General features: G+C 34.5%; 4 protein-coding genes across 7 annotated transcripts; 1 reads left to right on the forward strand and 3 right to left on the reverse strand.

The window, feature by feature from the left end:
* Positions 1 to 5,715: 5,715 nt before the first annotated feature.
* LOC117915914 (DDT domain-containing protein PTM-like) lies at positions 5,716 to 24,102 on the forward strand. 4 transcript variants are annotated; one of them, XM_034831655.1, is made up of 10 exons: positions 5,717 to 5,885; positions 6,024 to 6,983; positions 8,535 to 9,239; positions 9,510 to 10,770; positions 19,377 to 19,662; positions 19,833 to 19,957; positions 20,118 to 20,581; positions 20,666 to 20,694; positions 21,881 to 22,366; positions 22,478 to 24,102. In XM_034831655.1, the coding sequence occupies exons 2-10, from the start codon at positions 6,175 to 6,177 to the stop codon at positions 23,386 to 23,388; spliced, it is 5,076 nt and encodes a 1,691-aa protein (XP_034687546.1). In that variant the 5' UTR covers positions 5,717 to 5,885; positions 6,024 to 6,174; the 3' UTR covers positions 23,389 to 24,102. The 4 variants fall into 4 exon arrangements, with proteins under 4 accessions (XP_034687550.1, XP_034687546.1, XP_034687548.1 ...); XM_034831657.1 differs by having other exon boundaries at positions 6,145 to 6,983; XM_034831658.1 differs by having other exon boundaries at positions 6,160 to 6,983.
* A 5,259-nt stretch (positions 24,103 to 29,361) lies between these two features.
* On the reverse strand, positions 29,362 to 67,512 carry LOC117915933 (AP-2 complex subunit alpha-1-like). The gene is made up of 27 exons (XM_034831693.1): positions 67,102 to 67,512; positions 60,493 to 60,624; positions 59,729 to 59,854; positions 53,829 to 53,891; positions 53,591 to 53,688; positions 53,017 to 53,224; positions 52,546 to 52,617; positions 52,374 to 52,466; positions 51,753 to 51,854; positions 51,492 to 51,589; positions 45,724 to 45,805; positions 45,473 to 45,561; positions 37,811 to 37,916; positions 37,651 to 37,716; positions 36,571 to 36,677; positions 36,377 to 36,481; positions 36,148 to 36,268; positions 35,808 to 35,987; positions 35,428 to 35,670; positions 32,652 to 32,732; positions 32,300 to 32,464; positions 32,107 to 32,193; positions 31,900 to 32,025; positions 31,000 to 31,080; positions 30,850 to 30,921; positions 30,061 to 30,140; positions 29,362 to 29,972 (listed from the first exon to the last, which is right to left on the reverse strand). The coding sequence occupies exons 1-27, from the start codon at positions 67,231 to 67,233 to the stop codon at positions 29,837 to 29,839; spliced, it is 3,051 nt and encodes a 1,016-aa protein (XP_034687584.1). The 5' UTR covers positions 67,234 to 67,512; the 3' UTR covers positions 29,362 to 29,836.
* A 3,391-nt stretch (positions 67,513 to 70,903) lies between these two features.
* On the reverse strand, positions 70,904 to 79,365 carry LOC117916838 (protein RETICULATA-RELATED 1, chloroplastic). Its single transcript, XM_034833030.1, has 7 exons — positions 78,783 to 79,365; positions 78,586 to 78,684; positions 77,768 to 77,988; positions 76,037 to 76,106; positions 75,645 to 75,724; positions 74,445 to 74,509; positions 70,904 to 71,284 (listed from the first exon to the last, which is right to left on the reverse strand). The coding sequence occupies exons 1-7, from the start codon at positions 79,290 to 79,292 to the stop codon at positions 71,091 to 71,093; spliced, it is 1,239 nt and encodes a 412-aa protein (XP_034688921.1). The 5' UTR covers positions 79,293 to 79,365; the 3' UTR covers positions 70,904 to 71,090.
* Positions 79,366 to 89,886: 10,521 nt separating this feature from the next.
* On the reverse strand, positions 89,887 to 100,960 carry LOC117916566 (BTB/POZ domain-containing protein At3g44820). The gene is made up of 4 exons (XM_034832660.1): positions 100,386 to 100,960; positions 99,693 to 99,762; positions 91,920 to 93,128; positions 89,887 to 90,999 (listed from the first exon to the last, which is right to left on the reverse strand). The coding sequence occupies exons 1-4, from the start codon at positions 100,436 to 100,438 to the stop codon at positions 90,430 to 90,432; spliced, it is 1,902 nt and encodes a 633-aa protein (XP_034688551.1). The 5' UTR covers positions 100,439 to 100,960; the 3' UTR covers positions 89,887 to 90,429.
* Positions 100,961 to 102,068: the final 1,108 nt, after the last annotated feature.

The following is a 102,068-nucleotide window of genomic DNA, read 5'->3' on the forward strand; positions in this document are numbered from 1 at the left end:
TTCTCTAACTCTATTTCTATTTACTTGCTTCTATTGTGCTTAAATTTGTTGTGTTTAAAAATATTTTTTAAAAACCCAATTCACCCCACTCCCACACTCTTGGGTGTTTTTCTCATTTAAGATTGACCATTATTTTTTCAGTTAAGTATCTTAATCATTTTCTAACCACCTTAAATGCAAGATGGCTTCTCCTAGACCCCATTAAGGAGTTTTCTATATCATTCATTTTTGCATTAAAAAGCCTACAATTGTCTCATTCAATTCTATCATTCTGGTCTCAAATTTGGTCAACATTTGAACTTTAGATACCTTATAATCGATTTCTCCCCCTCTAAAATCTCCTAAGCATACTTAGTAGATTCACATGCCATTATCCTCTTATCTTTATCTAGTGACATCACACAAAAAGATAACATTTTAGGCCTTTGAGCTAGTTAGATTAGCTTCATTTTCAACAATAGATCACTCATCATATCATTTAAGAACCATGATAGAATTATCTAAAGTGGAAGGCGTATTAGGAGTTCTATTCACAAATAATGCTAAGTGACACTCCATCGATTAACTTCAAATATATTTTCATTTGAGATTTTCAATAAGCATAATTTGATTCATCAAAGAAGGGTGGTTTAGGCATCTCTTGACTATGATGAGCTATCATGAGAGACTTAAGGATCCAACCTTAGTTGCGAGTCTTGTGACATTGTTAAAGGGAACCTCTTTGACACTGATTAAAAGGAGCGACCAAGGTGGTTCACTATAGTCCTGGAGAGGGGATGAATATGACTATTAAAAAAATGACATTCAAATGAGCAATTTTAACGAACACTCAATAACCATATGCTAGTTTATAAATAATAACAAAACAACCAAATATGAAAAAAAAAATATAATGAAATAAAATGAGTAAGTGAGGAATGATTGTTGTCTCACAACATTAAGAATTATAATGATCTTGCCTACATTTACTCCTTATACTCTTAGCAATATTAATCCACTAACATATGAGCTTCCATTGTTAGCCCAAAACTATTACAACCTTGTATTAATGCCTAGCCTACACAGTAAGGAGGGCTAAGCTTCAAATACCAAACTTAGGGTACAAAACCCAACCAACAACTCTCAAACACAATAAAAATATACAAAGAAATGAATGAAAGATGAGGCTACCCCATAGGAGCAACTAATGTTGAATCCACTCACCAATCAAGCCTTCTTCAATGCTCTTCTGTTTTATGCTTAAGAGGTTTCACCCTTGTATACTAACCATGTACAATACACTAAGACACGATTAAATTTATGAGTTTGAAATGCACTCAACTTCACCTCAAAGCATAAAATCTTTTAAATACCATGAAAAATGCACTCTAGGTTATAAGTTCGACAAGTTGTTATCTTTTCAATAAAATTATAGGAATCCTTAAATGTGAGAAACACAAAAAAAAAAAAAAAAAATGTCAAACGATGATAAATAAAACACTAGAGCAAAAGTCTTGGCTGATCAAATTTCTAATGGAGATCAATTGATTGAACTCAACGTATCATTAGTCAAAGACAAGCTAGCCGATCTTCCATAATGACAAAAATCTCCCTTGTGGACTTGTTTGAAAACTATTCTTGAAAAACAATTTTTCGCTTTTTAGAATAGAAAACAATTTTCTAACTTAAAAAATGTGTTTAACATATTTTTTTATAAAACAGTTTTTTAGGAATTTATTATGAAACATGTTGTTCTTTGAGAATAAATTTGAGGTGTTTTTAGAGGTTTTTTTCTATTTTATTTTATTGATATTCAAAGAGGTATTATTCAGGGAATAGGATAGGGAAATTTCTTGCTTGGTTTGCTTCCAGTTGAGACTACTAAACTGCTGCGCTTGGTCGTCCCTGTGAGATGATCTGCCCTGGACTTCTCTCTTTCAGCTTCCTGTTTTCGACATTAAGGCAGCTCAGAATTAGGAACTTCGAAAGCGGTTTTTTCAGACATAAACAAGATGCCTACTGTTGGCCCTCAGCCTAACTTAGTCCTTTGGTGTGTTAACAGATAATAGGTATTAAAAGTAAAGACAGCCTGGTTTTAGAACCTCCTTTCCCTTTTCATGACCAATGAAAATATTAAAAATACCTTAAGAACTTTTGACTTGTACATGAGTGCCCAATATTTTCATAGAGAATAATTTTAAAAAAAAATTATTTGTCACATACAAGTTCTTAAATATATTTTTTTTTTTTTATTAAAAATAAGTAAGTGTCATTTTTAAGAATTGCCCATAAAAATTATTATTGGAAAATTGTTTTCGCAGATGTTATCAAACATATTCTACCTTTTGACCTCAAAACCAAGTTTTAACCTAAGAACAAGCTAAATATTATCAAACACACTAAAATGCCCATGCAAAGGAAAAAAACCATACCTTTAAATACATGAATGAACTCCTAAAACTTCAATAAATTGTCCAAAAATTCCATCCAAAATGTGTAACTTGTTTAGGGTTTTTAGCCTCCATTGACCATGGTTAGGTCAACCATGTCAATCCTACTATGGTTAGGTTGCCAACCACCACTATATGATGGTTACTTACTATAGACATGCACGATGACAATTTCTTTACAAGACTAGTGTATTTTGCCTTAAAACTCTACAAGAAGTTAAAGATTAGTTCTAACATGTATGTTTTATTAACTCTCCTATTTAAGATGCAATCAATGCCTAATCCAATAAAAGAAAGGTCTTGAGGAGTGGGTCGCTCTAGAGGTTCAAGAAATGAGGAGTTAGGGTGTTGAGAAAAATTTAGTTCTTTCAAAACACATATAAAACTTTATCCTAATTCCCATAAATTGTAACTATTATTTGTTTTCTTTAGATGAAGTCATTAAAAATTCCGGTCATTAGTAAAATAGACAAAAGTTAATTCAAATTATATGTGAAAACCTTAAAAAAAAAAAACTAAATATCTAATGTATTAATAGAATCATGATATCGTGGATTCCTAATCATTTGTCACATATAAATACGAGACTATAAAATGTCATGCAACATAAAATAACCATTTTCTTCCTCGTTTTCAAAACAAAGTTAAATAGTTTTGAAAAATAAATAAAAATTAATATCTTAATCATATTAAGAATAACATTGACATAAGGTTGGTTATAGTCCTTAGGAGTTGTGTTAAAGGCTTAAATCAAATTGTACTTATATCCTAACATGGAGAAGGATATTGGAATTACATTTTTAGCTTTAAAAAATATGCATTATTTTGATAATTTCTTAGAATGTAGAAAATAAATTTTAAGACATGGATGCAAAATACGTAAATAACATGATCAATAATTAAATTGAAGATATCACTAATTCTAATGAATAACTCAAAAATAATAGATGATAAAACAATTTAAAAAATTTATTAGTACATCACAAAAATGGTGTCTATAAAAACAAATACTTTGGTCACTATTTACATAAAATTTTGTTTGAAAATATACAAAACAAAATTTGCTAATAAAAAAAAATAAATGACTATCAAATCGGTATTGTCAAAACATCTCCAACCACTTAACAACAATATATTAAAAAAAAAAATACTATTTATGCAACACATTAATTTAGATTATTATAATTTTAGCATTTTGAAAATTAATTTCCATAATAAATACCAAAAAAGAAAAAAGTAATTGACTAATTGTGGCATTGGTGCCCTTATATACCTCGGCTTTTTCCCTAACATTGGAATGGAACGTTACAACTTAATTAATACAATAGTCCATAGTACCCACCTATTTTTCAAACTTTGAATATATTGGCGGGTAATGCCCATTGAAGTGAATATTTTTCCCGCCCTATTATTGCCCTTTATATCCTTTCTGCCCATCAAATATCGAACATAAGTGCCACCTTAACCTTTTTCATAACACCCACTCCAATTACGTACCGGTTCGCCACTATCTCTGAGTCAACTCCTGGTTACACCGAGTCAACCCTGAGTTAGATATATCCTGATTTCTTTTTTTAAATAAATTAATCATTTCCTGGAATTTATTCCGGTGTGGCCTTGCTGCTTAAGTTATTTCTGTGGTAACACGTGGACGGACGAATAATCTTTTGCAAAATTGGATCTCGAGAGATCGAAATTATAAAATTTTGATAATCATATTTTCTCTTTTTATCCTTTTCTTGAATTTTTATATTATAAGAAACTATTTTAAAAAAAAAACTACGAACAAAAATAGAATCTAAGAAAAAGTATTACTAAAAAATGATTTTGGAAACTACTTTTAAAATAGTCTTTTTTTTTTTGCAACCAATTTTATTTATTTATTTATTATTTATTTAAGATAGTAGTTTCTGAGAACACAATATTATTTTAATTTATTTCCTAAGTGTTATTTTTAAAATAATTATATAAAAAAGATTAAAAATAAATAATTATATATAAAATTTATATTTAAGAAATATTTGAAAACACGGAAAAAAGTTGAAAATTTTTCATGTTTTTAAACAAACTTTTATTCCAAAAAATATAAAAAAACTATTTTTTTAAAAATTATCTTCAAAAACTGTTTTTTAAAAACTATTTTTGAAAACATTCTTAAATAAACTCTAATAGTTTTTGGAATTTTTTTAAGAATAATTATTCAAAAATAAATTTTGAGAACACATGGTTTTTAAAAACAAAACTTTGTTGAAAATTTAAATATTAAAAACAATTTTCTCAATTTATTTCCCTTAAAAATATAATGTATTTATGTGTAATACAAGATTTTTTAAAATATTTTTTATATTTTCAATTACTATTCAGAACATTGTACAAAAATAATTAAAAACATATAAAATTTATCCTAAAATAAAACCATTTTTAAATAATTTTCTTTTTGATTTTCATTGAAAGTTTTCCTACAACATAAAACATTTTTCATAATAATTTTTAAAGAAACCTTAATCCCTTAATCTTTTATGTCATCTTGTTATTTTATATATTTTTCACGTCTTACCACAATTCATAAGGCATGTACATCATTTTTGTCCGACTAAATATTAAAAATAATTATTTATTTATTTATTTTTCTTGTTTACCATAACCCGGGCAAAGCTAGAAAATAAGTTAGAGGAATAATAATTTCAGGAGGAGCCAAAATGAAGTAAAAATTAGTTGTATAACTACGCAAATGTTCAAACTCTTGACACTTCACCCTCATAAACCCATAAAACTTAAGGAAAATTTAATAACATAGTGAATGTAGAAAAGTTTTTAGATTCGTAGTGTCATTTCAAGTCCAAATTTAAGAAAAATTATTTGGGTGATATTATTTTTCAAAAATTTATTTGGAAAAAGTTAAAATATAATTAAGAAACTAGAAAGTGAAAATGCTAAAATTTATATAATATGTGGAGGATCCCAAATCTCCCAATGGGCTTGGGTTTTTGTGCTTGGGCTTCAAGTGCCTAGGCCCTGACCTTAGTCCATCCATACCCAAAAGACATTTCAGGTGAATTTTCCATCAACCGAAAATTTCAATAGATTTACAAATTTTGTTGATTTTCCATGAACATTAAAAATTTCTATATATTTTAAAAATACCTCCCATTGGCCATCACCATAGGATAAAAATGGAGAGCCCACAATAGTTACCACAGACAGCCCGCACCATAGTCTTCCTCTGTTCGATTTTTAAATATTATTTCTCATTTTGGGGGCGAATTTTGGAACAAATCGGTCAAAACGGAAACCAGTGTCGGTCGGACGAGTTCCGAGTTGAAAATCTGGACTCACTGAGTTCCGAGTCGCGTAATCAAACACTTCGTGGCAATTTAACTCGGTATAGTTGTCTCTCTCCCTCTCCACAGAAGCCACCAAAGGCGTCTTCAATGGCGGTTATGAAACCCTAACAAGGTACCATTTCTTCTTTCGTTGGTCTCTTTTTCTATCCCCATTTTATATATTCTTCCCCAAAATGTCTCGTATTCAAATCTAGTTTTAAAATTGGTCAATTTTGTGTTTTCTGACAACCATCACGTTGTTGTTTTTTAGGGTTTTCTGTTTGTTTGATAGGATCTCTAAAAAGAGCCTTAGATTTTGTGCTATAAGGATTGGTTTTTTGAGGTTCAGTGAGATTTTTGGAACCCTAAGGATTTTTTTTTTTTTTTTGGAGTTGGGTTTAATCTAGGGTTTCGATAAGTCGATGGAAACCGTGGTCACCAGATCGGAGCGGCGAGGGCGGAAAAGGAGAAGGATCGATGTGCAAACTGTTGCCGTTGATGTACAAGCTGGTGATGAAACAAAGCGGGCAAGATCGAATGTGTTGGTGGGTCAATATGTGTTAAAGGAATTTGAGGGTAACGGAATATTTCTTGGCAAGATTATGTGTTATGATGGTGGATTGTATAGAGTTGATTATGAAGATGGGGATTGTGAGGATTTGGAAAGCAGTGAACTTTGCAGCTTTATTATGGAGGATGCTTATTTTGATGATGATTTGACTGAAAGGAGGAAGAAATTGGATGAGTTGATATTAAAGAGAAAGAATATTTCAGCAATGAAATTGGTGGAGTCTGGGAATGGTGTGGAGAGAGTAGAAGCATCGTTGGTCAGTGACTTGAGTGATATGCCCATTCATGAAGTTGATAGTGTAGAACTGGATGGTGAAGCAGACTCGTCTAGTGATTCTTGTGAATATGCACGGGATCGAGAATTTGGCTCAGATGCTGAAACTCCAATGGTGCCACCACCACAATTGCCTCCTTCATCAGGGAATATAGGTGTGCCGGAGGAGTATGTGTCACATCTTTTCTCTGTGTATGGTTTCTTGCGCTCATTTAGTATTCGTCTGTTTTTGAGCCCATTTGCACTCGATGATTTAGTGGGGTCGCTTAATTGTACTGTTCCAAATACCTTGTTGGATGCAATTCATGTTGCTCTCTTGCGGGTGGTAAGACGGCATCTTGAAGCTTTATCTTCTTCTGGGTCAGAGATTGCATCAAAATGCTTGTGGTATTTATACTCTCTTATCATATCTTTTCTTTGTTTAATTATGGAAATCCAACGTGTTTTTTTGCTTATTAGGTAAGATTGAATAAAGAGTGTATCGTCTTATTACGGATAATGTTTTGGTGGGTGTTAGTGTTTCACTAGTTTCCCTCTTGTTCAATGCCAAATTTTATTTATTATACCAAGTGCTTATAACGATGCTTTAATTCAGGGAGATCTTCATATGCGAATAAAATATCTTGCCCATTCGTTTGTTGACTGAGGAACATAGTTTTAAAAGGCGCAAAGTACGCCTAGGCTCAAGGTGCGCTTAGAGTGCGCCTAGGCTCAAGGTGCAACCACTTGCTAGCTATAGTGCTTTGCTTCCCAAGACATGCACCTTGTTGAAGAGGCGTGCCTTGTCTACTTTACTTTTCATTTTTAAACACTTTTATTCTTAAAATTTCTAATTGTATATTAAAATTTATATAATTTCATTACTTTTTTTGTTGAATTTTTTCTTTTAAATGTTTAAAATTTTAACTTTTTTATTGATTGAATTGGATTTTGGATCATATTTTATAAAATTGATATGCATACTAGGTCAGGTTTTGGCATTTAAGGGGACTCCCCTTAATGTGATTCAGTTGGATTGGATAGCGGTGTGTTCTCCTTAGGGATTGGTCCTTAGTGGGAGTTCTTTTGTTTTTGTGTTTTTTCCTGTATTTTAGTTGTCTTTGGTGGGAGGATTTCTCATCCTTCTTCTTGTACTTCTTTTTATATTAATATATCTTTGTGGCGTTTCCAATCAAAAAAAAAAAAAATACTAGGTCAGGTTTCACTTCACTCAGGCGTGTGCCTTGTGTCCAAGTTGTAGGATACTTTTGTGCCTTAGGTGCGTCTTGTGCCTTTTAAAACTATGCTGAGTAATTGAGGAAAAGAGATGAAAATAGAATATGAATATATCTTTTAACTTGCTTGAGTGGAAAATTTTGTTTTATTGGGTCCTAATAAAAACCTAATGCTATGTTTGGGAACTTTTCTTGAAACCACCCCCCCTTTTTTTTTTGAGAAAAAAGAAAACATGAGAACACAACAGGTTTTTGAGAATTGTTCTGAATATAAAGTGTTTTCTGGAAATGTATTCTAGTTGTTTTAACTTGTTTTTTGGGTTTTTTCTTTTTCAAATAATTATACAAATTTGAAGAATGATTGAAAATAAAGCACTATGGATAAAGTTTGTTTTAAGACATATTTGGAAACAAAAGAAAATAGGTTGAAAACATTTCAAATTCCCAAACATACTTCTATTCTAGAAAATTTAGAGAATTGCTTTTGAAAATTGTTCTCAAAAACTGTTTTTTAAGAACTGTTTCCAAAAGCATTCCAAGCAGGCCCTTAATTTCCTCCTTTTACATTTTCTTATAGCAGCCAAATGGAGCATGGTTCATCTTGGAAGCAGTTAATACCACTTTATGTTTTCTCCTTGTTAAAACATATATTTTCTATAAGATGCTTTTGTTGTCCAATTCTCATTGATAAAAGCTATAATTGATTTTATACTGTTACCTGCAGGTGCATTGATTGGAGCTTGGTCGACACATTAACTTGGCCTGTTTACTTGGTCCAATATCTAACGATAATGGGATATACAAAGGGACTTGAGTTGAAAGGTTTTTATGCTGATGTATTAGACAGGGAGTATTACACCTCATCTGCTGGTAGGAAGTTGATTATTTTGAAAATCTTGTGTGATGATGTCTTAGACTCCGAGGAGCTACGAGCAGAGATTGACATGCGTGAGGAATCTGAAATTGGAATAGATCCTGATTCAGTTACTAATTTTCCCCCTGAAAATGGGCCAAGAAGGGTCCATCCCAGATATTCCAAAACTTCTGCTTGCAAGGATCAAGAAGCTATGCAAATTATTGCAGAAAGCCATGAGACGAAGTTATCTCGTAACTCAAATTCTTTGGGTTTTAAAACCACTGAACTGGATGTGAATGCAGCTGATGATCAAGATGTGAATGGTGATGAGTGTCGGCTCTGTGGCATGGATGGGACCTTGCTTTGTTGTGATGGGTGCCCATCGGTGTATCATTCTAGATGTATAGGTGTGAGTAAAATGTTTATACCAGATGGACCATGGTTTTGCCCAGAATGTACGATTGACAAGATTGGGCCAACTATTACTGTGGGAACATCGCTAAGAGGAGCAGAAGTTTTTGGAATTGATGCATTTGAGCAAGTTTATTTGGGTACCTGCAATCATTTACTAGTGTATGTTCTCAACAACTTTTATTTTAACCCCCATCTTTTTTGAAGTAATTTATATAACTCAAACATCTCATGGACCTACATGGTGGTATTGGAGTCATTTAGACCTCTATATGCAGGACATATGGCCACTAGATTCAAGTCCCCATATAGTTAGATTACCCTTTCAGTCCAGTTTAGTTTCTATTTCTTTTTCTATTGTTCCTCATCCTTGATTTATCTCTTGAATCAATGTGGTTGGTTTTTTATATCTGTTGAAATCTATGGTTGCAGGCTCAAGGCTTCTATTGATGCAGAAACATGTGTGAGATATTACCACCAGAATGACATTCTCAAAGTCATTCAAGTACTTTATTCATCTGAGCAATATGCAGCCTTATATTCAGGAATATGTAAAGCAATTTTGAAGTATTGGGAAATTAAAGAGAATGTATTGTTGGTGCCTGAAATTGTTGAAATGGATCCAACTTTAGCAAACAAAAAGGATGGTGCAACAATTCGCCCTTTATCACTTCCTCCTCCTGGCATTGTAAACCAGAAAGTTCTAGATACAGTAGTTGAAGGCGAGAACTGCTTGAGTAGTATAACAGAAAGTAATATAAAAAATGTAGCAGTATCATGTATTGAGACCTCGTGGGATACAATGACCAGAACTGGCTACCTTGGTCTTCAGAGGAACAGTGATACTACAGCAAAACAAATTTGTCCCCTTATGATCCCAAAGCCGCCTGAGCAGATTAAAATGGAGTCTACCATGTCAACTAGTTCAACTAGCCAGCAGGTTGATCGATCTGATTTAACTCAGCAAAGTTTGGCTGACAGGTCAAGTGGGATAGACTTTGCTACATGTCTCTCAGGAAACAGCAACAGCAGTAACAGTGGATATATGACTGGTGTGTGTTTTCCAGAGAACTTGTCTTCTCAAAGTAAAAGTGGTAACCTTAGAATTGTTGGCAGAGTTAAGAGAAATACAGTTGATGATTGCACATACATGGGTGCTTTCTTCAAATCTTATGCATACATAAATAATTATGCCCATGGTGATTTTGCTGCGAGTGCTGCTGCTAATCTGGCCATTCTTTCATCAGAAGAAAATCGGGTTTCTGAGGTTCAGGCTTCAAGTAATCCCAGGAAAGTCTTGTCTGCTAACATCTCCCTGCAGGTAAAGGCTTTTTCATCAGTAGCAAATCGTTTTTTCTGGCCAAATTCTGAGAAGAAGCTTGTGGAAGTTCCAAGGGAGAGATGTGGTTGGTGTCTTTCTTGCAAGGCTTCTGTTTCAAGCAAGAGAGGATGTCTATTAAATTCCGCTGCCTTGAATGCCATTAAAGGTGCCATGAAGATCCTTGCTGGAATTCGCCCTTTGAAGAATGTAGAGGGGAATCTTCCTAGTATCGCAACATATATTTTATACATGGAGGAGAGTTTGTCTGGTCTAGTAGTTGGCCCATTTTTGAGTGCAACTTGTAGAAAACAATGGCGCAGACGAGTAGAACAAGCTTCAACCTACAGTGTGATAAAGGCCCTCTTGCTTGAAGTAAGTCATCTCCTTTCTGGTGTGTTTCCAGCATGTTACATTCCAATTTTATTCACCTACTAATGAAGCTTCTGGTGATGAAACACTTGCTTGGTGTTGATTTCTATTAATTTTTATTTTTTAGGTGTCCTATATTTATTGCTTTTCTATTATATACAAATATGCCATCAATTTTTTTAGCAGAAACAAACATTTTCATTAAAAAATTAGAATACAAGAGAACGATGAGAAATCCTTTCTAATAATAAAAAACCTGATAGAAAACAGAGGAATAGATGTGCACTCCAATAGACATCAAACAACTCAACATTGCTATTTTAATATTTTGATCTACATATCAAAATCCAATCAAGTTGAATAATGTTGAGAGGATGCACATGAAAGTTGTAGTAGTAGAGGCCTAAAAAGATGAATAGAAATAGACTAGATCCCATATCATCTCAAAATACCTCTATTTGTCCTCAAAGATCCTTGCATTTCTTTCCCTCCATACTATCCAAATCAATTGAAGGCAAGTGATTTGGCATAGAACTTTGCCTCTAGTAGTGTTCCTCAAACTCTTAAAAGAAATCGTCAACATTACTAATACTTCTAGAAGGAACCCAATCCAAATTGGCTAGTCTAAATAGCTTGTGCCATAATTCCAAAGTCATTGGACAGTCTAAAAAGTGGTGATCTACTGGTTCTCTACTTATACACAATGCAACAATCTAGATTAAGAGCTTTGAAAGGTCTTCTCACTTGAAGCAAGTCATTGGGTATTAACCTTCTTGTTGGCCATTAAGAATGAATATACCATCATTTTGGTGCTTTGGAATGATAGAAATTATCCCTATGAAAAGGTTGGAAATTTTTTGGCGAACATGAAATGGACTGTGTACTTGTGGCATTGGTTGGTTACTAAAGAATTCCTTTGCATTTCAATCTATGACACTACTAAAGACTAGGTGATAGGGCCTTCTTGTCTAGAAAGGCCTTTTGGCACTCTTTGTCCATTAGTTGCTTGGAGTTTTTTGCTTTGTTTGTTTTCTTTTTGTGGTGGTGGTGGCTATTTTGCCAAGGAGGGTACTTCATGTCTCTGTTGCGTATGCCATGAGTGGTAAGATTGAGACTTGAGAAAATACAAAGCGACTTTCTTTGAGGCGGGGGGATGGAGAAGAAGCCTCATCTTGTAAAGTGGGAGATTGTTTGTTTAGATAAAAAAAAGAGCCGTTTGGGTGTTAGATGCCTTTCTCAACTCAATAGAGCCTTTTTGGGTAAATGGAGTTGGCGCTTAGCGGAAGAAAAGGGGACTCTTTGCAAACAAGTGATTAGTAGGAAGTATGGGGTAGAAGAAAGGGGATGGTGTACCCGAGAAGTAAGGGAAGGGTATGGTGTGGGGTTTTGGAAGGAAATTAGGAAGGAATGACCTTTAATGAAAAACAATTTTGTTTTCTTCTTGGGGGATGGTAGAAGAGTAAGATTTTGGGAGGATAGGTGGTGTGGAGACGATGCTCTAAGTCTTTCTTTCCCTTCTTTGTTTGCTTTGGCGACCTCAAAAGAGGCGTGAGTGGCAGAGGTTTGGGATGCTTCGAGGGAGGAGGGGGGCTGGAATCCACGTTTTTCTAGGCCGTTTAATGATTGGGAGATGGTGGAGAGATTCCTTTTCTCCTTGCAAGAGAAGAGGGTGGTTACTAACATGGAGGATAGGATACGATGGAAAGTGGCTAAGGATGGTAATTTTTCTATTAAATCCTTTTATAGCGCTATGGAGGGTAGTAGTATAGTCCTGTTCCCGAACAACATTATTTGGAGCCCTTGTGTTCCTACTAGAGTTGGTTTTTTTGCTTGGGAAGCTTCATGAGTTAAAACTTTAACTAGCTACTTCCTTTCTCTGTTTAAGATTCAAGCTTCAGTGGCTACAAAAGTTAAGAGGATGCAAAGGGACTTTCTTTGGTCAAGGGTTGGGGAAGGCAAAAGAGATCATCTTGTTAGGTGGGATGCAGTGTGCAAGCCGATGGTAAAAGGGGGTTTGGGGATTGGGAAGATTCCTTTAAGGAATCGCGCTCTTTTAGGGAAATGGTTGTGGAGGTTTCCTAGGGAGAGTACAACTCTATGGCATCAGGTCATTCTTAGCATCTACGGGTCTCACTCAAATGGTTGGGATGCCAATACTCTAGTTAGATTGTCACACCGCTGTCCTTGGAAGGCCATTGCATAAGTCTTTCAGGATTTTTCCAAGTATACTCGGTTTGTCGTAGGAGATGGGGAAAGAATTCGCTTTTGGGAAGATTTGTGGTGGGGGGACCAGATCTTTAAAGACCAATATCCAAGACTATTTAGTGTAGTAATGGATAAAAATATTCCTACATCTTCAATTCTCGGTTCGGCTCGCCCTTTCTCATGGAACTTTAATTTCCGTCGTAATTTAACCGATTCTGAGATAGAAGATCTAGAACGCCTCATGCACTCTCTTGATTGTATGAATTTATCCACTTTCGCTTCAGACGCGAGATCTTGGTCCTTATTGTCTTCAGGATTGTTTACAGTCAAGTCTTTCTTTACAGCCTTGTCCCAAATGCCTGATTCATCTCCATTTTTCCCCACTAAGTTTGTATGGAATTCTCAAGTCCCTTTCAAAGTTAAGGCCTTTGTCTGGCTTGTGGTACACAAGAAGGTAAATGCCAATGACTTGCTATAATTGAGGAGACCCCAATTAGCCCTGACATTTGTAAGTTATGTATGGAGCAAGGAGAATCAACAGATCATCTTTTCCTTCATTGTTCTGTGATGTTGGGGTTGTGGTACAGACTTTTTCAGCTAGCTAAGATGGATTGGGTTCCTTCGAAAAGCATTTCAGACATGATGTTCATCAATTATAAAGGTTTTGGCAAGTCCAAGAGAGGGGTAGTTCTATGGCAAAACGCGTGCATAACTTTAATTTGAGTTGTGTGGCGGGAAAGAAATGCTAGGATATTTGAGGACAAAGCTAGGAATTCAGAGAATCTTTGGGACTCCATTCATTTCCTTGCTTCTTTTTAGGCTTTTTGTTCCGCGGGTTTTAAAGGCATCCCCCTTAACGAATTACAACTTGATTGGCTAGCAGTGTGTAGTTCCAATGGGACGGTCTAGTGTATTGTTATTTTTTCGTGTTGTTTAGTTTTTCTTTTGGCGGGAGGATTCCTCATCCTCCTTTTGTACTTCTTTTTCTATCAATATATTCACGCGTGGTTTCCTATATATAAAAAAAAATGAGTTAAAACTTTAACTTTGGATCAACTAAAGAAGAGGGGTTGGTCACTTCTGAATAGATGTTTCCTTTGTCGTGCTGCTAAAGAGTCTATTGATCACCTTCTAATTCATTGCACCAAGGCTAGGGTTTTGTGGGAGTTGTTGTTTACCCTTTTTGGTGTGCTGCGGGTTCTTCCTTCGTCAATTAAAGAGATCCTTCTTGGGTGGCATGACTTGTTTGTGGGCAAGAAGTGAAGAAAGGTTTGGAGAACAGCCCCCTTGTGTCTCTTTTGGTTGGTTTGGAAGGAAAGAAATAAGATTACTTTTGAAAATGAGGAGTTTTCGATCCAAAGGATGAAATATTCTTTTGTTTGTAATTTTTGGTCTTAGACAAAGTTGTGTATAGATGAATGACCTAATTTTTTAATTAACTTTTTTGATTGGTTGGGCTCTAGATGAGGGCGGATGAGTTTTTTGTATGCCATTTTCTTTGTTTTTTGCCTATAGGCGTCTATTGTATACTTCCTATATGCTTTAGGTTGGTCGTTGGGCGCCTTTTTCTTATTAATATATCCTTCTTCTGTGCCTTTGCCTATGAAAAAAAAATTGTCAGGGAGGAAGCCTTAGAGTTGAATATTAATTGTTGCTTCCTAGGCAATCTTAGGTCTATTGTTACTAGGTGGTTCTTTTCAAGGAGATTTGACATCTATCATGTTTGATTTCTCAGGACTCGAAGGTTATGAAGATTTTTTATAGATGAAACTTGTTAGGCTTTTAGAGAGGTAAAAGAGGCATTTTGGGCCTTTGGATTGAAGGGTTATGCAACAATCCCAATTGGGTGGTATGGATTGTTTCAAGATCATTGGAGATATTTGTACTACTTGTTTGCAACTTATGATCTTTGAGGACTTTTGGTGGGTTTATTATAGGGTCAAAAGGGAAGGTTTTTAGGGATTTCTCAAAGCCTATTGTCCTCGTTGGGACACATTGTTGAATATGTTACAGGTAGCTATGATGGGTATTAGAGACCTCATTGTGGAGGATCCTTGGTTTATCTTGGGTCTCTAAGGGTTTGTTAGGCTTTGGGTATATATATATATTTTGATGGGTGTTAGGCTTTGGGTATATGACTAGTGGGTAAGGTGGATTTGTCATATAGATGTTTGAGCTACTTTAGTGTAGAAGTGAAGTTTAGCTAATGGATTAGTCAAGTGGGTTCGCTTCTCAAATTTGTGTTCTTTTTAGGAATTCTTCCTCTTTGAGCTTACTCCTTTTTTTGTGGGTTTGTGATGTCTTTGGTTTTGGGTTTTGGTTTCTTTGTTTTGCTCTTATTTTTCTTTATGTTATGGTTTTCTTATCTTTCAAACAATCATATGCATCTTTTTTTCTTTCTTTCATTCTAAAATTATGCTAAATCATTTTTTTTCCTTTTTCCTTTTTCCCAAATCTATGGTCTTTGTGCTCCCTAACCCACACTTACTCATACATTAACGCCTCTTCGCTTATTATTATTATTTTTTTTTTCAATTTTTCTTCCTCTATTGCTTTATTAAGGTTGCAAACATAAGATTCAAAAAATGACTCTCTTTCTCTCTCTCTATCTCTTTTCTCCATTTTCTTCCACTACCACAATAGCTAAGCTAAGAGGTACCTCTTATGTGAACTTCTTGTTGGCATAGTTTTTAAAAACTTATGATACAACGATATGATACATTTTTTTTTTTTTGGAAATTGATATGTATTGTAGTTTGTATCTTATTTTAAAGTGTCTTATGATACATATACGATACACGATACGATATGTGATATTTTGATACAATGATACATACATCTTCAACTATTTTCTATAATTTAAAAAAAAAATCAAATTAATTTTTTTTGTTAAAAGAATTTATTATATTAATTGTTCAAAATATACTAAAAGATTAAAAATTGATCATAAAAATGAGAAATAGGTAAAAAAATCTTATATGAAAAGTTGTATTCTTATTGTCATACGTCCTATTAGAAGTCAAGTAAGTTCATAAAAGTAAGTTTATTTTTATAATGAATACTGGAGAATTTTCATTTGAATAGTTTGAATATTGATAATGAAAATGATGGTGATTAGTGAATAATTTTTTTTACTTAAAGATGACACATAAAGGCATATATATATGTATGTGTGTGTGTGTGTGTGTGAATCAATTAACAACATAATAAGTGCATATGCCTTGTTAGAATTTTTTATTGAAAATTGAAGAGGTTTATTTTTGTGGATTATGTGATGAATCTATATATTAAAATTATATTTTGTTAATTTGAACTTGTTAAAAATTTAACATTCAATGTTTTCATATGATAGATATAATTTAACTCTTTAGATCCTACTATCTTCCCTAAATTGATTGTATATTACTCTATTCTCCATACTTTAAGTAGATATTCACACATATACATATTTTTCTATTTATTTTTCACTACATAAAATAACTTATGATGTATGATACGATATGATACACGATACACAAAAACAGAAAAGCGACACACAATACGATTTACGAGTTAACTATGGTGGTTGGGACTTTCTTCCTCTTTGTGCTCAATTATTTCTTCTTTGGGGTTCAGTTTGAGTTGTGCTTAGGCTTCCATGTGTTGCTTTCATTTTTTGCTTGTTCAAAGAATTTCTTATTTTTCAAACGATCATACCTTTTCTTGCATACTAAAATTCCACAAAATGGGGAAGTTTTTCATATTTTGGTGGTTCTATGTCCCCTAAACCATAATAACTGGTACACCTGTTTACTTATCATTTTCTTTTTTCTTTTTTTAAATTTTTTACTTTTAATTTGGTTTTTTTTTGATAGGAAAGAGAAAAGAGATGTATTAAAACACCCCTAACAAAAAGGGGCAGTGCCTTATACACATAGGGGGTATACAAGAGGGACCACAAAGGAGAAGAAACTGAACTACACAAAAAAACAGCCTGTACAAGAGCCTCCTAACCTCAACTTAAGCTATAAAAAAAATTACATCATGAACAATTTGCCAGCTGATTGGTGCCCTTGACCTCTCGTTAGGGACTTGATGAATGTTTCTTTCAATTTTTGATCCAAAAGCTCCTCCTGTTTGAAGGTCCAATTATTCTGCTCTCTCCAAACGCACCAAAACAAACAAAGGAGAGCTAATCTCCAAGCCTTCCTTTTATCCATCCCATGCAATTTCCATCCCATAAGGACTAAGGAGCTCGGAGCTCCTAGACCTACTCTGGGAGAAGACCAATGCATTCTGAAGATTACCAATGGAAAACCCCATCGCAGACTGGTTTTATTGCAACAAGTAAAAATGTGGTTTGCTGATTCATCACTGGACTAATGATGATAATTAGAGTTATCGATTGTGTAGTGTTCTCTTAATCTAATACAACATAACTGGATCTATAAATTCACAGTTTCCCTGAGAAACAATAGTTTTTTTTTTTTGAGTAAAGAATCCACATATCCTCAAGTTTTCCATGAAAACGGCCTATCAATTTTTTTTTTTGGCATGAAAATATGAACCAAAGGATGGCTGAGTTACTTTTTAATCTAGTAAGATTCTGCCTGTGACTGCTGAGGTTAGCTTACCACTGAGCCCATCGCTAGTTTTGTCTGGCTTGTTTGTTGACACTGTGCTTTGTCTTGTTCTGATCATTTCTTCTAATTGAACTTGGAAGGGTACATTCACTGTGTGTGGAACACCAAATGCAGAATTGAATTGAAAGAGGGAGAGCTTATAGCACTTGGGATCATAAGAGGGGGAATGTTGATATGGGGAAATAAACTGTTATTTGTGGCCTGTTCAGTTTAATTTGCTTTATTATTAGAAGAGGGGGGGGGTGGTCAAAATGATAATTTTGGGATTATTTTAGTAACTCACTATTTTATATTCTTTTATTTGTTGTATGTGACATGTTGGACAAGATGGGGGACAAATTGTCATCTCTTCCTACGATAATAGTACGATAATAGTCATTTGGATTGTAAAAGTTGAGGTTAAAATTATTATCTCTTTCTGGTTCCTCATTCTTACCTTTGGTATGCCATGACAACCGGGGAAAATCACATCGTTCCTGGACTCACTTTCCTGCGAGGTTGGCTATCTTATGTTTGACTAGGTGGTAGTGTTATTATTCATGGGTCTTGGAATCTAACTAGTATTCTCTCAAGGGGGTTGACGTCTATGTTTTCTGATCCCTAAAGGTCTTCCAACTAGCGATAACAACTTTCACAAGGATTTGGGAGAGTTCCATATTCGAGCTGTTCTTGTTTGATGATTCCACATCCCCTCTTGATTATTTGAGGCACATCATCCTAGAGTTAGAAGTGAAAACACATTAGCCAAATGCTTTATTTTCAAATTCCTAGCTTTGATCCCACTTTTAGGTAGGCAAATGTGATCTTAGATCATTTCATTCTTAAGGTCTAGGTTTTGGGTGCAAGTTATTGGATGGCATGATAGTTACTCAATTTACTATCAAGAATGTTAAGAACTGGTCTATCTACTTAGCATTTCATGTCATAATAACAGATAAGTGGAGACTCAAGTGGAAACCCCTTCCAATTATGAAACTTCACTTTGATACTTGTTCACTGGGGAACCACACCAGATGGGGATTAGGGTAGTTATCAGAGATCACAATGGCAATGTGATTAGTACTCTCTCCAAACCTGCTGGTTTTGAGTTGGCCATTAAGGTGGAGGTTTTACCTTGATAGAAGTTCTGTCCGAGGCAAATGCTTTGAAGAACTTGTGGAGTGGAATTCAACAGTTGTTCTAGAGGAGCTTGGAGGTGAGATTCATGAATTTAAAAATATTGGTTCTCTTGAGGGTGTTGAGTTGCTGATTTTATTGGATGTGTGGGTCAGCCAATTCGTTAGCAGATCGATTGGCTAAGGAAGGAGCCTCCTTTTTTTCCCCTTTTTTTGTGGTTTGTGGGGGACCCAGAATTCCTTCTCCTCAAGTGTTTGAGGAATTCTTTCCCCCTTCAGTGGTTGTAACTAGGTGTCAGTACACAGAATTAAGGTCATTTCTTCAATTAGCTCTCCATTTCTAAGTTCATATCATTTGCAGTAGCTTCATGGATGTTACCTACCAAATAAAAGGCATGTTCAGGAAGACTATCTAGTTCTCTGGAAAGGATCATTTGAAACCCTCTAATTGTTTTTGCTAGACCAACACATTTCCCTGGAAAACTGGTAAATGGATCTGCTATAATTGTATCTTCTTTTGGTTTGTCTTGAAGAATAGTTCGTCCTGCTTTGATTTTTTGCTTTTATATTAATATATTCTTTTGTTTCATATGCAAAAAATGATGAATTTATGTTGTTTTATATTTACTATTTCTTGTTGATAGGAGCTTTTGGTTCTTATTTGCAGCTTGAGGAAAACATCCGCATTATTGCTCTTTCTGGGGACTGGGTTAAGCTGGTGGATAATTGGTTGGTTGAAGCTTCTGTGACCCAAAGTGCTACATCTGCTACTGGGTCAACTCAGAAACGTGGGCCTGGGAGACGTAGTAAGAGACTGTCTGGTGTATCTGAAGTTGCAGATGATAGATGCCTCGACAAAGATTTCACATGGTGGCGAGGAGGGAAACTATCAAAGCACATATTCCAAAGAGGGATTTTTCCACGCTCGGCAGTTAAAAAAGCGGCTCGTCAAGGTAGAATTAAAGTTTTAATCCTTTCAATTACTTGCTTTCAGAAGAAAATGACTACTTTAGCTCTCTTGTAGCATCTTTGCACTATAGAAAGCCGCTTTACATTGTTACAAATGTTATAAAGTAGGCGACAGGAGAAAAAATAATGGACTAATAGTTCTGTGGCCTACCAGGTGGTTCTAGAAAGATCCCTGGTATTTGTTATGCCGAAGTTTCTGAGATTCCTAAAAGAAGCAGACAGGTCATTTGGAGAGCTGCTGTTGAAATGAGTAAGAATGCGTCACAGCTTGCTCTTCAGGTTTGTTCATATTTACTCAATGCTGTTATGATTATACTTCTTGCCCTTCTCTCCTATTTTGGATAGCATACTATTTGTTGCTCGGTCAGACAGATCCAATTTTGTGGTAAAGTTTGCAATATTCTAATCTTTAACAACAAAATATTTCCATTTTAATCAGGTCAGATACCTTGACCTTCATATAAGATGGGGCGATCTTGTTCGTCCTGAGCAGAACATCCAAGATGTTAAAGGTCCAGAAACAGAAGCTTCTGCTTTTAGAAATGCATTCATCTGTGATAAGAAAATTGTTGAAAACAAGATCAGATATGGGGTTGCCTTTGGGAATCAAAAGCATCTTCCCTCCCGTGTCATGAAGAATATAATAGAAGTTGAGCAAATCCAAGATGGAAATGACAAGTACTGGTTTTATGAAATGCGTATTCCTTTGTATTTGATTAAAGAGTATGAAGAAAGTGTAGAGACGCTTTTGCCATCAGATAAGCAGCCCTCAAATGTTCTATCCAAGTTACAAAGATTGCAGCTGAAAGCTTCGCGTAGGGATATATTCTCCTATCTTATGCGTAGGAGGGATAACTTGGACAAGTGCTCATGTGCCTCATGTCAACTGGACGTTTTGCTTGGGTAATTAGTCTATTTTTTCTCTTCTTAGTTCTCTTTGCCAACTTGCCATGAATTTACTAACCTGTTCTCTGATGTGATTTTCAGGAGTGCTGTCAAATGTGGTGCATGCCAAGGTATACTCATTACCTTGCTATTGCATCTCCATATATTTTAGAATCTACATTTATATTACTGATGAATTGTAGAATATTAAAGTTCGTTCTCCAATTTTATTTTATTTTATTTTTCCAAAGTTCTCCATTCTGAACTAACCTGAGACGTCTTACATAGTTATTTCCATTCCTACAATTACCACTGTCAATCTTTACAAATATCCATACCTAAAGGTACATTCACTCTATCCCTATTAAGTGGGGCAGGGCCTTGGTGTCCACCACTCTGGTCTTATAATTTCCAACTACAGCACTTGCTTTGCCACTGCTCTACTTGTTTTGAACTTCGAACCTCATCTCCTATTCTCTCTTCATTTGAGAAAAAAATTGTGTATGTAGTACTTGCCAATCTCTAGAGAAATAAAGAACCAAACTGACTTGTTCCTGTGCAGTTCTTGAACTTCTTATATAAACTTAGATGGCTTAGGGTTCTTTTTTTTTTCTTTTTTCTTTTTAAACATTAATAAATTATAGAAATATAAAGAAGAAAGAAAAATTTGTTGGGTCTCCAATATTTCTATTTGTTTTATTTTATCTCGTTAAAGAAGGAAAACAATGAGAATGCAATGTCTAGAAGGTCAATGCACTGCAAATTTAATAAATTTTCAAAAATCTTGTGAGATCTAGATGGCCTTTACCCTGACATTTGAAGACAAAAACCCAGCTCTGTTCAACTTCTAGATATCTTGTGAAGGTAAAAATAGGTAGAATAATTTTCCAAATATATTTAAAATTAGTTTAATTAAATAAAATAAGAGAACTTGTAACCTCTCTCCTCCTCCCCACCATGCACACACACCCTTTCCATCAGCAAAACATTCCTTTCACAATTTCAAATGTTTGTGAAGTAAATTAAAACTTGGTGTTGAAATAAAACTTTTTAAAGAAAGTTGATGGCTTCAATCTTTTTTCCTTTTTTTTTTGGGAGAACCTCAAAATAACCACCACTAACATAAAATCATTATTTTTATTGAAATGTAAAATTTAGCTGTTATACAATTATCTAAACTAAAAAAAATACAGCTAATGTTAAAGCTCAGGGAGGTTTCTAATATTTACCCCCTGATTTTGCCTATCACAATTATTCAGAAGGCAGTGGCAGTATTATCTTATAAGGTGTTCTACTCATTTATTGTATTGTTGTCAGGTTATTGTCATGAGGACTGTACCATAAGTTCAACAATCCAATCGACTGAGGAAGTTGAGTTCTTGATCACCTGTAAGCAATGTTACCATGCTAAAACTCCCACTCAAAATGAAAACAGTAATGACTCTCCCACTAGTCCCTTGCCCTTGCTAGGGAGAGAATATCAGAATCCAGCGACAGCTCCAAAAGGTTCAAGGCTAAAAGATTATAGTCAACCATTACCATATGTTAGAGCTCCAGAGAATTGTTCCAATATGCAACAAACCGCTGCGGGTTCTAGTTTGGCAACAAAAAGCCGACGCAAGCCATGTTCCTGGGGTCTCATATGGAAGAAGAAAAATGTCGAAGATTCTGGGATTGATTTTAGGCTCAAAAACATTCTTTTAAGAGGCAACCCAGATACAAACTGGTCAAGACCTGTTTGTCATCTGTGCCATCAGCCATATAATTCAGATCTGATGTATATTTGCTGTGAGACCTGCAAAAGTGAGCCTGCTCTAGATAACATATGTTACTGTTTTTTGTCTTTTTCTGTTTTTAAAGTTCAATTGTCTTGTTTTTATAATATTCATGCATTCATTTTGCTGTTATTTGTAGATTGGTACCATGCTGAAGCTGTCGAACTTGAGGAGTCAAAAATCTTAGAAGTGGTGGGATTCAAATGTTGCAAATGCCGGAGGATAAGATCACCTGTGTGTCCTTATATGGATCAGGAATTAAAAAAAGTAGAGGTCAAAAAGCCTCGTTTGAGGACCTCAAAGTCAGGAAATCCTGGAATGGACTCTATTTCTGGACCCATTTTTGAACATCTGAAAGAGTGGGAACCCAATACTCCAATGTCACAAACTGAGGAGGAAGTCGTTGAAGATGATGATCCTCTTCTTTTTTCTCGTTCAAGAGTGGAGCAAATCACAGAGCATGATACAGAAGTGGATTTTGAGCGGAATGCTGCTGGGCCAGGGCCACAGAAACTGCCAGTCAGAAGACATATGAAGCGTGAAAATGAAGTGGATGGTCTTTCCGGGAATGATCAATGTCAGATAGAATCAAACCATCATTTGAATACTGCAGAGCTAGCATCATCTTCTCATCTGGAATGGGATGCTTCCATTGATGGGCTTGAAGATGAGATGATATTTGACTATGAAAATATGGAGTTTGAACCCCAGACTTACTTTTCTTTTACGGAGCTGCTGGCTTCTGATGATGGTGGCCAGTTGGATGGAATTGATGCATCGAACTGGGAAAATTTGTCATATGGAATATCACAGGATAAAGTTCCTGAACAATGTGGAATGGGTACTTCTTGTAATCAGCAGCAACCTACAAATTTTGAAGAGCCAGCAGTTAATATTATGCAATGCCGCATGTGTTCAAAAACAGAGCCTTCCCCTAGTCTTTCTTGCCAGATCTGTGGCTTATGGATACATAGTCATTGTTCACCTTGGGTTGAGGAGTCATCTTGGGAGGATGGCTGGAGGTGCGGCAACTGCCGAGAATGGCGGTAACCAATCTCACCTGTCAGGTTTTGGGTGGTGGTTAGCTCTTCAATTTCAAGTGAGTTTCATTGCAGTGAGGTTTGTGAACCAAATCACAGTTGACAGGTTGGATGATGAAAGCAGGATTATATTTTTTGAGAGGAAAGACCATGATGGGCAAGTTCATTCATCATCTCTATTTGTTGTAAGGCATGATGATGGACCCTTGGTGAAGTTGTTTCTTCAAACTCACACCGACTCCCTCACTGGTACAAGTCCTGTGTTGATTAAGATAAGATGGCTGCTGCTTTCAGGCAAGTTTTTTCTCTTCCCTGTTTCTTTCTGTGGATGGAATCTAGTCTAATTGACTTTCCAATTTGTATGGTTGGTTGGCTTCATCAACGTTAACTGTTATGCTAGTTGAATTTGCACATTAGTTCCCTTAGCTAGTTATGGGGAACGCAAGAATCATTTCACAAGCTACCACTTATGCGCGGATTCCAAAGGATAAGCAGGTTGTTTTTTGTTTTGTGCTTATCTGATCAGTTAGATTGTATAGATCAATCCTGTCATAAATTCTTTTTTGAGATCAGGAAGGATTGAAGATTACTTGTGTGTTTTCTCTTTACCTCTGATACGAGAGAGGCTCTCTTTACTCGGTGCACTTTCAAATCAAATCAGAATTGGGATAAAATGATCATACGACAGAATATTCCGAAATAATCTATTCTCGGCTGTTATTAATTCAGGGGCGCTCTATGTCCTAGACTCTTGCATGGTGTCAGATTTTTTTAGGTTGATTGGTTGGATATAATAAATAATAGGATAAGAGATAAATAATTTATCAAATCTCGTATTTGGTTGAAATGTCAAATCTCATATTTGGTTGAAATGAGATATGCTAAGTTATTCAATTACTTCTTACTTTCTATTCTCAACTAAATATGTGATAAAATAAGTAATGAGATACTACCTCTTTTTATACCTTCTATCTATGGTAATAATTCCAAATTGAGATATGGAATATAACTATATAAGTCTCATGAATTATAAATTTACATTCTTTTTTCATTTTTATTCCCTTTTATCCATTTTTATATTACTCATTTTGTAACACAAATAATTTTGATTAGAAAAAATTAAATTGTAATTAAGAAAAAACCCCTATATATTGTGAAATTTTGAATTATTCTTATTCATAAAAAAAAAATCTGGAGATACCATACGAATAAATTCAAATCTCCTAAGAGAAGTAGTACAAAAGAAGTCCTAAAAGGAGAAAAGTCCTAACTAAGTCATAAATATACAAGAAGAGTATTAGAGGGTGGTATTGGCTCAAGTTGGTCATCTGTCCTAATATATGGAGCTTAAATAGGACTACTATCAATCTTTTCCTTTATGAAATGTCAATCTAGTTTCACATGCTTTATTTGGTCATGTTGTACAAGATTATGAGAGATGTTGATTGTAAACTTATTATCACAATAGAGTCTCATAAGATGTGTCCATTTTATTTTAAGATGAGCTAAAATAATTTTAAGTCATAACAATTCACAAAATTCCATGAGCCATTGCTTGGAACTTTGTCTCAACACTTGATCTTGTGACCATTGGTTGCTTTTTTACTGGGCCAAGTAACTAGGTTTCCTTTAAGAAAAGTATAGGACCTTGATGTTGATATTCTATCTAAAATTGATCTAACATTATTTGTATTCATGTAAAGCTTTCAAGCACAACTCCATACCTAGTTTGAACAACCCTTTATCGAAAGTTCCTTTAAGGTAACATATGATCTGGTAGACATCATGGAGATGAGCCTTTGGGATTGTGTATAAATTGACTAATAATACTCACAACATATGCAATACCCGGTCTAATATGGGTAGATGCCCACTAGTTGTTGGTACATGCCATGATCTACAGTTCCATCCTCTAAGGAATTGCTGATTTGTGGTTTGATGCTATGAGGGTTTCCATTGGCTTACATCCAAGTTTCTTGATTTCTTTGAGAAGATGAATAACATATTTCTATTGTGAAACAAAGATACACTCCTAGGAATGAGTCACTTCGATTCCTAGGAAATACTTAAATCTACCAAACTCTTTAGTCTCGAATTCTCTAGTTAAACATTGGTGAAAAGCCTTCTTTTCTCAAAGATCATTATAAAAAACAATGTTATCATCCACATACATTAACAAAGTTGTCACTCCTCGTGAAGTTGAATGCTTGATGAACGAAGTGTGATCACCCTGAGTTTGTATTTCATTGCTAACATCAATTTACAAAATCTCCTAAACCATGCTCTTGAAGATTGTTTTAAGCCATATAAGCTTTAATTTGCACACCTTGCTACTACCAAGACTTCTGCCAAAACCTGAAGGAATTTCCAAATAGATTTCTTCTTTTAAGTCTCCATGCAAAAATGCATTTTTTTTTTTTGGTCAAATTGTTGTAAACTCTAACCAAAATTAGCCACCAATGATAATAACACCCTCATGGTATTCATCTTAGGTATGAGAGTAAAGGTTTCTTGGTAATCATCCTCATGGGTTTCTATGTGGCCTCTAACTACCAACCTAGCCTTATATTTTTTCAAACACCCATGAGCTTTGTATTGTATGTACCCATTTACGCCCAATTGGTTTCTTATCCTTAAGGCAACTCTACTATTTCTCATGTTTTATTTTCTCCAAGGCCTCCATCTCAACCTTCATAGCTTGTCTCCAATTCTCATTATTAAGTGCCTCAGCAAGGTTTTTTGGAGTGGTTATGGTTTACATATGAGTGGGAAAACTTTTGTGGGACTCGAAGAAGTTATAAGAACTTTTGAGTGCATTGTCTTATACCTTTTCTTTATGGCAATGGGTAAATTAAGATCATTGTAAACATTTGAAGTACTAGGAGAAACAGGGTTATTAGCTGGCCTCAGTTTAGACTATTGAGTATGCACAGGTTCAATGGTGGTTGCTCTTCTCCTCAAGTAAACTTGTAATGGTTTTGTAGCAATGGGTTTTAGATTGGTGTTAGAGGAGGGATCTAGTTCATTGTCTTTGAAGATGGTTATAATTCGAGCTCATTTGGAATATTATGGACAAAATTGTCAATGATAGCAAGGGTCAAATTAGTTTTGAGATAGAAATCATAGGCAACATAGGAAGCTCAACCCATGGAGACAAGGGATCTTTATCTTCCTAAGGTAATGTCTCCCCTAAAGATAAGAACATGAGAAATATATATATATATATGATACACAAGACTTTTGATAAATAATAAAAAAAAAAAGATGCATAAAACTTTCTAGAAGGAGGGAAACACATCTCAATGCTCCTAGATCTAACTCCTCATGGTTATGTGCATGAATGTGAACAAATGACACATCCAAAAACCTTCAGACTCAATTTATAGGTGATATGACAATTCGGAATGAATTTTGCAAATACTTCCATGGGACTCTTGAATCCTAAAGCTCTAGATGAGATTCAATTAATGAAATAGGCAATAGTTAAAACAACTTCCTTCCAATAAGATTTTGGTATCTATTTATTGGAACAATAATGCTTGAGTTACACTAAGAAGATGACCATTTTTTCTTTTAGCAAGCTCGTTTTTTGGGGTGTATCAACACAGGATGAATCATGAATTTTGGAAGTATGGGGATAAGACTTGGTTGAAGTTGTCCCTTGCATTATTAATTTTAACCCCTTTTATACAAACCTTGAAATGATTTTTAACCATGGAATAAAAACATGAGATATATTACTCACTTTAGACTTCTGTTTTAACTAGAAATCTATGTTACTCATACCAAGCACCAAAGTAAATGGAAAATGTGTTTTTGTATAATTGAGGGAAACAAAACACATTGATGCTTAGAGAATTCACAAATGTTACAATGGAAAATATTTACATCAACTAATTTAAATAACAGAGGAAACATAGTTTAAAGAACTCTAAATGAGGGACACCCAGGACAAAGGTGATGAAGGTAAATTTGCCTCGTATTAGAAGGTGTAGTGATAGTCAAGAAGGATAGAGAAGACTAATTTTTTCAGCTAACACACCCATTGGTTTTTTCAAGGTAGTAAAACCCCATAACTCGATCTTATTTTGGAAAAAGGTTACACAACAATTTGGAACTTTGTTTAATTTTTTGATTGACACAAGGTTAACTAAAAGTTTAGGTACATGTAACACATCTTGTACTAGTTGAGATTAATTTTTCCTTGACCAGTAATTGTGGTAAGGAATCATCAATAATAGAAATCTTTCTCACTGGGGTAAGGACTATATGAAGAAAAATAGTGAGAAGAGTGGTCATGTGGAATGTGGTTCTTGAGTCAATGGCCTAAGAGTTAGTGTGAAGGACAAATCTAAGGCCATTAAAGTATGAGTAACACATACTCGATACCCAAAAGTTTTCTCAATCATTCCATCTCTTCCTTGTTCAATTGGCTTTGATACCATGTGAAATTTTGAATTATTCTTATTCACAAAAAAATCAAGAGATACTCCAGAATATATATTTAGCCTCTCCTGATCTAGGAAAGGATAATTCATGATATACAAGGTAATTCAAATCCCCTAATAACTAATTTAGGTTTGTACATGAAGAGTCTTAAAAAAATGAGGAAAGTCTTAACTATTTTACAACTATAAAAAAGGAGTCCTAAAAGGAGGAAAGTTCTCTCATAGTAACTAATTTATAGCTGCACATGAAAAGTCCTATAAGGAGAAAATTCTTAACTAACTTACAATTATACAAGAGGAGTTTTAAAAGAAAAGAGTTATAACTAATTTACAAGTCCTAATAGGAGAACAATCCTGAATTATAGGACTTGAACTTTCAATATATATAATATAACAATAGTAATATATGTATTATTTAATATATACAAATTAATTTTTATATTTAATAACATAATATAACATTTTTATTTTAAATTTCAAAATTTCAATCATAAATATGTATTTCAATCCATTTTTTATTTTGTATAGATCCATCAAATTGGAATAATAGCTTGGGATATCTCATGTCCAATTATGAAATTGAGATGTTGGATATTAATATCTCATGCATCATAGATTTGTTTGTCTAATTCATTTTTGAATTTTTTTTACAGTTTTTTTTATATCACTCATTCTGCAAAATAAAAAAATGATTTAAAAAATTATAATGATAAAAGGAGTTAAAATTATGTATAAATTTTAAATTTTTTAATCATAAATATTATTAATAAAAAAATTACTTACTAGATGATAAATTATAAAATGATTTACAAATAATATTAAATATAGAAAATTTTCTTATTTTCTTTAATAACAAATTTTTATATGTAAACAAATATTATTACATATCCCCCTAAAAATGAAATCATAGTAAATAGGCTATTGGAAATAATATTTTAGGAAAACATGTCTTATCCTACGTACTAAACATTACCGTTAAAGATCCAAAGGGGATGCTATAAATATATCAAAAACACATATATTACCGATGCATGAACATGATCACTATTTATTATTTATTTATCCACTCATTTAAATTTTATTTATTTTCTCGTTAAATGAAGTACCAACAAACACATTTTTTTCAAATTTCACGTTCTTTCCCTCCTTTTATGTTCTCTCTCTCTCTCTCTCTTTTATTTTTTATTTATTTTTATTTCTTTACGTTTTTAACAATAACAAATCTTAATTTAACAATTAAGAATAATTTAATTTAAATCATTGGTAAAATTGACAGTCCTATAACAAGGTACCTTGATTAGCACCATCCGGATGAGACCATCAAAATCTCTGGTGATGGAGACTCACAGGCCCCCTTCACATTGAGACCCACAGACGCCACATGGGGAAGGGCCGGGTATCGTTGCAGAAATTTGTTGGATAGGATCATAGGAATGCCTCCTCGGACATATGCGTATGCCATGAACATATCCGCTTTCTCGGACTTCATTAATCTTCCTCTGCCGCACAATCACGGTAGGAAAACAAAAAACACAAAAGCCAAAAACGCAGAGCGTACCAAATCTATCGGTTACCCTCCCGCAAGTTCTTATTGGAAATATAAATATGCATTGACAAACAAATGCAACCTATTACAATTGGTCCTACTTCATACAATAGGCCGGATCCTATCCAATTATCATATTACAGAAACCAATCCAGTGAACCCTGGGGGAAAAAGGAAAGAGAAAAAATATATAAAAATAAAACCCTCACCCTGAAACAGAGAAAACCTCACCAAGGCACAATGTAATTGTGCAGAAAGAATAAGCCCCGACCTAAACCCCCAGAAATCCAACTCACACTGTGCCGATCACAAATGACCTCACCCTTTTAATTCCGCCAGCCCCTGCATCATAGTTTTCCATGCCCACCTCCTAATTTGGGGGACAAATAGGTGGGCCGGCCGTATAAATCAGGTTTACAAGTGTATAATCAACAAATCTTCACACATCAATCACTTTCACTTTATCAAAGCAAACCCGCAAGCATAGCTCCAGGATCTGTTAATGAGGTGACTGCACTAGTTGGTTGGGCTACTTCAGGTGCTGGTGGACGGGTAGCTGTGGGAATGCTAACTAATTGCTCTTTGATGAACTCCTTCAACCTGTTTATGAGAATCTCAGAACATTCTGCTAAACTGCAAGTTTCTAGAGTACACAAAAGTACAAAGTTTCAATGATGACAATACATACTCGAATGTTAGTGTAGGGTCCCCTGAGGAAACTGTCATCCGTAGTTGTGTTCTGTCTGCCGGATCTGTTTCAATTCTCATCTGGACCATCATATAAAAAAGGCAATTAGATGGCATTATTCCACAAAGTCTACAGTATGATGCATCTTGTTTCATCCATTTGAGGTTCAAGTTTACTAGGCAAGAGGAATTCTTGTCCCTTGTCCAACAAGTATTAGGTTTAGAAAATAATATGAATAAGAGTTAATATTTGGGAAAAATAATATTATAAATGGGGGTTTGTCATTCTCTCCTGTTAGTCTGAAAATTGTCTTTTTGTATCACATTTTGTGGATGTCTGATGTTTCTGTTTTTCAGTTAATTCAGACTAAATAATTTTGTCAAAGACCTAAAAATTCTAATCTGGACAAGTTTAAATGACCAAGGCATCCCTTCTTTCGTGAAGATAATCTTGTATGCATTTCGTTAAGGTGCATAAAAACACTGAGAAGGTCAAGCAGCATAACCCCAACAAGAACTCGAGAACCCCACGGCAGAGCAACTATGAAAATAGTTCAGTAACTTGAAAGTAGAAAAATAAATTAAGTTCAATGGACATGGGGACTTCAACCAAGAACAACATTCTGAGTACCAGGTGCTTTAATGCAGCTGAAGGAAAGAAGAACTGGTGGTTTCAGCTTAAATAGCCTAACATGAGCTCCACCAAACGAAAGCTAAACTTTCAATGTTAAATGCAAACATCTGGATAAGAAGCTAGGTAATAAGCTAAAGATGGAAAAATATCCCTTACCAAACATAACATGGCCCGTGTACTCTCCGAGTAAAATGTGGTGCTAGCAACCAGATTATTTGCATTAGGATCCTGAAAAGGAGAATTGGACATTAAGCAACTTTTTTATGTTGATGACAAAGGTCCATGTGAAAAAAAGTAAGAACTTACAAGCCCAGGGCAAACCATCAACCGCAAACTGTTAAACAAGTTCGCCATTTCCAGAAGAAGCATTGGTCTTACACCTCTAACCTGCTCAGTTTATAGAAAAATATTAATATAGATCTTGACATTTAAACATAATAGCAAATGAAAACCAGAGGCTACAACAGTATTTAATTCCTGCATAATGCTAAATATTGGTCGACAGACCAGCTACAAGACGAATCCCTTTTCCCTAGTGTCCATTTGTTTGGAAGAATTCATGGAAAAATATTTTTATTTTTATTTTTTTTTTGGCGTTTTTTAAAATCCCTATTTATCTTAACGGATATTATATTAAGAAGCTTGGGAAAAATTTATAATACCATTTCAGGTTTTAGGGAAAAAAAAACTCCTTGAACTTAAAATTTACTCTCTAGGAGAAGATTTTCCTTGGGTATTCTTTCCACCAAAACAACTGCAGCTAACAAGCCAGTAAGATGATTGGATGATCTTCTTTGGGGAAAATTCTTCAACAAACTGATATGGCCCAAAGAAATTTATTCAAGACAGCTGGAAAGTGAAGCTGATAATCAGGTCCAAATTAAGTAGGTGATGCAACATCTCCATAGCCAAGTTATGCTTGATTATTCCCAACATCTTATCACTGTCCTATAAGAATTATATACTAATCCCATTCAAATCAGAACATGCAGAGGAAGAGACAAAACAAGAGATATTTTCAGTTCAAATTCAAATGGCCTCGAGAGAATATAATATTAGTTTAAAAAATTATCTTCAGTTAAACCAAAGCAAGAAATGAATCATAGCAAACCATACCAAGAATGCTACCAAGCAAAATTCAGAATTTAATTAAAAGAAAAAAAAAAACGTCATAAGTTAAGGAGGAGGCAGAGAAGAGATTCATACCACTTCTTGAAGCTTCAAAGGCGGTCCAGAAAGTGATCTCCATTGGGGAAAAAATTCTTCAGCAGTCACTGATATAGGATGAAGAAATTTATTCAAGACAGCTGGAAGGCGAAGCTTCACATTGACCTATATAACATTAAAAAATAAGATACTGAAGCATGAGAAATCAGAAATGCAGAGGACAGTGATTTCATTTGTAGGTATTACCGAAGAGGTTCCAAACTTGTACGAGAAATCAAGAACAGCTACATCCCTGCTTGGACGAAGATTCATGACTTCAAGTGGGCATTGCACCTACATAACCGAAAGAACAGACATAAAAAGAATAATAAGTTATAATCACTAAAGAAAGCTAAAGATTTATTAGTAATCAGTTACGAGGATAACAAGGAGGCTTCACCTGCGCACGTGGAGGAATAGTTTCGGGTACTAATGAGAGTTCCATCTTTAAATGGGAGGGAGGCAATATCAGAGCTTGAACTGAAGCAAGTGAAGAAGTATTCTTGTTTCCCAAGAAAAGGACAAGACGCCCATGATGTGCTCGCCACTCTGCTTTAATGCCAATCTGGAAGGTAATCGACAAAATTCACTATAGGACTCATGGAAGTTACATAAAATAAAAAAATAAAAAATCTAACTATGCTAACTAGTATTGACATAAATGTGGGCTATAATAGCAAAACACCAGAAAGGACAATTAAGTTAGAGTAAATTACAGTCAAAAGGAAAGACTTAAAAAAAAGATTTAAAACCTGGATATTCGGATCCTCGTATAGCACACCGCTATCCTTCAGGCATAAAGCATGGAACCGTTCTGCAATATTTCCTATTGGCTGCAGGATATGTGACCAAGAGCATCAGCACAGATAAATGAGGCCAGTATTTTCCAATGCAAAGCAGCAAAGCTCTAAACTGTGTTTTTAATATTAATAAAATGGGACATATCACACCTAGAAAGTGGTATATTTCACAATCCATAATGCAACATATCAATACAACACCAATGGACCAAGCAATACAACTATAACTAGAAAATGTTAACAATTCCCTGTTGAGTTGCCAACACTGACCTGTAAGAAAGATAAACAGATCAGGTATTCACATTCCATTTTACAGTTTTTAGAGGTTTGAATAAGAAGACCAGGAATATGGACTAGGCCTACAGATAAATTACTGGGAAAAAGAAAAGTTAAAAATATATGTAACATCTACATATTATAGTATTCATAATAACATCATCATATTATTCTAAAAATCCCATATAATCATAAAGTCTTATAAAATATAGGAGTAATAAAATAAGTAGTACCATGTGAAAATTGTTATTAGAATGTAGTTTGACTCTACCAAACCACCAACAAACTGATTTAAACATATCAAATATTATACACACAGAGAAGGAAAGATCAAATTGGATTTGGGTTCAAGTTAAGCAAAAACTTTAACCAAATTAAAAAAACTCAGAATTGTAGGGGAAATCAGATATTGCGGCATCTAATAAAAGATTGTTGCCAGCTCATTGTGAATATAGCTGATCACACATAATATTAACCAACATAGTATGAAAAGTAATTATTTTGGAAATCATTTTAAATTTGTACATTCTATTCTGTATATTCAATCTTTAGCTTGTTAATATTAAAAAAAAGAAAAAGTGGGACATTCCGGATTTATGGAGTTGAAGATATTTTTTATTTAGATATAATTAAATACAGACAGTTATACACAATCACCAACAAATTGATTTAAACATATCAGATACATTGTACACAGAGACGGAAAGATCAAATTGGATTTGGGTTCAAGTTAAGCAAAAACTATAGCCAAATTAAACAATTCAGAATTGTGGGCGAAGATCAGATATTGCGGCATCTAATAAAAGATTGTTGCCAGCTCATTGTGAATATAACTGATCACACATAATATTAACTTAGTATGAAAAGTAATTATTTTGGAAATCGTTTTAAATTTATACATTCTATTCTGTATATTCAATCTTTAGCTTGTTAGTATTAAAAAAAAGAAAAAGTGGGACATTCTGGATTTATGGAGTTGAAGATATTTTTTATTAAGATATAATTAACTACAGTCAGATATCAGATTATAGTTCCAAGAAGTTAACAAATACTTGCATCTCTATCATTCTTGTAAATGCCAATAAAATGCAAATTTGATTTCTCATCGTCTAAATGTTAAGACAAACCTGTTTGTAACACTTGCATCTCTATCATTCTTGTAAATGCCAACAAAATGCAAATTTGATTTCTCATCATCTAAATGTTAAAGACAATCGTTGACTTTGTTTCAGCAAGCACAAAGTAGTTAAGAGTAGTTAAGGCATCTAGAGTCCAGATGTTGCTAGCTACTGCAAACATGATTAATAAATAGTACTATTTTAACTTGAACTTAGAAACAAAATTATAGTATCACATACAAATTGATGTATCTTCAATTCTGACCACTAGCACTTAACATCCTATTTGCAGGCAGATTGAATACGGTACAATAAACAATAAAGAAACTAGAAGGCAAATTATTTATATCCATAGTAACAGTAAAAGATATGCTCAATAAACCCAAAAATCTCACCTCCAACTTGAATATGGTAAAAAAAATAATAAAAAGTAAAAAACCTAGAATGCAATATATTTATATCAATTGTAACAGTGAAAAACACACACTAAACCCAAAAACCTCACCTCTATCCTATGATTATGGGGAAAGGCCGCAATGCCTCAGAATACAAGATATCTTTCACAAGCAGATAACACAACCAACTTCACATTTGGAACCCTTAATTAAGAACATAATCTAAAAATTTATTGAATATCTATTAGTGTTATTTAATATAAAATCAACTAACTCTTGGATTACCAATCATAGAAACTTAATAATTGTATATTCTAGAAATTATCATATTTCTTCTACAATATTTGATTGATTGAAATCATGTTTTCATTACTAATTTTAGCATTCCAATCCAAGCTGATACACCATTTTCTACATAGAAAGTGGCAAAACAATATTGATAATCCAAAATACATAGTTTTGGCAAGCACTTTGGTATTTGATGCTTAAGAACTTCAAGCATCGTCTAGCTGACCTCAGGCAGCTGCCTAATAATCAGTCATACATATAAGAAGGCAAGCATTGCTTTGTACTTCTAAGGCACGGCATTTGGCTAGCTAATGCACTGACTACACTGAGAACAAAACACAGACACACATTTAAATGTAAGCAACAAAAATAAGCAAGTGATCAGTACATCAATTATTTGAGACAAGCCTTCCAAATTGTACCGTTTGTCATGGTTAGAACTATATGTCACAAATACCTAACCGGTTTTTCACAGTCAGTCTGGTTTGAAAATCCTTTCACACCAAACAATCTTAACACTGAGCTCATCTTTTTATCAAACCTTTGGTCAAATGCAATAAAACAACTTCAAGTTCTACTCTCTTTTTGGAGCTCAGAAGCAAAATAAATTTTTTCCAGTTGAGCATTTACTATAATTACAGAAAGAAGTACCTGCACGGAATTTGTCTGCTCATCAACAGGTGCAAGTGCCAAAGCATCTGCTGGATTTGGATCACCTTCTGATGCAGGGATTGCATTTTGTTCAGTTGGCGCAGCAGCACCTGGAGGTCCTTCAATGGCAAGTGGCCCCAAAAGATCACCAAGAAGGTCGGCTGAAGGACTGGGAGATTGAGGATCTACTTGGCTCAATGTCCCATTTTCCTGAGCCGGCCCTTGGTTTTCTAAGTTATGATCCTATCAAAATAATGATCATGTCTCAATTTTGAATTGAAACCAAGCCTATCATATATAAATGGAGAAGAGAGGCCAAGGATTTGAATATGCCATCAATTGTAGGGCTTGTAGCAAAATTTGAGGAAATAAGATCTTACCGCATTAGCAGAGCTAGGCACCATCACAAGACCAAGCTGGCCAACATAAGGAGTTCCGTTAGCAGGGCGTTGGTCAGTTACAACCAAAGCATTTGAAGTCTGCTGCTGTGCCCGCAACTTGATAGCACTTTGCTCTGCAGTGTCAACTTCAGCATCTTCGGCTTTTTTAAGCAATGAGGACTACATTTAGAAAAGAGGATATAACAGTTAGTGTCAACAATTTACATACTACATAAAATTTTCCTCCAGAGAGCAACCAAGCACAATCTCTAATAGATTTGGAATTCAAAATAATGATAGAATAACCTATTCTGAGCAAATATGAAGCCCATAAACACACCTGACGCTCAGGGAATTTAGGCATTTCAGCCAATATATCCATTAAAGCCGCACCTTTCCTACTCAATGCAAAATATTCAACAGCTCGTTGCTGTATCTCAACATCAATGCAACTCTCATATCTGAAGAATGCAAAATTGTGTTAAAGAATTCCACAATGTTTCAGGAGATATCAACTTCAAGTGTAATAAAAAGAAATATAAATCAGTATCGGTTAATCTTTATCTCACTTGCTGAATATTGCCCAAATCTGATTCTGTAGTTCTGGGTCTGAGGGTTGAGTGTGCATCAAAATCTTAGCATATGTTGAAAGAAGAATAGGAACTGTAGTAGTCCTGAAAGTACAATATGTGTTTTAAGATCCTAGGATTGAAGGGCAGAACGTATAAGAAAAGACAACAGATGCAAGGCTAAGAGCTCTTACGATACAGTAGGGAGCTTCTCATGAATGATGCCAAAAATTTCCTTCGGACTACACCCTGGTCGTCTGGCCAAAAGGTGGCTGTATTCTCCAAGGAGATAAGCACTGACCTGTCATATGTATACCAGTTCCAAAGCACAGTTACGGTAGATACATATTGCTAATTAAGAAAAAAGCAAAAAATGCCTTTAAAAGTATATATGTACCACTTTGAATTTGACAATCAATTGGTATAGAAACATGCACAACGAAGGATGATCCATATAAATTTATGTAATATGATATGAAATATTCTAATAAGAAATATTTTAGAGGGGATGTAACCCAGGTATAAAGGAGACAATGCATATACACAAGGCATGAGAGGAAGAAAAGAAATAACAGAAATAAAGAGCCATCTCTCCACCAAGGGGAAATCTAGCTGTCAATTAGGACCTTTATATATAAAATATGTTCCCTCGAATTTTCTGCTGCCTACAAAAACATAGATCAAAGTTCTCTCTTTTAATTTCTGCAGAGATAACATCTCTGTGCATTTCATTACACTTGAACAGAGAAGTTCTCCAAACTTTTCTCCAACGTTTTCTAATGAATTTTCTATGCCAGATTTCTATCAATCCAAGCATAGAGTTTGGAAGAACCCATAAAACACCAAAGAACTTCCCATACCAAAAAATGCAACTCTTAATACAAATTTGGCAAGAAATTCTTTTTCTGCAAGATGTCTGACTGTGATAAAGTGTTCCAGAGTGGATCCTTAAAATCAGCAGCATTCTTAATTCTTTTTTTTTTTTTTCTTGTCACCCCTACAGCCATTGTGCAAAGGTGATCAGCATCAGGCCCTTATGAAAATCGTATTAAGGAGTTTCCCATGTCAACCGCATATTAAGAAAGTGCACTTTCCAGTTAAGTGCAAAACGAAAACCAGTTAAGTAAAATTTAGGTGCCATCTAGACCATACTAAACCTTAGCTTCAAGATGTAATTATCAGCTTGAAATTATCATCGCCTAATAGTCCTTGTACACTCTTCCAAATGCAATTAATCTAAAATAGAAAACAAGTAATAGGGAGAAGATACACACCTTGACCATTGTCTCATGGATAGCAGGCTTGTCAAGATACTCTCTTGCCTTTGCTGCTGCATAGGGCTGAAGATGTAAAGTACAAGGAAATTAATTATTGGACGACTTCTGCAATAGAAGACACCAATCCAATGAATCATGCAAGAAAGATGATGATCACCTGTAGGTCTTCATTGTTTGTAACAAACTGCACAACACGAAACCATATGTCATCACTGACAAAATCTCCTGCCTTGTCAATCAACTGTAGGATCACGTCCACATACCTGCATGACGATTGAAGAATACATGACAACATATATAAACAGTAGAAGATCTTGTTGCTTCAACAGGCAACAATTGCTTCCAACCTTCCAATGAAAGCACCAGATACAATAAATAAAATTCTGACAGTTATGCAAGCATTATTAGGCTGAAAACTTTCATATTGTGCAACAAACAAAATCTTTACAGTTTGAATAATTCATCATGCCTAATACATGAAAAGGAATAACAACCATCCTTATATTTCAGGGATTCTGTTGTTTTAAGTAGACAATATCCATCATTGCCCTCAAGTTTGCCAGCCTTAACCCAAGTCTGCTTATTTGGCTCAAGACCATCACTTTAATGCTTTCAGGAATATGCCTACTTTCTGGTTGACTAAGTTGAGACAAAACCGAAGTTGAAAAACTTGTATAGCTATACCCAATTCTAGAAAACAAACACCAAATGTTCAGAGAAAAACAAAGACATTGCTGCATTTGATTTTATGATTGTCGAACAAACTGAACAATCCTTAGTCCCACTGTTTCAAGTTCTTTAATGTATTTTAAAGAAGAGAAATGTTTTTATCTTTGAGGCCTTGATGTGGAATAGTAATTTTTCACCCTATCCAGGAATAGGAAAATTAGTTATCCCAATTTGGAAAGTTGGGTCACTAGAAGGGGATAGGGGGGTCATAGGAATCCGTGCTTCTCTAAACACTATAATTTTTTTCTTCATAGATAAATAAGCAGAATATATTAAAAGAGCTTGCAAAAGGCGCAACAAAATACACACGGAGCATACAGATATGGCCCATAGGTAAGCAAGAAAAGAAGAGAGAAAGATTAAAACCCACCTTCCCACCAACACCCAACTCCCACAAGGGCTGAAAACCCCCTAGCGAAAAACCAAAAAAAGAGAAAAACAAAAAAACCCTACCTAGAATGAACAAAGAACCCCTAGCAGAATCACCAATGGCTAGTAGAGACCCCTGCCACTAACTCCGCACCCCCCCTCCCCTTTCCTTTTACTATGGATGGAACACTATTATAATTGACTGAGCACTTGAGCCTTCGGATTTCCTTCTCAAGACATGAAGAGGACAAGGAATGTTGCCTTCCCCCTGACGCCTTAACCCCACAACCTTTCTTTGCTTCTAGTTTTCTTAGAAGAGAGTTGATTTCCTTTTCGAAGCCCAAAACTAGTATCGCCAAACAATTGGAGAGCTCGACAAAACCTCTTGGTAGACTCGCAAAGTCCTCCCCCTCCACTACACCTCCTAAATCCGCATCCCTAAGAGGATCCACCTCCTTAGTTCTGACCTTCGAAACTAATGTTCCCTTCGCTATCTTCCCTTGAAGCTCCAAGGACCCATCTTGCACCCACAACTCGGGAGTTGAAGGACCTGAAAAAGAGGGCATAGACAAAGATTGCCGATTAGCCTCCGCCAAGAGTGCTTCATCAGTAATTGCTACCCGTGAGACCACCAAAGATGCTGAGAGAGAGTTAGGAAAAATTTATATATATATGATTCAACACTATTTATATATATATATAGAAAAATTTTGTCCTTGATTTAGGAAAATAGTTGGGTCGTCTAAAATCAAAATCCTTTCCAAAGTTGCTTTCGCAAAGAGCCCCACCTTCGGAACCTAAGAATTTCGAACTACACCCATAAAGAACAGGCTCATTCCTCTATGATGCCATAGAGGAATAGAAGGCTTTAGCATTGAAATCACCCTTCAATCCCAAGGAAACCACACATCCTCATCCTCGACCATTGTTTTGTCTTGCAACCTTAAGAGTAACGCCTCAACACTTACCAACTCCACGTCATGAAGATCTCTTAGAAATTAGGGATTAAATAACCTCCTTTGCCTAACTAGCCTCCAAACATCCTACACCTAGACAATCTTTAAAAAAGCTATGATGGACAAGGAAGGGAAGGAAATGCTTAGAGGTGATTCACCACACCACCTATCCTTTCAAAGCCTCACTGTCTTCCATCTCACACAACAAAACAAATCCTACTTTTGAAGATATCCCACCTTCTCATGATTACTTTCCACAACCCCACCCCAAACCCATTCATCCTTACTTCACAAGAAGATCATTCCCTTCTTCTACTCCCCTACTTCCCAATAATAACCTACTTCCAATAAGGACTCATTTAGTCCATATCTTCGTATCACGATTGGCTAACCAAGATATCTAGGAGAAAGAGCACCTCCAAACTTTAGCCAAGTCTATGGTTTTGCAAACCTAAGGGTCTAGCCTCAAAGGACTTCTCTTTTCTTAAGGGTAATAACCTATGAACACTACCAAGTGCCCTTTAACCAGGATATTGTCATAGCCTATTGTGCTTGCAAGACTAAACTTTCCAATGAAGAAGCCCAACCTCAATGGCAATCCTTCTCCAACATTTTGGAAGAAGGCCCTAACCATAATAAACACCTCCAATCTCAAGATGCTTGGGTTTATCCACAAAGTACTAGATACAACAAAGAACAAATCCTTTTTCCTTCTCACTAACCATAAGAATCCTAGAGCCCAGAGGATCAAAGCTTATTTTCCTTTCAAGATAAAACATCATATAAAAAGCCTAGACTGTCAAAAGTTAGGTTCCTTTCAAGCTCAAAATTAGCAAGGATTCATAGAACAAAGAGAGTGTATGACTAAACCCCACCTTTTTGTTCACGATGAAAGAAAGAAAGAATGGAATTCTTCATGAAATTCAAGACAAAGGAATCAAAAAGAGTTTCTCCATGGCCCCTTCATTTTGAAACCTTACAATTTTAGGGTTAACTTTGGCAACAAAAAGGGAATCCACAAAAACTTTGGATCCATCATACTAGAGGAACAAATGGATTTCCAATCAAATAGATCACTCTCATAAAAAGTCATTAAACATTAACATTGAGGTTCAAAAGATTGTAGAGAAAACCAAGTTCCATAGTTACTTAGCAACTTTACATCAGCCCTCGAAAATCTTAGTATTTCTTTCTAACCATATCATCTAAAGAACATTCAGGAGCAACTACTAAATAGAGAACCCAACTTCTAGCATCAAGTTCAAACCTCAAAAGGATGACAATCAACAAGTTCACTATACCCTTAGGAAGGACTCAAACACCCTAGCCAACTAAAATAATTTATGCCAAAAGATAAAATCTATTGAGCAATGGAGAAATAAATGATCAATCACTTCTCCACAATCAATACTTGTGAAGCACTACACTGGTCCCAAGGTTTTGCAAAGATTCCCCAATTGTAACATGTCATTAGTATAAACCACTATGTTTGCCACCAACCATGAAAAAGCATTGACCATAGTGGACTTTACATTTAAAATAAAATATAATAAATAAAAGATAGTGTGATAAAGAAAAAAGGGCAATAAAATTGTCACCAACCATGTAAAAGCCTTGACCATAGTGTCTATATCTCCAAATAAAATAGGCTTATGTATTTAAAGTAAAAGATAAAAAATAAATAAAAAGAAGAAGAAGAAGAAGGTAGTGTGATAAAAGAAAAAAGGGCAATAAAATGAAGGTAGGGTCATAATAGGATCACAAAGAAATAGCTTAGAGAAGTTGATAACTGAACTCCCACATCAAGGAAAGAAGATTTTTTTATTGTAGGTAGATGAGCAAATATATCAAAAGTGCCTAAAAGGGAGACGTGCCAACATACACAAAATGCATAGAAAGGATGCCTAAACTAGGTGAGGAGATAAACATAAAAACCTACTACTTACTTGACGCTCAACCAATCTGCAAAATCTATCAAATTAATGAAGTGGTCTTCTATGTGCACCCTAGGCCAGTTCACAAAAGAACACATAAAGTTGAATTTGATTACTTGGACCAACTACTCAACATCATTAAAAGTTCTTTTGTTCCTTTCTTTTTAGAGAGTCCAAAACAAGCACAAGGATGCAACCCTCTAGGCCTTTTTCCATTTCTTCCCCACGAAAGAGTCATGCCAACCCAAAATGTTCTTTCTAACCGAATAATGCATCATCCAAACCACTTCAAAAAGAGAGAATTAGCTGCCAAAACATACAAGCTTTGGAACAATGGAGAAGAAAGTGATCCATCCTTTCCTTTTCACCTTTGCAAAATAACACATATTCAGCAAAGTCCACCCCCCTCCTTTTGAGTTGGTTAAGCGTTAGCATTTCATCCCATGTTGCTTCCTAGGCAAAAAAACCAACCTTCGATGGCACTCAAGTGTTCCACACTACACTTGCCGAGAAAGGCTCTTTATTTTCTCTTGTCAAGGATTAAAATAGGGATTTGATTGGAAAAAAATAATGTTGTTATTAGACTCATTCCATCTCATTTTGTCCTCCTATTCCTTCTTAATTAAGAAGGGTTGCAATTATAGTAAGAGAAACTCCACTCCTCAAGCTCCCAATCATTAAACTGCCTTGAAAAGCGAGAGCTCCACCCACCCCCTTCCCCATCCTACTCCCAAGCCTCCAATACCCATTTTGTCTCTGTTAGAAGCAAAAGACAAGAAGTTCAGGAGGGCTTCTTCCAAAGGTAAATCCTCACACCATAAGGAAAGAAGATAATAGATAGACATGAAGCAAGAAAGGCATAATCGTGGTGAGATCATCAATGCCTTAGTCAAGTAAAAGTTAAGATTTCAACAAGGAGAGAGAGAAAAGTCTACAACAAAATAAATAAGAGAATCTTTACACCTTAAGATTTAATATAAGTTAGGACAAAGGGTCTAAAAAAGTTAGTTAACCTATCAAAGGTCTTTACAAAAATGGATTTTAGAATTGTCCCCTAATAAGAAGTGAGTAGACTAAGAAAATTTACAAGAGCATTGGATGATAGGTTTTAAGGGCAACAATATGATCATTGAACAATAATATTGGCATCCCAACCTATAGTAAACCTATATGAGCATTGGATGCCAACATTGGATGATAAATATGAGAGGCCCACCCAGTTTATCTTGCAGTCTAATGGGACTGCAAGGCTATCAAAATGATCCCGATCCATGTCAATGCCTGAGGGATAACTTCTACTCACATTAATCTAAAGTCCAGAAACCTGACTTAAAGTCAGTGTGTAGTTCCAATAGTTCAAATGGGACGGCCTAGTGTATTGTTATTTTTTCATGTTGTTTAGTTTTTTTTTGGAGGGAGGATTCCTCATCCTCCTTGTGTACTTCTTTTTCTATCAATATATTCTTGCGTGGTTTCTTATAAAAAAAAAAGGTTGCCCACAGATTATATGGACAGGTTTTTGTGTTTTAACCTTAATAAACACCCTTGTTCTGGAGGAGATCTAAGCATGAATATGCCCAAATGTGAAAAACCACTTTTCATAACCATAACACCTCTTCAAAGATTGTTACATCTTTCTCTACCTTAGAAATCATAACAGCCTTAACCAAAGCCACCATGTTTCAATCCAACCTTTCGATCAACCTAGTGTAGAATATAAGATGAAAGATCAAAAGAACAACACTGCTAGTCATTCTGAACGGTGAATCAGGTCAAACATTCAAATGGAAAATGCTGACAATCCAAGGAGCTCTGGTGTATGGACTCTCCAACTTTTGATGAACCCTTTATAAGTGACTTCATCTAGTAAGCATGTCCCCATCTATATTGGATTTGATGCATGAGTGCCTTCTTGACTTGAAAAAAATAAAAATAAATAAAATAGCTTTGATTAGAAATTAATCAAATAGGGATTTGAAACAAACCCAGCATGGCATCACATCTGAATCCAACAACCTAAGCAGATGAACAGCCGGATTATTAAATGGTCCCTTATCTGGAATGAAAAGGGACCAGGTATCAAATCATTGATACATACAAATCAAGTGAATTGATTAGACATAAATAAACCCATCTAGTGTATATAGGATAACAGAAGCAAATGAAATTTGCCATTTCAATTCTACACATTAAAGAAGCATATCCAAGAAGCAACTCGAAATCATTGTTGCAAGAAGCAACGAGGAATTTTGTGTATGAGCAGCAACAGAATTCCTTTTGCACTAATGGTGAAGCTATTCCCATAAATAACCAGATCATTGGAAGGTAGATCAGTAGAATTTGGAAGGAAATGGTAAGGTTGGGTATCATTTGGCTACCACTCTTGTTTTCTGTTTTCAAAAACAAAAAATGATAGTAATTCTTATATAAATGCAAGGGCATTTTAAGTTCCATCTAAAATTGAAGGTTAAAACTTGTAAACAATAGCTACACCTGAGATAGGCTAACAAAAATATATCTATCATTTTTTTTTTGATAAATGAGCAATCATATATATTAGAAAAGGCTAAAAAGCCACATGTATACAGGGAGTATACTTACCAGCCCCAAACAAAGCTGGAAAAACAAGAAAAAAGGTGGAAAAACCTCACCCACCCTCAAGTGGTCCCAAGCCACTCCAAAAAACCTAACAGAGTGCGAGTTTCCTCACCAATGTACACCCTAGCCCAACTCCACAAATTACATACAAAAGAATTCTTAAATTTCTGAATATCTAAGGACCCTCCCCTGAAAACTATCCTATTCCTCTCTTTCCAAACCGTCCAAAATATACACAACGGAATGGAATTCCATATCTTTTTTCTTTTTTTCCCCACAAAGGAACCCCTCCAACTACGTAACACCTCTATAACTGACTCTGGGAATACCCATTGAACTCCAAAAATGGCAAGGGATATCTCCCAAATAGCTTTAACCACTATACAATGTAAGAGAATATGGTTTGCATTTTCCTCTTCGCATTCGCATAAGTAGCACCGATTAGGGAACTGCCATCCCCTTCTTTGAAGCTTGTCCAAGGTGAGGATCTTCCCCCATGATGCCTCCCAAGCAAAGAAAGACACCTTTGTTGGAACTTTATCCAACCAAATGCGTCTATTTGGAAAAGCACCGGCTGAGGGGCCACTCAAACTTTTGTAGGCCCCTTTGGCCCCAAACACACCGTTGCCTTCTCTCTTCCAACTCACAGAGTCCTCTTCAGGCGCTATCCTGAAGTCCTTCAGAAGATACAACAAGCCACCTATCTGCTCCATCTCCCAATCATTGAGATCTCTAGCCAATCTGAGATTCCACCCTCCTTGACCCATACTAGAATCCCACACTTCACAAACTTTGGCATTCTTCTGACCCGCCAAGGTAAATAACTGAGGATAGGTTTGAGAGAATGCCTCATTGCCACACCACTTATCTGTCCAAAACAAAACTCTATTCCCTTTCCCCACCTTAAAAGCCATGCTCTCCCAACACCAATCCGCCTCCTTCATAATCTCCTTCCATAACCCCACCCCATAAGGCATATCTATCATTCTTCTTGCATCCTCTCACAACCATAAAGGGTAACAAATTTGGATTTCCACACCAGAATCATTGGCTGACATATAGTTAATTTAAATTTGTGCCTTGTATTGCAGAAAGTAGACCTGCCTACTCCATATTTCCTCTTTAGGCCATATGTATACGATCTGGATGTGACGAAATTGATAATATCATGTCCTACAACTCAACTGTATAACAGAATATATACCATTTCTTGCACAGACAGACCATCCTTACCATGATAGGTCAGGGGCAAATTTCTCAGCTAGGATTGCTGCTTTTAGTGACAATTCCTCGCGCATAGCAAAGTCAGCACTGCTGAGATACTGAAAAACAGACATATGTTAGTGGTATGATCCCTTGTTTTGTTTTGCACCAGATGAAAAATTTCTTCTGCACTTTCTTGGTGCAACATTAAAAAATTGAATATAGAAGATTTGATCAAGAATTTTAAACCAAGTTACTATTTTCTTCCAATATTTGTGTACCTGCAGTAATTCTTCAACAATGTCCTTTGCATTTGAAATATCACACATACCATAAAGCAGATCAAGTGCTCGTCTCCTTATACTGCAAGGTTAAAATCATTGTCAGTAAGCAAGCTAATGTAAGTCCCTTGCTTAGAGTAAAACATCTTGCCAGTTGCAGATAATTAAACAAACATGAAACCCAAAATCTACACATGAACAAGATCACAACTGTAATACTTAATGAAGGAAATTTGTTTTAAGAACAAGAATAGATATATGAGAAAGCAAAAACCTTTACAGGGTTCAACATTTAGACAACTATGCAAGCAATATAAGGACAAAATCAAAGCTGTGAATCACATCATTTAATAAAGGAAATTTTATTCAGAAAGACAGAGACCTAAAAATGAGATTTTTTCTACATGTGTGATGAGATGAGAAGACACCTAATCCCACAAAGGTCACAAATAACTGTGTCTTACCCAGCAAGAAAATGCAATTGATATGGCCTATGAAACAAGTTCAACATATCATGCATTCTAATGTCAGCACCCTTTAATCATATGGTAAAATTAGGTAGCCCACCATAACCATGGATCTTTGAAGGCTCACTTAACGCTGTACCAACAAGAAGAAGGTTGTTTTTATAATTTTAGTTGTTTGAGGAGCAGAAACAAAATATTCATTGATAGGATTTATAAGAATATGTGAAGGATGAAGAATCCTTCCCAAATATAAAAACTTTGATCAAAAGAAAAGAAGGATAAGTTTTTTCTAATATACTAATGAAGCATATACATCAAGATAATGCCATGTGAAACCATACAAAGGAAAAGCGACTTTACACTCTATAAGGATCAATACATCTCCTACCAAAAGAGACTGAAGCCTTGCTATTTTAACCCTTTTGATTTACACACTAAATTCCAATTGAGCTGAATAACATTGAGAGGAGTTCCCTTGAAAGCTATAGTTGTAAAGACCTAAAAGAAGGAATATCAACTTTGTAGTCCTACACTTATCCTCAGACTCTTTGCATTTGTTTTCCGTTATACCATCCAAATCAAAGTGAGGTAAACAATTTTCCATAGAATTTTGCCTTTAACTATACTCCCCAAACCCTTGAAGGAAAAAATCATCATGTCACTTATGCTCTTAGGACGAACCCAATCTAGCGTAACTAGACTAAATCAAGGATTAAAATATTAAACATTGTGAAAATATTGGTGAATGGATTTTACGGAAATACCAAATGGAAATTTGGATAAAAAATATCAATGGGATGAAAATTGATTAAAACTCATAGAAATATTGAGAAAAACTCCAAGAAATGTAAAACAAACAATATATGTATTATAAAATTTGTTATATTCGATATTAATTTTCAAAATGTGAAAACAGATTTTAATACTTAGTTTGGATGTATTTAAGGATATAAAAAAATGATGATATATATACATACATATATATATATATATACATACATATATATATATATATATATATATATATATATATATATATATCATAAGGGCAAACTAGCTCTAATGGTTAAGTGGCACTTTTACATGAGTCCCAACCTTCCTCTTTAATTTTTAAGAAGCATTGACCACTAACATGGTCGTAATAACATTGGAAAATTATGATAAAATTGAGAAAAAGTAAAAAATTATTATGAAATCGAAGAAAAATAAGATAAATTTTCAACAAGTCGACTTTTCTCTTTGTTTTTGGGATCCGTGGGGCCAGATATCCCAATTTTTCAATGAAAATCAGCGAAATTTTAGTTGATGGTCTAAATAGCATGTGCCATAGCCCCATAATCATCAGACAGTGTACAAAAAGGTAATCAATTGATTCCACTCCCCATATATATGGTGCAATGGTCTAAACTAAAGGTTTTGTAAGGTTTCTCACCTATAGCAAGTAATTGATATTGGTCTTCTTATTGGCCACTAGCCAAGCAAAAGTCTTGACCTTAGATGAGACTATAGATTTCCATATGAATTTTTCTAGAGAGAAATAAATAAAAGTCGATATATTGGATAGGGCTAAAAGGAAAGATTTTATTGTAAATAAATCTAAAGAAGACAAGACCAAGTTTTCATGTTAGGGACAAACATTGACAAGGGCACACAAGATAGAGAGAGAAAGGACATGAGTCTTTCAAAATCCTCTATTGCCAAATAAATGAGGTTACAATAAAAGTTAAGGTTCCAAGAAAAAGGGAAAGAGATAACAAAGATGGATAAATAAGATAACTTCTAGCTAACATGACTTTAAAATGATTTGGAAATTGAGAACATAAAGGTTGACCCCCCCACAACAAGTCTTCCTAAAAATAAATTCTTGCTATATGACCCACCACAAATCGAGCATGTATGGAGAAATCCTAGAAACCTATAGAATGGCCTTCCAAGGGCACCAATGTGACTACTTGACTAGAATGTCGGTATCCTAACCATTAGAGTGCATTCCAATGATGCTCAATTTTACCTTATGCCAAAGAGCATCACATTCCCAAGGAAATCTCCAAAATCACTTCCTTAAGAGGGCTCTATTCCTCAATGATATCTTCCTGAACCCCAAAACACTTTTTCACTTCAATCTTGCATACTTGGTCCCAATTAATGAGATTATCTCTCTTTCCCTACCCAACTCCTGACCAAAGAAAATCCCTTTACATTTTCTCAAACATTGTCATCATTGTTGATGGAATCTTGTACAAAGAGAGAAAGTAACTAGGAATGCGAGACAAGTAAAGGTTGTATTAAAGTTTTTCTTCCATCTAGGAGACAAAAAGACTTTTTTTCCATCCATCTGTGGTGGTGGTGGTTGTATATGTAAACTTTATCTTATAGATGCACCCAACTACCATGTATAATGCAGTGAGATAGAGAGTGAGAGAGCATAAGAGAAAGAGAGAGAGGAATGAGCACATAAAACTCGGGCCTAGCTTAGGTGATAAGGGGATGGGTGGGGAAGAAAAGTAATAGAACTCATATTCACATGACTTCTATTTAGGCCTATAATTTGGAAATGAGGATGACCTATCTTTCATCTTCATCATATAATTAAATAGAAAGGCATCGATGTGTTTGTAATTTATATTAGGAAAAACACACACACTAAAGACTAACAATTGAAGCTCATACTCCAAAGAATTCTACGTCATGTTTGGTTGGATGGATATAACATAAGATAAAATAAGAAATAGAATAATATATCTTATCTTATGTATGATTGGTGACGGAATGGGATAAGTTATCTCATCTTTTATCATATCTCATGTTCAATCAAACATGAGAAAAGATAAATGGTAAGATATATTATCCAACCTTTTTTTATACATCCCCTTTATGCGGGATACTATAAATTCATAAATTCATTTTTCTCATCTATTTTTTTCCTAATTTTTTATATCAATCATTTTTTTTTTTGATAGGAAACGATAAAGGAATATATTGATAAAAAAGGATGTACAAGAGAAGGATGAAGAATCCTCCCACCAAAGAAAAACAAAACTACAAGGAATCAAATACAAGAAAAAACAAAGTAAAAACAAGCAAACTCTCTAGGTTAGACCAACCCATTGGGATTACACACCGCTAACCAATCAAGTTGTAACACATTAAGGGGAATCCTCTTAAAAACCTTAGAACAAAAAGCCTAAAGAGAAGCAAGGAAATGAATAGAATCCCAAAGGTTCTCTGAATTCTTTGCTTTATCCTCAAAAATCCTTGCATTTCTTTCCCGCCACACCACCTAAATTAAAGCGATGCATGCAGCTTGCCATAAAACAATCCCTCTCTTAGAAGATCCAAAACCATTAAAATTGGTAGATAGCATGTCAAAGATGCTCCTTGGGGGAACTCAATCCGTCTTTGCTAACTGAAATAATCTATGCCACAACCCCGTCATCACAGAGTAATGGAGAAAAAGATGATCTACTCTTTCTCCATGCTTCATATACAACTTACAAATGTCGGGACTAAGTGCTTTGTAGGGTCTTCTCAATTGTAGCAAGTCATTAGTATTTACCTTCTTGTGTACCACTAACCAAACAAAGGACTTGACTTTGAAAAGGACTTGAGAATTCCAAACGAACTTGACTTTTATATCAATCATTTTGAAAAACAAAAAATTTTGATTAAATGAATTAGATTTGTAGTCCAAACAAAAAACTTAAAAAGTATGTACAAAATATCTCATAAAGTAATCCTAATATATGTAGTATTTAATTTATACAAATTGTTTTCATATATATTTAACAACAATAATATAATATTATTTTATTTAAAATTTTTTTATCAGAAACAATCATCTTCATTCATCAATCAATTGATTAATACAAGAAGGATGCACTATCCTTCAAAGATGTACAAAGGTGGTTAGAAAGTAACCAAGAAACTGGATAAAAAACTCACCTAACCTCAAAAAGAGAAAAACCAACATACATAGTAGAGAAAAACGATGGACATTTAGACACTCAAGGGGGAAGGAACTCTCCAACAAAGGAGGCAAAATGCGTTGCTCCTTGTTTGGCTAACTGACATGCAACTTGGTTGGATGAATGAGTTAAATTTTAAATATTTTAATCATGCATATTATTAATAAAGAAGAAACCAAATAAAAATGGGCACAACCTAGGAACAAGGAAGGTATATGAGGGATAAACAACAGATGTTAAAGAAAAAGGGGGTATGGGGATCTTCTCGTGCTTCATTAACAGCTCAATCCATCAATGAAATCTAAAAATACAGTTTCTCATTCTGCACAAGTCACACAAACAGAGTTATTAAGAATATTCTGCAACTGAATTCCAACCACTCTTGATCATCAGGTATTCTTTGCTTCATTGCTTTCCATAAACACCAAAATAAGCACAACAGAGCTGTATTTCATACTCCCCACTTCCCTTTAAGAACAGATGTTTCTAGCCAACTAGCCAAACCACCCTTAACTAACATAACACCCAAGAAACACCAAATATTTAATTTGGACAGTGAATGGGGCTTGCACCACAATAAACATGGAACCTGAACCACACACTCAACCAATGATTGATGGCGAAATTTTCAGGTTCTTGTTTCTTTTTCGCAAGAATTTTTCTTTCATTGAAACAATAATATTTCAGTCATTTTTCCCCAGATTTAACAAGAAATGTAACCCAAATGAAGTGTCTTCAAGTTCCTATTTATTTAAAAGTTTTTGCTTTCAAAATAGCTCCTCCATCTGAAAGGAGAAAAAAAAACCCCAATAAACATGGAACCAGAACCACACACTTTACCAATGATTTGATGGCAAAATTTCCAGGTTCACAAGAATTTTTCTTTCATTGAAACAATAATAATTCAGTGTTTTTTTTTCCAGATTTAACGAGCAATATAACCCAAATGAAGTGTCTTCAAGTTCCTATTTGTTTAAAAGTTTTTGCTTTCCCATCAGAAAGGAGAAAAAAAATCCCTTTTTGTATCACATTCACTATTGGAATCTAGCCAATAGTTTTTGTTGGACTCTCCAACAAAATGTGAAATAAAGCATTTCCTAACTCAAATATATATATATATATATATATATATATATATATATATAAATACACACACACACACAAAGAGGATTCAGATAACAAAATCTAATATGCTCCACTAGTTAATGAAGTGTATAACACAGGAAAAATCTATGCCACCAAATCTCAGTACCGAAATATTATTATAAGCAAGGGCATCTACAGCTTTGAAATTGTCAACAAATAAACAAAACAATACAGAGCACTCAGGTTTAACCTGATGTCAGGATCCTTCAGTGAGGTTATGATTTGAGCCTGATGTCTTTTAATAATATCCTGCACATCGGACACCATCAGCATCCGAGTCATATTTTCCTGCAGCAGAGTAATCTAAATGTCAAATCATGCAGTTAGACAGCAAGCAATGACATCAATCCATTTAAATTCTAACATGGTGCATGCCAGTTTGATATGCTTTAATCATTGGATATAGGTGAAGACATAACGGAAGCACAGATAGAACCATCCTGTAACTTACCAAACCAAGATATCGTATATTTGGCTCTCGCACAGCAATAAATTTCCCAAGCAAGGCAACACATTGAGACATCATTTCTTTTTCAGCATCCAGATGCATGACCTGTGCCAGGGTAATTGAAGGACACAACCACATAAAAGCTCCTTAATTCTCATAAAAACCAGTATCTTAAACCCACATTGAAATAAGAGGAAAACCCAACTTATGAGAACAACCCTGGACTTACAACTGTGTCTATGCTTGTGCACGAGTGTATGTGAAAGAGAGGAAGAGAGTATCGATAATCTAGTTATGGGAATGGATTCCCACATTGAATCACAGAAGCTGAGTTCCTATGGATGTTGGAGTCATAATAAATAAACTACTCTACCTTAAAAATTGAACAAAATTGCACAATCAGGGCATTCAAATGGGGAGAATTTGGCAGATTAGCACAACAACATAAACAATTCCATTGCAATTGACAAGAAGGCATGAGGAACTCTCAAAAGGCATGCAAACTTGCATCATATCTCATGAAAACCAGGCGCTAAGTTAATCCAGAGATGGAACAAATTTACCGTCCATATAGATCAACTGCAAGTTGTATGCATAAATCAGCTTACTTGGCTGGAAACTTACAAGAGCAAGGGCTTCAAACAGAACAGCATGTGAGGCATTGTTCTTGTTCACGTTTTTCACAACATCAGTTCCCATTAATATCCGTTGTAGAACCTGAAAACCACCCAGCAGATTTCATTAGAATTACAAAATCTGATGAGAATTGAAATATATTCGCTGAGAAATGGAGTACCTCAAACAGTGATCTTCTAGTGTTTGGATCTTCGATAGTCGGGAAGTACTGCAGAGCTCTCATGGTCTTTACCTGAATGGATAGGGCTCAAAAGTGTTAAAGTTGGGTCAGAGTCAGTGAGAAATCCTTAATCTCAATCCAGTTTCCTTTAATTCAATTGAAAAAGAACAGTATTCAAGACCCAACTTCTTACACATTAAAAATATAACTGAAATCATTCAAAATTTGGTGAACATGTTATCATTTATCTTTAAATTTTCATCCAGTTTGTGGATCACACCCACATGGGGTTGCCAGTCCAACTGGCCAACCTAACCTAAATTGCTGAACATTAGGATTAGTACCAGAGATCCACTTCAAACCAGTCTGACCTGCCTGGCTGAACAAAGGTTTTTTATTTTTTCATGTTGTTATTTTTTTTTTCAGCCCATATTACTTTAGGGATTAAGTAAAGAAAATGGGCACACAAACCTGAAGCCAGGGAGTTGGGATACCATAGTAAGTGTATTCTTGTGGAACATCCTGATTCCTAGCAAGCCTCTCCAGAATCTTAACACACTTTGGGAGACAACTCCAATATGCATCATGGTTGTTTGATACTAAAGCAACAAGAAGGCTCATCGAAGATGTCAAGACACCCAGATCACGTTCATCTAAAAGCTGCGCCATCCGATCTGACCTGAAAGGTTTGCAAAAGAGAATCACCTAAGCATAAATAGGACACATCTTAGGCAACCCACATGTTTCAAAGAATGCCCATTTCATAATGAAACAAGAAGCTGCTTTTGGTCTCAGGAAATGGAAGAACGAACATTACATGGAAAAAATGTGATTGGATTTCAAAGAACATTTTTGGAAAATTTTCCTGGAAAGGTCAAATTATCATTTCCATGTTCAAACGATGTGGGTGCATTAACAACCGAAAAATGACCCAACAAATAGTTAAAACATTTTCATCATCCTCATTTTTGGAAAATGAGAATGTTGATTTTCAGAAAGCATTTTTCAGTTTTACTACCTATCGACCAACTAAATTTAAGCATACCAGCCATCTACATTGACAACATCAGGATTTTTCCTGTACAAGCGCAGAAGACACAACGCAGCTTTCTTCCTCACAAGTGGTCGGCAGCTACTGGAAATCTGAACCAACAACCAATGAAACCACAACCCATCCATCGCCAACCCCATGCCCAAAAGGGAAAAAATAAAAGCAGTTATATCTTTTATATTCCATAAATACCAATTGAAAATTAAAGAAACAAAGTCATGTTCACCCTTACAAGTAACTTTTGAACATCAGGAGCTAAAGATTCAGCAAACTCTCTCCCACCAATATTCCCAACCTGTTAAGATTTAGATAAATTGGTTGCATGTGAGGTTGCAAAGGAAGCAAAAATTTAATACATTTTATTACTAATACTATTGTTGTTGTTTTTGTTTGACAAGGAACCAGGCTATATGGTAGATGTAGACAAATTATCAGTTTTTTTCCTCCCTCATCCCCACCCCAACTCCATACCACCTGAGGCAGGCCTCAGATGCAAAGCAAAATTTGAATACATGATATGAAAAGAAAGACAGAAAAGTAGAAGCTAGAAACGCAAAATATCAGAATGTTAACATGAAAAACGTACCAAGAACTCTCTGAAAAGGGGATCAGTATAACAATGCTAAAATAAAATATTTTACAATGATCATATTTAGAAGAATGTTGCATATACATACAAGGACAATCAAAAGAGACTAGCAAGCACATGTAATTCATGCAAAGAAACAGCATGCACTAAGGGGGGAAAAGACTCAAAAAAGGAAAAAAATACAAACAAGGACAAGATACCATCACAGAAAATTGCAAAAGCAAAACAAACCAAAAAAGAAAAATCTACAACATCTCAAGCTCTCGACCGAACCCCTTCCAAGGAGGGTAAAATACTTATAGAAGCCTCTAAAATACAGACCCTACTTTGCCAAGAGGTAGGTCTCTTTTTTTTGACAGGCAAGTAGAAAAGAAAGTATTGATAGTCTAACAAAAAGCAATGCATCTCAACACACAAGCAGTACAAGGTACGGCAAAAAAGAAAGGGCAGCCAAGCCCAAGCTATCCACAAAATCTAACATAGATACTAAATTGGAATCCTTCAAACCACTAGCCCACAAATACAATGTCTAAAGGAAGAAACAGTCATTGCTAGCTCTGGTTACTCCACTTCCTTGAATGTTTGTCTATTTCTTTGTTTCCAATCATAGGGGCATGGTTCAAATTTGTGGTCTCGGTCATTGACTCGGAGGGTCCCGAGGCACATTGGTCTCAGTATCCAACAATACGCAAAATATGCTACATTAAGAACTACAAGATTTTTAGAGAATTGTTAAAATTATCACAAAAATAAATACATGCACATGGACTAAAGAAATTAATAATTATAGAGGGAACATTATCCATATAGTGATAGGAGCATATTGGAATAGATTTAAAAAAAAAATTATTTATCACCTCATACTAAATATTAGATAAAACTAATAACAAAAAAAAAATTTTATAATAAATTTGTTTAAGTTAAATATTTTAATTTTTTTTTTAAATAATCATGAATCACCTTTAAAAATATAAATATCATTCTTCATATCAAATATATTCTAAATAAAACCATTATAAAAAATAAAAATAATAATAAAAAAATAAAAAAACCAACAAGATTTTTTATTAATTTTATTTTCATTTGAATAAATAAGTTTTAAAAATAAATATATTTTTTATACTTCTATCCATTAATTTAAATTTTTTGTATTAATATTTATATTGTATTTATTTCATATAAACCTAAATATTTATAATGACTTTAGATAATCCCAAATGCCAATCAACTCTCAAGTATAGTAAATCTCAACCCCCTCCTTTCTCCCCCTCTTCTTCCTTCAATAAACCATCTCCAACTAGAAATGCAGCTGCTCAAAACTTGCATTACAAGAACAAATAAGCAGGTGGAGTGGGGAGGAAAGGCTTCCTCTTTCTCAGCCTTCTTGAACTCTAGAAAAAGCAAGTCTAGCTGCACAAATTAAACAAACTGTAGATATACAAAACTTAATCCAGTCTAGCCATTTTTGCTCAAATCCCATTTGGCACATTAATAAGCTACCAATTTGACCCAAATGATTAAGGTGTAAAGTAAAGGGCTAGCACAATTTGACCCAAAAGATACTTATACCATGTTTCTCACACCAAACCACCTTCAATGTAAACGGAAATAGTGAAATATTATGTAAGAAACTAATAATAACCTAATGTTGTTACAATTTAAAGAATGGTTGTTTTGCTTGTGAAAGTAACTTAAGTCATGTACAGCATTAAGTAGATTGATTTACCAAGGCCCAAGCCTAGAGAAAAGAGGGTACTTAACCCATATAACAGCAGGGATGTAAAATGTAAAAAGGGCTCATATAGTTAGAATACATCTTTATTCCGTTCAGTGGAATGCTTCTCTTGCTTTTCCCATAGGATTGTTTCCTTTAAAAGTGCTAGAAAGCCACTTCAAAGATGCAAATATTTGACAATAATAAAATAAAAAATAAATTAATAACCAATATAAAAACTTAATAGGGGGTCGGTGTTTGGAAAGCTATCAAGAAGGGATGGGATCTTTTCTTCAGTAGAACCTCCTTTGAAGTGGGGTAATGGCAGAAGGGTAAAGTTCTGGAAGGACAAATGGTGTGGGGAGGAGCCCTTGTGTATGTCCTTCCCTTCTTTGTATGCTTTGGCTTTATCAAAGGAGGCTTGGGTGGCGGATTTTTGGGATGACACAAGAGGAATGAGACATTGGACCCTACACTTCACTAGGCACTTTAATGATTGGGAGCTGGACATCATTGAGACTTTTTTCTCCATGTTGAGAGGGAATTTGGTTAGGAGGGATGATAATAACAAGGTGGTTTGGAAAGATGATAAGAAAGGATTGCTTTCTGTCAAATCTTTCTATGAGGTTCTAGATGTGGGGAGGTTGGTCATCTTTCCAAAGAACATCATTTGGAATTCGTGGATACCATCCAAAGTCAACTTTTTTTTTTCATGGGAAGCTAGTTGGGGAAGAGTTCAACCTTAGATAACCTCTAAAAGAAAGGGTGACCCTTAGTGAATAGACGGTATTTGTGTAAGCAGGAAGGAGAGTCTATTGATCATTTACTTCTTCATTGCTCTAAAGCAAGGCTACTATGACACCTATTGTTTTCCTTATTTAGGGTTACCTGGGTGATCCCTTCTTCAGTGAGGGTTCTACTCTTAAGTTGGCAAGGCTCCTTTGTTGGGAAGAAAATGAAAAAGGTGTGGAACATTGCTCTTCTTTGCATTTTCTTGACAATTTGGAGGGAATGGAATCAAAGAGCTTTTGAAGATAAGGAATAGAATGACCAATGGTTAAAACTTTCATTTCTTTGTGATTTCTCTTCTTGGGTAAGCATGTATATAAGGAAAGACTCAATGCCTTTGTTTGATTTTGTAGAGTGGGTGGGGTCTCGTTTAGGGCTTGGGTGTTTTTTGTGCTCTTCTTGGAGGGCTTGCTTTAAGTGTACCTTGTATACATCCTGTGTACATTGGTGAACTTGGCTTCTTTATCTAATTTTTATATACATTCCTTTACCTATCAAAAAAAAGAATCAAGTGAATATGCTTTTATTCAATTCTTTATGGTTGTCCCCAATGAGTTTTCACATTTTAAATTATCATTAATTAACCAACCAAAAAATGCTAAAACTAATTGTAAAAAGTAACAAAATATATTAAATTGCACAAACGACAAAAAACTACAGAAAATTTTAGAAGACACTTAGAATGGCCAAATTATACTCATACAAAAATTCAAAAAAAAAAATAGAGAGGCTAAAATGCTAAAAAATCTAAGAAAGACCAAATTTTATTTTCATGGTGAACTAGTTTAGTGTGAAAAAAAAAGTCAGCAAAAAAATTATAAACATAAGTTAGGAAACTTTTAATAAAAAATAAGTTTCAGAAAAATTTGAAAACAATTCAAAAAAAATTCATAAGAAATAATAAACTAAGTGAGGAATTTTGCTAAAATTTTAATTAATCCTCATATATTTTTGTATTTAGAAGATCCTGTAAAACATTTTACAAAAAAAAAAAAAGGTTTTGAAAGATCCTGTAAATTTCCTTTTTTCTTTTTTTTTGTATTGGTATGTAAGCAAATATATTAAAAGCGCAAGGAAAAGGTGCACAACATACACACAGTACAAAGAGCACCGCAAGGCAGGTGAAGTGAAAAAAAGAAACAACCAACTACAACACGAAACAAAAACCACGCCCGATGAATCTATAGAAACATAGGGTTACCAAATGACCTAACCAAGACCACAATCTGCTAACGGATCAGGGCCATCAAACCACCCAAAACACAAGCAACAACAACCCACTTCAACAAATACGACTTCCCCAAGATACAGCCTAATGCAGATAACTACTGCCCCCTCAAAAAAAAATCAAGCAAACCAACTATTGTGAATCCTTTTCAAGATTTGAAGAGACTGTAATCATTCTCCTCTTCTCCAACTCCCATCCCCTCACCTTATCTCTAGCCTAGATGCCTAGAGACCAATTTCCACCCACTCTTCCAACTCCTTTTTTCGCTTGATTGATTATAGTTAACCTAGCACCCCAACCTTCAAAGCGAGATGCAGAGATAGACCCCCTCTTGATACTTGAGGCTGCCACCCTACAACCCTTTTTGACTTCCAGCTTTCTCAACAAAAACACAACTTCCTCTCAAAACTATGTACTGGCAAACCCAATCATTCGCTAAAGGAGACAAAATTCCTGAATGACAGATTAGAGGGGCTCCTGTCACCCATTGTGTCCTTACTGGTACCTTTTCATAAAACGACCTCTTCACCCCTCAAATCAAGGTCCTCACACTTGGCATCGCTAGAATGAATCACTAGGCAGTCCACAACCAAACAGTCATTGGAAGACCAAAACAAAGGCCCACAACCAATTATATTCCGGACTAGGCCCAATTTCCCAGCTTTGATCTGTCTCACGTACCTTTGCTCCATTCTATAATGCTAGATTTAAAATGGCTTTGCTTGTACCCACCCAATCTAGATTCTCCTTCATCTCATTCTTCCTTTCCTGATACCATGTTCTTAATTTTTTAAGTAGGCAAGATTTACAACTCTTGGAAGAATAAAACTTTCTGCAAAGATTTATCAATCTTTCAAATTTTATTTCCAATTGAAACTTCTATTTTATTTATTTATTTTTAACTCATCTAGATTTCTAATAAAAGGAAAACTAATGACTATGTCTTGACTTTATTTAATTAAATTTCATAGCTTCATTTTAAAATTGAATATGGTGCCAGACCTTTTTATTTGTTTAAATGAGAAATATAATATTACACATATGAGACACAGGTTGATGCCAGAATTTTCCAGAGATTGGGGGGGAGGGGAGGCAGGCTACTACATACAGTTATTACCCAAATCCAGAGATGCTGAACCCATGAACCCTAAGGTACGCACTGCAAACCACACATGTAGAAGCATCATGCTCTCAAATGCATGATTACAGTGGGACCCCTAGGATGGCACTTTTCCTTACAGCATGATACCTCCTTTAAGGAAAAATCAGCACAGTATCCAGAGAGTGAATCCATTTAAATATGCAAAGCAGATTCATGCGATGCTTCAGGACAGACACCTTCTGCCGTAGATGCAAAGAGATCCCCGACTGAAATACTCATAACACACGAGAACACTAGACTGGAACATATGTTACTTAAATCCTGGATGTATAAAAGGATCATAATGCATCATTGCACATAAATCGTAACTATGTTTACCATTGACCATTCATGTATTAAAACAGGCAAAGAACATTTTAAGGAGTCAAGGAAAACAAAACAAATGCAGAAAAAGCAAATTTCAGGCTTATAGAAAAATGTTTGATAAAAATAAAAATAAAAAGAATCAGAGGAAAAAGTTACTTAAAAACATAAATAATGGATACAAATGTGCCTGAAAGATGTACTACATTACATAACAAACCATATGCTAGCATTTTGATAGTATAGAAGGAAAAAGAATTCTGCCTCCAGCAAAATTTCACATAATTTGAAAATAAATAAATAAGCAAATAAATCTGAGAAGTAAAAGAGATTTCATGTTCCCATACCATAGTCAAAGCCAAGCACTGGAAAGTTTCATTTCGGCCAATAATATCATTGCGCACAGTATTTATTGCTAACCTCAAAAAGTCATGGTTCTCATTGAGTAAACATGACGTTACAATGTACCCCACCTGCAGCCAATTATAATATGATGAAAGTTAATAAACTTGCAGTGAACTGCACAAAATAATATCTTAACACAGAAAAGAGAATACACACAAAACCACTAGCATTATAGCAGTTATACACACACACACACACACACGTGCACAACAATATCCTTTAAGGACAAGTTAAATTGTATTCTAGAGCCACACAAAGTTTCCATGATTCCATTATCATGTAAATAAAAAAAATTATGGAAAAAAAAACTCATTCATCCAAAAGGTGACAGATACTTCAATTTTTTATATTTTAAATTATCAAAAAAAAAATTGATAGGATTATAAATTATCAAAATTTTAAAATAGAAGAACAATGTTTAAAAAATTCAGATAAATAAATCATCTGTGTAAAGATAAATAAAAAAAAATTTACAATTCATCTTCTTATAGGCAAATTACACGTGTCCATTAGAAAAGGCGCCTAACAAAATGGGGCACAATACATGGCACTACAAACATTCGTATGACATTTTTGTCCAAAGATTCAAGTTGTTCATGTTGATCCTGTTTCCACTCACATCACAATACAAGAAACCACTTGGAAAAAAAAAATGAATATCATATTTTCAGACAAATTGAAATACAAAATTTGATAAATAAATTACCTGCTTTTCTGGATACTTAGGTGCAGATATTAGAGAAACTGCTTCCATGTGACCAAAATCTACATCATAACCCAGCATATAAATGTAAAGCATTTTCCAGACATATTTCTTTTTTTCATATGGTGTCAAACCCTGTCAAAGGACCATCAAATTTTGGGTTAAAGGAAGATACAGAAGAAGAAATTAAAAAAAAATTAGACAGCCTGCACATCAACATGGGTTAATAATGCCAATTTGCACAATGTTATCAGGGGAGGCAAACAAAAGAACTAACATAATAAACCAGGACAATAATATATACTTCCAATGAAGACCTGTTTTAAAAAAGGAAACTGAAAATTTACTACAAGCATATAGAGTTTTACACTCAATCTTTAGTTCCTTCAAAGTATGAATTAATTGGACAATCACTAATGATCAACTTGGTTGCTGATTAAAGGTGGAAAGTAAATGAAATTTGCACCTTAGATATTTCCTTGTTTGGCATTTGAAAAGAACAAAAGATCATCCAATTGAGAACAACATAACTCTTCCCCTTTTTGCTATTGCAAACCCATAAACCCCACTCTCACAACAGTGTGTGAGTCCCCTTCCAAGTCTGTCCCAACCTCAAACTCCTTCCTAATGTAGCTCAACACCACCTATGATGACGATGGCAGGATCTCCCACAGCAGTTGAATGGCACAACATAGCTGCCCCATCACAACTTGCAAACTTCTCAACACCTTTCTTCCATCAATTTTAATCAATACCCTAGCCCACTGCAAATTTTGACAAAATGTAGTGCCTTTGTCCACCTCCACAAAACCCTCACAGGAATCACCCAGTTGCTCAAAAAAACCACCTCATCTCATAGAAAATCTTCTCCTAAGATTCCTTTGCATGAACTCCTCCATAGTGGCCAACCTCTAGGACCCACTTATTCAACGTCAGCCTCTTCTTGAATGCTCTCAACCCTTCTTGTAAGACCCACTTTGCCTCGGAGCTTGACTCAAACTCAAACAGATGAGATAAGCTCCCATCAAGGCTAACTGGAAGTTCCCTTTCAACCTCTAATGATACCTAGCCCATGCCTCAAGGGACAGCAAAAAAGGGGCCTCATTTGAGAAATCTCTCCATCGCCCCACTAGACAATGACTAGGAGCCTGCATTTTGTTAAAACAGTCCAACCTCCAAACCGAGGCCACACAGCTTCTCCCCCTCTCCTTTGGTCTTTTTTCACCACATCCACAAAAGAAACTCCCTCCTAAGACTCTTGAATTCACACCACCGAATAGGAGATCTACCAACTTTGGGCTCCTCAGCTAATCCAAGGGGAGGCACCACTCCAAGGCTACTTAGCTTTCTGGCCAGCACAACCCACCCCCCAAACACTCCCTTTCCTTCTGGAAACATCAGGGAGAATCTCTTTGCCTCCACTAAGCACATGGAGCATAAAAGGAATCTTCTAACACCATTGCTTCAGAGCACCAGCTTGTAGCTTCTCCCTTTCTCTTTATCCAAACCTTTCCGAAATTTTTCAGGGTCTCTTCTCAATTACAGACCTCCATCCCTTCCAAAAGTGAGAACAAACACCTTGCTCCAAATTTAATCCATTCCAAGAAGCTTCTACACCTCTCTGTAATCTTTCCAAACAAAATGTCTTTAGCTAAGACCCTACAACTAACCAACTTCTATTCAAATAAGCTTCATGTTCCTGCTGAATAATCTTTGGTCGCTCTACTTAATCCAATTTATAAGGACTTGAACATCTGTGATACTAATTAGCAAGAACTCTTTACTAGGTACCATAGAATTGAATATATATATATATATATATATATATATATATATATATATATATATATATATATATATATCTTCTACTTGTTCTTAAAAATAGAGGATTGACCCAATTGGCGCCAACACCAATATATGATTCTCACCCATGCAAAATATTGTCAAAATGTGGTACCAGAAAAGTGACACTATGGTTACTTTATTGATAACTTCACTGTCCTCCTTGGCGGTCAAGAGGAGTGGAACAGCATTTGGACTCTTGCATTCCCTGATAAATCCATTTTGCATCCAATTGACATATCCCTTTCAAATCCATTTTATTTCAGAGCTCTTCATGCTGCTTCAAGCCTATTTGATAATTGGGAAACTTCAGTAGACTAGTTCCCCGTATTAAATCAGAATGGCCAGGGTTTTTTTTATTAATAGGTAAATAAGAACTTGTATTAGAAATGCCTAGAAGCGACGAAAACAAGTACACACAAAGTATACAAACATTGCCCAAGAAACTAGGCAAAAAGAAAGACAAAAAATCTTTCTCCTAGCTAGACAAACAGTCACTCTACAAAATCAATCATGGACAAAGTATCATCCTCTAAATACACTCTAACCCAATTCATAAAAGTACACAAAAAAAAATGTTTTACAGCTTGGTCGGACCGTTCAATATCATTGAACACTCTTTCATTTGTTTCCCTCCATAAAGCCCACATTAAGCAAAGGGGACTAGCCCTCCATGCCTTCTCCCTACTCTTGCCCACAAAGATGTTGGGCAAACCAAGCAAGTTCCTTTTAATCTTGGTGTGCAAGATCCACTGCACACCAAAAAGAGAGAATATCAAACTCCATAACATTGTAGCCTTCTTGCAAAATAGGATCAAATGGTCACTAGTTTCCTCTTTCTCTTTACACAAGCAGCACCTATTCGGCGTATCCCATCCCCTTCTTTTGAGCTGATCAATGGTCAAAATTTTGTTCCAAGACGCTTCCCAAGAAAAAAAGCTCACCCTCATCGGAGCCCAAGACCTTCAAATAATACTCTAAGGAAAAGGATCACTAGAGGCCCTTGTGAAGGAGTGGTAGAGGGATCTAACTGAGAAAATGTCATTCTTACTTTCTTTCCGGCTCAAGACATCCTCCACATCTCTTTTCATGACCAAAGGTTGCAGTTTCTGGAACAAGCCCTCCACCTCTTCCATCTCCCAATCATTAAAATGTCTTGAAAAGTGAGGATTCCCGCTGCCCACCTCCTCCCAAGCATCTAACACCCACTCATCCTTATTAACCACCAACAGAAATAAATTAAGGAAGGTCTCTTTCAACGTTTGGTCCTCACACCATAAGTCCTTCCAAAACTTGACCTTTCTCCCATTCCTTACAATAAAGTGGGATCTACAACAAATGCCCTCCATTTCTTTTCTAATGGCTTTCCACACCCCCACACCGTAGCCTCCCCTTACTCCTCTCGAACACCACCCTCCTTCTCCTCACTCCTCTAACTCAAATTAGGAGACAATCTAACCAAATTAGCATATATATTACTTCTTCACATTCTTTCCACAGAGTTTCCAATTCAGGAGGAATAACTGGTTTCTCTTTTTTTGTTTCCTTAAAAAACATCACATATTTTGTTCCATTAGCCTCAAATCTAAAAAGCGAGGCAGTCAATCAGCTTGCCTCTCTCCTCAGATTAGGGAAATTCATCATATTTCATGAAGCAAGTACCACCTTAAATCTATCATTATAGAGCCTTGTCCATAAGGTGGACAATACTTTTATGGAACTGTAATCTCCTACTACATACCCAGTAGCAGGTGGCAAACTTCTTTGTCCACCACATCATATAGAACTTTGTCTTAATATTTTTTTCTCAGTAGAAAAGGAACATTACTTTGCCTTCTTTTCAAACCAGACTATTTAATGTGGATTTGCATCCATCTGGACTTCATGATTCAGCTCTGTCACCATCTCTTTAAGATTCTCACAACCTCCCCAATCAACAATGACACTGCAAAGTCACCCTTAAAATGAGCACCTTGTTCTAAATATTGCATAGCCAATTTGCTTCCGTAGCTTTTTTTTGTACATGCTGCTTTTTTGCTACTAGATTGGAAGATCTCATTCTTAAAATGTGGCCTCATTTCCACTAAAATCCAGCAGTCCGTGATCACACCGTGCCTCATGGTATCACTCTTATTAATCATTATTTTCAACTTCTTCAACAAGAAGTTGTCAGCAGTTCTTCAACAACCAGAGGATTTGTGCTCTCTTTACCATATTCATAGTAGATTATTTTGTTTCCAATAAAATGGAATGGCAACTCCTTTAAAAATAGTTAGTGCCTACTCCAGATTTCAGTATAACATATTGTAACCTGTATGGAATGGCAGCTCCCTTTAAAAATAGTGCTGCACCAGATTTCAGTGTAGCATCTCATAACCAGTAATCAATATCTTACTGTATCGGCCTCCACCAACTTGGCTTGATGATTGCTAGGCTCAATTCATTATACATCAACCTTCATTGTCAATCATACAGCATTTGCTAATGTCCAGCATTGGTTGTAACTTCAACAGGTGTCTGCTTTTTCCTTAACCTTATCAAATAACAGAAATGATTTAAATTTAAGATTCATACACTATACTCCAGTCTGCAACCTGTAGAAGACATTGGTTTGCCCTCAAATGGAATGATTTCATGTTTTAAGGGATTGGTTTTGCTAAAATAACATTCCTTTGCAATTTAGCAGGAGCAGAAGAAATTGGTTCCAAATCAGACTTTGCATCTTCAACCAGTTTAAACTCGTTCCTTACCAGATAGGATTCTTTCCATGTGAACTTGTTGCCATCAGATCAAGAAACTCAAAGGTTCACTCAACTTCATTTAATAAATCAAGTATGTCCTCTGTTTGCTCCTCTCGACTAAAATTTGGTATTTCTAATTTCAAAAAATGAATCTTGGTCTGATGAACATTCTGATTGACTATAGGGTTAAACTCTACCTTCTTTCTCTGAAGATTCTTTATCTGAAATCATAAAATACGAATTTGCCTCTCCAATTCCCACGTAGATAAGAGCATTAGCATTACATTTTTCAGCCAAAATTTATAAAAGAAGACCTAATATTAGACTTGTATGCTGAAAAACAAAAAAGCACTGTTAAAAGCCAACTTAGCAACTAATTTTGGTTCATAAAACAGAAATTGCTACAAAAGAAACTGACTGTGGCTGATAAAGATTCCATCCTGTTTATAATGTCCAGACCTTGTAGTTACAACAATTAGTAAACTTTTTTACTTTTCCTAAGTAGCCACTTTCCACACTCTAAGTACACCAGTTAAAGAAACAAAGAAAACAAAACTAGATAACAATGACCTTTGGCTCCAAAAGGCAACAGCATTAAATGATGAACACTCTTTATTGTGAAAATGCTGGACTGAAAGGTTTGTGTCACAATTTACTATAAAGCCATTGTTTGGGTAAAGAATCACAGAAACCACCTCCTTATGAAGAAACACCCTCTTCCACTAAATTCATTGTGTTATTTTCTAAGACACCCTTGGCAATCTTTGTTTACAAATACTTCCAAGCGAATAAAAGGTTGTGACTGCAACATTAAAGATTTCATAATAGATTCCTAGTTATCAAAATATAATATGACCAAGATTTTCTGATACACTATCAAACTTATTATATTTCTGATATTTTGTATATAAATAATTGTGATTAGAAAAAAATACTCAACAGAAACACACATACACATGCCTGTCACACATAAATAGTATATTAAGATCTTCTGCAGACAAGATCTCTCACTGAGCTGTTCATTCAAGGAGCATGTCATGTTTAACCTAGCTTGAATTTAGAGCCACATAGAGCTAAGCCTAGCTCCAGTTTCTAAAGGTAGGGAATAGTTAAAAAGGTATGGATAATAGAGCACAAAGGAACCATGGTGAAGCAACAGTTATTATCTTAGGCAAAGAAATGCAAAGCATGATTTTTCCTAGCTTAGATTAGATTGAGACATCCAATGCATATAATACCCCACGGAACTAAAAAATCCATGATAAGGTTCCAAGTTTAGTCAGTTTCTAAAAGGAGCTAAGGTACATTATGAAAAGCTGCAGGGCTGTACAACTTAAAATTGTTCTGTTACCATCATATCAAAAGATCCAACCACAAAGAAATCTGTCTGGTGGCCGTCTGTGTTGTCTAATGGAAAGACTGTGCCCATGAAAATGCTAGCTAGAGGCCCTAATTAATCCAATTTACCCCAATAGCCTTCTTCCCCTGGAGTATCAAAATCTTCTTTTCAATACTATTTGCATTCATATCTTTAACTAAATCCAAGTTTCTCATGAGACCATCCCGTCCGTAGAAGAGCCCTTGGTGCTAAACCCGAAAGTTACCACACAACTTCAGGATTCTCATGCAGCATCAACCTAAACAATGTAATTGTGATATAACTCCCTTGGTGCTTGGCTTAGATTCTAGGAATGTGTAAAGAAATTTCACACAACCAACCCTCCTAGGCAGAATTAAGTTCAGCTTACATTTTCAGAAGCCAACAAATATAAAGCAAAATCCAGAATGACATTTTGTTTCATTTACTTTTTCCTCATTTTCACATCAACCAAACAGAAAACTTATCCAATTCCATTCCCCCACGATTGCAATTCCAACTCTTAATCTCTAGATCAAAACAGTTTTAACACATCAACGAACAAGAACCAAAACAACAGAAAAAGAGAGACACCAACGAAAAAAGAAAAAAGAAAGAAAAACCGAGAGAGATGAGAAATAGCACAGAAAAAGAGAAATTGGAAACCCTAACCTTTTCGTTCTTGAAACGCGTACGGACGTTCCCAAGCTCCTTATCAACCCGAAGCCTCTCCTGCTCTTTGTTCTGACAATTCCGAATGTCACTGATGAAGACGGAGAGACCTCTCATGCCGGACAACGCCATGGTAGGTCAGATCCAGAGCGACGACGCTTCTTCGACTACCAATCCTCGATCTTCTCCCCAGATCCTATCGGATTTTATCGGGATCCAAAGAAGGAAAAGCGAGAGATCCAAAAGGAGATCGACTTGTATTCTAGAGAGTGTGTGTGATCTAGAGAGAGAATGAAGAGTCTTTTAGAGAGAGAGAGACGGGACTGAGAAAATTTGGAAAAAAGGCATCGTCGTTGGTGGCTACTGGAGAAGACGACTTTTATTTACCATTTCTTTTTTTCTTTTTTAGCATTTTGCTTCAATTTTTCCACCTAGCTGTTTTCCTCTTTCTCCCCTCTTCAATCTTTAAATTGTTAAATTTTTACTTATTTATTTATTTATTTATTGTTATTGGCTTATTGCATTTAATATGGGTTCGTCAAATACTCACATCATTCAAATATTGCGGGTCGTGGATATCCAGAAAAAATGCAAACCAAACCCAAGATAAAAGCTGGAAACATCTTATACAAATTGTTGGAGTAAAAATGATTATTAGGGTTATAAACAAAAGGGAATGTTACAGAGCATGCTAAGATTCAAATTTTTTTTTTCCTTTCGGATTTTCTTGATTATTAATAATAAAAAAAAAGTCTCAATTTTTTCGATCATATAGTAAGTAAAATAAGTATTTTAATAAATAATTATATAACTCATTGAAAAATATATTTTTTAAATAGACCAAAAAAAATATTAATTTAAAATTTTTGGATAATATTTTTCACATATTTGTAAAAACCCACTTTTCCTTTCATATTTTATCTTTTGTTTACACTTTTGTGCCAAAATTTGACCCAATTATTATATTATCGATAAAATATTAAATATCATGTAGGGTAGAAGTTGACAAAGATTCTAATGTAACCACCTCTATATCAAACATATGATTACATTTTTTTTGATATTAAATATATTTTAAAATTTATATTTAGAAGGCTATAATATCATTTATTTCATAAATTAATGATATTGAGTGTGCTTTCATTATTATTTTAAAGTTTCTTAAAATTTTCATAATTTTTGTTAATTTATATGATTTTTTCATAAAAAAATAATCAATATTGATATATTTTTATAAAATCAACAATCAAATTTTTAAAATGAAGTTTTCCTTTGCTAGCAAAAGTAAGCTATGCTGGAAATAAATAAAAATATTTGTCAATTTAATAATTTTTTTAACATAATTGTGTGCCAGAAGGGCAAAAAAAACGTCAACAAACAGTTTTACTTTTTATGTTTTAACGTGTAAATAATCCCTAAAATGAGTTTGAAATTATGCATATTCAAAATAATCATAACCCGGTTGATCAGTTAATAAAGTTGCCTAATTTGCTCGTGAATGGTAGCCCATACATCCCAATCCTTTTGATGGCAAGGTTTTAAGTTTTCCAAGTTTAACATAATTTCCCAAGGTCTTTTTTTTTTTTTTTTTAAAGTTTGACATAATTTCCAAGCTGTCCTCCAATATTTTCAACAGTAACTACATGTGGAATTTTTAAAATTCCAATAAATAGTTTAATAGTCTTTGTCCCATCTTAACAACTTAAATTAAAATCTTAAACACAAAAATGTTGAAACTTAGGAAGAGTCCCAAAAATTTATACATATTTATTTATGAATTTAATATATTTTACCCTTAACCTATTTGGTCTTTTGCATATTATCCTATTTAATATTGAACAAATTATCATTTAAGCTTTTATTGGACAATGTTAGTTTTAATGGAGGAAGAAGAACAAGAAAGAACTCTATTTAAAGCTTTAGGATGATTTAATTTACAAATCTACTATTACTTATTCAGTTATATACATATCATTGGATGGAAAAGTTCAACAAAAAAGACACAACATCGGTATTTAACAAGCTTTGAGGCAGAAAAGGGAGGATTTCCTAATTTATTAGGAGTCCTCATCTTATAAATTTATTCTTTGGACAAAAAAAGGGAATTTGGAGACAATTTAATGTAATATAAGATAATTGGGATGAGAAACATCCCATCCCATCCCTTTTTTAGGGTATGTTTGATTTTTGACAAGTAATTGAGAAAGAAAAAAATATTAAAAAAAATAATTTTCTCATATGTGATTTTATTATATAAAATATTAAATAAAAAGTAAAATATAATCAAAATTATTAAAAAAAATTATATATTTTTAAATAATTTAATCTTTATATAAAAAATAAAAATATGTACAAAAAAAATTAAAATAATATATAAAAAAATTTATTAACTTTAAATCTTTTTTTATTTTTATTTTATTATTCGATGAAACCAGTTTTTCTTTTATCACCCTTATATTTCTGATTAAAAAAAGAAAAAAAACCTAAAGATGTTAAGGAATTTAATTTCAATTTAAAAAAGGAGAAAAAGAAGCCAACAATAAAGACTACACAATAGATTTCAAAAACACAATCCTGAGTAACCCATTCAACACATTTAAAATAATTTAATCATAAATAGCCTTTTATAAGATATTTTACTAAATTGAAGTATTTTAAATTGGAAACGTAGAAACCATTAAAATTAAAAATTTAGGACCTACCATCAATTATCAATAAATCTGAGGAAAGAATAAAATAACTGTCCAAAAACTTCTAAGAAAAGTTCATGGAAATTAAAAACCTTTTAAATATTAAATAAAAATCATCCTGTCCACACAAATCCAAAAGGCATTTTCCTATAAAAGTTACAAGTGGGAGCTAGAGCTAAAGCTAAAAGCAAGATCAACTTAAAAGATTTGAATGGGTATAAAGATAGCTGGTACAAATTCAGAGTCCAGATGGACCAGATCTGTATTTTTTTTGTGCATGGACCCAATTCCACTTTCAGTTCCATAAATTACAATCACAAATGGGATCCATGTTTAAAGAAAATCAGTGCAGAACCAACCAGATGAGGCTAAAACTGAAGTCAAATGGAGGATATTCTAACAAGGATGTGCTGGGGATGGGGATATCTTTTAGGGTTAAACTATTATACTAAAAACAAGGGAGCAAGTTTGTCTCTCAGGTGTCTACAACAGAGAAAATGGTGGATGGAGTTGTGGTGGGAGTCCTGTTGGAGAAAGCAGAGGTATTGTTCAGTGATGGTGGCATCAATAATGGAGAGGTGATGTGGTAGAGACAGTGCTCATGGCTATTTAGTAATGACAAAGGTGGTGGTGCCACAAGTGAGTAGTGACAATGGCAACAATGCCATTGGTCTTGTGGGTGATGATGTGCTGTAGGTGGCAAATGGTTGGAAGAAAAAGCAAATGTATGAAAACCTAAACTCTAGTACATGGTACACTTTATGTTCTTTTTTGATGTTTCTTTTCCTTTGGATGCCACCCAAAAGGCAGCATAGTATTTCTCTTTTAATATCAGATGCTTATGCACCTGCACCCGGAATGTAGGAACAGTTGGCCTTTGGGTCCCCTAATTTGGCTCCTGAATCTGGTGGACCTGGCCCAGCCTGAGTAACTGAGGCTAACTACACTAGGTTTAAAACCAAAGTCAGATTCTATGATATATCAGCCAATATTCTTTGAACAATATAATACTCTACAGCTCAGCCAAGATCAATGACTCTAGGTTCTACCTTTGATTTGAACCAACAAATAGATAGAATAAGATTAACTCCACTGTGCACATAGAAGAGCAATACTCACTAAACAACATGCAACCTTTATTTATTATTTGATCACATCCTCCCACCAAGGCAGGTGAGCCCATAATATATAGGAAGCCCATTAAAAAAAAGGCTTCTAAACAGCACGTTTTAGAATAAAGGTAACCACCTTAACTGATTTTCAATTTGGAGCATGATATCTATAGGAGATGACTTACAGCTATTGCACCCCACTCCATTTGGCCCAATCTACAAACTGCATACCCCCATAGATATTGTTGGCAAATCGCACACCTACAGTGAAAGCCATTGCAACAGGGGGGACCTTCCTTGCTAAAGGTGATGCTTCAACCACACATTCCAGTCCATTTATAATTTGGTAACGAGTGTTGGAAGATACCGCAAGAAAAACACCTAATCCAGAAGGCAAACAATTAAGCTGAATAAGAAAAATCAATGGCAGTTAAAACATGTCCTACAAAAAAAAGGGAAAAAAATAGAAAACTTGAAATGAGGTAATGAGGTTTTGATTAAAATAATTATAGAGAAATATGTAATTTATCTATAACACAAACAACACAAGACATACACACATGGGGATGGAGGCAACCACAAACCCAGTTGTATAGAAAATATATCCATAAAATGACCAAAGCAGAACTGTTAAATCCTGTGGAGCATCTGAGAGACAAAATTATCAAGAAGCACAGAAAAAAGGTGTACTTCACAGATCTGTGGCACTGATGATATATCAAAGGTGCATTGGAAATGAGGTGATTGTCAGGGTCATTTTGTTTTGAAATTAAAGAGGGACATGCTAAGCCATGTTGCTGTGGACTTTCTTTACAGGTTTCTGTTTGATGCTATGGACTTTCTTTATAGGTTCCCGTCTGATGCACTATGTAAAAATAGAATAAGATGCCCACTCAATCATATTGTAGTTGGACAAGTGCCTAGCTATGTAATGTGTTGATTTTACAATTGCCTGGTTCAGGAGAGACTGGTGGTAGAAACTAGAAACCATTCCCAAAACCAGGCTTGGACCAGACAGACAGAATCAGCTAATCACCTTCTCACCCATTGTGGGGAGCAAGGGGATCCTGGCATCTTTTGTTCTCTTGATATGGACATCTCCAGGGAACTCTTTTCTTTGGGAAAAGAGTTGCTAATGTGTTGGTGTGGGAGTGCTTTGGAAAAGAAGCATAGGAAAGCATGGAGGATGGATTCTTTGTGCTTGTTTTAGAAAATTAGGCAGGAATGAAATTGCAGATCCTTTGAAGGGGTTGAGCATTCGGATCAATCTCTAGAAGACTCCCTCATTTCTACCCTTTTACATAGTTCTCATCAGCCTCTACAAGCTGGTCCTTCATCCTTGTTAGATTTCACTGAATGATTGGGCTCTAAATAGCGGAAGGGTGTTTGTGGCTGTTGATTTTGTTTCCTTAATGCCTTTTAATGCCCTTTATACACCATCTGCAAGGTAAGGGCACTCTCCCCCTTTCTGTCAGGTGCTTTTAATAATATTCTCACTTGGCCTACCTGAACAAAAAGGGATCAGACCAGAAGGTTGAATTGTTAAATGGAGTTCATGAATGGTTAGATCTTATGCCAAAAAATCCCCACAGCTATTCATCCAACTTGAGATGAAGTTTTGATTAATTCTCGTTTGAGCTACCAAAACAAACAATCAAGATAAACTTTGTCAATAGGAGACAGGAAGAACAAATCTTCAAAAAAATTCAGATAAGCCCCTAGGTAGGCTCATGTGACCATGGAACCACAAAATCAGCTCGGAAGCAATGACCACAAGAGCTGGTCAGGTAAGTACAACTTGAAAATCCAACCGGGGGGTGGGGGGGACTTGTTTTCTGCTGTCTCTGGTTCTTTTTCACCTGAAAGAACAGCTCCAACTTCTTGCACTTTGGTATTCATAAATGATAATACAAGGTGGTCCTACTTAAAGCATGTAAACAATCTAACCTTAATCTTCTACTTGATTATCGAGAACACTAAGCAAGCCTGTCACTAGATTCCAAATTTCATTCCTTTTGACATCTCCTTACAAGTACCTTTTGGAGTGGTCTAAAGCCTCGTTGGAGAGGGAAAGTTATTCTTTGATGGATTTTACTGACTACTTAAACAACAAATAGTTGATTAATTCTTGTTTGAGCTACCAAAACAAACAATTGAGATAAACTTGGTCAAGAGGAGATGGGAAGAACAAATCTTCCAAAAAATTCAGATAAGCCCTAGGTAGGCTCATGTGACCATGGAACCACAAAATCGGCTTGGAAGATATGACCACAAGAGCTGGTCAGGTAAGTATGACTAGAAAATCCAATGCGGGGGGGTGGCGGGCGGGCAGCAGGGTGGAAAGAACTCTAGCTTCTTGCATTTTGATATTCATAAATGATAATACAAGGTGGTCCTACTTAAAGCATGTAAATCCTCTACTTGATTACCAGGAACACTAAACAAGCCTGTCACTAGATTCCAAATTTCATTCCTTTTGACATCTCTTCTAGGCAATCAAATGGAGCTTTTGCAACATAATCAAAAAAATTTCCTAATCAAAGAGCTTCCTGAGAAAAGTTGAAGGAGATCCTTACAGGTACCTTTTGGAGTGGTCTAAAGCCTTGTTGGAGAGGGAGAGTTATTCTTTGTTGGATTTTACTGATAACATAAACAACAAATAGTTGATTTTTTTTTTTCTCTTTCTGTTGGCTTCTATAGGTGTCGCTGTTTTTCTTTTTCTTCCAGTGGTGCCTTTTGGATACTTTTTGTGTACATAAGCTGTGCCTCCTTTTTCCCTTTTCTTTTTTTTTAATAGAGTGCCTTCTTCTTCTTCGTTTCTTTTTTTTATTGTGTTGCCTAATATATCTTTGTTTTCCAATCAATTTTTTTTTTCTTTCTAACATGACAAAAAAAGCTGATATGATTAAAATTTCAGATAACATGTACTCCTTTCCTCATTAATAGATCTAAACAATTCAAGGAATCTATTTCAGGTGGTGCACAAATTTATGAATGCCATAGGTGTTGCATAATTACAGGATACAATTGCAGCAACCAGAGTTGGTTAACATACATTGTATTATGTATCAATTTTTTGTATTCCTATGTTGTGGCGTATGGAGCCAGGAGTTGTATAATTATTTTGCATTCAAAACGATGTGCATTGAATCTTCAATCCTACAAAAAATTATAGTTATTGTAGTGGCTTCAGCTTGAGATATATATAATATGTCTACACCTTGTTGCAGATTTAACTGATCAGAAAAATACCTCAAAATTAGATCCCCCCCACAAATTGGAACCATTTTTCTGGACATGTCATTGAAGCTTATGTCATACATGATAGGGCACAGTCTAAAACAAAGGCAAATAAAACTAAAAGCAAACAATCACATCTTGCAGGAAGACATAAATTCATAACAAGGTGGAACTCTAAGAAAACACCATTTTGCAAGAACAAATAGATCATTACAAATATGGTCAGACAGTGTAAAGGACGATTCGAGTACAAGATTAACAGCCAAAGAAAAAAAAAATGTAAACAATAGGTTAGGCATACCCCAAAGAGCAGCACTTTTCAAAAGAGGAGGCACAGGTATGTCGTCTTCTGATTTCTTTATGCTCCTAATCATTTAGAAAAATTAAAGTAGTGAGCAATTATCTCCTCCAAGAAAAAGCAAAAAAACATTAGATAGCCTACACAATAGAATGCTCAATAAGTTGAAACATTAATGCTACTTGAGTACAACAATAACAATAATAATAATACGACATAAATAATGATAAAGAGAAAAAAAACAGAAAGAAAATGGACGAGTAACTATACTACTTAAATGATGTTAGCTTAAGTCAAGTGAATAAGAAGAAGGTAGGAAGGGGATGATGTTTAAAGTCAGGATTTAGCTTGCAGCATGATATGTTTCATTGGTAAACTTATCCAGAATGCCCAAAATCTGGGCATTGGAATTTGTTTGTTTGTTTTATGATTACGTGTCTGTTAGAATTAATTTTTCCAGAAAATTGAACTGAAGTTGTTTCTAATTTTTCTGTTTGACTAATAAAAGTATGTAAACCACATTAGCTTCAATATTTGTAGTGGACCTTGACGATATCCCATCATAGACATACAACAACAAATTAAAACCATAATTTCCATTCAAATATATTTGCTACCAACAAAATATGAATAAAATCACACATGCTCCTGCCTGGTATGAGTATGTGTATGACCTTTTACAGAATCTTTCTCAGGGGAAACCACATGAAATGTATTATGATAATATGCCAGTTTACATCCCAATATGATTCACCAATTCTAAAAAAAATTACTATCCATTCCATTTTTTTTACTTTTGCTGGGCTACAATCTATCCCAAATTTAGAACATAATGCATTTCTGTTAATCAAGTTACAAGTTAAACACTAATTGAAAGTCAACTTGCAGGTAATACATTAAAATAGATTAACAGATCCATTTCCAATCTTTTCATTGCAGTCCAATCAATTTCTGGATAGATACAGAGAGAGAGAGAGAGAGAGATCATGCCCATCTATTCTTAGAAAAGTTTACATCTATTCCAAAAAAAAAAAAAAAAAAAAACTGTGATGTTGTTGAGGAAAAGAAAAAGCTTATCCAATGGTCATGCACCACATTCTTATCAAGATATAAAATATATAAATCTCATAAAAACCACCAAGAAAGGGTGGAATGACAATTGACCAGAAAAAAATATACAGGATATATCCAGGTAGACATTACCGTTTGGCAGTCATAATCGCATTTGCAATGCCTTGACCAATAAGACCACACCCAAATCCAACTGAACCGTAGAGGACACCCTGAATCCAGAATGTGTGAATTGACCATATGTGAAGTGAAAAGTAAATATCAAACACTACTAACTAAACCCAGTTTTAGGTGAGAACAAAATATTGTGCAAGGAATTGGCAGTAGAACCAACTTTCAGGAACAAGAACTTAACAAGAATAAATAAAGAAAACATTGCAATGAGAAAATCAAAGAGCGCAAAAAACCAAGGGCGGAGCAGTGGAGGCAGGTGAAGAAGAGTAAACAAATCTTCTTTTTTAGATTTTGTAGTCTCGGAGTGCACAAATTACCTATCAGTTAATAAGACCAGTAATATGTGGTACCTTATAGAAGTATGTAGCAATCCGCTGGTTCACTGAGAATCTACATCCTGGCCTTTCAGCCTCAAAAACACTGCATTAAAATAAATAAATCCTTATATAATCTTCTGGAGACACAAACAAGAATAATGACGGAGATCCTCGACTTAGGGTCTCAGGAAGGTAAGAATAAATAAAGGACAAATTAGTGAGAGACCAAATGGTATGTCAGGGGTCAACTAGCATGGGTGGCCTGACCACAAAATCTAATAGACTCAGGCATATCTGCCATCTTCTGGTTTCAAACATGGTTTTACATTTATATTTAGCATAATCCAAGTAGAAGCATTGGTGAGGATGAGCCCCTCAAGATCACACACACAAAGAGAAAATGGAGGAAAACCAAAATGTCAAAAATAGCACATATCAATAAAAGAGACTGTAAAGGAACCACTTGAACCTGTAATAAAACAACTATAGCAGACCAAACACAGAGCATTTTGAGAAACATTACCATCTTCAAAATTGAGAGGCCTTAATCCAATTAAATTCTCAAATTCTAGGCACAAGACAACTCAAGTGAGATTACATTTTGATATTTGATAACATACGACCACCATGACCTGGAGGAGATTGATGGCAAGGACCTTTATATTTTCTTTAGCTATTTAGGACCATCTTCCTTGATGTTTGATGCCATGTGGCACTTTGATATCTTGTTTTCCTAAAAGTTCAGTCCAAATCTGTGGAAGTCCATTAACATTATCACATGTCTTTCTTCGTGCTTTCCCAGATTACCCCTAAATAGAGCTTGGATTTTTTAGTTTTTTTTTTTTTTAAAAAAAAGAAAAGAATCATAGCCCAGATTGTAGAGCCATGATTTTTTACCCTGTCTGTTTCCTTCATTTCTTTTCTTTAGGCCTATGGAGAGAACTGAATCACTAGCCCTGCAACTCCCTTCCAAATGTCTTGCCTACACCACTGTGCTATGAACGCCATGGGGATTATTAATTTGTTCAATCAGCCCAGATAGGATAACCAGATGATTCTCTATCAACAAGTACAATGTTGAGAACCTTGTACATTTGTGAGAACCAATATAACATTATTGAGAACTTTGTACATTTCTTCAATTAATTTCTAGTTTGTAAAGTTTCAAATCAACAATTTGTAGCTTATGTTCAGTAAAATAAAAGAGTGGACAGAAAATAATTTTTTTCTAGATCTTCAGATCAACATTTTGTAGCTTAAGTTGATTCAGGGATATAGAATATTCATGATTGCATAACCTAATGGCAGATCCCCAGGCCAATATTATGTTGAATGAGTAAGGATCACTATGAGTCTGATGCAGATACTAGCATATTTTTGTTCTATTGACTGTTTCATATCTGCATACAGATTGTCTGTACCTATCAATCATCTCCATTTTATTTTATCTTTCAAAGAAAACCTATCTCTTAACGACCTAGGTTCCCTTTTCAGCCACATGTTCAACTTTCCTCTCTCTTACTAAATAGTCATCCACATGTTTAACCTTCTTCTCTGTTCATAAATTGTCAACTCAAAAATCACTAATAAGAAACCTTAAATCATATAACTTCTAAGTAAATAATATTCGAATCAAAGAAAATATACAAGCACAGATGCATATGTGTGTCTATCAGATTAGATGAAAAGTTAAAGCATAAATGATAAACTACAGATTGATCCAGTAAAAATAGGCATCTTGAGAATCCAGTATACACGACTAACCTACTAGGAAGAGCCGCACAAGCATGTTGTATTCTTCCAACAAGACCTCTTGATATAGATGGCTGTCCGAAACGAGTATAGGGTGCTAACATGCCAACCAATGCAATGTCAACAACCACACCCACCAAAAGATCTGCAGCATACAGCTCAAACTCCGCCCAGAAGTCCTTGCCCCTTTTCTGAACCTCCGCAAATGTTGCACAACAAGAATCAATTACTACCTGCACCACATCAAATGGATAATGAATTTCTATAGATAACTCAACATTATACACATGGCAGCTCTTGACCACCCATAAGTTGAAAGCACCCAATCCATATGGTACTTGTAAATAATCAATGAAATAAGCTGTATCGTTTAGAACAATTGTCTGTCCATCACAAGAGTTTTGCCCATAATACAAGTTGCAATGATGATTGACCCAGGACTTTGTTGCATTCTCTGCATACTTATCACAGCCCATGGCCTGAACGATCAGCATTTTACAGGATATCTGGAGCAAAACTGTATAACCGTGCCAAACAATTCCAAAGGTTATCTGCAACTCTGATAAACTAGAGCTTGAATTACACTTTTGCATCAATTTCTATTCAAATTTTAAACAAATTTGACATGTTTAGAATTCAAACAAACCCAAAAATAATAAAAATAAAAATAAATTAATAAATAAATTTTTAGCTTTTGACTCAACATTCAAACGGGTCTTAGTCCATTTTCCATCCTTGTCTTAATACACCAATCAAATTATCTGATCGATTCACAATATTAAAATGTGACTTCGTCAAAATAATTCAACAAAGAGTAAACCTCAACAAACCTCTGTTCCAACTTTAAAGAGAAATGAAGGATCAGCTAACATTCGGTTCCGAAGCATGGAGAAGTGTTTCATCCCAAAGCCAAGCGGCCAAACCGAGGCCTGCAATTCAAAAGCCATAAAAGACCTTTAATGACAAAACAATCGGATCATCCATAACAAATGTATTTTAATCCACCAGAGCAAAAGGCCGATGATACCTGCAAATCCAAGTATCGAAAAAGAATAACTTCTCGAATTCCAGTAGTTTTCGCGGCCTCCCACATATCTGAAGGAAGACTCGCCCCTCGATTTTCCGCCTCCCTCATCACCTCCTCGAATTTCAGTATCCGTCCAAACTCCTCTTCTCCACTATTATCCTCTCCGCCGTCTCCGCCGCCGCCGCCACCACCACTGCCACTACCGCCAAAGTCACTACCATCGCTGCCATCGCCGCTATCGCCGCTATTATTATCCTCAATTTTCGGTGCGAAACTGGCCTCCACATCGGTTACCGGCTTTGCCGGAGACTCAGCTCCGGCGCATCGAGTCACGAGGACTTGGTTCCGACTCAAAGAATGAGAAGAAGCGGGGACATGTAAGGCGTTTGTGAAATGAAGATTAGGGCTTTTGGTGATCGCAGAACTGCCACTACATTGGTTTGTAAAAGCGACGTCGTTTTGGGAATCGGAAAGATGAAGGAATCTGAAGCTTGAGGAAAAAACGGACATTCTGAGGGAGCTTTTCAGGGCGACTGTGTGAGAGTGATCGGCATAGTGGCGGCGGCCTAATGTCTTATTTGTTTTTAATTTTATTTTTAAAAAACCTATGTTGTTGTCTCCCTAAAAATTGATTTCTATCATTCACTTCCAAACAGGACTTATTCTTTGAATATGTAGCTTTGGTGATAGCAACTATTCAAAAGAGAAACAACTATATATTTATAAAAATTTAATTTAATTTACATATACCATATATTTCTATAATTATACTTAAACAACATTTTAATAACTTCAATAATTAATGTTATAGGCATATAATTGAAAGATGTTAAATTCTTATTTGTTATACATAGACAATAATATTAAGTGTGTTTGATGATAAAACTTTCATGTCACTTATGATTGAATATTTATTCACAAACACTCAAATTAATTAAATTAATTAGTCATACTTTTTTCACTTAAAACCAAATGTGGTAAGCTTGTCTAATAAATTTATGATTTTTTTTATAAAATAAAAAAATTGAGGGTCTAGGTTTTGTTCAAACTCAAAATGCCTACAAAAAATACGGGAATGAGAACAAAGTTTCAAACCACCATTTCCATCAATAGTGACATTTTCACTTGATCAACTATGTTTGCTTATATACTTTAAACAACTTTCATAATATGTAAAATGGATATCGCTTGTGGATATGGATTAAAAAGATCTTCATGAGAAGAGAAAAATATTATAAAATGAAAGTTGGTAATGACTAGCTAAAGATAAAAAGTTCCATTAAAGAGCATTTTCATGAGGTAGAATCTCTTCAAGGAATATAAGGTGAAAAAATAGAAAAAGGTAATTTTATTTTTTTTAATCTGGTTGTACCAACACTTTAATGTCATTTGTGGGAAGTGTAAATAGATTCTCAAAGGGAAAGCTAAGCAAGAAGAATAATGAATCATTCAGCACCAACAATGGTAAATCAAGACAAAATTCATGAACACCCAAAATCGCAGTAGTAGTTGCATGGATGGTTGGAATGCTCGCAAGCGTAGTTCGATTGAAGGCTTCGGTACATTGAGTTTTTTTTTATTTAAAAAAAATGAGTTTTAGCAAACCATAACAAGGAACTTTCATGTGTTCAACATCACCTTTGACCTTGGCAACACCTCAGCCTCTAGCAAGTTCACTTGAAGAAAACTCTCCTTATCTATAGAAACAAATAATTCAATCCTAAATGAGACTTTCTTTAATTTAAGGGGAAAAAAGGATTAAAAAGGCAAATTGATAAACTTAAGTTAAAGTTAATTTAGAGTCTGTTTAGTAGTGATTTTAGGAAGTGTTTCGAATCTTTTTAACACTTGAATTTTTTATCATTCAAGTGTTAGAAAGGTTGGAAACGTTTTCTAAAATCAATGTTAAACATACTTTTAAAGTCTGTTTGACAATTATTTTAGAAAACACTTTAGTCTAAAAAGTGTTTTTGAAAAAAATTAAGTGTTTGACCAAATTTAGGAAAATTTTTGAAATTTTGAAAAATCAGTTATTGTGTTTTATGGAGAAACACTTGATATATGATTCTTCTAAAAACATTGTCAAATGCACTCTTAATAAAAGGTAAGGATAATATGTCATTTCATTAATCAATTTGTTCACAAAAATACTACATAGTCCATTCAGTAGTGATATTTTGGAGATTGATGTGCCCTTGAGGTTTGTTTTCCCTAAGTTTCATATTTATGATGGAATGGGAACTCGATGGACCACTTAATGGATTTTTGCAAGCGGATGATGAATAGGGAAAGTGCTTAGGAGTATGTGAAGGGATTTAATACCACACTTATGCAAGTAGAAAGCCATGATGATGTAACAACATGGGTAACCTTTAAAAAGGACCTCTTAATGTTCTAATGTGAAGACAACATGCTTGGAGGAGGCTTTCAAACATGCTTATAAATATGTCTACTTGGAATAGTATATGGTTGTGTCCCAATTAAAGGTGATAGATACTACCAATCGCTTGGAAAAAAAGTCTAGAGGTGAATTTAATAGATCTTTAGTGGGAAAGTTGAGATCTTTAAAGGGAAAGTGGTTGTGAATAGAACAAACGCTACCTTTTAAGCAGAGAACAAAACATCAATCAAGAGACATACACCTTATTTTTATTCCTTATGTTGAAATGCTTAATAGATTGTCATAGTTGTTGGATTTTCCCTTAGCCATTTCTCCTGGGATAGAGCCTTTAAATGCATGACATGATATAATAATAAATGAATTTCATTATTTATATTATGATTTTAGTTTTTTTCTTTCACTATCCCATTTATACATTGTGTATGTTGAGCATTCAAGTCTATATCACTTGCATTGTATATGATTTAGGTACATTAGGTGTTACATAGAAGATCCAAGTCATAAGTTCCTTACAAGTTGATGACTCGTACACAATTGATTCACAAACTTCATTATTCATGTCATTATATTCTAGGTTCACTTTTATCTATTCTTATTTCGTACATTATATTTTATGAGCATTTTGCCTAATATATCTTACATTATACATGACTTAGGTGTCTTTGGGGTTATATGGAAGATCCAAGTCATGAGTTCTTTACAACTAGATGATTTGTTCATAGTCAGTTTATGGACTAAGACAATCCATTTGAGGTTGTAGCGCATCACCTCCTAATTTGAGGAATGGTTGGTCTTGGCCATCAAAATGGGGTTTTCATGATGAGTGCACTAGTGTGTATGGTTACATATTGGATATGACCTATGGTGAGTCATGACATAAAATTATTAGGTAATCATGACTTTACCAAACTGCTATATTGTATTGTCTTTTAACCTTGAGAGAATATTGAATTTATACAGAAGTTCGTAGTGACTCTAACCTATGGGTACTATCATAATCTGATAATATATTTCCCTATGAATTGGGTTACTATTGATGAAAACCGATAACAATAAGTATTCTTAACAAAGACATCGTGATATCTCATAGACTTTAAGACACTATGTCTCATTGGGTTATCCTAAGAATGTGTGATCATGAAATCTATGGGGCCATAGTAAGTCCTTTAATAGAATTTGATTATGCTCTTAATGAGTTAGAATGTATCATTTGATCATATAATAAGAGGATTTGTAACTCAAGGATTATAGAAGTAGTCTTCATTTTGATAATTATATAAGGTTGTATAATGGTAAGTGAATGGTATCTTTGGATTAGGTTAATTTATTAATTAAAGTCGGGTTAATTTATCAATTAACAACTTTTTTGGGCTAGATTAAGTGACTCAAGCCTATAGTGGACTTAAGTCACTTAAGCCCATGGTAGACTTAACTCACTTAAGCCTAGTAGGAGACTTATAAAATACCCATTTCAAGGGTTAGATTTAGACCCTCCATTTTGTCCTAGTAACACATGTTATTCTTTGTATTTTTCTTCCCTTCTCATTGTCTTATACCCATCTTACTATTTTTTTAGTCACCTTTGGAGATTCATTGTCAAGGGATTTTCATGGATCTCGTTTGTAATCTTAGTTGCACTTTAACTTAGCTCACTTAGTTCACTTGGTTGCATTTTAGGTTTAGGTTACTTAGTTGCACCCTCTAGTTTAATTCACTTGGTTGTATTCTTTGTTTTAAAAACCAAACTAATCATTAAATTAAACAATTATTGATTCATTGTTCACTGGTTGGACCGACGATTGAATTGCGATCAATTGATGATGTCATAAATATATAATTTATATTTTATTAAAATTTAAAATAATTGTTAAAAATTTTATATGCATACATATAATTAAAAATCAATAATATTTATTTTTCATCTTTTATATAAATGCATTAATATTTTAAATTTTATTAAATAAAATTTGTATAATATTTAAATATGAAAATATATATTGAAAATGGAAGATATATATATATATATATATATATATATATATATATTATTTTATAAGTTTAAAAGATATTAAATTATTTTACTTATATTGAATTTATGAAATGACATACATATTTTATTTTGCTACTTTTACAATTCTTAACAATATTAGACATAAGGGTCTCCAAAAAGCCCGCGGCCCGTGGCCCGCTTTAGGCCCGGCCCGGCCCGACGGGCTAAAGCCCGGCCCAAGCCCGCCGGGCCCAAGCCCGGCCCGAGCCCGTTTTTGGGCGGGCCGGGCCGCGGGCCTAAGTTTAGGCCCGGCCCGGCCCGCCGGCCCGGCCCGTCGGCCCGCCCATAGGCCCGGCCCGTAGGCCCGGCCCGCCGGCCCGCCCGTAGGCCCGCCCCTTTAAAAAAAAATTACAAAAATAAAAATTATTAAAAAAAATATTCATTTCAAAATTTTATTCATTGAATATATAATTACATTTGAAAATGTGGGAAAAGTTTACATCACTACAAAATAAATACATCCCAACTAGGTTGGCACCTATTTATTTGTCAATCATCTGTATTTTTCAACCACAAAAAATAAAAATAAAAAAATAATATACATTTAGTCATTATTTTCTGGCGGTGATGGCGAACTATCATGCATCCATGAAGATCTTGATAATTTTAAAGATTCCATATCGGCAAGCATCTCTGTTTCTCGAATGGAATCATACATCCTTTTATCTGCTATTTCCCAATCTTTCACACATATCCCTGCTTCAATAACATCTGGCGCTAAGTTGCATCGTTTTTTACTAACTACTCTTCCACCTGCACTAAAAGCAGCTTCTGATGCAACTGTACTCACAGGAATTGTTAGTACATCACGAGCAATTATAGAAAGCACAGGATATTTGTGTTGATGTGATTTCCACCATATTAAAATATCAAAATCTTCTTGATCTTCAAATGAAATTGTATCAGTATTAAGATATTTATCTAAATCAGATGTATTATTTGGAGAACTATTTGTTGTCTTTTTTCGACTTTTCAACATTTCTAGAGCTCCTTTATAAAAAGATGAGGAGTTTGTAGATGTAGGTGGCAATTTAATAGTATTAATATCATTACCATATTTTTCTTTATAATAGTTATATAAATTATATAATAATGAATTTATTTCATTTTTAATTTCTTCAATTTTTATTTGGTCATTAAAATAAATAACTTTTAACCATTCATCACAAGCTTCAAATTTCAATCTAGGGTCCACAATTAAAGCAATATAAAAAATTAAAGGTATTTCTCCCCAATATTTTCTAAATTTTTCTATCATTGCAAATATTGTATCATTAAATATTTCAAAACTTAAATATTTTTGAAATACAAGAAAAATATTAGTTATTTGCGTAATAACTCGATTTGAAGTTGGATAATATACACCACAAAAAATGTTTGTTGAAATATCAAAAACTTCAAAAAGATCTCTTAAAAGATCCGCAATATGCCAATCATAATCATTTAATGCATAAATATCTGCTTCACAATCATTATTAATTAATTGTATTTCATATAATTCGACTACTCTTCTATATTTTGTAATATTTTGTAAAAGTTTATATGTGGAATTCCATCTAATGGCCATATCCAAATTTATATTTTTTCTTTTCATATTTAACATTTTGCAACAATGAAAAAATAATTCATGTTTTGCTTGAGAACTATTAATACTATATGCAATGCCTCTAATTTTTTCCAATGTACTATCAACATTTTTTAATCCATCCTTTACAATTAAATTTAAAATATGTGCACAACAACGCACATGAAATATTTTAGCATGATCTTCTTTTACTTGCCAATATAGTTTTAATCTATGTATTGCTGCATCATTATTAGCAGCATTATCTAATGTTATTGTCAATATTTTATCACGAATGCCTAAATCTATAATTTCATCATTTATTAAAGATGCTATATTTTTACCACTATGTGGAGCATTTATTAATTTAAATGAAATTATTCTTTTATTTAATTTCCATTCATTATCAATGTAGTGAGCAGTTATACATAAAAAACCAGTGTGAGTTAAAGATGTCCAAATATCAGATGTTAAACAAATATTTCCTTCAAAATTTGCAAAAAAATTTTTTAAAATTTCTTTTTGTGTATAAAATTTTTTCATAATATCTCTTTTAACTGTATTTCCAGACCAACCTTTAAATTGAGGATTAATACCTCGTTGAATTGTTCCTACAAATCATGAGTTTCCATCATGTTGAAAGGTTGTTCTGCTCTTATTATATAATCAATCATTTCTTCACGACAGTTAGATTCATTATAAGAAAATGTTTTTAAATTTCCACTTTCATTTTTACCTAATTGCATATAATTTCTAATATCTACATTATTTTTAGTTTTACAATTTTCATGATGTCTTTTTAAATGACTTGTGCCTGCATTTGAGCCACCAGTAAGAAATTTATTACAAATTTTACATTTTGCTTTTATTTCTTTTTTATTATTTTCTAAAATTATTTCTATTCTATCAAAAAATTCCATATATTTGAAGTAAATTTTTTGTTTGATGATATTTCATCACATGGACTAGATGATGAAGAAGCACTTGTCATATTATAATTATTGATAAAATATTATGCCAAAAATAATAAAGTAATAAATATAAAAAAAATGTAACAAAAAAATAAAGTAGTAGGGGTGAAGTATGTTACTCAATTAGAGAACCGATGCAGAAATTCCTAGCAAATTTGAACTCTTGGAGCCACCAATGCTTGTTTTGCACCACCAACAATATTGTATAATTTGATGGAAAAATAAAAGAATTTGAAATATTGTAGAATGTGAGAGAAATAGAGAGAGAAATAGAGAGAATTTGATGAAAAAATGAAATGGAAGAAGATGTATTTATAGGAAGATTTTAAAAAAAAAAATTAAAAAAAAAAAAAAAAAATTTGACATGTGACCGTTGGAGCCTCCAACGGTCATATGGGAATAATGGGATGGAGCTAAAGGCTCCAACGGTCACATGACCGTTGGAGCCTTTAATTTTTTTTTTAAAAATAATATACTGTATTTTTATATACATATAACTAAGTCCATTAATAAAACATAAAAAGTTTGTAGCTTAGTTGGTTAAAGCTTTAAACTTTAACCATGAGGGGAGGGGTTCGAATCCCCCCCTCTCCCTTCCCTTTCATTTTGGCTTTAATAAAAAAGCCCGCCCGGCCCGGCCCGGCCCGGCCCGCCCAAGCCCGCCCACCAGCCCGGCCCGCCCAAGCCCGCCACCAGCCCGCCAACCCGCGGCTCATAGGCCGGGCCGCGGGCCTACCATTCTTGCATGGCCCGGCCCGGCCCGGCCCGTTGACTGGTCAACGGGCCCATAGGCCCGGCCCGAGCTGGGCCGCGGGCCTCTTATTTCAGGCCCGGCCCGGCCCGGCCCGCCCGTTGGAGACCCTTAATTAGACAGGTTATAGATTGGTTGTTTTGCATTATTTTGAACCTAAGGTTCAAGCCCCCTTTTGCACAACTTGAATTTTGTTTAAAAAAGCTAAAAAGAGGTTTATAAACCTCATTCAACCTAAGCAAGACAAGTAGCCCTTGGGCCATGATAGCAACATGTGCAATGTGGGGTGACCCATGAACAACGATTAGATGCCCATTTTGCTGAACCGAACCAAGAGACCAGTTCATCAATTTGTTGGTTCAACCATTGATTTGATGTCAGTTCGATACCCCTTATGACTCAAAATGTGAACCTGATCGGATCAAGGTCCAAACAATGGTCTGATTTGTTCAACCGGTCGATCGGTCTAGTTTTTAAAATATTGATTACATTTTAGGTTTAGGTCACTTTGTTGCACCCTTTAGTTTAGCTCACTTGGTTTCTAATCGGAGTCAAAATATGTGCTATAGTGGCACATATTTGATATGATTTATGTACCTTAAGACATTCAAATCATTTGACTTGACCCATATGGATGCTAAGACCCTAACCATGAGTTTAACTTTTATTTTGGAGATTTATCTCTAGTTTAAGGGAAGAAATGAGTGCAAGTTAAAATCATTTTAGATTTTGAAAGAACAAGAAAGGGTTAAATGAGAAAGTGAGAGAGTCAAGACTCATGGAGTATGAGAAAAGGCAAGACGAGGATATTATATGTTTGAGAGATGAAGAATGTGAAGGGAATTAAGCCGAATTCCCAACTTGTGAGAAACAAAAAATAAAGAAAACATACGCCAAAGAAAAACAATCACACACACAAGACAATATTTACGTGGTTCGACAATTTGCCTACGTCCACGGAGTTGTAGGGATATCACTATTATCAAGGAAGAATACAGAGTACAACCTACGGTTACAATATTTTCTCTCTATATATAACACAACAACCACACCACACTAAAAAAAACCCTAATTACAAAAGGCGGTTCCACAATGGGCTAAATGGGCCTATTGGCCCAAGCCTTCGCCCCATGGACCAAGCCTCAATAAATCTCCCATTAAAAAACCACGCAATATTATTCGAGTCGGGTCTTCAAACTGAATCAAACAAAACTAGGCTATACAAAGCCCAACAGAATGACCATTATTAGTAAGAAAAAAGGCACACAAATATGGGAAATAAGGCATGAAACAAAATTCATCAAGTTTCCATGGAAATTTGGAACTCAAAATCTAATAGTAACATATACTTTGACTTTAAGGTAAATTTTGGAGCATTTTCCAAAGTCAATTTTGGGTAAGCATTAATCATTTCAAAGCTCAGAAGTCAAAAGTGATGCATAAATCAGAGATGAAAGGAGGAAGTTATGCGTGTTTGAAATGAATTGATCAAAGAAGAATACCGAGTTTGAAATTGGTAACTAGAATTCAAAATGGTTTTTGGTCATTTAGAACTCAAAGGAATGCAAGGAAACTTTTGGTTGATGCCAAATTTGAAGAAGAGGCACACATTTCTCCTACTTATGAGTTTGAAATTGATTTGGAACTTACCCAAATTTCGAACTCAACCACTGGTGATTGAGTTTGAGTTTCAAAACATGTCAAAACAAGTTCCAAATGCCTCCATCCAATTTAAAATGCATCATACTCATTTAGAACTCATAATTTTTGGTTGTTTATGACTTTTCTTTGTAATAAGTGACCAATGGGAGTGTGCCACATGTTAAGTTATTGAATTTACTATATAAACTCTCTTAGTACTAGGAGCTATTTTTCGAAAGTTTGATGTTTGCGGTGAAAGAAGACAACAACTTTGGTTTGTTTTTTTCTTCTTTATTGAATACATTGCTTTTATTTTATTTTATTTATTTATTTATTCAAATCATAGATAACTCCATTATGAATTGTGAATGTGACATCATCCTCATGAGAAGCTAAAAAGCTAATTTGGGGCTTGAAATATGAAAACCTAAGGGCTAGAAACTTATAGGAATAATAGGTAAATTATTGTAACAATAAGATTAATTAATGGATTGAGTTACAATTTATTAATTTTTTATCTTATCTTTGTGAGTTATTTCAGGTAATGATATGGTAGGTTATTACTTGATACTAGTGATTCTTGGTAACTCTAGATCATTAGTCATCCTAGTTTTCTCTATCGTTATCTACCATGAAATAAAGCTATAAGAAGTAGGAAGGGTTAAAAAGTTGAACCTTGAACCAGTAATCAATCTCATTCATTTGATGATTTTAGAAATTTGTTTTAAAAATGAAAAATTAGGTTTGAAATGTAATGTTGAGTTATACAGCAAAGGTTGATCATGAATGACTAAGGATCCCAAAACCCTAATATCACTCTACTAAAAAAACCTTTGCTCTCTCTAATTTCTATACCTAAAGTTAGATTATGAAAACCCTAGACTTGAATAAATTGAATTAAAAATTAATATTCACTTTGTTATTAATTTAGCTTTTTTCACTTAGTTTCAATTCATAAAAATCAATCCATATATTGTTTTTCACCTTTAGAATTTAAATAAAAGTAATTCTTTTAACCTAGTTTTAACAAATTTTGTAAGCCAGTTCCTAATGACAATATCCAGAATACTACAAAAGTCATAATAGTTTTTTCTTTAATTTTTCTTGGTTAGGGCTGCTACGTATTTTAAATATTTTGATACAAAAAAAAATAAAAAATCAATCAATTGCATTTTAGGATAAACTTTTAAGAATATTTTTTTATTTAAAAAAAATTGTTTTCAAATTACATGACCAAACGAGCTCCAAGAAATTAAAATCTTTTACTACCTCAAATTTTAAAAATTCTAAAAGTGATTTTAACCACATAATTAATATTAAATTTTTTGAAAAGATTTTTAAGTTCATTTTTTAAAATAAGAGTTCTTTCATTTTATATACAACTTCCTATTTTTCTTTTTATTTTAAAAAAAAAATTAGAAAGAGAATTCATACCAAAACAAAAATTAGAAAGTGCATTCAAACCAGTACATAATATTAATCACACATCATGCTTTTGATTAGCTAAGGTCCCAAGTTCAAGCCTTTCCCGTCTAGTCATCTATCTTTGTGATCACAAAATTTGTGATTCAACTAACACTCGCTCTATTTCTAAGTTCTAAAACACCAGTTGTGGAATAGAAACCCAACTCCCAACCTCTTCAAAGCTAATCCCTCAAAAGGAAGAAGGCATCACAAAACCAAGTTCTGCAATGCCCAAGTGGTTCTAGGAAAATAAAACAATCACTTGAGCAAGTCTAGGAAGGCAAGTCAAAAAATTGCTTGATATCTTCCCCAATATTTCAACAAACTTACATCTCGGTTTACAAAGATTTACATGTATGACCCTGAAAGAATAAAAAGAAAAAGAAACTAATGATGACAGATATAAGCAAAAAACTAATGATGACAGATATAATTTTTCATGTATCCATTTTGAGACATGATGTATGTATGTGTATGAAAACTCCCACCTCTCTCTTTGGGGAGCAGACACCTTGCTACTCCAGATCTATGATGGGCTTCAGTATAACTTCAACTTTGTAAGCCATTTTTCACTGATTGCTGGCCCCAACCTTTCAGAAGGTGAAAATTTTCTCCATTGATGCTCTATACAAAATAACTGAAGACTACTTCAATCAATCTGGGAAGAACCTCTCTCACTCTATAGACATTCTATGAAAAACAATCTTGGATGGGATCTCTGTTTACTTATCCTCCTCCCTTTCTTCTCTTCTGAAGTAATACTACTCATATTGGATATATGAACTTCAGGTGTTTGGGTTAGCACTTAAAATAAAGAGAATGTTTTACGGTGCCCAGAATGATAGGAAGAACGGGCCTGCTCAACTGATGCTCTTGGAGTGGGTGCTGTACTATCAACAGTATCTGCTTGGGCATCTGAGGATCGAGGGAGAAGCTTGCAACCAATTCTTCTTGCAACCATGCGAGGAGAATTGAGGGAACTATGGGTCTTGCTGACCTTTTTCATCTCTTGCTTCATTTTAGTAAACTCTTCTTCAAGTTCCCCAACTCTAGATCTCATTCTTTCCAAGTCTACTTTTAAGACCTGGTTTTCTCGAACAACAGTCACCCATCCATCTCGCTGTACAATCTGGCCTGCCATGTCACTTGAGATGGTTATGGGACCTGCAGGGGCATTTTCATTGTCTATGACATGAAGGCAACCAGCCAGTGCGGTTCTCAACTGCATTTGCTCAAAGAATAGAACTTGAAGAACTACCCTAAGAGGCAGTCTTTCATTTTGGGATGCATGGGCACATGCATCAATAGAGAGTTTCTGGTAGTCGATTATGTTACAGAGTTGTTCCTTCTCTTTCTCCGAAAGCCAAGGGTGTGCCTGCACAATTCCATGCGAAAGCATAAACTTCCAGATTCAACATCAAACTTTTAGTTAAAGATTGGTCCTTGAAACCCCTTAAATATAACTACACCATCAAAACAAGGACAAAACAAACACATACTCCCACAACACACACACACACACTTGCAGATAGAAGTACCATCCTTGTATATAGATCCATAAATACAAGAAAACCAACAATGGTTGATGTTTAAATAATAGAATGCAAATTAAGAGAACAAAAACTCTGCCATGCTTGAACTGAACCCCAATTAAGCTTAAATGGATCCAGTGGTTGGCTTTCAAAAAGCTCAATTTCAGCTGAACTTTTCTAATATTGTTGAAAATTTTGAACCAATTTTCTAAAGCATGCATTTCACCCAAAATCAGAATGAGACAGTTTTAAGCCGGTTATGCAAGGACTTGTCCAAATTTGGCCAACCAATGAATCAAATTGAGCCATCTGAGGAGTTTCAACAGTTTTTGAGTTGATAGAGTCGATTTCTAAAGTCAAGTGTTTTTTGACAGCAACCAACCTCTAACCTGGTTCTAATTTTGAGAATAAGACTAGAATCACTAGTGTAGCAATACATGGCCACAACAGGAAGATAACTTCTTGTGAATAGACAGAATCGTGGGATGGAAAAGGAGATTCTACAGCATATTTGGAGGTCCTATTGAGTTCAAATAACTTCTCACCCATACCATCCTTGTCCATACCATTTGAGGGCACAAACCCATAAAAAAAAATGGATGAAGTCTAACAATAACACAAATAAACAGGTTTTAAATGCAATGATAAATAAAAACAAATTTCAAATGCCATGTGAAATGTGATAGCATGAATTCATTTTCATGGGATGTCTAAACATCTCCTTAACCTATGCTTCAATGGTATCATATGGATAAGTTCAAACCTTGAAATATATATCCAGTGCTCTGTACAGCCCATCATGCAAAGATCTTGACGATTCTGGAAGGGCCTCTGCAAGAGAACGTATTTTTCCTGGCTTCAGGTTTACATCAGAAGCCACCTCTGCAATATAGCTATCCATCAACTTCGCAACTTTTCTTAATGGTCCAGATAATGGTGATGTCTCCAGGTCCAAAGATGCAGGAGAAAATGATGTTATCCTTGGTTCTGAAGATATAAAATGGTGGACAATCTGTTCAACACAGTCATTATTATACAAAGTATCAGAATCAGAATAAGTAGGAATCAGAAGACTATCTAGAGTTGCCAGTTCCAGTTGCATCCCTATTCTCCTCATTAATGACTCCTTGCATGTTTGATTAACACCTAGTATCAATGCAACTCGAAGAAGTCCCAGTAGGAAACGGCAAAAGGACTTCCCCTTCTTTTCAGGGAGTAGCTTTTCAATGCTTTCCAACAGGACTCTCTGATCAACGGCTGCAGGTGTCAAGCTAAAACTTGCAACGGTCATAGTTTTGCCACTTTGTCCACTCTGCCACCGGCCCAGACCTGGTAGGTACTTTCTAGTGTAATACATTATAGCACCCGCTAAGTTTTCGGATCTTATACCTCTTGCTTCCATTGTCTGAATAAGTCTCTTAAACAAAAGCACATTGAGATATGATATATCTTCAAACCACCAGTCAGATTCTGAGCTTCGAATTCTTGCGCCGGTGTTTATCCCATTCCATAGGATGCTTCCTCCTGGGCTTTGCAAGCTGCCATACATCATCATGGGCCATCCAAACAAACTTGGATCTGTAGAAACCATCATAGATAGAGAATTCAAACATTTGCTTATTATGTGGAGCTTTTCAGCCATAGGCATGACAGGATCAGAACTTTGAAGGGCCAATATACAATCCTTCCAGTTGCGAAGTATAGTTTTATGAAAGAAACTCTCTGATTTAGACAGTAAGTTCTCTTCTCCATATGCATCTGTCATTCCTAGATAGTCTGCCGCACAATACACCATTATTATGTTCCTTGGTGTCAACTCCACCCGGACACCATAACAGAATTTAACAGCGATCAAGAAAATGTCAGGACCACCAGGGAATCCTTCTAGTGAAGTAGTGAATTTAGCCTCATGAATACCTTGAGATTCTTCAAACATTTTCTCTATCTTCCCACATTTGGATATGAGAGGAAACTGGAAAGTCAGGAATTGTTGTAAATTTTAGAAAAAATCCAGGGTCAAGCAATGTGTAGCTTTTTGTCTCCTAATTGAAAAACAACATAAAACAAGGAACAGTACAATATATAAAGAATAAAGTTTGAAGCTCCTTCCTATAGCACATAAGTACGATAATATCCACTATAACAATGGGAGAAGGACTATGCTGACCATGCACATAATATCCAACAAATTAAGAAAATAATTTATGAACAGCAGCATGAAGCTATATGTAAGATACCTTATTAATTGCCCAAATAACCACAGAAAATCGTCAATGTATGATGAAAAAGTGAAACATATATTCCATAGGTAAAAGTCAAGCCCAAAATGGGGGGAAAACCCATCTAAAACCGATAAAGAAAGTAAAGTTCCTAAGGCAGACTAAAGACAAATGGTTTATCTGAAAAGCATGCAGATGCCTAACCAGGACCATCTAGGTGCACCAACTTTGAATTTGGTGTAGGTTTTCCTCTAATAATATAATGCTACTAATAATAATTATCATATAAAAAGAAGTCCTTGGAGGTATGAAAAATATCTTTCAACCAAAGGAAACCCATCTGTTTCAACGTTATGCTAAGTTATTCATTGCAACAGCTCTAGATATCTCCATATTACTACTTTCTTTTTTGTGGGTTTACCATCATCAGACTCCACAACAAAGTTCAATTAGACTCCATACCAATAGATGTTTTTTAGGCTCTCCCTCCATCACACTCCTTTGTGTGTAACTATGCTAGTCAGTCCGGTCTTGAGCGAAGCTCCATACAACTTCACCACTAAACCAACCTAGAATTTTCAGTTTTAATTCATATTCTTAATTCTTACTGGATTTCATGGTTTCTAATTTCTTTAAATTGCATAAATTATGAGATTTTCATATTAAAGGCAATCTTATTTGTAGTGATTGCTGAAAAATTCAATAACTAAAAATTATATATATAAAAAAAATCAATAAGCACTTTCAAACGAAAGATAAAACTTACTTAACATTGTGCTTATAAATTGGATTCTATTTCTAGCACCAAAGCTCAAGACAAAAGTAGGGCTAATAATTGAGCCAAAGAAAAGACAACAGCTCCTTGCTAAGGAAAATTCCACTTCGAAACCCGGAAAAAATGAAAATAATGCACAAAAGTGACAAAACATGTCTAATAGCACATCAACCAAACCTATTCTCAAAATATGGAGAAAAATGCTATTCTTCAATGCATGCTTCTCCAATACACTCAGTGAACAAGGTCTAAATTTGTGCAAGATCAAAGACCCTGGATAAATGTTGGGAGAAGCTACTTATGATGAAAAGTATTGTTGTTCTTGAAAGTTGGACATTTTTTTGAATGCCAAAATACTATACCTCTTGGATTGATAACTTTCTTCAAATGACCACTTTCATTTTTGCAATCAAACAAGCTCATTGATTCTCACAACATAGAAATAGGGAAAAAGGTGAACAAGAATAAAATAAAAAACTGAGAAAACAGCACAAGTAGAAGAGTAGGTGTGTGAGAGTTGTACTTCATGAACCCTATCCCACCAATGGAACTCAATTTGAATCTTGTCACTAACAACATTATACAAAAGGATTGGGTAAAAAGGAGCTTGTGCCCTTACTCCCTATGTTATATGGATGTCTAGTGTAGATACGTGTCAAGGACTCAAGGTGTTAGATCCTTTGCATTCTAAAATCTTAGGACACAGGGATTTAGTTGAAAAGGATCTTGAGTCTCAACCATGGATGCGTGTATTTGAATATAGCATTAATAAAAAAAATAATTAATACTAAACAGAAGCACAATAAGATAAGCATAAGTTATCTATAACACTACATAATTAATTGTAGTTAGAAAATGTATTTATTATATTTTTTCTATTTTAATAAGCTACTAAGTGTTATTTTACTTTGATGTCACCACTAGTTGTACATGAAGAACCTATTTATTATAGATCTTCTATTTTAGTAGGATCTTGAGAAAAATCTTTAAAAAAATATTATATCACATAGCAAATTTTGATTAGTTTAAAACTTCAAAAATTTATTTTAATTATTTAATAAAAATCTTCCGATACACTAGATGTCAATAGAATATAATATATATTTAATTTCTTATCATGCTAAAAATTTGATTTTTTTTATATTAATTATTATCATTTATCTCTAGAATTTTAAGATGTTAATTTTGATATTTATCTTTAGATTTTTCATGCTGTTAATTTTGATATTTATCTTTAGATTTTTCATGCTATTAATTATTCTATTTATCTTTAACTTTTACTATGAAGAATCAATAGGCCTATTTTGCTATGAAAATGAAAATAATTGTTTGAAGAAAGTTGTCAATCTAAGAAATGTAGTATTTTAGGGCATTCACAAAAATTTCCAATTCTCAAGAACAATAATTCTTTCCATCATGAGTGGCTTTTCCCAATGGATACACGGGAAAAAGTCTTTGATTTTGCACAAATTTATACCCTATATCAGAGATGGTATTGAAGAAACATTTCATGAAGAATAACATTTTTCTTTCCACAAATATTTTGAGAGTAATTTCGGTGGACACATTATTATTATTATTATTATTATTATTATTATTATTATTATTATTATTATAATTCTCAAGAACAATAATACTTTTTGTCATGAGTAGCTTTTCCCAATGGATACACGAGAAAAGTCCTTGATTTTGCACAAATCTATACCCCATATTAGAGATGGTATTGAAGAAACATTTCATGAAGAATAACATTTTTCTTATTATTATTTATATTGTTTCATAAAAAGAAATTTTCCTTTGAGGAGCTCCTATATTTCTTTAGATAAGCTATCAATCCAACTTTTGTCTTAAGGTTTGTTGTTAGAAAGAGAATCCAATTTACAAGCATAATGTCAAGTGGTTTTATCCTTCATTTTAAAAATGCTTATTGGTTTGTTCTTTTGTTTTTTTTTTTTTTTTTGAGTCCTTTTAATTATTAGTTTATTGAATTTTCAATCAATCACTACAAACATGATTATATGCAATACGCAAAGCTCACAATTTCTATAGTATTAAACGGTTTAAAACTCATTAAAACCTAATCCCTCTCTATTGTTTTTGGCTTGAAATTCAAGGCCTTCGATCCTAACCCAAAATCAAAACTTCAAAAGATTGACCAAAATTATTCCATTAAAATTCCAAGTTATGAAATTATCCAAACTTCAGGTTAAGGTATTACATTCTCCTCTCTTTACAAAAACATTGTCCTCGAAAGTTCTGGTGCGACAGTCAGCTTGAATATCATTCTTCCTAGGACAATCATGATTGAAATGGCTCACCTAGCCACACCCAAAACAAACTCTTGTCTACTAATGGCACAACCTATCTTCATGCTTCTTCCTACACTTGGGGCAAAATAAATCTTACTTTTGATTTCTTTTCTTTTTTTGGTTTCAACTTATTAACCTATCCTTCGTATAGACTAGAGTTCTTATGTGGTTGATTTCTCCAAGCATTGTCCGATTTAACTCTTGAATTGCAGTTTCTTGAATTACAAGGACCTATCATTATTCATCAAGTCTCATACTAGGTTTACCTTGACCTAAAGCTTGGGCACATTTATAATTTGAAATTTTAGTGGAATAATTATAGGTCATTATAAAAATAATATGAAGTTGAGCCCTTTGGAGTTTTGGGTTTTGGATTATTCTCCCTCCCTGCAAAGAAGTTGTTTCTATAGAGTCTAGAAAGGAAAAAAGAAAAAAAAAAGACCTAGGATGGATTGATTCTAGGTGTTGGACAAGTCCATTTATTTTTGTGTTTTATGTACTCTTAGATCTTGAAGTTAGTCTCTAATTCAATCAAATTCTTTAAAACATTTCCTTTTAGTAACAATGAGGGAAAAGATAAATTTTTGAAGAACCTAGGGTTTGATTATTTCAACAATGTTGCTAAGGATCCTTTTTGGATAATGTTCATTTGAAATCTTAATAGAATTGGTGGCCTTAGGTTAACCGAGAGAGAGAGTTTTAGACCTTCACTTTTTAATTTAAACTCCTTTTTAGATTCAATTATTAGTTTTGTTGGATGATTTTGGATGTAGAAATTAGGAGCTTTGAGATACAATAGGAATGATGGGATATCAAATTAAATTGAAAAATTGGTTCTTCAGTGTAGGCTATGCAGTTTGAGGATTGTTTGAAGGATGAAATCTGATGGAGAGACAGTAATGAGACTTGATCTAGTTTTGTACATTGCTGTAGTGAGACTTGATTGAACTCCATACATTGCTACAATCAATAACTTTTAGTGTTCACATTTTGTAAACTCCTATTATTTTAAAAAATTAAGTTCTTTCTATTCTAAGCCTTCTGGCGTTAATTCTGTTGCTCTGAATGATAGACAGGATGTTATGGCACCAAGGCAAACCACTTCTTGTAGTAATTAGATTGAGAGGTATACCTTCCATGGCTATTAAGGAAGATGATTAGCTTCCTATAATTGCTAGGAGGCCAATGTGCCAAATGAGACTCAGATGACTTAGTACATTGCTGCAACAGATAACTTATAGTGTTTTTTGTTTATAAACTTCTTAGATTTTTAGAAAAATAAGTTTTGTTATTAGAAGATTAAGTTTTGTTATTATAATCTTTCTGTTTTCCTTTTGTTGCTAATTCTGTTGTGCCATGTGATAAATAGGTTTTTATTGATACCAAGACGAACCACTTCTGCTCATGGCAATCAGGCTGAAAGGGGTACCTCTCATGGATATTATGGAAGCCGATCTGCCTATTATGATTGCTGAGGGAGTCAATGTGCCTCATTTGAATGTGGAAAGGATGCCCTAAGTTGTAGGAAATCAAAGCTACTAAGATTCAGCCCCAAGTTGTAGGAAATCAAACCCAAGGTCATTTATCCACATTTTCTACTGGTTTTTTTTAAGCACTTCAGAAAGTGAATCCTTCGTCCTTTGAGGAAGAAGGAATCTTTCTTAGGCAAAGTCTTGGATTTGGTAGATGGAGAACTACTTTGAAGTATTGAGTTGCTTTGAGGCACAAAAGGTCACTGATGCCAACTTCATGCCAGTGGATGAGGTAGAGACTTAGTGAAGAGTGACAAGGCTTATGAAGAATCAAGAGCTCAAAGTCTGGGAGCAGTTTAAAGTTGTCATCTATCAAAAGTTCTTTACCAAGAGTGTTCATTGTTAGAAAGCAATTGAGCTCTCACGGTTGGTACAAAGTGGTATCAAAGTCACAGATTTTAATCTTACAGAGTACTTAAATTAGTTTTGAGATTCTTCGAGATTTAAGTCGTATTTTGTTATTCATTTAGTATGACCAGTTTTGCTAATCTAAGCAAGTACTATTAGTTTGCTTCCAACTAGTTGCCCTTTGATGGTTTTTCCTCATTGAGCCTTGGGTCTAATGAGTAAACTAACCACAATGCCATTTGGGCTCGCCTAAATCCAAGTTCAAGGTTTCACACTACCACAGGGAACTAACTGCCAATCTTTGTGTGTATGCACATAGGTACAGTTTAACATAATGAATAACCAAAATCATTTTCCTAGTCTCATATGAACAATAGTAAGGATCATAAGACTAGTCTTCTCTTAAATGGTCAACAAAACTAAGCTTAAACCATGTTAAGTATTGTACAACAACATTTGAAAGCATAGATGTGGTAAGGATGTTATGATTGCAAATTTATAATGGAATATCAAAGGCCCCAAAACATTTCGCTTTCTTTTTCCAAAAGTATTGAGTTTAGTGATAAGCAGCTGTACACTTGGTGCTGCTACGCTTAATAAATCAATATTGCTTTATAGAAAAATAAGAGGCTTGTGCAAATGATGAATTAAACTGCAACCTCTTTATTATCTAGTGAAAAAAAAAACACCAGGTTTGTGCTGCTACATTGTTTAATTCATGAAATTTGTGACAAAAAAATGAATTAAAACATAGCAATCGATGCTACCACTGAATCCTCCGGCTTCAATTGAAATATGTTATGATTCCTATCATATATGACATAAATAACAATCTTCAACCAAAATACAGTAGAAGAGGCTATAAAATTGGGCCCCAACTTAAATGATGGGGTAAGAGTGTCCCAACTTAATGCCATGCTACCCCCCAACCCCACTTATTGCTGCAAAAGGGCTGTCAACTAGGACTGAATAACTACATAAGGTAGAGGTTAATAACAAAATGTAAGGACACTGCAACTTTGAATAGAAATTGGATGCCAAGAGAAGGATTTAGAATAAATGTGTCGGTTGTGGCACAAAACTTTAGCAACAACCCATAAAGATCAATCACCAAAGAAAAAAAAGAGAGTCCCCAGTTCCACTATAATGCCATTGTATCAAGTTCGACTAGTGTGTCAATGTACCCGACTTTTCTGAAACAAACCCAGTGACATGGGTTTTCCAAAACAAAATATAAGTTAAGCCTTGAGGGAAAAATATCTAGAGATTTAGATATATGCAACCACATAAGTTATAAATCATACATTTCTGATATACACCCAACTAGTGGAAGGTAATAAAGTAAAATAAAACCTTGTGAATGTGGAAGTTTACTCTCTCTACGACCACAGTAACATCACTTGGCAAACTTGCAGTACAAAACCTGTCACACCCATAAAGAAAATCAGATCAACCAAATCTTCTTGAATCCAAAATAAATAATATAGCCATAAAAATTAAAAACCATAAAAATAATTAAGAACATCATCTGGATATACTTGCCAAATTAAACACCATTTAAATAACTAAAAATATCTTCTTCTTCTTCTTCCAAGTTTTTCAAATTACAGAGCATGCATATTGTTTCATGAAACTGAACAAACAGAAGAACATAATTCCAATAACTAAACACTTTTGTTGCAGGTTCATTAGAAGATTATAACAGTGTGTTTTGTTGCTGGAATTGGAGGCGTCAATTCCAAATGGATTGCTCTATATAACAATGGATTTAGAACTCAATTTAAAAACCATGGACCGCAGAAAACAATTCCACAGTAAAGGCAGGAATTTTGAACTTCACACAAAAGTGAAATTCCAAATGAAACCCAATTCTCCAATCCAAATGGTTCAACAAAAGATCAAAATTTGAGACCCCATCCACGTATCAGTCAGGGGGCAAAACTTGTGATCTGAAGGCCGAAGATCAAAATTAAACTAAAATCATCCTACCCCAACAAAAAACAGAGAAAAGAGCGAGAGAGAGAGAGAGAGGAAGAGAGAGATTACCAGTCATTACCCTCACGGTGGAACCCAGAAACCTTGGCTGCCGGAGGAGCCATGGGCGGAGGATAAAAATGCCTTTAACACCAAACAATAAATAGAAAGCAACAAATAAAAGAAGGAAAAAGAAAGAAGAAAAACCCACATATAAATTGTTTTAAGACAAGGGTCCAACACCAAGAAACATGCTTAAAAACAGAGTCCACTGAGTCAATCTACGGTCATGGGGGTGGTGGGTCTTCTCTTTTACAGCTTGGAAATCCATCCATGTGTTTGTGAAAAGTCCACTGACCACTGACCCAACCAGCATGGACCATGGAATAAAGAAGAGGGATGAAAAACCCCAAAGTAAAATAAATAAATGGCGTTCGAAGAAACAAAAGCAAGATTACACGCGAATCAAGACACAAATAGGAATGAGAATGATGGAGAATGAAGCAAAGCACAAAACACCAGGAGAAAAAGTAAGACGACGTCGTATGGGCTTTGGCCGGCCGGCGAGACAAGCGCAATGATGGGCTGGTGTGTGCGGGAAGATCATGAATTATAGGTGGCGGAGGAGCGCCCCTGCGACCCCCCGTGGGCCCCTCAATTGGGTCCACGTGAAGTGGGTGCTCCCTTCTTCCTCATTTTCTCTGGTTGTCAAGTGTCCAGGGAAATCTGCTGTGTGCTCGCTCACACCACTTCAAAGTTCCACCGTCTTTCTTTGTCGCGTCAGCCTCGATGGAAATTATTATTATTATTATTATTATTATTTTATTTTTCTAATTTTTAACGTTTGAACTGAACAAGCCAGCAGTTGCCAAGTGACGGTTACTTTTGTATCGTTAATTTTACATAGTTGTATTGTACGTTGAAATTAAAATAATAGAGATAATTTTTTTAACGTTAATTTTGTGTAAATTTATCTTTGAAATGTTTTTTAGAAAGAACAAATATAATTTTGTTATTTCCAAAGTTTTATCAAATTCAAACCTAACTTTTGACATTTTGTTTGAGAAAAAGTAGAAGTCTTATTATTATTATTATTTTTAAATAATTGTTTTTATTTATTTTTTTTCACTTGTTTTCTATGACTGATTTAAAAATAATTAAATAAATATAAAAAATAATTAAAAATAAAAATATTATTTACTTTTAAAAATATAAAACATTTGATAACTAATTTAAAAAATTGCTTTCTCGGCAAAAATAGAAAAATATATTTGGAAAACAACAAACAATTTTTTTATTTTTAAAATATAAAATATGGTGTTTATAGAAAATATTTTTTCACTTGTTTTTACTAATGGCTGATTTAAAAAAGTAATTATACAAATAAAAAAAATAATTAAAAATTAAATATTATGTATAAAAGTTTTTTATAACTAATTTCAAAAACAATTTTTTGTTATTCAAAAAAAATATTTTAAAAATAGTAAATAATTTTTTAAAAAATATGGTGTTTAGAGAAAAAAATTGAATTTTTTTTTTCATTTTTTCACTTATTTTTTATGACTAATTTAGAAAGTAATTGAGCAAATACAAAAAATAATTAAAAATAAAATACTATGTATAAAAGTTACTTTTAAAATACATTTAAAAAAAAAAGTGATAATTAATTTCAAAAACAGCTTTTTGCTACCCATAACAGAAAAATAAAAAAACATATTTAGAAAATAACAAACAATCTTTTATTTTTAACAATAT

Source organism: Vitis riparia, chromosome 6 (genome assembly GCF_004353265.1).
Source record: "Vitis riparia cultivar Riparia Gloire de Montpellier isolate 1030 chromosome 6, EGFV_Vit.rip_1.0, whole genome shotgun sequence".
NCBI classification, from domain to species: Eukaryota; Viridiplantae; Streptophyta; class Magnoliopsida; order Vitales; family Vitaceae; genus Vitis; species Vitis riparia.

Bases quoted from the DNA above. Each gene is read 5' to 3' on its own strand.
- LOC117915914 (XM_034831655.1), top strand. From the start codon at position 6,175: ATGGAAACCGTGGTCACCAGATCGGAGCGGCGAGGGCGGAAAAGGAGA. The intron at 9,240-9,509 runs GTATGTTCTCAA...CTATGGTTGCAG, and splicing joins ACCTGCAATCATTTACTAGT to GCTCAAGGCTTCTATTGATG. The intron at 10,771-19,376 runs GTAAGTCATCTC...TCTTATTTGCAG, and splicing joins TAAAGGCCCTCTTGCTTGAA to CTTGAGGAAAACATCCGCAT.
- LOC117916566 (XM_034832660.1), bottom strand. From the start codon at position 100,438: ATGGCTCCTCCGGCAGCCAAGGTTTCTGGGTTCCACCGTGAGGGTAAT. The intron at 99,763-100,385 runs GTAATCTCTCTC...TGGGTGTGACAG, and splicing joins CACCGTGAGGGTAATGACTG to GTTTTGTACTGCAAGTTTGC. The intron at 91,000-91,919 runs GTTTGAACTTAT...GGAATTGTGCAG, and splicing joins CACTGGATATATATTTCAAG to GCACACCCTTGGCTTTCGGA.
- LOC117916838 (XM_034833030.1), bottom strand. From the start codon at position 79,292: ATGTCCGTTTTTTCCTCAAGCTTCAGATTCCTTCATCTTTCCGATTCC. The intron at 76,107-77,767 runs GTTAGTCGTGTA...ATTTTAATGCAG, and splicing joins TGTGCGGCTCTTCCTAGTAG to TGTTTTTGAGGCTGAAAGGC. The intron at 74,510-75,644 runs GTAATGTCTACC...CTAAATGATTAG, and splicing joins GCGATTATGACTGCCAAACG to GAGCATAAAGAAATCAGAAG.
- LOC117915933 (XM_034831693.1), bottom strand. From the start codon at position 67,233: ATGGCGTTGTCCGGCATGAGAGGTCTCTCCGTCTTCATCAGTGACATT. The intron at 32,733-35,427 runs GTACTTCTTTCT...CATATCCTGCAG, and splicing joins AGCAGACAAATTCCGTGCAG to CCAATAGGAAATATTGCAGA. The intron at 32,194-32,299 runs GTGAAGCCTCCT...TCGGTTATGTAG, and splicing joins CTATTCCTCCACGTGCGCAG to GTGCAATGCCCACTTGAAGT.